The 121,896-nt window shown below is 34.0% G+C and overlaps 14 protein-coding genes and 1 non-coding gene across 25 annotated transcripts; 10 read left to right on the top strand and 5 right to left on the bottom strand.

The window, feature by feature from the left end:
• Positions 1-10,744: 10,744 nt before the first annotated feature.
• On the top strand, positions 10,745-20,482 carry LOC118057312 (uncharacterized). Its single transcript, XM_035069852.2, is given in 13 exon segments — positions 10,745-10,968; positions 12,282-12,456; positions 12,761-12,844; positions 12,939-13,180; positions 13,283-13,502; positions 13,973-14,052; positions 14,134-14,218; positions 14,550-14,681; positions 14,766-14,879; positions 14,966-15,013; positions 15,569-15,653; positions 16,661-16,717; positions 20,018-20,482. Coding segments are annotated over 13 exon segments (1,659 nt in total). The 3' UTR covers positions 20,131-20,482.
• A 478-nt stretch (positions 20,483-20,960) lies between these two features.
• On the top strand, positions 20,961-23,167 carry LOC118057323 (uncharacterized protein At4g14342). 2 transcript variants are annotated; one of them, XM_035069865.2, is made up of 4 exons: positions 20,961-21,153; positions 21,243-21,328; positions 21,418-21,541; positions 22,883-23,167. In XM_035069865.2, the coding sequence occupies exons 1-4, from the start codon at positions 21,148-21,150 to the stop codon at positions 22,928-22,930; spliced, it is 264 nt and encodes an 87-aa protein (XP_034925756.1). In that variant the 5' UTR covers positions 20,961-21,147; the 3' UTR covers positions 22,931-23,167. The 2 variants fall into 2 exon arrangements, with proteins under 2 accessions (XP_034925756.1, XP_034925764.1); XM_035069873.1 differs by lacking the exon at positions 20,961-21,153 and having other exon boundaries at positions 21,237-21,328.
• A 2,275-nt stretch (positions 23,168-25,442) lies between these two features.
• Positions 25,443-31,958, top strand: LOC118057337 (casein kinase 1-like protein 10). Of its 3 annotated transcripts, none has more exons than XM_035069893.2 (14): positions 25,449-26,169; positions 26,283-26,323; positions 27,212-27,281; positions 27,396-27,544; positions 27,664-27,759; positions 28,445-28,515; positions 29,714-29,775; positions 29,877-29,940; positions 30,032-30,116; positions 30,316-30,442; positions 30,594-30,667; positions 30,776-30,836; positions 31,092-31,222; positions 31,348-31,958. In XM_035069893.2, exons 1-14 carry the CDS (start codon positions 26,094-26,096, stop codon positions 31,627-31,629), a joined length of 1,389 nt encoding a protein of 462 aa, XP_034925784.1. In that variant the 5' UTR covers positions 25,449-26,093; the 3' UTR covers positions 31,630-31,958. The 3 variants fall into 3 exon arrangements, 2 of the variants coding, with proteins under 2 accessions (XP_034925784.1, XP_073267162.1); XM_073411061.1 differs by having other exon boundaries at positions 25,450-26,169; positions 31,089-31,222; XR_012170586.1 differs by lacking the exon at positions 31,348-31,958 and having other exon boundaries at positions 25,443-26,169; positions 30,776-30,937.
• A 9,887-nt stretch (positions 31,959-41,845) lies between these two features.
• LOC118057348 (COP1-interacting protein 7) lies at positions 41,846-50,383 on the top strand. Of its 2 annotated transcripts, none has more exons than XM_035069908.2 (13): positions 41,846-42,144; positions 42,684-42,857; positions 43,340-43,460; positions 43,540-43,579; positions 43,937-43,989; positions 44,073-44,128; positions 44,790-44,942; positions 45,067-45,272; positions 45,766-47,390; positions 47,591-48,541; positions 49,084-49,483; positions 49,985-50,047; positions 50,141-50,383. In XM_035069908.2, exons 1-13 carry the CDS (start codon positions 42,086-42,088, stop codon positions 50,206-50,208), a joined length of 3,969 nt encoding a protein of 1,322 aa, XP_034925799.1. In that variant the 5' UTR covers positions 41,846-42,085; the 3' UTR covers positions 50,209-50,383. The 2 variants fall into 2 exon arrangements, with proteins under 2 accessions (XP_034925799.1, XP_073266867.1); XM_073410766.1 differs by having other exon boundaries at positions 45,793-47,390.
• Positions 50,384-50,786: 403 nt separating this feature from the next.
• On the bottom strand, positions 50,787-53,713 carry LOC118057367 (putative protein phosphatase 2C-like protein 44). The gene is made up of 5 exons (XM_035069927.2): positions 53,383-53,713; positions 52,595-52,879; positions 51,747-52,005; positions 51,255-51,388; positions 50,787-51,160 (listed from the first exon to the last, which is right to left on the bottom strand). The coding sequence occupies exons 1-5, from the start codon at positions 53,455-53,457 to the stop codon at positions 51,023-51,025; spliced, it is 891 nt and encodes a 296-aa protein (XP_034925818.1). The 5' UTR covers positions 53,458-53,713; the 3' UTR covers positions 50,787-51,022.
• Positions 53,714-55,931: 2,218 nt separating this feature from the next.
• Positions 55,932-57,594, bottom strand: LOC118057375 (large ribosomal subunit protein eL14z). Its single transcript, XM_035069939.2, has 5 exons — positions 57,450-57,594; positions 57,252-57,353; positions 56,622-56,751; positions 56,429-56,541; positions 55,932-56,163 (listed from the first exon to the last, which is right to left on the bottom strand). Exons 1-5 carry the CDS (start codon positions 57,450-57,452, stop codon positions 56,107-56,109), a joined length of 405 nt encoding a protein of 134 aa, XP_034925830.1. The 5' UTR covers positions 57,453-57,594; the 3' UTR covers positions 55,932-56,106.
• Positions 57,595-60,975: 3,381 nt separating this feature from the next.
• On the top strand, positions 60,976-62,576 carry LOC118057381 (uncharacterized). The gene is made up of 3 exons (XM_035069948.2): positions 60,976-61,120; positions 61,297-61,493; positions 62,245-62,576. Exons 2-3 carry the CDS (start codon positions 61,347-61,349, stop codon positions 62,467-62,469), a joined length of 372 nt encoding a protein of 123 aa, XP_034925839.1. The 5' UTR covers positions 60,976-61,120; positions 61,297-61,346; the 3' UTR covers positions 62,470-62,576.
• A 2,918-nt stretch (positions 62,577-65,494) lies between these two features.
• On the top strand, positions 65,495-68,873 carry LOC118057395 (glycolipid transfer protein 1). Its single transcript, XM_035069967.2, has 7 exons — positions 65,495-65,872; positions 65,973-66,123; positions 66,532-66,578; positions 66,786-66,916; positions 67,395-67,530; positions 68,051-68,182; positions 68,669-68,873. The coding sequence occupies exons 2-7, from the start codon at positions 65,994-65,996 to the stop codon at positions 68,702-68,704; spliced, it is 612 nt and encodes a 203-aa protein (XP_034925858.1). The 5' UTR covers positions 65,495-65,872; positions 65,973-65,993; the 3' UTR covers positions 68,705-68,873.
• Positions 68,874-69,810: 937 nt separating this feature from the next.
• LOC118057413 (CRIB domain-containing protein RIC5) lies at positions 69,811-72,592 on the top strand. 6 transcript variants are annotated; one of them, XM_073410878.1, is made up of 7 exons: positions 69,811-70,203; positions 70,291-70,366; positions 70,454-70,719; positions 71,002-71,211; positions 71,382-71,494; positions 71,764-71,857; positions 71,982-72,592. In XM_073410878.1, the coding sequence occupies exons 4-7, from the start codon at positions 71,154-71,156 to the stop codon at positions 72,488-72,490; spliced, it is 774 nt and encodes a 257-aa protein (XP_073266979.1). In that variant the 5' UTR covers positions 69,811-70,203; positions 70,291-70,366; positions 70,454-70,719; positions 71,002-71,153; the 3' UTR covers positions 72,491-72,592. The 6 variants fall into 6 exon arrangements, with proteins under 6 accessions (XP_073266979.1, XP_034925871.1, XP_073266978.1 ...); XM_035069980.2 differs by having other exon boundaries at positions 69,811-70,366; XM_073410877.1 differs by having other exon boundaries at positions 70,291-70,719.
• Positions 72,593-74,749: 2,157 nt separating this feature from the next.
• LOC118057441 (kinesin-like protein KIN-10A) lies at positions 74,750-79,373 on the bottom strand. Its single transcript, XM_035070020.2, has 6 exons — positions 78,332-79,373; positions 77,306-77,461; positions 77,097-77,204; positions 76,898-77,008; positions 75,271-76,803; positions 74,750-75,153 (listed from the first exon to the last, which is right to left on the bottom strand). Exons 1-6 carry the CDS (start codon positions 78,992-78,994, stop codon positions 74,869-74,871), a joined length of 2,856 nt encoding a protein of 951 aa, XP_034925911.1. The 5' UTR covers positions 78,995-79,373; the 3' UTR covers positions 74,750-74,868.
• A 567-nt stretch (positions 79,374-79,940) lies between these two features.
• On the bottom strand, positions 79,941-84,398 carry LOC118057450 (plastid-lipid-associated protein 6, chloroplastic). Its single transcript, XM_035070030.2, has 4 exons — positions 84,017-84,398; positions 80,978-81,214; positions 80,488-80,614; positions 79,941-80,362 (listed from the first exon to the last, which is right to left on the bottom strand). The coding sequence occupies exons 1-4, from the start codon at positions 84,299-84,301 to the stop codon at positions 80,148-80,150; spliced, it is 864 nt and encodes a 287-aa protein (XP_034925921.1). The 5' UTR covers positions 84,302-84,398; the 3' UTR covers positions 79,941-80,147.
• Positions 84,399-94,643: 10,245 nt separating this feature from the next.
• LOC118057457 (KIN14B-interacting protein At4g14310) lies at positions 94,644-101,258 on the top strand. 2 transcript variants are annotated; one of them, XM_073410796.1, is made up of 3 exons: positions 94,644-96,390; positions 96,801-97,417; positions 100,951-101,258. In XM_073410796.1, the coding sequence occupies exons 1-3, from the start codon at positions 94,813-94,815 to the stop codon at positions 100,955-100,957; spliced, it is 2,202 nt and encodes a 733-aa protein (XP_073266897.1). In that variant the 5' UTR covers positions 94,644-94,812; the 3' UTR covers positions 100,958-101,258. The 2 variants fall into 2 exon arrangements, with proteins under 2 accessions (XP_073266897.1, XP_034925930.1); XM_035070039.2 differs by lacking the exon at positions 100,951-101,258 and adding an exon at positions 99,990-100,681 and having other exon boundaries at positions 94,647-96,390.
• A 158-nt stretch (positions 101,259-101,416) lies between these two features.
• On the top strand, positions 101,417-101,489 carry TRNAE-CUC (transfer RNA glutamic acid (anticodon CUC)). The gene has a single exon. It is a non-coding gene; the product is annotated as a tRNA-Glu (tRNA).
• Positions 101,490-103,676: 2,187 nt separating this feature from the next.
• LOC118057474 (long-chain-alcohol oxidase FAO1) lies at positions 103,677-107,564 on the top strand. The gene is made up of 3 exons (XM_035070065.2): positions 103,677-104,102; positions 104,320-104,592; positions 105,662-107,564. Exons 1-3 carry the CDS (start codon positions 103,875-103,877, stop codon positions 107,393-107,395), a joined length of 2,235 nt encoding a protein of 744 aa, XP_034925956.1. The 5' UTR covers positions 103,677-103,874; the 3' UTR covers positions 107,396-107,564.
• A 338-nt stretch (positions 107,565-107,902) lies between these two features.
• LOC118057466 (phosphate transporter PHO1) lies at positions 107,903-120,870 on the bottom strand. The gene is made up of 15 exons (XM_035070051.2): positions 120,548-120,870; positions 113,713-113,796; positions 113,203-113,425; positions 112,463-112,796; positions 112,037-112,085; positions 111,131-111,202; positions 110,681-110,810; positions 110,105-110,225; positions 109,582-109,831; positions 109,339-109,443; positions 109,191-109,235; positions 108,924-109,076; positions 108,527-108,805; positions 108,308-108,444; positions 107,903-108,200 (listed from the first exon to the last, which is right to left on the bottom strand). The coding sequence occupies exons 1-15, from the start codon at positions 120,785-120,787 to the stop codon at positions 108,110-108,112; spliced, it is 2,313 nt and encodes a 770-aa protein (XP_034925942.1). The 5' UTR covers positions 120,788-120,870; the 3' UTR covers positions 107,903-108,109.
• Positions 120,871-121,896: the final 1,026 nt, after the last annotated feature.

A 121,896-nucleotide genomic window follows, 5' to 3' on the forward strand; every position in this document is an offset into this window, starting at 1 on the left:
TGAATCCCAACACGAGAATCTATTTTTTTTTGTATCAAATTGTAAGTATAATAGAAATAAAAAATAAACATGATTCAACTCATCAAAAATTTATCAATTATAGGCCGGACTAGTAACCACACATCATCAAGATTTCAAAGAAAATTGTGTTCCTTCTCAAACATGAGAACCTACTTGTAACCTTGTTGAAAATGAATTTAGGCTTCGGAGATACCTTTCAATTAACCTGGAAGAAAAATATCATTAGACCTCATTTACGCTTCATTTGCTGAAAAACCTGCGAAGAGAACATTTTATTAATATTTAATTTGTCATTGGGCCTCACCGCCCGTTTCAACTAAGCTTTTCCTGCACACACACACACACACAACCACACAACAGAGTTTTACTTTAATACACTCTGGCCCCATCTCTTTCCCTTTCGTTTTTATTTATACCCTTGCATCTTTTTTTTCACATCGACTCCCAGTAATTTCACCCTGGCTCCGCCTCTGGCCTGCAGACGCTTTTCGAGAAACGTTGGCGTTCCAAATCCAGGAATTCTTTGTAAACCAAAAACTCAATATAGCTTTCACCGCTTGCGTTTTACTGTGTGGTCTAAAGCAAGACTTAGACGTTGACTTCAGGTCTAATATTAGACACACCTCGCGTTCATCTTCAAGCAAATTTCTCCCTGATTGACTCTCCGTTTCTTTTAGAGATTCTTGATCTTGGGTCTAAGATTCATCTAGGAAACATCAAATCAGTTTGAAACATGTTTCGTTGCACAGGAATATAAGATTTATTAAAGTTGTGACCTTTTCTTTATGAAAATAGGTGTAGTAAATTGTGTTTAGATTCCTCTTAACACGATAATATTTTTGCTTCCAGCAATCTATTGTTTGCTTCCATCTGCATAGACCCTACTGATCAAGAATTATTTTTTTTTTGTCTTGCCATTATCGAGACGTAGCAATTGACTTACGAAATAATTAGATCGAGAGATTTAAAACAGCGGTTTCAAAATAAGAATTGGTATAAAACGAAACTCGTATGAATGCTAGCAGCAAGGAGCGTGAATTAATTGCATTTTCTGAAATATTTATGTATGTAAGGACTCAGATATAGTCGATAGCATAGACCAGATTGAGTCTTGGGTTGTAAGATATTTTTTAATTTTATTTAAAAATGTTTAATTATTATGTTACAAATAATTTCTAAAAAATTAAAATAAATATTATTTTAATATTTTTTTTAAAAAAAAACAACATTATATAGTCTAAAGTGACCTTAATTATTTTTTCTTTCTGTTTTTTTCCTTTCACGTAATTTCTATCATATATATTATCGCAGATGGTTTAAAGTAAAGATTATTATTTAGCATTAAGCTCTACGATCCACGTCATCATCCCCACAAAGAATAATTAAGTAGAGAGATTTGGTTTGGGTTAATGATTGATTGCCAAACTATAACAACAACCAATTGTTACGCATGTCAGACAGTTGGGATCGGATATAAGAAAGTTTTGGCCCCATTTTGTCCGACATACACCAAATCTCTCTCATATTAAAAGACTTAATTCCCCTCTAATATCACATTCCACTAATTGCACCTATGGTTTTCATGAGGAGAGAAGTGGCGGGTAAAACTTCTGTATTTGCTCCCAACAACAGCTAATGCCTCTATGTTTAGTTGGTTATTTAGAAATATTTTTAAAGTTAGTATGTGTTTTTTATTCTAAAAAATTTTTTAATATTAGTATGTTAAATAATTAAAAACAATAAAATAAAAATTAAAAATCAATTTTTTTAAAAAGATATTATTTCTGCCGCAAAAACATAATGCCACCAATAGTAACCTTTGTTTAATAATCCAAGAAACCATTGAATCCCGTAGTCTTACTTCGTTCGGTTTGATTGATTTGAATTTCACTCTCTGCTCCCCTAGGCTCGGATAGTTTCTTTGAAAACTGAAAATGATTGGGAAAAGTCGACTTTCCTTTCATTTCCTTTGATTTTTTCAATTAAAAAAAATGAAAACAATAAAATCAGGAAAGTTTACTCGAGATAAAAAAAGAAAAAAAAACAGAAATCAAACTAAACAAAACCGATTACCCACCCTGGCTGTTGTATTTCCATTGATTCTGTTTTATTTTTTTAGTGCTTAAAAATTAATTTCTAAAAAAGTTTATTTTTTAATTTTTATTTTAAATTAATATTTTTAAATTATTCTAATACGCTAATATTAATAATTTAAGAAAATATATATTATTTTAATTTATTTTTAAATATAAATATTTTTAAAAAATACTCTCACACACTTGGTATTAAGATCACATCGACGGTACTAGCATATAAATATATTCATATCGTAAGCACATGCATGTCACTTAGCCATCCTCCAATAGTGTCACATGGGCTTGTGTTCCATAGCAGTGCGCGTTCCCATTGGGCCGCGATTCCTTCCTTGGCCTTACCCTACGCTATGAGCTAGCACACCCACATCTTTTGCCAGTTTACCATGTTGTTGACCTGTATTGTCACTTTCCCGGGTCCGGACATTTTTAGTGCCTCTGTATGAGCCCGGACGGAAAATCTCCTATGTTTATTACTCTCTTTCTTTGATTGGCTGTGGCCCTGGTCAATTGTCTCTGTGTTAAAAGTAAAGTACAAATGTCTCTGTAAAAACATCTGTCGGGAGTGATGTTTTGAAACATTCGTTACTAGCTAGGGAGAAATAATCTTATTTTTTTTTTAAAATCCAGATAATATTGTAGCTCATCAATCGCGTATTGATGATTAAAAAGAAAAAATTTTATTGTTGTGATATTTCAAAATTCACGGACTATTTCAAGGAACCATTTTCCATACTCTCGGAAAAAAGTGTTTCGGACCACTTGTTTTAAGTTTGATTGTCATAGGCAATGAGCGTGTTGATAACTTGGTGATTGATTATTTTTCATTTAAAAATATATAAAATGTAATTTTTATTTGTAATATGATATATTAAAATTAATAAAAAAAATAACAATTATTTTTCAATTGGTGAATAATTTTAAAAATTATTCTTTAAAAACAAATCTATTGCAATAAGTCGCTCTAGAGAAATTGTGTTGTGAACATGTATATGTGCATGCGATGCAGGTACACACTAGATTATTTGACTGCGTGTGTTCTGTCACGGGTTATATTTATTTTATAAAAAAAAATGTGTGTACAGTTATTTCAATATATATTTTTTTTACATGAAATAATCAATCATGTATATCAAAAAGCTTTCAGACATATGTATATAAATAAAAAAAACACCGTTAATAAAACTAAAAGATAAACTAGAATAATTAAAAAGATGAATGAATAAGATATTTAATATCGTACTTGTCTGTGATCTATTAAATTTATTATTGAATAAATAAAAATAACAAAAAATAGAAACACATGTAAATTAAAGTGAATAAAATATAAAGGAATAAAAAAACACCATGTAAGTTTGAACCGTATTCAAAAAATTATTTCAGATATATATATTTTGTAAAATAAAGCTTATGTGATATAAAAATTAAAAACAAATTTCTTCAAAAATTAATACAAAACATTAAAACAAAAAACCTATTAAAAAAGTTTGCAAAACCATGACTCAGGCCATGAAAACCAGGATAAAACAATAAAAAAAACTAAAGATTTAAAATCAATCTTAAATAAAAAAACAACGCAAAATGATAAAATCCATTAAAAAAAACAGAAAAAAAAGATCACCTAAAGACCATATCAACTTTTAAAACTCGAAAGCATGGCAAATTATTAAAATTCATGAAGCTCAATTTTTAATCGAAAGATGAAAACCGAGAAAGAAATCATTCACAAAAAATTATAATTTAAAACAAAAAATTCAAGAAAAAAATTAGAGGTTAAAAAGGTACGATGTTTGAAAAAAATAATAATACATGACTAATTATTAATTTAAGACTAAATTGAAAATATTAAACTTTTCTAAAACAGTCAGGGATAAAAATAAACAACATAAAAACATAAGGATTTGAAATTGAAAATAAAAAAGAAAAAGAGAATAGACATGTATTATTTGGAAGAGATAAGAAATAATGAAAATAAAAAAGACCACTGACGACAAATAGATTCATCAATTATCATCATGCCAATCGTACAAAAAGAAAAAATAGTGTTGAGACGGATCGCGTCATATTGAACACAAACGAAAAATTAGTAGATTTGACACTAGAAAGCATCGCTCAAAAAGCACATGCTGCTCCCACACATACATATGCGCGAGGTAAAACTACTGTTCGCGGCTTTGATTAAAAATAAATTGTTTAAGTGGTAAAATCCAAAATACCTTTCATGATTTTGAAACAAGAAAAATACCAATGTTAAAAAGCCGAAGTCACCCTTAAACACACGCCTGTAAAATTTTTTCCATTCCAAAGGGAAAAAAGATTTTTTTCCATTTCCACTGTTTTAAAATTTGATGTCAAGGCAATTAGCGTTGTTTGATAACTTTGGTGTGTGTATATTTCATTAAAAAATAAAATTAAAAATAGTATTTTTTATTTTAATATTGATATTATTAAAATAATGGGAACTTACAATATATTTTCAAATTGATTGAAATAATTTAAAAAATATTTTAAAAACAAAACTATTGCAATAAGACACTCTAGAAAATTTATGTTGTGAAACATGTATATGTTGCAAGCATGGCATGTACACACTAGTTATTTGCCCTGCAATGCTCTGTTACGGGTGTTATAATTTATTCATAAAAAAACTATGTGTACAAGCTATTTCAATGGTTTTTTTTTACATAACTATCAAAGTGTATTATCAAAAAGCTTATTTTCAGACATATAAGAAAATAAATAAAACCGTTAATAATAATAAAAAATAAAACTCTAAGATAATTTAAGAAATGAATAAATTAAAATTATTTAATATCGTACATGTTTGTGTATACTAAATTTGTTTACTTGAAATAAAATAAAAGATTAACAAAAATGGAAACACCATGTAAATCCGAGTGAAAAAAATAAAAGGAATAAAAAATACCATGCAAGTTTGGAACATATCAATATATTTTTCAAGATAATGTTTTTTTATAAATTTAAAGATTATTGTTTAAATAAAAAACAAATCTTCAAAAAATTAAAACAAATATATTAAAAAACTCTATTAAAAAAGTTTTGTAAAAGGCCATGACTCAAAAGCCATGAACCATGTTAAAACCAATAAAAAAAAAATTAAAGAGTAAACCATATCTTTAAAAAAAATGCAAAATGATAAAATCATAAAAAAAAAAGAGAAAAAAATCCCTGACATTTGTACCAATTTCTTAAAACTCGAAAGCATGGCAAATAGAAAAAATATAGGCTATTTTTTTAATAAATCAAATGCTGAAGAATGAAACTAGAAAAAAATTCATTCACAAAAATTATAATTTTAAAACAAAAATATTCAAGAAAAAAATTTAGAAGAAATAAAAAAAAGGTCTAGTTGAACAAAAAAATAACACATTGACTAATTATATTTAAGGACTAAATTGAAAACATTAAAAAAAATTCTATAAAAACAGTCAAGGACAAAAATAAGCAACAAAAAAATAAGGATTTTAAATTGAAAAATAAAACAGAATAAAGAGGATAGACATGCACTTTTATTTGAAAGAGAGAGAAAACAATGAAGAAAGGACAGTTGACGACAAATTAGTTCATGTCAATATCATCACCCCCCCCCTTACAACCGCACAAAAGAAAAAATGGTGAGACGACGCTTCATACGACACAACAATACATTAATTTGACACTAGAAATGCATTGCAAGCATCGCTTCAAAAAAGCACATGCGGCCCTACACACAATGCGTGAGGAAAACGCGCTTCGCCGGCTTTTTTGATAAAAAATATAATTGTTAAGTGCAAAAATCCAAAATACCTTTCATGTTTCAGGAACAGTGAATAATTACCAACACCGTAAAAGCCGAAGTCACCTTAAACACATGCTTTAAATTTTTTTCCATTCAAAGGGAAAAAAGATTTATTGGATATTGTCCTGAATAAAAAAACAAAAATACCTTTGTAAAATATCTATTTTTTTTTGTCATGGGATAAACCAAGTTATTTTTACTAGTTTTAGAGAACCCCCAACACTTCTTTAATAACCAATTTAGTCATTGAAAAAAATCGAATTACCTCCAAACAAAGGCATCCGTTTTTTATTCAATAACAAAAACATAATTCAACTGTCATAATAAATAGCCTCTTGTAATCCATACTATAAGATTCTACAGTGTTCTTGCCACCTCCTTTTGTCTCTGTAAAAAACATGTGGACCTGATAGGAGGACCACAGAGTTGTGTATTTTGCGGACATAGGAGATTGCACACGGCCGTCGAGAACTTGCAGCCTAAAGTAATTTGGCGCCATGTGTGTAATATTGGAATGCCTCAGGTCTTTTAACTTTCCCACGTACTTGGCTTTTTCTTTGCTTTTCGTTTTGATTCTCAAGACAGCTACCTGTTCCACTTGCGTTCGAAATATTCCTTAACTTACAAACACATCAATTTAAAACAACAACTACCGATCAAGAAGAGATTATCTGGGAGAAAAAGAGAGGAGATACCTTAATTTATCACACGGGTCTGCAAGTAGTAAATAATATTCTCTTCTCTCTCTCTCTCTCTCTCTCTCTCTCTTCTCTCCTTTCTGGTGTTTAGTATAATAATTGATCACAGGACCTTGGGATGAACTGGTGCGTGAAGTTCAAGCCATATATGAACGCAAGCCAAGCCTGTTTGAACTAGGCTATCTTGACTGAGCCGTGATTTAGGGTGTGTCTAAAGCAAGCAGTGGAGGAAGTGTTCATCATTTTTAACAAGTAAAAGAGAACTTAATATTCTACCCCAGAAGCTGGCACCCAAATAGCGATCTTATGAGAGTTTGTATAATGATGTTTTAATGGACAAGCTGGGTAAATGAGGTCCAATAATGTGACTTCATTGATGTCACAGCTTTCACGAACCTTTCTCTCTTTATTTTGAATGGATTGCCTATCCAGATAACTTTTAAAAATGGCCCGGACCCATGTTTGCCCTACCTTGCAAGGTACGTAAACCCCCCACTCTTACTCATATTGCCTTTGCTGTGGGGTTGTGCTAAGCTGGGAGGATTTTGGGGTCATATATACCTGTCCAAACAGCGCCACTGGCAGGGATCTGTTGGAGTGTTTTAAGCACCAGTTAGCTTAATAAAGAAGAATGGACATGTTTAGTTGCTAGGTCTAGCTAGATCATGCATTGCGAATGGCGGATCTTAGAAAAAGTCTACTGAAAGGAGAAACGAGTGACAAAGGTCAACCCTCTTGCTCCACCGTTGAAGTATTACATGTCCACTGTAACAGCCTGGAAATATAAACATGGAAAGTTACATTGGCGTGAAAGCGTTGTAAACAAGAAATTTGATTCGCTCCATCCATAGGCCCGACCTGTAAGCATTCCCTTGAGATTCCCCCTTTGTTGGCGACAAGGATATTTTGGAGAGGAATTTTTGACCAGAGAACTATAAATATTAACAGATGTTAATTGGAACTCTCACCAGAAATTATATTCTTTAAAAGTGGATTCGTAGTGCAGTTAGAAACATCTACTAATTACCGATTTGAACCATACTAGGCTTTCAGCGATGCTGCGAGCAGTGATCCATGAAATAAGGAAATTACTATATGGATTTACTGCTGTTTCGAGCTCTCTTGGGAGTCTTTTCCTTTCAAAAAACTCTGATAAAAAAATTAATTAAAAATAATTTTTTTAAAAACACACAGCAACACCAGACAATTTATTGTCTTGATGATAAATGCTATCATCTGAATATATTAGCTGTTTTTGTGCAAATTTTTTCCAGTGACAGCACATCTCCAAACCAGGGTAGGAATCTTTGTGAAAGTCTTCCCCTTTCCGTTGTCCTCCTTCAATCAAGACGAAGATAAATATTCAATAGGACAGCTGCTAAGCATGTTTTTAAGACAAGCAGATCGATGGTTTCTCCAGTGTCACGCGAGAGCTTACGAAACCAATTCTTGATTATGAGACAAATGTTTTTATCTTTTTAATTATATATAAAGATAAATGTTGCTTCGATACATGTTTATAAAAGCATGGTGTCTGGTATTATAGTTGCTGGTTTTCCCATCAGCTATGGAATTAAGAATTTAAATTATCAGAATAATAGTTGATCGGTTGAATTTATTAACAATTTATATGTAATTACCAGACTGATCGATGATCTAGCGACGTGACAATTATCATTACATTTATATTTACTGACGTGTTTGCTAGCATATTACAAAATCAGAATTCAAATGTCACGTAGTTATATCTTTTTTTTTTTTTTTATATATAAATAAAATAGATTAAGGTATTGTTTTGATATTGTGGTATAATCATGTTTTTTTTTTTTAAATATTTTTATTTAAAATTTTATTTTTTATTTTTTAAAAATAAAAAAAATTATTTTAATATATTTTCAAATAAAAAATACTTTTAAAAATAATTGTTATTATAACATCATACACCCTTTAAAATCAGGTCAACTCTAACGAGTTAACTTTTAAAAATCAAAAACTTAGAGCCTATTTAAATTATATTTTTAAATTGAATTGATTAAAATATTAACTAATCAAATTAAGATGATTAAATGAGTTTTTAATTATCTAGTTCGAGGGATGAATACCATAAAAAATATTTAATTAATAAAAATGAATCTAATAATTTATATCCATGGAAAAGGTAACCACTAAATTAAATTTAATAACTATGGAAATAATAATGTTTATTTATTTATTTTTCCCCTTTAAAGAGGCATCAACATTACAATACGTGTGAGGAATCAGGATACGAGGAGATGGATCTATTTTCCCACATAAAACACAAGAAAAGAAAAAGTTATTTTTTTCAAGAGAGAGAAAACATTTCGCGAGAAAACGTTTCTTCAGTTGCTCATAAAAATAATAAACAGCAGGATGGGCATTGAGGTCTTGGCCCAGTGGTTGAAAAGGATTTATTCTCTTTCTCTGTATTCTGGGTTCAAGAAAAAAACCAATAAATCTCACCATGCAACGCCTGTCACCCCCGGGTGCCTTACATGCTCACTGGGTTTGCAGAATGTTCAGTGAGCCGTGAGATTAATCGTGGTGCGCACAAGCTGGTCCGAACAGCTATGTAAATAATAATAAAAAAACACGAGGGTAGAAGAAGAAGAACAGCAATTAAATTCAGGATTAAATTAAAGAAAGAAAAAAAGCACAGTGAGAGTGAGTGAGTAGTAAAAAATTAAAATAAAAAACTAGAAAAAGAAGCGTGTTCGATCCATCGACACTGATAGAAGCAGAAAAGAAGGGAGAGAGAGAGGTTCAAAAGTTTCAACACAAATCAAATGGGTCATCAAAATCATGAAGACAAAGTGCTCCTCTTCTCTTCTTTGCCGAGATTTCCGCTTCCTCTCTTTCTTTAATCTTACTTCTTCATTTCTTATCCTACGCTACTGTCTCTCTCTCTCCTTCTCTCTGTAATTACACAAGGTCCTTTTGTTTCCAATCTACTCAACTTCTTTCTTACTTTTATTTTGCTTTTTTTTTTGTTCTTGTCAAGGAATTAATCTTGTGGTTTGAGTTTGAGGGTTTCAATTTCTGTATGCTCAGTAAGAAAATGTAGGAAACGCCAGTTCTTTTCGTCTTGGATTTTGGATGTCATTGCTTTATTGATTTTTATCAACTTTTAGATTTGTCCGGTCTCGACATTTTGAGTTCTGAATTCCTGCTTGTTTACCAAAAAAAATATGAATGGTGAGTGATTAGGGATTTTAAGGATCTGAAGTTTTTTTTTTTGCTTTTTTGAAACAGTGTTGGAATAATGTGTAGTTTATTTGTATTTCTATTTTCTGATGTTGTTGAATTTGAATTGCGATATCTGTTTTTAGTTGTGTATTATCGGTGAGAGAATTTTAGGAAGGGGCTGGCCTCAAATATTTTGAATCAGTGAAGAGACTTAAGTTGGTTGGTATTTCTTAGTAATACCAATTAGGATAATCATGTAGGTAGATTGCTGATTTGAGTATTGGCTTGTATCTTGCCTAGTGGTGTGTAAGTTGTTGAGTGATGCAACATTTGTTTGCTGCTTTGATGTTTAAGGTTTAGAACTCTATGGTGGTTTGTTAATGAATCGAGGGCTATTCTATACTGATTTTGAGAAACGAAAGAAGTGACGCAGAAATTTCAGTTGCAAGGCTGGCGTCTTGTGCTTTTGAGATAATGATCCTTGGGAGATTTTGAGTTATGTTACTTTCCAAAGTTTTTAAATGTATGCTGGTTACATTTGATCGTCAATCTCTGAAACGGATCTGCAGTTTATTTCATTACATTACTTTTTCTCTGCTGCCACCCGGTGCATTTCTTCTAATGTTCTATTACATATGTTTGCAGTTCCAATTTTTGCAATTGCTTGGAGATAAGTCTGAGAAGAATGCAATGATGATTATGTCAAGCTTGTTTAATGCTGTTTGCATTTTTTTAATGCAGAGGAAATGCTTGAATTCCTTGGTAACCAGTCGTGCATAAGAGTCTGCTTCATCTGTCAAACGAGTGCCTGAGCTAAAGGGTTCATCTTCAGTAACTTGAGAAATCGAATGCATATATTTAAGAGTGAGGGGTTGTGACAAGAGGGCTCTAACTCCCTCAAAAAGCTGAAATAATTGTTAAGTAAACACATGGAGTCAACAAGGTGTTGGTTCAAACAGGTTAAAGTCAAAAGGATAAGCTGAAAGTCTGCCAAACAGAAAGATACCACAGGCAATGGGAAGGAGGGAACTAAAGCATCTAACAGTGAAGAAGCACCATCCAATGTAACCAAGCAGAAGGTTGCAGCTGCAAAGCAGTTTATTGAGAACCATTATAAGAAGCAAATGAAAGACCTGCAAGAAAGGCAGGAGCGGTATGATTTAATGCATCTTTTCATAGCAATGATGTTCGAGTAAAATTTACTTATCTGTTAATGTACACTTCACCCATTGGCTTATCTGCTCGGTCTGCTTGGAATTCTCAATTGATGGGAAGATGTTATTTATATGATACTCCATTATTCAACCAGTCACGTTGACCCCCCCCCCCCAAACAAATCTCTTAAAATAAGGAAAACATAATTTTTTCTGGTTTCTGTTTTAATTTTTCCTATCATAGCACTGTATGGTTCTTGTTGATTTTGTGGGAATGGGATAGAATAACAGTGCGCTATTTAACTTTACCTCTTCAGACAATGATTTCTTCGACATAATCTGTTTTTTAAGTCTAATTATATGCTGTTAAAGATTTGGAACTCCAACATAGTCTGAACTTGATTGCATGTAACTGAACTCTGCAAATTGAAAATTTGGCTCTCATTTTCTGGAAGCTTCTATTAAGTTCTCAATTATTTTACATTTGCTTGAATTTGGGGTAGACAATATCTTAATTATAAAAAAGTACTAAAATTGGGGGGGGGGCATATTTGCATGTTCCCAATAATTGATTCTTGTCATCAATGCTTTTAGGAATCATCAAATCAGTAGCAAAATGTCCTGTTTGAAGAGGCTCATTCATAATTCCAATAATGTAAAGAGCCAAAAACTCCTCTGGGATAAAAAATCGGTACAAGTGTATTTCTCCCATAATTTGGCAAATCTTACTTGATCTCGATTTATGGTGGACAGCGACTTTCGATTTTTAAAAGATAATCTTATGATTTGGCAAGGCAGGTAGGTGCTATTGAGGACAATGGACAATGATGTCTCTTTGTTGTCTAGAGAGGAAGGCAGAGAAATTCAGGCTGAATCAATAGTCCTTTGTAACTTCATGTTGTATTTTCTGGGGTGGTGAATGGGTGGGGATAGAAGGTAGCATCTTTTGGAATGTTTGATTCTATTTGTTAATGGTCCTCATTTTGTAGAATGAGGCACAATGGCAAAAAATGGAATAACAATCGTAAAAGTTTCTGAAGGTGCAATTGTTACTTTGTAATCTTATTTGTGCAATGTATTGTATGAATTCAGGAGCATTGCATTCATATTGACCATTAGTTGCTAACACTATGAATGATTCTTCAAGAAATCATTTTTTTCTTTTGAGTGCATGAAATTTTTTGAAGTTTCTTTTCCAAGTAGTCATTGGATGAATAAAACACCTGTTTTTGTTAGATCATCTCACACAATTGATCTTTTGACTTTAGTGCATTGATGATGGTGGTGTTTTGGTGCTTATGATTTCTTGCAGACGTAATGTACTGGAGAAGAAGTTAGCTGATGCTGAGGTCTCTGAGGAAGAACATAGTAACTTACTAAAATTTTTAGAGAAGAAGGAAACTGAATACATGCGTCTTCAAAGGCATAAAATGGGTGCTGATGATTTTGAGCCATTGACCATGATAGGCAAGGGTGCATTTGGGGAGGTAAGTTAGTCTTTTTCCATATTCTATTCCAGCTTGACAGACCTATTTGTCATTTTCTTCCTACTACATCCTGGCATATAGTAAGAAGAAACAAACATGTATACACAGGTTAAAACATTTTACTGCTGTGTGCAAGAAAAATCCACTCTTAGTTAAAGTGTTGCTGCATTTATATGTTGCATCTCTATTTGATAGCTAGGATCTCTTGCTTGATTTACATTTGGGTGTTTAAAATGGTGTTGCTCTTTCAATCAAAGCATCAATTAGTGATTTGTTTTTTGATCTTCTCCTTTTGAGTTTGCAGGTTAGAGTCTGTAGAGAAAAATCAACAGGTCATGTATATGCCATGAAGAAGCTTAAGAAATCAGAGATGCTACGCAGAGGCCAGGTATATGTTTTCATTAATTCTGCCCAGCAATTTTATTGGTTTTTTTTTTATCTGTTCATTATGCTTATTTTCAGTTTGGATCTAAAATGTTCAGGTCGAACATGTGAAAGCAGAAAGGAATCTACTTGCTGAGGTTGATAGCAATTGCATTGTCAAACTATATTGTTCTTTCCAAGATGAAGAGTATCTGTATCTCATCATGGAATATCTACCTGGTGGAGATATGATGACTTTACTGATGCGCAAAGACACACTAACCGAAGATGAGGCCAGGTTTTACGTTGGGGAAACTGTCCTAGCTATTGAGTCTATCCATAAACATAATTATATTCATAGGTAATTCAAGGTTTTTGACTTGAGCTGTTGATATGCTTTTCTTACCATGTAATTCTGATATTGTAATTGTGGCCTTATCTTTTCTGTGTTTTCATGTTGCAGAGATATCAAACCTGACAACTTGCTACTTGATAGAAATGGTCACATGAAACTATCAGACTTTGGATTATGTAAACCATTAGATTGCAGTACTCTCCAAGAAAAGGATTTTTCTGCGGCAAACAATCTTAGTGGAGCTCTTCAAAGTGATGGACGCCCTGCAGCCCCAAAACGTACACAACAGGAACAATTACAACATTGGCAAAGGAACAGGAGGATGCTTGTAAGTTCCCTATATGTAGTGGATTGACCTTTCATTCTATAGGAGTAGCATTGTCAATCAAGGCATTGTTGTTGATGCCACAGCTGGATGAATGCTTGTTTTCATTCTATTGCTTATAACTTGCTGGCATTAAGTATTTATCTAGAGTGACTAAATACTCTTCCAAGCTTCTTTATGGATGTGTTCGGTGAACATTTTTTAGTGGCTATGCAGAGAGACTGGAAAGCTCTATAATTCTAGCCTCTTTTTTTCTTGGTTTCTCTTGTTTCTTAGTAGGATGTCTTGATTTACCTTACAATCATAAACCTTCCTTTTGCCTTTAGTAATTATTTTTCCTATAAAAAATCTTTAGACATGCTAGGACGACCTCGTGTTCATCTATCATTTCTGCCCTCATGGGTATGTCTAGTATCTGTGGGAATCCCCCTGGGATTTCTATTATTTAAACCTTCAATGTGGTAATTTTGCAGGCTTATTCTACTGTTGGAACTCCTGACTATATTGCCCCAGAGGTCTTGTTGAAGAAGGGATATGGAATGGAATGTGATTGGTTGGTACACTTTAAATGTTTCATAGCTAGTAATTTTATTTCCTGAGACCATTCAGGTTTGACTTTGTTTTATACATCCAGGTGGTCCCTTGGTGCTATTATGTATGAAATGCTTGTGGGGTTCCCACCATTTTACTCAGACGAGCCCATGTCAACTTGTAGGAAGGTAATCTTGCAACTGTCTACTTATTTGTCAATAGAAAAGTTTGTTTTTCTTGATTGTGATTAATGCATGTTGAAATGAGCTTTGCGAACATGTTTACTTGTTATTTTTTCTAATCTCATTGCCAACTCAAAACCATGCTTTTCAGTTCAAATTGCTAACCTTTAGTTGGTAATTTCTCAAGCTTTTTGCCTAAATGCTAATAAAATTCTAATTGTCAGCACCAAGATCTAAGTTCTTTTCCCTTTTCAGTGTTTACCTTGGAGCCGTTCATTCTACTTGCTGTCTCCAGTATCAGCAGTCCTACTCATTTCACGGTTTTTGTTTTGTGCAGATAGTTAATTGGAGAAATCATTTAAAATTTCCAGAAGAAGCAAAGTTATCTTCTGAAGCAAAAGACCTTATTAGCAAACTTCTATGTAATGTTGACCAGAGGCTTGGAACAAAAGGGGCAGATGAAATCAAGGTGTTGTGTGGTGTTTTCTAAATTCTTTAGGTATTCCAAGATAAATTCGAGATTGATAAAATTTACTTGCTGTGTTATTTTCAGGCTCACCCATGGTTCAAAGGTATTGAGTGGGACAAATTATATCAAATAAAAGCTGCATTTATTCCTGAGGTCAATGATGAGTTGGATACTCAAAATTTTGAGAAGTTTGAAGAGGTAGATTGATTGGTCTAAAATTTAATCACTTTTTTAGATGCTTTATCTTGGTAACCTTTCTATCATTCATGTGATTGTTTGAGTAGGCTGATGACCAAATTCAGACTTCAGCAAAATCTGGTCCGTGGAGAAAGGTTGGTACATACAAAATCTGTTATTCATGTTTTAAGCATATGTAGTTATTTTTAGGGTATCTTTATTAGTATTCCACCAGAGGATATGCGTTCTCTGTTCATTCTATTTCATTTTTTTTTTTCAATGGACAAATCTTTCATTTCCAAGACAAATTCAGTAGGAAGGCCACACCAATCACCTCACCCGTAACTTCTACTATACTACTGTCAACCAATTTATATCAAAACAAAAAAGCATCAACTAATGATAAGACCTCATGAAATACCATTTAGGAAAGCTGAAATTTGGGAGCACGAGGAACTTTACATTTTTCCAAACTCACATATTACAGCATTCCTTTCCCTGAGGGAGGTGGACATTCATGCATGAAAATGTTAGTTCCACAGTTTAAGATTTTTTGGTGGTAGATTGAATTTAATTGGAGTATTGTAGCATCAAACACAGAAGCTATTTTGCTTTATATAGCCTGCAAGTTAAAGGTTTAATTAATTGGGGATAAATAATGTTTCTGGCATCTAGATGTTGATCAAATGATCATTTGTCTTTTTTTGCAGATGCTTTCATCTAAAGATATCAACTTTGTTGGTTATACATACAAGAACTTTGAAATCATAAATGATCATCAGTTGCCTGGAATTGGTATATTTTTCTTCGCTTCAATTATATTTATATAATGCCTCCTCCTCATTCGAGTATCCTATTTAGTATTTTGTCTCCACATTATATAGAGTGTTGAATCTTTTATTTTTTATTTTTTTCATAGTGATATTGTGATCCTAAGGTAGGGAATGGGATTGCTAATAATAGAAGTGTTTGGCCATGCATCGCACTGTAACTTAAGTGCTCTACAAGTTTTATTTTACAGTGGCTATACCTTACTTAATCTATTTTTGTTCATTTATGCACGGTTGGAAATGCTTGAACCTAAACTTTATAGCGGAGGCAATATTGAGGTGTGCTTGTACTGGGGATATTTGTGTTTGTTTCTGGCCTGAAATATTTCTTTATTCATATCTTGGCTATAAAATGTTACTCTTACCAGTTAGTAGGTGATGATTAATTTTAATTGCTAAAAGTGACAAATTATGTAGAATAACAAATGCGTGTCTTGTGCCTTGTAGATTGGGCACAAAGAGAGTTGATATTTTTGGAATGAACTTTAATGTTGCCATTACAGATTCATCAATTTTCCACTTGTTCTTAGTATAAAATTTCCCAATGTTACCTTTATTTTTATTAAAAAGCTCCTATTTTGCCCTTCATTGTTAAATAACTAACCAAAACTTCGCTTGTATTTTTTGCTATTTCGTCTTTTGTACTCACTTTTTTCCTCTTTAATCCCCGTACATGTTGTAGTATCTCACAAAGATTATTATAAACCTAAAAAAACTAAAGAACCAAATTCAAAAGTAGGCTATTTGATGGTTAATTGTGACATTGGAATTTTTGAGAACTAGAAGGGTAGAAATGGGAAAATTTAAGCTACAGGGGTAGAAGCAAAATATCAATCAAATCTGTAGGTGGAAGATCGAAGCTTGCACATTTTCTTATATGTTTATTTGTGAAGAGCGCAATTTTTATCTTTGTCCAATCATCCACTTTCACGTGATTCTTGTATGTGACTTTTTTCTACCTACAATATGCAGCTGAATTAAAGAAGAAGAGCACAAAATCTAAGAGGCCTTCGATCAAGTCACTTTTTGGTAAGTTTTTTTATCTGTTTTAGTAAAATACTAGTTATTTGACTAGCGCTCCGTTGTAGGCCAGATATTTTTATAAAAAATAGTGTATATGCAGGCTTTTCCAACACATTTTTGTACATAAAAATTTTAAAGTGTAAGTTGAAAAACTCACATATACATGTAATTAAATAAATCAAGAACTATGTGTGTTAATAATAAAAAAAATCATTAACGATAATTAAAAATAAATTGGAAAAATCAATAGACAAGTATAGATTAAAATATTTAATCTCATAAGATAGGACACATGCTCAGCTGTGTTTACTTAATTTTTTTATTAAAATTATTTTTTTATTCAGTTAAACAATAATAGAAATAAATGCATACATTAAATTGATTAAATAGAATAAAAGGGAAAAAAAATTATATCATGCAAGGTTGTATATATTAGAAATATTTTTTGAAAATATATATATATTTTTTTTATTTTCAAGAATAAATATATACAAAAGATGAAAGAAATTATAGATGAATCATAATAATTTTTTCAAAAATTAAATACATAGTTAAAAAAATTCTATCCAAGAAGGATAAATAAGCAAAAACGAAAACAATTTCACATAGGAGAGATATTAATTGAAACATAAATTTAAAAATATTTTAAAAATATATTAAAAAAGATATCAATTAAAAAAAAATCAATATTAGAAAAAAAAAGCCTGGGTGTTGTGGCTTAACTCGTCAAACCTTTGATCCGAGTTATGGATTCAACCGGGTTTAATAATTTTTTTTGCTCTTAAATTTATAATTAGCCTCTCTCTCTCTCTCTATATATATATATATATATATATATATATAGAATAATAAAAGAGCCCAGGCTCGCGGGCCTATGGCCTTGCGTGCTTGGGTCACTATAATGAAAAGCCTAGGCGCGCAGGTGGGCCTAGGCTTGGTTTAATTTTTTAAAAAAAAAAATTAAAGGGGCGGGAGCCCTTAATTTTTTGAAGAAAAATAAGTAGGTGACACATCGCCTGCTATGATAGACGATGTGTAGTTTGCAAGCCTAGGTTCCGGTCACTACTATGGTGGTTAAAAAATTAGGGCAGTGTTTCTTTTGCCCAAAAAACCTAATTTGTAAATCATTTCAACCCAAAAACATCTTACCAACACCCTTAGAATACCTCATCAACTTTCTTGGAACACCTACAAACAAATCTATCACCTCAAAATACCAAAAAAAAAAAAAAAAAACATTTAAAAAACCTGAAATCAAACCGCGTTAGTATTGGCGTCCTAGGCTTTGATTTGTTTTTTCAAACAACATTAAAGCTCTAAACAATCACCATCAAGCCCTTCTTATCTCATGAACGCCTAGAAAAACCATTTGGTGGCCAAAAATAGCAAGAGCAAAAAATCTCATTGTCGGAATCTGGTGACCCCTCCTTTCCTCTCTTCTATCAGGAACTAAAAAATAATACAAATAAACTTTTGTGCCAAAATTGAATTTTTGAAATATAAAGGGATCTAAATCGTATAAATTGTGTTATTTTTAAAGATTGAGGATTTAAGTGTATTTTTCATGAAATATCAGGTATACCATGTTTGATTTTTTTTTTCATTTCAGTCCTTTGTCTTCCAGCTCCAGCATTTTCTAAGAAATCAAAATCTTGTCCTTCAATTAGGATTAAATCGTCCAAAATAAAACTTTGAGGATCGAAATGAATTACTAAAAAATAAATAGTAAGTCCACTATGTTTTGTGAGTGTAAACAATGTCCATCTATAGTAAAAAAACCCACCTTTTATTTTTTTTCTATAATATTTCTTAGAATGGTTGGGATAATTTAATAAAAAGTAGCCAAAAACAAAATTTAAAATGTGCATCGAGATTACAAACTCACAAAACAGTGATCTTACACTTTTGAAACAATGTTTTTTGTACTCTTTGCTACTTTGTAGTTTTTCATAGTTTTCTAGGGTCCAATAAATCTAATGTTGAAGTTACCCTGTTTTTTTATTTTTATTTTTAATGAAAATTCTGTTTTTAACCGAGGGAAAGGGCTGAGAGAGGGCTGAGAGGAGGGAGGAGGGAGGAGCTACCACCCTGTTGGGCGCACATTTTAAGAGAATGAGAAGTTATGGAGGGTAATATTTCATCCCCCTTTTGGGTTGAAGTACTGCCCTTCCAAGAATGGAAATTAGTGTCCCTCCTCAATAGTGGTCTTGTTCCCTCTCATGTTTCGTTTCATCATTTTCTTAATCAAATCAGGTCTCATTAATATTATTTATAAACCTATTAATAGTTAGGCTGGCTCAACTGGTGAACCAGATTTTACACCTGTCTGGTTCTGAGTGTAGGGACTAATTGTGCAATCAATCTGGTAAGAACCACCTTGAATCGGGCTGAACTGACTAAGAACTGGCCTGAATCAGATTGAACCGGCCTCGAATTGGGTTGAACTGACTCAAGGCCTACCACGTGTACCTCGATAAAAAATCTGAAAAAATATTCTTCTAGGTATTAAACCAGTGAAATGCCAGTTGAATCGGTGATCCAATGAATCGGCACCTTTGGCGGTTCAAGCTCCAGTCTGATTTTGATAATAATGGGACCCACTATTATGCTGTATTTACACCTTCAATGCATCATTCACTACCAAAACACTTTCATCGTAGACACTTCTTATGCCCTTGGCACTTGACTCTCAAAATCTAACCCCTTGCCATGACCATCTTCAAATTTATCATATCATACGAAAACCTAAAAATGTTTTATGCTTATGTTGATATTTCTTTCTGGTTTATTAACTGACAGATCAAGCTATCATTTATTTATGCAAGTGCTCAAATTTGGTCAGGGCCTAATGGCTGGTATTGCTTGAAGTTATTGGCGATGTATTTAGCTTTCTTTGAAATAAGCAAGTGCAAAATCTTTTCTTTTAGCTGTTTCAGAATTTCATTCACATCATCAAAACACTTTTTATAGTTATTTCTTTCAAAACCGTGTGTAGTCTGTAGATGATGCAAGTTAAACACTATCATGCTCTTAGATCCATTATGTATATTTTCACTTCAAAATACAGCAAAAAAAATCATCAACACATCTTTTTTTATAGTTATCTCTTCCAAAACTGTATGTAGTCTGTAGATGATGCAAGCTAAACACTATCATGCTCTTAGAGCCATCATGTATATTTTCACTTCAAAATACAGCAAAAAAAGTAGAGCCATTGTAATAGCTTGATATTGTATTGACCATCAATCAGGTTGCATTTCTTATTTTCTTTCCTTGTTCTTATTGCGGTGGTTCATATTATTTCAGAAGATGAGGCAGCCGAGGCTCCTAGTGAACCTGTTAAGGGGAGCTTCCTAAGCCTCCTGCCTCCTAAACTAGATTCTTCGGAGCAATCGGGAAATCCAAATAAGCTGTTCTAATCTCATCATCCCATCAGATGGTCACATAACATTCAATTAGAGATAAAATGAAGGATCATTTTCTTGATGGATAGCTCCTCATTTTATGTTTGCCGGAATCAAAGCTTCAAGGGCGAAGGGCCCAAAACATGAGTGGTTTGAGGTTACTAATTGGCTCGTCTTAGTTAGGTTGTTAATCCTTGTAAAATCGTCCCATAGTAAATATTCTTTTGAAATCGTTGTGTATTTATTTTACCCCTTTTGTCAGAAATCTGCTATCCCAGATCACTATTGTTGGTTTTTCTCATTGCTGAGTTGATTAAGATGTATCATTTATTCCTGTGAAAATTGCAGAAACAGGAGATTTCCCCTCCCTCCCTCCCTCTTGGATGTAACTTCTAGGTTAGGGTTCTGAGCATTGCAATTTTGAATCCCCTCAATCTTGTAATTCATGTGAGGATGCTATCTTCTGCCAAAAACAAAATCACAAACTTTTAATTATAATTTAGCCCCTGTGGTTTCTCGAAACAAAATAATTAATTTTTATGATATCAAAAATAATTTAACAGTCCTTTGATCAATGCAGGCCATGCTAATGTTTTGTTCAAAAAAATGATTTCTTAACTCCTCAAACTTTCCAATTCATCTGCGTGCTTTTTTAACTCTTCTATTTTTAAAAAATTAAAAAAAAAAAAAAAAGCGTGAATTGATGAAAAAGATTAGTCTATAAATGAAAGAAAAATCAGAGGGATTAAATAACAATTTTTTAAACCACGATGACTAATTAATTATTTTTACTAAACGACAGGGACTGTTATAATCAACTCGATACCTTTTCGTGAGCAGATTACTAGAAAAGAAATCACAGCAGCGCATGGTAAAACTGGAGTGAACGAGAGGAAAAGCGGGGACATTACTTCGCCATCCTTTTTGTATGTGCCTGTAAAGAAAGAAGAAGACAACGACTCAATCCTCCGTAGGTAGTCTGCTCTGTTAGCAATTATTTGACATCGTGGTTGCGTATCTTTGTAATCGAAGATGCAGGTAAGTCGATCATTTCTTCAATTCCCTCTCCTTGTTTTCTCAAAACCCTAATTTCTTCAATATTAATGATGATGATGATGATGATGCAGGCCAGTGATAGATTTAACATCAATTCACAGCTGGAGCATCTCCAGGCCAAATATGTTGGGACAGGCCACGCTGATTTAAACAGATTGTGAGGGTTTTTCCCCCCTTTATTAGCCCAGTTTCATATATATAATTTCTTTTAAAAAAAATTTGATTGTGATTGGTAAATTAATACAGCGAGTGGGCAGTGAATATTCAACGTGACAGCTATGCATCGTATATCGGTCACTACCCTATGCTTGCTTATTTTGCTTTAGCTGAAAATGAGTCTATTGGAAGGGAACGTTATAATTTTATGCAGGTTCGTTCGTCTTTTAATCTCCTTCCTTTACTTTATATATTTATTGATCTACTGTTTTTTTTTTTTTTTGAGTTGCGATTTGGTTACATCACTGACTTACTACTTAAATAATTGTGGATTGGTTAGAGTTTGATCGGTTTGTAATTTGGTGTTTGAGGATACTGGGGATGATCTTCATGTTCGTTCAAAGTTGTAGTTTTCATTTCTTTTTATCTTTTTTGTGACAAAACCTGATCATTGCACCAGTAAGAGTGTTCCGTTTAATGGGTTTGTAAGAGGTAGTTAGGTATCATTTGTGGTTTTCATTTTCAAATTTTTGAAAACGGAAACTGGAAACTTGTTTGTTTTGATTTTTTTATTTTTTGAGAAAAAGCAAATGAGCGATCCCTAACACAATTTTTGAAAACCGCTTTGTTTGATTTTGAAAAATTCTGACAATTGGTTGTTGCTTTTTTTGTGTTTTTGAAAATTAAAAACAAAAACAAAGAAGTTTTTTCTTTTCATGTTTCCGAATTTGTTTCTTACAAACATGGAATGGAAATGACACCGAATGACCCCTAAGAAAAAAGATGTTTTTTTTGTTGTCTTATGAAACCAAGGGGATGAAAAGTTTCATGAATTTGGTGCTGGTGCTATAATCACATCCCTGGCAATGCATGGGGACATGCCAATTATCCTGCAGTAGGGAAGCCATATGTTTTGTCAGAGTCAGGTGCTGTTATCAGGAATGCATCCTTTATAGGTTTTACTGCTTCACTAAAGCCAACTTGTAAAACCTTCTCCCATTTATTTGGTTAGCTGTATGAGTTTTACATGATAGCGACCACCCCTTTGTGGAACACATTTTTGGAAGATTAGTTTTTTATACACTATGACTTTACTTAAACTATGATGAGCTCAGGCTACCATTTTAATAGCTGGACTTTACTCGGTCCAGATTACTTTTTTGTATCCCAGTTATTTATGCATGATGATCTTAAGATGCACAGTCGAAAGTGTGCAACTAAAGTTGTGTCAATTTGAATAAGCAATTCGTAAATGCAGGGGGGATGCTGGAAGGTCGCATTACATATAAGCTATTCTAGAAGTTCTAGAAAGTATAAGATGCAATAGTTTATTGTTATTTCAATTGCTGATGGATAGGTGTCTGAACTATGACTTGCTTCATGTGTTAAATCTTGACAATCACTGGAAAATGGCTTAGTGACTGATAATGTGTTTGTCCTGTACATTAAAATCTTGATAGTGTGAAGATATCTCAGAGAAGTTCTGATTTTCTCTTCCATACTTATTACATGTCTTAAATATGATCACCTAATGATTCTTTTTAACTTGTTGCAGAAAATGCTTTTGCCTTGTGGTCTACCCCCGGAAAGAGAAGATGATTGAGACATGTCCTGCTTGATCTGAGTCAGCTGTGGCTAACTGATTGATATGCTTAAGCTTGTGTATGGCTGAAGGAACATTGGCCTTTTGATGTCAGTTATGAGTACTGAAGTTATCATTTGTGATTGTAGACTTGTAGAAATCATGTTTTATGGTTTCAAGGATGGTTTAAGCTTGGAGCGTTTATGTGGTTGAATTTATAATTTCGTATAATATGATTAGCATCCACTTTTCAATGTCTTTTTGGTTTTCTCCATGTTTGTTGCTTATGCCAGTTTTCTTAGAAGACCCTCGTGATTGTTTTTTATGGCAAGACCCTGATGATTGTCGAAATAAAAATGATAGAAGTGATATTTGTTACCATGTCCCCTCTGAAAATGACCTAGGCTTTTTATAATGTGTAAATCCCATCTTACTTTCCTTTGCAGGGCAGCTCTATACTAACTGCAAGATTTTGGTGCATGCACTTCCATTTGGGCGGTGAAGAACATCTGATGGAATTGAATTTATGTTTTTCTGTGCTTGCTGCCGAGCTTCTCAAACATTCCGGTGGCTGCAGAGGGTGGTGCAAAACACCAGGCCATCCTTGGAAAAAAAGTTGTGAAGGAAAGAAAAGGGTGCGAGGGAGCTGTGGCAGGATAAACCATCATAACTTTGGATGCTGTGAAAAGAAAGGTGGGAAAGCATTCTACATTATTACGTTATTTTATATTTACACATTATCAAGAGGGGTCTGAAAAAGTGTCGAAGAAAACATTATCGTCTAAACACTTAATTTTTTTCATAAATATTTCTTATTCCCTTGCGCAATTAAAAGTAACATACGGTAACGTGAAGCTAGCAACAGGTATCATTATTAACCTATTTCCTTCTGTTTTGTGTAACGATACTAACTACTTTGGAAATCGACACCAAGTAGTAAAATGATTTATAATATAGTTCAATTTGTTTTTAAAATGCTTGGTGAAGTGATTTTTGTCTAAAAAAACATAATATTTTTTAGATATTTTTCAATAATTTTAATTCACTAAAATAACAAAAAAAAACATAAAAAATATTATTTTAATATATTTTACATTAAAAATCACTTTATAAAAACATCCGCAAGTTATAAATACATGAATAGCTAAAATAGCTATTCAAGACATGAAATGTTATTTCTATATTTCTCTTTATGAAAGATAAAAGCAAATGAAAATATGCTTTTTCTGTTACCCAATATTTTTTTCATTTGTTTTATATCTGTTGGTCAATGTTTTGGCTTTTTTTAAATAGTTTTTTTTATTATTGGAATATACATAAATTAAAAAAAAAAGCTATATTTATATTATTTAAAAATTTATTTTATCAATTTAGCTCTATTGAAGATGCTCTTATATGGGATGACTCGACGACTGGAATGGTGCGTAGAAAGAAGGCAAAATGGGTTCAAATCTGGACCACGTGTATGGTCGGGTCAATTCACTTACCAGCAAGTGGTTTCTTGGTAAACCAATGAGAGCTACACTGCCTACCTTGAAATGCATCCGTTGACAGAGCAGCTGCCTTTGGATTTTCAGTTTAGATTTGGATTTTTTGTTTCAAGAATACTTTTAAAAAAGTTTAAATTTTTATATTTCTTTTATTTTAAATCAATATTTTTTTGTATTTTTAAATTGGTTTAATATACTTACATAAAAAATAAATGAATAAACAATTAATTATTTTAATACATTTTAAAAACAAATTTTTATTACTATTTCAGTATTTATTTACGAGTAGACGTTACGGATAAGCTCATTATCGACATCATTATTAATTATTATTTTTATTGAGAAGAGTTTTGCATGCCTCTTGCGTATTGTTTACTCGAAAAAAATTAGGAAGGCAGTGAAGAGGAGTAAACACCAGCATCCTGTTTTGATTTCAAAACAAATCAATTTGCTTGCTTTTAAAGCAAATTAGAGCTAACAAAATACTTGGAAAAAAAAAACCCAGTAAAAGTATATATGTTTTTAATAAACAAAAAAAATTGACGAGCTCACTATTTTTTCACTAGAAAAAATATTTTTTAAAAATAAAATAATTAATTATTAAACAATGTTTTCACCGTAATTTTTAAGATTTTATTTGGCATTATAGTTCAACCATGAAATTTATTTAAAATAAAATTATTAATTATTAAACACTGTTTTCAACCATTTTTTTAATATTTATTTTTTAATTTTAAATTTATATTTTTTTGAGATTACATGAAGAAGGGAGATGGAAATTGGCAGAGAAAAACCTTCACTCTCAATTATTTTATTTTGCTGGTAAAGAAAGCAAGGAACCATTTTCTTTTCCCTTGGTAGGCTTTGAACAAGAAAATCACCCTTCTTTGAAAGATAATCCCATGATCCTTTTTACTACAAAACAAAACCAAAAAAATAAATAAAGTTAGGTTGAGATTGTTTCTACCACTTCTGCTAGGGAACAAGAACTATAAAAAGCAAAAAAAAGCAAATAATCAAATATATATATATATATATATATATATATTTACACACACACAGCATCCACTTTTTCTCAAATCACTTTTTGGTAAGTATTATTTTCTCCAAATTTTCTCGAGAAAACACAACCCTTGTCTTAGCCAGATCTTTAAATTTCCCCAAATTCTTGCCGCACATATCGTTGCCACCGCATACTCTCTCTCTCTCTCTCCCTCCCCTACTTTATTATTGTTGTCGTTGTTGTTATTCTTTCTCTCCAAAGTCTATTTTTTTCCCCGTTAATTCTTTCAAAAACTTTACCTTCTTTTCTCTCTCTCTCTACTTCCTTTCTCTTCACTTTCTCAAGATAATGCAGTTTCGTGATTTGCAAACCCTAGTTTCCCTTCACTGATTAATGGGGTTTTCTTAGATTTTTAAGTAACATCTTAGTTTGCTCGGTTGCTAAGTAGAGCGGGTTACAAAAGATATCTTTTTTTTTATTATTATTTTTCTTTTCAATTTTGAGGCATTTACTGAATCATTTAGAGGTCTTTCAGTGATCTGGGTTTTTTTTTTTTTGACAAGGAAGAGTCTTAGGTCACTTTAGTTGGTGAATTTTGACTGCGAACTTGAAAGAAAAAAGGGGGGGGTCTTTTTTTTTCTTTACTTTATTCGTTTGGTGGATTATAATATTTGATTGGGATTGTTAGATCATGGATCATGTGATTGGTGGCAAGTTTAAGCTTGGCCGGAAGATCGGTAGTGGGTCCTTTGGTGAACTTTATTTAGGTATGCAATTTTTAAGGTTTATTTAGTTGCATTCAAAGTGTTTTGATCACTCTTTCCTTTTGTGTCTTTAGATGGCTTTTTGATTGTTTTTGTTGTTCTTTATTTGTTTGCAGGTATTAATGTACAGAGTGGAGAGGAAGTGGCTGTTAAGTTGGTAGGTTTTACATCTTTAGAAATGATCTCAATTCTTTCTTATAGATTGTTATTTCTTCATTCGTGTATTCCTGGATAGTAGTTAACTGTCATGTTTTGATATACTAGATGGCTGATGATCGTGTTTGTTTCCATCTGTTTGAAGTAGCAATTTATAGTTGATGATAGGGAATTTGCTTCTTCTTCTTCTTCTTCTTTTCTCCAAATGCTTTTTTGGTTTTGAGAAATTTAGATAGTTAGTTACTTAAGATGGATTGTGAATTTGGTTGTCCAAGTGGTGGACTTCTTCTTGGTGTCTTAGTAACTAGTTAATGTTTTCCTCAATCAGTCCATTATATTTATGTTACCGAATGATCCTCTCAGTGGCAATGCTAAATGCTGCCCTCTACTATGTTCTTAAAACAAAAGGATCCTTTAATAAAAAATTGTTAAGTTTTCTGTTTTTGGATGGTGATTCCTTGTACCCTGGTCCTACTAGTTTTTGACCGAGAAACATCAAATATTGTACTTTAGATATTGGAAGCTTCTAATTAGTGACTCTTTTGGTCATTTTGTGTATTTGTAGAAGAATAATTATATTCATTTGATTATGTACTGTTACTGTGATCAAAAGATATCGTAAAAAGTTTGCAGTTGGTGTGTTCTTGAGCTTTGCACTTTCCATGCTATACCATATTGAGGGAAAAAGCCTGCTGTTGAATTAAGCCTGCTTTAAGGTTGTTTTGACTGAATGTTTTAATATGAAATTCTGACCTTTTCTGTTCATTTAAATCTGAGGATGTAATCAAGTAGATTCATGTATTATGTCCTTTTTTATATATATGTTATAATGTAGTGCAATTTGCACTTTTGATTTTGTAGCTGATACATATTCTTATGATATTCCCAGGAATCTGTGAAAACCAAGCACCCCCAGCTTCATTATGAATCAAAACTATACATGCTACTTCAAGGAGGAAGTAAATTTCTTTTTTTCCTTTTTTTTCCCCTTATTGTTAGCTGATATGTTTTTTTCTTTGCTTGAGCAAAAGTCAATTTATTTATTTCTCTTTTTTTTCTTCATCCATGTGAAGCGGGTATTCCTCATCTCAAATGGTTTGGTGTTGAGGTTGATTACAATGTCATGGTTATTGACCTTCTTGGACCAAGTCTTGAAGACTTGTTTAATTATTGCAGTCGGAAGTTATCTTTGAAAACGGTGTTGATGCTTGCAGATCAATTAGTAAGTATGCCCATTTTTAAGAAAAAGGCCTGCCTTTTTTATTAGCATATCAATTGTTAAGAACACATGCTTTTTTAGTAGCTGCTATACTCAGTGTTCTTTCGCATTCCTTAATGTAGATAAATAGAGTTGAATATATGCACTCACGGGGTTTTCTTCACCGTGACATCAAGCCTGACAACTTTTTGATGGGTTTAGGGCGCAAAGCAAATCAGGTATGTGCCTTTTTCCTTTTTATGTTCAATTTAAATAGAATTGTTAGATATTGCAAAGTTGTGAGCTTACTAGCTCATTGTTGAGGGGACAATTTAAATATGTCAATGGAAAAAACCATAGTTTTGAAACCCGGCCCGGCGGGTCGGCCCGGGACTCAGCTGACCCGGGAATGGAACTGGGCCGGGTTGAAGAAAAAACGAAGGAAGGAAAAACCCAGTGTGACCCGGTCAAGACCCGGCTGCAAACCCGTTGACTTTTATTTTTTTTATTTTTTTACTAAAACGACGTCGTTTTGATTTTTTTTTAAAAAAAAAAATTGACCTGGCCGACCTGGTGACCCGGTCAAAACCCGGAACCTGGGCCTTGGACCGGGCCGGGTCTTAAAACTATGGAAAAAACTTCTTTGCAATTTAGAGGTTTTAGATTTGAAGTTCGATGGCAAAAGGAAAAAAAATGAGGCCTTTGCCATTTGAGCAGCACTTGTCAGTTTACAATCCTCAAATGGGGCTGATTTGCTAAGTCATTATTCAATATTGCACTCTGTTACCGAAGGTCTTAGCAGTGTCAAAATCTATCTTATATCTGATATGCATATGCAGTTTGGTTTTATTACTTAACATATATCTTAGGATGCCCTAATAGTTATCGCGGATTGTTTTCTTGCTATACCCTCTCTGAACACAGGTCTACATTATTGACTATGGCCTTGCAAAAAAGTACAGAGATCTGCAAACACACAAGCATATACCATATAGGTAAAGTGTGTTTTTCTTATGTTTCTGGATCCTGTATCAATACCATTTCTGAGTTTGTTGATGAAATTTATTCCCCCTCCAAGCTCTTAGATCTTGCCCTTTGTTCATTGATAGCCAGTTGGAGCAAAAATGAAGTATATTATGTTTTAATGTGCATGCTCATGGTTTTGTTATAATGCAGTATTCAGGAGTACCAAGGACATGCTTACTAGGATTCATTCATTAGAGTCCTAATAATTTGTGAGGATTCATTCTTTTGTGTCTGGGACCTAGCCATGTTATTGTCTATTTCAAAAAGTAAAAGGAAAGAAAATAGCCAGGAAAGAGTTGGCAATTTGTTGTTTTCTTCCCAGAAGAAAATGGAGGTCTTGGAACTGAGACTTTGAATTGAGAACAGGATCAAACATGAATAGTTTACTGTGTTTCTTATCAGTTCAAGCATACTTTTGTATATCGGATGTTTTATTATATTTCAAATAAAAAAAAGGTCTGTTAGGAAGGAGCTTGCAATTTATTGTTTTTCTCCTGATAAGAAAATGGAGATCTTGGAACAGAGATTTTAAATGTTCAATGAATCTTAAGAGCAGAATCACACATGAATAGTTTACTGTGTTTCTCATGGAGTACCTGTGAATCTAATCAGTTCACATGTACTTTGTTTGATCAGTTGTTGTTGAGTTTGACAACTATGATCATAAAATTCCAGCTGCATTAATCATAGAGTACTTGTGAATGGAAGCCTGACAAGTTTGGTAAAAAAACAATGCAATAAAAAAAAAAAAAACTGGTTTTGTGAGTTGAATCTAGAATTAATGTTGCTGGCAAGAGCCTAGTTGTCCATGCATTTTCAGCTTGCATCTATTATCTAGGTATAAAGCTGCAATTCAGGGAAATCTTCTGCTTGGTATGTTTCCCTTCAAAAAAGGGCAGTGCTAAGGATGCTGCTGTTGGTAATGTTGATTACTTTTGCAGAGTTGCTTGGGCGACTATCTCTTGCTATTGTTTTTATGTCTTTAAGCCTGTTTTCCCAGGAGCATTCAATGCCACTATGTATCATGTTTTTATCTGTACATGTTATCGTGCATTTTTTTTGCACATCTTTTCTCTGATATACTGATGTAATGATGAATTCTCACCTCCCCTTTTCAAGCCTCTTTTCATTGTCTGTCATGATATATGTAATAAGTTTTTGTTACAGGGAAAACAAGAATCTCACAGGCACGGCTCGCTATGCTAGCGTTAATACTCATCTTGGAGTTGGTGAGTGAACTGATTCTAACTGTAAGATGACTATTGGATGTTGCTAGCACATTTTCAAATCTTTATATTTGATCTTATTATCATGCCATTCTTACTTGCAGAGCAAAGCAGAAGAGATGATCTGGAATCTCTTGGTTATGTGCTTATGTATTTTTTGAGGGGAAGGTTAAGAACTTACTCGACTTGCTTTACCCTCCTATTTGTAAATCTTAATATGTGTTTGATCCTTTTTCTTTTGGTGATTTCTCTAGTTCAGCCTTCCATGGCAGGGCTTGAAAGCTGGTAATAAAAAGCAGAAATATGACAAGATCAGTGAAAAGAAGATGCTTGTTCCTATAGAGGTACAATCATTTGCTTTTGCAAGCTGCTTGGTCCAAGCACATGTTTTTCATGGTGTAGCAAATGATACACTACCACAATGGGGAGAATTACTGGTGTACTAGGATACCAGTTCGGTGTTCAAACAATTAGTTTGCCGTAGTTAATGTTTTAAATGATTATCATGCTGGTGGAATATGAAGTATAATGGTTACTTTGCAGGTCCTTTGCAAGAACTATCCTTCAGAATTTACATCTTACTTTCATTATTGCCGTTCACTGCGGTTTGAAGACAAACCTGATTATTCATACCTGAAGAGACTTTTCCGCGACTTGTTTATTCGAGAAGGTTTGTTCATGCTCCAGAATATTTGATGCTTTTAATTACTATTCAATTGTTATTTTTAATTTTAAATATGTTGCTGGGGTTCTAAATTCAATTGTTAGTTTAGGGTCCCGCCAAATTTTAGAACCTAATATAGGTTTCTAAACTGTTGCAGGGTATCAGTTTGATTATGTATTTGACTGGACCATATTGAAGTACCCTCAGATTGGCTCAAGTTCTAGATCACGGGTTAGTATACCTTAATTTTTTTGTGACTGATTTCAGTAGGAAAAAATATTTTTAACGAGTCTCTCTCCAATTATTCTTGATTCCGTGTGTTCCATGTTCTTTTAACAGCCAAGTGGCAAACCAGCTGTATACCCAGGGCCATCTGCAGAAAGAGTGGAACGGCCATCAGGTCTGTTCTGATTTTTAGTTAACAAACAATTTTTTTCTTTAATTTTTTGATCGAGTGAACGGCTGATGAATGCCTGGACATGATATCTGAAGTGTTGATGGGTAATTCATTTGTTGCTTGTTTTGCTATTCCCTAGTATAGATTAATATTTAGCATGACATTCATGGTACTATTTTGTTGCCCCCTCACTCTTGACAAAAAGAGATTCCTGGGCTACTTTCTCCTGTTTGAGACAATTTTATTTTTATCCAGTAGGCCAGGAAGTCCGAGACAGATTCTCTGGTGGAGTTGAGGCATTTGCTCGAAGGAATAGCTCTGGACATGCTTTGCACAGTGATCAGTCCAGGCACAGGTCCTCAGATGATGCGCCATCATCCAAGGATGTGGTGAGTATTGCAAGAGAAATCATGTACCTTTTAATTTTGGTGGAGTTGGTCGCCCTTTTGCCCTGGATTTTAGCTTCACTTCTCAACTGCCTGCTACTTTTCTTATATCCCCATCCTTTCTACAGCATCCAGATTCAGAAAGGCCCTGTTCATCATCTCGAAATGGAAGCACTTCAAAGAGGGCTGTCATGTCAAGCAGCCGGCCAAGCTCTTCTGGCGAGCCTAGTGAGAATCGGTCAAGCCGGCTGGTCTCAAGCAGTGGTCGCCTGTCAACAACCCAAAGGGTTCAACCTGGGTTTGAGTCAAAATCATCATCTTTTACTCGTGCTTCAGCCACAAGTGGTGGTCGTGGCAATGCACTTAGGAGCTTTGAACTCCTGTCTATTGGCACAGGAAAGAGGAAGTAAGCACTGGACCTGTCTGGTACGAAGATTTACTTGTGCAAGGGGTCAAAATTCCCTTGTGTATTTTTATCAGTGTTGGGACTACAATGGTGTGTCACCAGTTACTGTATATTCATACCCACCATTAGGTTTCCATCACAGCAAAAGGTCAGGGAATCCTCTCCCTGGAAGACTGGGACTCGTCTTGTAGCCATCTCTCTGGAGGATTGGCAATACAAAGGCAAGCGGACTCAATTCTTAAAAGAGAAGAATCATTTCAGGGTAGGAATTGTTTATATATTTGAGATACTTTTAGCTCTAATAAATACTTCAATTTTTCTGGAAAAAAAAAATTACGACTTCCGCTAAGAGACCGGTATCAACTCCGGCCATCCTCTCTACTACTATACACATAATCTTAGCTGTGGTTCAGGCAGAGGTCGATTCAACAACGGAGCGAAAAATGCAATAAAATGGAATTGAATTCTGATGCTGAACTCATTTAAACTTTTCTGTTCAAAATAAAGTAACAATAATAAATAAATAAATAACCGTAATTTTATAAATGAAAAAATGATGGGTATTTAAACGAAGCTTTAATATGATGCTTCTGAGTTTTTGTCATGTTTGTCAGATTTCCCTCTGGGGTTCAAAATGAAGGGATTTCATTCAAGTACATTCTGAAAATGGCAAAAATAGGATTTATATAATATTAGTTTTTCTAACACGACGTCGTTATGCACCTAACATGAACCTCATCTTTTGCGCTATAGAGGAGTCTTCTAGCAAATTCTAAATACCAAGTTTTTTATTTTTTTAATTTCATGGTGTGGATCTGCTGCGACCTTCTTCTGTCTTTCATCTTTTCTCGACCACCAGAGTTATATTCTTATATTTTTAATTATTTAATATTCTTATCCAGTTATTTTCATAAAAAAAAAAACGACAATTATTTGCTCAAAAATAACTTTTGGGGGGGGGGGTTTATTTAATATTCTTATATTTTTTTTAATTTAAACAACTTTTTTCAATCATAAAAAACAAACGAACTGAAAGTAGCCTATAAAAATTAAGAACTCAATTTGATGGATTTTGATGATGATGTTGAATAATTTCTGGATTTTAATATTTTATGATTTTTTAACGTCTTATTTTTAAGCTTTTTATATAATTAATAAATAATAGTTAGTTTGTGTGTGTTATTATGAACCTTTTTTTATCATTTTAAATTGCTCTCTTTTTATCATATTTTGTGACATAAATACAAATGAAAATTACATACATAAACGAAAATCTTATTAGTTTTTTTCCTGAAAGAGTAAGACAATAACTCTACAAATAACTAACTAAGGTTCAATTTATTAATTCGATGAGTTTCGATATAATTTAATTATTTTTTTTATTTCAATGCTGTGTTTCTTATAGACTTGTTTTTAAGTTTATTTTATTCTACTTAGGATAGGATTTTATGTGGCGTATAAATAATAAAATAATGAAAAGGGGATTGATTTATACTCTAGAATTCATCCTATAAATTAAATAGCGTATGTTTAGGAAATAATATTGTCCTTAATTTCATTGACTAGATGTGGAATTGAATTCACTCATTTGTATGATACTGTATTACAACATATATAATATTGAATTAAGGGTATATAATATATAGTTAATCAGAAGTTTCTTAAGAGAGTTCATATTTTCATATGTAGTTATGGATTTTTCTATTTTTCTTTTCATTCTAGATCCTAATTTTTATTTTCACACGGTTTATTAAGTTTTGAAGCATTGATGCTCGGCACATGGGATATTTTAATCTAATGATCTTGGATGGAAAGACAAATACCTTACCATAGTATAACGATATAATCTATAAAAAATCTTATATATATATATAAAGAGTATAAGAGCAAAAGGTGACCTTAATCCTCTGCCAAATAAGTTTTTTCAAACAACTGTATTTATTTTATATACTTAATTGAATTTATTTTAACCAAATAAAAAAATTTAATCTAATTTGAAAATATTTTTTTATTGGACACAATATTAATTACGAGGGGATCTGGATAGAAAATGAAAAAAAAGGGTGAAATCTGGATAGAAATATATATTGTATTGGCACTCGTGAAAAGGATGGTATTGAAATGTAAAGAAATTAAATCAAAATCTATGAATTTGATTGATATACTATTTAAACAGAGCGATTTTCCTTATTGAAATCTAATTTAATGTTAAGCCATTAATTTATTATCGCCTTGCGTAGATTATAAAATTAAGATGATCTGCATGAAGTCCCTGCCAGAACTGGTATTGAAATAAGTTTACAGGATCTAATTAACTGTGCTTCCTAAATCAATTAATTGCCCTGTGTGCTAATTAATGCAATCAGTAATTCTAAGCATTATCTGGAGTGAATAAATGGCCCCCCAAAAAAAAAAAAACACGACGTGGCATAATTTATTTCTTTATATGTACATATAATTTATTCCTAGTTAACAGCTTTATATATATAACAGAGCCAACAATTCCTAAAATCACCCTTCTATTATGTATATAAATCCCGTGCTAATTAATTATAAAATCAATGTTTTGATTTCATTCTTGAAAGGATATAAATCTTATGAGTAGATTCTAGGCATTAGTTATTTTAAAAAAATAAAGTAAAAATGACGGTGACTATTAAAGAAAAAATGGAAACTTCATGAAATCTTGATAATTAATCTTTTTTTTTGAAATAAAATAAAAAAAATAAATAATTTACCAAACATAGAAAATAATAATAACTCCTCTAAAGACACAATAGTGAAAACAATGAACTCTTGAGCCTTTTCACATATTATGAACAGAACGATATTCCCTTTGTGTTTTACAGAAGATCTTCAACAAAGGCAAATATAATACATATTCTGATTTATAAATTCTCTTTAATGCTCTGGATTGTGATCCCTTTTTAGCTTTTGCACATAGATTTCTTCAATAAAATCACAATCCTCCTTTCCAAGTGTTCCTCTCCTTTCACTAATTCCCTTCCTTGATTAACCCCTGATCCCTCCTCCCTTGTATTTTATGATGTCGAAAATGTTAATTAGCAACAATTTACTCAAAATCTACGCTACATAGCTTTTGCAGATACAAATTAAACACATTAATGGCATGCCTGCTCGTCGTATTACCATAAATGTACCGAATTAAACAATTAAATTCCCTATAAATACATGCATTAATCCAAGGATCCAAGATACACTTGTACTGAATTCTCTCTCCCCTTCGCGAAGTCTCTTCACAGCATCAAGTCTTTTCACTGTCACAGTCAAGAACATGGCTGGATTTGGTTGGAGCTTGAGGCATGGCAACACACTTGGTTCTAAAAGGCCTTTGCTACCTTCACAAATCGCTTGTCGAATATGTGACCATGTGTTTACGAGTGTTCAAGCTCTCATAGACCATATCGAGTCTCACATGGTAGAGGACGTCGAGACTGCGAGATGGAAAAATGGTCTGAGCTTTTCCTCCTCCCGTGCAGATCCTCTCGCCAATCCTTTCAGTTTTGGTCCTTCTGCTCCTTCTCGTCTGCCACAAACTGGGTTCCTTGGCCACAGTCGCTATAATTTTCTTTCTTCTACAGAGAGAAACCCTGCCTTCAGCCCCAGCACCCCACAAAATATTGCCTCAGAACAACCAATTATTAGAGCTCCACAATCACAACGTTCATCGTTGGCTAGGAACAGGTACGCAGTTGGGTCACAACATGTTCCCTTTGCCTTGCCAACACGGCCCTCGGTGATGGAAGAGCCTCGCAGTACCGATCGCACCAGGCCGTTTCTTCGACAATTGGAGAGACCGTTCTCCTCCGGAGGTAGCCATGGGAAGAGGTCATTTGCGGAGACGCTGGATTTGACTTTGAAGCTGTAGAGCTTGAAGAGGGAGGATCGATACAAGGGTTTTATGCCAAAACCCTAATGATCAAGTTTGTAGGGACATTGCATGTTATTTTATGTAATTTTATTTAAAATAAAACACTTAATCCTCCATCGGGTGATTAATTATACCATGTTTTGTTTTTTTGTTTCGTTTTAATCAAGTATTAATTATTTTGTTAATTTCTGTCATTGTGTAGTGGAGAAATTATTCCATCTCCTTGTTCTCCGTGCGCTTATTGGTCATAGATGCGATGAAGTATACTCTAAAATTAAATAATTTTATAAACTCCATGTAACTTAATTATGGATAAAAAAATATTTTTAAACATGTCTGATTTGTTAAAGAGAAGGTCAAGAATGTAATGATTATTGTTGAGATTTTTGTAATATATATTAGGCCAGATATGAATTTATTATTTGTAAAATAAAATCTTCCAAGGTTATTTATGTCTTTTTAGAAATTAGCAACATTTCATCTCCAGAAACGTAATCTATGCTTTGAATCGCTTTGCTTTAAAGAAAAACACAACTATAGACTCGAGATGTAATTTGTCAAATATATATGCACTCAAAAAAATATAATATAAGTCAAACATATTCTCAAACAAATAAACTCATAATTAAAAGTCAACTTTGATTTAACCAAAGATTTATTGATTAAAAATAATTAACTAGATTATTAATGATATTTATATTTGATTTTATATTAAGATCTTATTTGATTCATTTTATGTCATTTAATTTAGCTTTTTGGTGAAAACTCTGATTTTAACAAAAAAATAATAATTATGGTCAACTAATGATGTGATGATTTTTAAAATAAAAAGGAGTTGTTTTATTATTGATAGTTATTAGAATAGTGATCTAACAAAAAAAAAGTTATTAGAATAGTGAGATTCCGTACAATCTTTAATTGAAGATTTTGAAGGCCATCCAATCATAGCTTAATTTCTCGAAGCCATTACCGGACATCAGTTAGTGGCGTGACTAGATTATCTGTGTGATCCAGTCATAGATTTTTTTATTTTTATTAATATTGATATTCAGTTTAATTTGTGTTTATTTTAATTAATTTTAGGGTTTAAAATTAATAATTATATAAATTTTAGTAGTTATTATATTAATAATAACAGAACTCAAACTTAAAATCATAAAAAAAATAAACCTTTTAGTTTTAATTTTTTATTCCTAGACAGACCTATTAAATAATTAATTTTAAATTTATTATTATTATTATTATAAGAGGTGAAATAGATTTAACACTTTACTAGAGACTCGTAGCCAGCCACTAAACTACAAACCCATTGGTGACGTGGAGAATTATTCTGCTTCAGAATGGATACAAGACGTTAAAATTTTGTAGCGGCGATGAAGTGACGAGGGCTTTTTTTTCTTTCTCGGGCTCTAACCTCATGCTATGGGTTAGCAAGCCCGGTCCATGCCATCGTGCCCCATTCACAGCTCTCTTTTTTTCAACTTAAATTTCAATGGGACAGCTCAGTCTTCAATATTCTCCCACCTTTTTTGTTTTTTTTTAATGAAAATCAACACCAGAAAAAATTCGGAGAATCCAGTATTTTTTAAGATGAAATAAATATCAATTGAGTAGCAAAATCATTATCTGTATTTTTTTAGTGGCTGATCGCGTAGGAATGGCCATATGATATATTTTTTTTATTTTTTTGATAACCCGGGGTATTCGGACCAGCTTACATGCACCACGACTAATTATCGGATCCACTGAATATCCTACAAGCCTAGTAGATAAATAAGGCATCACGAGGATGACAGGCATACACATTAAGGCTTGAATCCAGGATGTAGAAGCAAGGAAACCCTTACTACCACTGGGCTACAAGTCTCGGTGTTGTTAGTGCTTGTTATAGCGTCGCCATTAGTATTATTTTGCTTATATTGCCTGAAGGTCGAGTGGATTTCTTTCAGAAAAAAACAGTACGGTGTCGAGTTTGGACACAAGGCAATAGTTGCTAAATTGAGACCATTAATAGCATATTTTTTTTCTGTTTTAAAAATATTTTTAGATAAATTTAAATTTTTATTAACTTCAAATTAATATATTTTTAGAGTTTTCAAAATCATTTTGATATATTGAATATCAAAAATAATTTTTAAAAAATAAAAAAATTATTAACATGCATTTTAACACAAAAAATTATTTGAAAAACAATTATAATGTAACAATTACATTACCAAGCACTTTCTGAACTTAAATCAATCTTGATCAATAAATTTATTTATATATAAAATGATGTTATTTTATTTTCTTTAAAATATAGTTTAATTTGACTTAGTTAAATTTAAATCAAGTTTAGTCAAATAAACAAATTGTAAGTCAACGAATGGGATCATTTAGGTTTGACCAAATTGATATCAAAACTAATTTAAATTAAAACATGAATATAATTATGTTTTAACTCATGGATTTACCTAGTAAAGTCATTAGTTAAGGGTTATAGAGTCGTAGAAAAATAAAATCCAACACAATCCCGTGCAATCCCCAGGTTTGCTGCCAATCCAGGAAGATAAATAAATAAAAGTTTAAAATGAATGGTTGGGTTGGTGGGATAAGTTGTACCAATTCATGGACCATCGACATCAAGAGTTTTATATCGCAGGCTGTTATAATCAAAGAGTTAGGAGATAAATTGAAGAAGGTTAGAAAAGAGAGGAAACAAATCAGTGCACGACAAATATACATGGTAAGATTGTCAGCTTTATATTCCACTGTTGACTTAATTTATATACTTGCCTTCGGGTTTTTTTTTTTTAAGAAAGATTATAAATTATAAAACATATTTAAGTATAGAAAATATCTTTTAATTCGTATTTTTTACAGGTCTAAATTGGAAAATTAATAATACTAAAGCTTTTTTTTTAAGTGCCAATCAGATTGTCTTATTTCAACTCGTTACTTTTATTGCATTATTAATTAATTCTTACCTAGTAGATGCACTTCCTACATTGAACATGTCCAGCCCAGTGTTAACAATTCAATTAAGTTGTCAGCCTGTAGATTTAATATTTTTTTTTTCCATTTGGAACATATATTTGTTTTTTATAGTTTTGAAACTCGGTTCAGCTCTACTAGTTGACTCAGAACCTGGTTGATCCGGGGCTGGAACTGAAACCGGATTTAAAAAAAACAAAGGAAAAAAAAACCCGATATGACTCGGTCAAGATCCAGCTTACAAACCCATTAATTTTTATTTTTATTTTATTTTTTTTTAAAATGATATCATTTTATTTTTTAAAAAATTAATCCACTCAATACCAAAACCGGATATCTTGACCAGCAAAATTATGCTTCTATCAACTAGGTAGTTAAGCTGGCAGTAATAAAATACTCCATAACAGACCTCAGGAAGGGTTTATTTGAAATTCTACTAGAGATGCAATTCAAAATATTTTTTTATTTAGAAATATATTAAAATAAAATTTATTTTTTTAACATAACATATTAAAATAATTTAAAAACATAAAATTTTTTATTTCAAACAAAAAAAATAAAATAATTTACAACATATTTCTGAACACACCCTGAACCCGCAGCAGGCTTGATGAAATGCAACGTGGATGCAAGTATTTTAGCCCAAGGAAATGCAATGGAGGTTGGCTTTGTCATGCGAAATAACGAATATTCATGTTGTAGATAATTAACAAATAATTAAGAGATGATGGAAAAGCTAAGTGGTTAAGCGCTCCATTGTGGGTTCAGTAGATTTAAAAAAAAAAAAAAACAAAGAATATTCATTTCCATGTAGTGGATAATTATTTGATTTTTTTAATTAAAACTAGCTCATGTTAAAATTTTAAATTTTATGATCTGATTTTTTATTTAATTTAAATTTAAAATTAAATTATTTTAAAATTATTATGACATGACTCAATTAATTTGGTCATTCTAGAAGCATCCTAGATGACTGATAAAAAAAACTTAAGAAACAAATTATGAAAAAAAATGAAATTAATATTAAAAGCTTCCTATCCAACTTTTTATCTATTATGAATTTAAAATTAAATTATATAAAAAATTATTCTACTTATAACCTGTTAATAAAAAATAAAATTGAAGGCGAAAAATGGGAAAAAAAAATAGAGGGGTTACATTGAAAAAAAAGAAAAGGAGAGGAGAGGAGGTTAAATGCTAATACGAATAATTATTCTCCATAATGATGCTCCATGATGCTAATATGAACAATGATGCTCCGTAAGGACACAGAGAATAATTTTCAGGCTTGTTCTAAAAAATTGTGCGAAAGAAAATACAATAATTTATAGGAAAAATGTTTGTTCTTACCGAAATTCCCTGAAAACTTTGAATTCAATTAATTGTGATGGTTGAAGTTTCAATCCCACCCACGATATATGAGCCAGTAGAAGGGGTTTTTTTTTTTTTTATTAAAAACAAAATAGAGTTTATGTTATTTACTTGTATTTTTTTAGTATTGTTTTAATATCAAGTCTAAGAAAAATTACGATAGCAAATAGAGAGACTCGTTTCTAATTTTCTTTTATCTATTTTCTTAGTAATTGAATTTTATATGAATTTTAAATAGATATCCTTACAAAGATTATAAATAAAAAATTGATTTCACTCTTGGAATTAAATTTAATTTCAAGAATTCCAAACAACATGAAAAGATAAAATCTTTATTTTTCTCCCCTTTATATTTAAATTCCTTACCACTTTTATTTACTAACAATTATGATTTTTTAGTAATATTTGGTAATTATCTAGTAATAAAAGAAATAAAAATAATAGGAACGAAAATGACATGATACCGTGTATTTCATATTCTTAAAATATATAAATCAACTTTAAAATTATTACATTAAACAAATTTATTCTATATTTCTATCTTTTTCACCGACATATATTTATATCTATTTTGTATTTTTTTTATAAAATATTAACCAAACACAACCTAAATAATAATTGTTCACTGCTTTTTTTAAATTACATTTAATTTTTTTTTATCTAACATTCATATACAATTCGCTAGCTTGTCAAATATTTTATCATTTCATATTTGAATGACTTTGTTACACATTTAACACTCCACCGTCACACAATTTAAAATATACATGTTAACTCTTTATTTAAAGACAACCTCAAAAAATGTCAAAACAATTGATATAAATATGAATTATTGGAAAAGCAAGGATGGAGTAGTTCCGTTGAAGAAATGCAAGTAAACAATCATATTAATTACAACTATCCAAAGTATTTTATGTTAATTAGTCAAACAAATACTTCCTAACCGAATGAGAAACTATTTTTTTTAAAAATCGAAATCATAAATTAAGATTTATTTGATTAATCAACTGAATTTATTTTTTAAAAAGAAGTATAAAATATTGTTTTTTTTTATATATTTTAAAAGTGTTTTTAAAAATATTTGATTTTTTTTTATTTTTTAATTTTAAATTAATATTTTTTTTGATATTTTTAAATTATTTTTGATATACTAGTATTAAAAATAATTTTTTTAAAAATAAAAATAAAAATATTTTAATATATTTTTAAATAAATAATATTTTTTAAAATAACCACTAATCATACTCTGAAGTCTGAAAGAGACAAAACACTTTAGCTGAACGGGAAAGTTTTAAGAAAGAAAAGCGTTTTATAAATTAAAGTACAAGCACGTGAGAGGAGGTTGACTAACTCCAGCCAGTAACAATTCAGTGGAGGTAGCCATCTGCCATCCCATCCATCAAGCATCAAAGGTAAACGTTGAAAAAACAGAGGCCTACATTAGTAATTTCAAGTCTAAAAATCCCGGAATCATTGTCTGAACTCCAATCCTGATAGACTCTTTGTCCTGATATGTCAACATTAGTTCGGTTTCTCTAAACTACCCTTGATCACTTCCTCTATTTACCTCTGCCACATTAGCGTCATGCCTTTTCCACTTGCAGACAAATTTCTTAAAGTCAATGAGAGATGTATTTTAAAGAGGTAAATTGATAAAATAATATTTTGAAATAATATAAATATAATTTTTTTTTATTATGTATATTTTAATAAAAAAAATCATTTGAAAAGCTAATTTTATTAGTGTAGAATAAAGAAGTGTTTTATTTTTTTTAATGATTTTGATGTTATTTTTTTTCTATAGTTAGATTTAATTGACTTATTCTTTTGTTTGCTTCATTTGGTTAGTTTTGACTCTTTTAAAAATACATAGAAATAACATTTGTTAAAAAAAAAAAATATTTTAATTTTGTTTGATTTTAATACGGCAAGACAAACGAAAAAAGTAAAATATTAATTTTTTATTTTTGTTTAGCATCTCCGAGATGCTCTTACTGCCCAGTTGGTATCCGAAGCAAAATCTCTCTTTCCCCTTTCCTGCCTGCTGGGTTCTCAGCTGCAACTTTTCTTCTTCTTTTACAGCTCTCTTCTTTTTTCACAGAGAGCGAAACCTTTATATATCAATGGCTCTTTGGGCAAATTGATCTTTCTTTCTTTTCTTCCTTGTCCCCCCCCTCATTTGATCTCATTTTTTGGGCCATTAAAGATTAGTTTTTTGTTAAGAATGAAGTCTTCAACTCGGCTTGACTCGGCCGTTTTTCAACTCACCCCAACTCGAACCAGGTAATCTACTCTTTTCTATCACTTTACTCTCTGTGCATGTGTAGCTTAGCTTCTTCCAGTAACATTTTTGTGTAAGCTTTCAGTATTCTGTTATTATATTAATTATCACCTTTTATTTCTTTTGAGCAAAAATATACTCACTCAATGCTCGAGTACTCAAGCATAAACCAGCTTTCTTTTTGGGTTTTATGAGTTGATTTCTGTATTCATCGGAAACCTTTTGCTTCTTGAAAAGATCTGGGTTCACGAGTAAAAATATTACTCACTCAATGCTCGAGTACTCAAGCATAAACCAGCTTTCTTTTTTGGGTTTTATGAGTTGATTTCTGTATTCATTGGAAACCTTTTGCTTCTTGAAAAGATCTGGGTTCATGAGTTATAGATAAAGCTAATGATGTATTTCATGTTAACATTTAGTTGTGAATTATTTTCAAGTTTCGAAGCTTTGCTAGTCAACATTTCAGAGCTCAAGTCATTGACTAATGGGTTGTAAATTTTCCGGCGAAAATTAACTTGAATTTTGCTGTATTTTTTATCAGGTGTGATTTGATTATATGTGTAAATGGGAAGATAGAGAAAGTAGCTTCTGGGTTGGTACAGCCATTTCTTGACCACTTGAAAATTGCTCAAGATCAAGTGGCCAAGGGGGGCTACTCAATAATTCTTGAGCCTGGAAGTGATGCAACGTGGTTCACGAAAGGAACAGTTGAGAGGTTCACATTGTTTTCTAATGCTCCCCAGTTACCACTTTTAAATATCACTTATTGTTGTTTTTGTGGTGTTAGTGAGTATTGATCTTTGATATATAATTTATTGGTTTTGATCAAGAAAATGCATATATGTTTGTTCCAAACGAAGTTTAATTAAGAGTTTGGAAAGATAGAGAGAAAAGATAATACTTGAATGAGAAATGGTTGAGACAAAGATAAACAACAAATAACATGATATGGATGTTTCCTATATCTGCTATTGCCAAATGACTGTTTTGTGAAAGAGGGTTTGAGCTTTATGTGATTTGCCTCTGTACCTTTTATTTAATAATGTAATTGGTTTGATTTCTTATCATAATTTGATTTGCAGTTTTATGTTGTCAGCTTTAAGTAAGTTTTGAGCTTCTCAAGTGTAAATGATGCAAATCATGGTTTTATTTTGCCTCCAAATCATTGTTGCGAACTAATTTGTTTTGTTCATATAGATTTGTTCGCTTTGTGAGTACACCAGAGGTGTTGGAACGGGTTTACTATGTAGAATCTGAGATCTTGCAGATCGAGAAGGGAATTGCAATTCAAAGCAACAATGATATGGGGTTGAGCTCTGTAAGTAAAATCGTGAAGCACCTCATGATGCAAAGTCAGAGCCTAGAATTCAATTTTGGTTGTCCTTTTTTATCCACAGGTAGAAGATCATCAAGCAAAACCCGTAGAGTGCATTGAAGGTACTGTTGCAAAAATAATTTTGGCCTTGCGTTTGTCTTTGTATTAAAAACTCTTTTTACATTTCTGTCTTCTGCTTCTAGTGTTTTCGTAATTTTCTTTCTAAACTGTGGTTGTTCTTCTTTGTTTTTATATCCTTTCTGGTGGGTGTAAGGAGGGGGGCACTTCTTTTTTAGTATATTTACCTAGTAGTCTTTCATTCTCTTCTTGTTTATTCTCGCTGTTAAATAGTTACTGTAATGCTAGTAAAGTGTTTGATCACATTTTCTATCCTAAGAACTAAATGATTAAGAATATAATTGTCTAGCTGCGGTGCTGTTTTTTGTTGGTTTTGGATTATATTGGATAACTTTTGACAGGTAGCAAGCCTCTGACAGATTCTAGTGAGGAAAAAGCCATTGTCCTTTATAAGGTAATAGGTCACTAATAATTTTAATCACATAATGAATTATTGGCATTTTATTTCTTTAATTTCATCTCTTTGCTTTCTTGCAGCCTGGCCCACATCCACTTGAAGCAAATGGGTCGACTGTGCAGGAAGGAAATTCCAAGTAAGTATCATAATTCCCATGAGTAACTGGATAGCGAAAAAGAAATTAATTTATGGAAGGATGTTGATTGCTTCAAAATTCACATACCTGATTGCTGTCATGAGTAACAAATAACAAGATTATGATGAAAAATGAAGTTATGTATAATTGCTTAACTTTTACTTCAAAATCACAATCCTCAATGTGACTTTTCATTTCAATTTCCTAAAGATCCATAGGCCAAATTGCAGTTATACAAATTACCAAAATCATTTCAGTTCCCTACTGCAAATTTCATCATCATTGTCTTCTTCTACCCAATATAAAATCCTACATAAAGGGTATTAGAAGTTGTATCATGATTTCAAGACACATACCAAGAGTCAGATAAGATTGCAGGGTAAAATTACTTTCTTGTTCTGCAACACCTCTATATTGACTTCATTTTCTGTCATTGTAATGCAGATTCAGAGAATGCCAAAAAGTTTGTTGTTAAGGAGCATGTTGCTCCCATTCTTGAAATAATAATTGTAGTTGATGAAGAGTGACTAGACTAGTACCATATCAAAATGTGATAGTTTAATGACTGCTAGCATCTCTAAGTGTAATCCATTGTTTATGTAGATTCACCATCAAAAGCAAGAGTATTAATCAAATACTGCATTTGGTTTGCGTATGCTAGGGTTCAGCTTATGAAAGCTCTGGAGACACGAAAAACTTTGCTGCAGAAGGAGCAGGGCATGGCCTTTGCACGTGCTGTAGCTGCTGGTTTTGACATTGATCACATGGCACATTTGATATCATTTGCTGAAAGTTTTGGAGCCTTACGCTTGATGTAAATAGCTTTTTTTATGCATTCTCTATATTTTGTTTTCACGTTGACCACAAATTGGTCTGTGGTATAGCTATATTTCCTAGAGGATAATCTCTAATGTGGTTTCATTCATCAATGTCAACAGGGATGCCTGTGTCAGATTCATGGAATTATGGAAAAGAAAGCATGAAACTGGCCAGTGGGTTGAGATTGAAGGAGCTGAAGCAATGTCTAGCAGGTCTGACCTTTCTTCCATGAATGCGTCGGGCGTTGTTCTTTCTAATACAATAAACAAGCAGTGGCCTGAAACTCCTGATAGTAAAAGGAAAGCTGGTGCTGACCCAAGTGCAGGTATGAACTCAAAATGTAATTAGTTCCCTAAAAATGAAGAGTTACTCTATTGTCATTGCCACTCAATTACATGTCTCACTAACTGATGGAAATTAAATGTCATGGGAATCGGAAAGGAATACAACTGATACTGAGTAAACCTCTCAAGGATTGGAAAAGCCCAAGACCTGACCTCAACCTCACTTTTCACCTAAAACAAACAACTGGCTGTAATCTGCTGGACTGGCTAACTTCAAGGGCTCATGGATTTGCGCACCTTTTTTTTTTAGAATAATGCTTTCTCTGTATTAAGAACAAAGGTGCAGCTATTGAGGTCAATATCACTTAGGGTGTTCCAATAGCAGCTAAAAACAATTTGGAGAAAAGCAGGTCCAGTAGCGTGAAAATTTTCTTATAAGCATTCATGTTTAAAAATGTTGAACCTGGAATGTCCTTGCTGTAATTATTTGTGGTGTTGAATTTCATTTATTTCTATGTTTTCTTTAAAATTCAGTTGAACAATTTTCAACTAATCTGCCAGATGAGCGGCCTCCAACAGATCAACAACCATCACCAGGCCAACAGGAGTATTTTCATGGCCAGTTTCCACATCCTATGTTTCCTCCTTGGCCCATTCATTCTCCACCTGGAGCAGTGCCTGTCTTTCCAGGGTATCCCATGCAAGGCATTCCTTACTACCAGAATTATCCAGGAAATAGCCCAGTTTTTCAGCCACCATATTCATCAGGGGAGGATCCTAGAATCAATGCTGGTCAAAGAATGAGTCACAGAAGGCATTCGATGGATAGCAATACTGAACCTGAAGCTTGGGAAGTGGATGCTTTTAGAACAAGATCTCAGGATGAGACTGAAGAGAAGGAAACTTCAGGAGGTCGAGAACCTGGGAGGAAGGGGAGTCGTTCAGGTAAACGACTATCAGGTACGGTTGTTATTCGGAACATCAACTACATTACTTCAAAGAGACAGGACGCATCTGGTAGTGAATCTCAATCAGCTTCTGGTTCTGAAAATGACGAGGAAGATGAAGTTTTATTGAACACCACTCCAAATGCCAAGCATAGGAACTCTCTGAGATCCTCAAAAAGGAAGGGAAGCCATAAAAAATCTGTGGATAAACTGAACTCGTCAGATGTGGCTAGAACATCTTATGGGAAGGAGGATGACGGTGGAAACTGGAAAGCATTTCAAAATTATTTGCTAAAAGATGCTGATGAAGCCGAACGTGCTGTTGACGAAGGCATGTTTGCAATGGAAAAGAATGTTCGAGCAAAAAGGCGACAAAATACAATGGGTGATGATCCTTTAGTTATAGATGGACGAGATCCAGGTGATATTCAAGAAGGGGATGTGACAGATATGCAGAAAATTAGTGGAAACTGGACCCGCATGACTAATGCATCAAAAGATGAATTGTTGATATCAAAAAAAGTGGGCCAGCCTAATGATGGTACAAGGTTTGTAAATGGTCAAATGGATCTACAGTCTGTGGATATAGATGGCGGGAGACGGTATAGGATGAATGCAAATGATGATTTTGTAATTCATGGACGAGAAAACAAGTCATGTTATAGAAGTTCATCATCAGATCCACTAGCTCTTAATGGTTTTGAGACTGCAAAAAATGATCTGGACAGGAGTTCATCTAACAATATGGATGATGATTCATATGTAGTGAAACTATGGTCAACATCACTAGATCAAGTTGTAACTGAGGGAAGAAACATTATCGATGTGGATTCTGAGTTCCCATCAACAGCTAAGAAGACAGAAAACTTATCTAACAGGGTTGGAAGCCAAGTCAAATATGAACCAGATGATTTAAGTTTGATGCCTGAACGTGGGACAGAAAAGGGATCAATCGGCTATGATCCTGCTTTAGATTATGATACTCAGGCCTCACTACATAAGACAAATAAGGTGGTAACTGGGCAAGGCTCTACAAGGTCAGACAAGTACCGGAAACCGAAACTCATTCCAGATACTTCAGATAGGAAGAAGACAGTAGGGCCAACAAGGAAAGGAAAGCCTTCAAAGTTGAGTCCTTTGGATGAAGCAAGAGCCCGTGCTGAGAAGCTAAGAACATTTAAAGCTGATCTCCAGAAAATGAAGAAAGAGAAGGTACTTTTTCTTGACCTTTTAGTGAGCACTCAACTCCACATTGAAAGTCTGAATACTTTCAGCAAAGTGGGGTGCTGATCTAGGCTCCAACCAGTGTTACCATGGGTTAGTTCTATCTTCCCATGGGGGATGATTTATCTATTTTACTAGCTAGCTCATTAGGAGTTATCCTCAGATTTGCAAATTCTTTTCGTTTTCAGGAAGAAGAAGAGATTAAACGACTGGAAGCTTTGAAGTTAGAGAGACAAAAGAGAATTGCTGCTAGAGCCAGTTCCACTACTGCTCTGCCAGCATCGCAGCAAACCAGAAAACAATTGCCAGTGAAACTTTCCCCAAGCTCTCACAGAGGATCAAAATTCAGTGATTCAGAGCCTGGATCTTCATCACCTCTGCAAAGGTTCTCCATCAAAACTGTTTCCGCAGGATCAAGTGATTCTCGGAAAGTCTCTAGGTCCAGCAAATTGAGCACTGGACCTAGCACAGCTGGAAATAGATTAACTCTGTCATTGCCGTCATTGTCTGAACCAAAGAACGAGAAAAGTGGTGTAACACCTGATTCAAAGGCATCGATGGCCAGGATTAGAAGATTATCAGAGCCAAAAGTAAGTAGCAGCAATCATGCTTCAATTAAACCACGAAGCACTGGACCAGTACTGAAACCAAAATTGTCCAGTAGGACTGAGAGCAAGAAAATATCTGCCATCATGAACCATGATAAAAGCAAGGCAGCATCTCTTCCGGAACTGAAAACCAAAAGCACTAAAGGGCATGATTTTGCCCCTGGCAATTCAGCAGCAAAAGAAATTCCACAGAAAATGCACGAAAGCAAGGCCATTGCAACTTCGAAGAGCACTGAACTGAAACAGAATGGAAACAAAATTTCACATCATAGTGATGAGGATGACAACCCAATAATTGAGAAGACTGTTGTTGTGCTCGAGTGTGAGAAGCCCTCCATTCCCTATGCACACACATCAGAGCACAAAATAGAAGTACAAGATGGATACTCTAATAACTATAAATTAGGGGAGAAAACAGAGACTGTGGTGGATTATGCAGCTATTCGAGCACCAGTTTCACCACTTACCATGGATGGGATTGGTAGAAAACACACTGAGCACCAGTTACCAAAGCACCCTGGGCTTCATGAGGTAAAGTGACCAGAAATGGTTGGCTGGTATATCAATGCACGTTACATCTAAAATAATTGTGATGTTAATTCATCTTGGAGATTTAATATGCAGTGCATTTGAAATGAACATAGTAGTATAAGATTGGAAGTGTTCTTATAGCAGATTTGTAGTTTTGAAATCTATTATTTTATGTTTTATTATACATCACAACCAGTTAATAGCTCCTTTCATGTCTCAAGGGAAATCTTGTGAATTGTAATGAACCTCCTTTATTGATAAATGAAACTTGTAGCAAAGGTTCATCTAATTTTATCTCTTTTCTTAAAACCTCCTTGCTGCTGTAATTATTTCTACTCAAGTCCCAGAATCAATGTGATAATCTGCTTCTGATAATCTTCTCATCAGGAACATGGAATAATATTTTGCCTCTGAATGGCAACACAAACTTCTGTATAGTTGTAAATTCTGCACTCTTGGATATGAGTAAACCATTTTTTTTTGCCACGTTGGAAATCTGTTTCATAATTTGATGTTTGTTATGTATCATCTTCTGTTCTCAGGCTGCATCTGTACATGCAAGTTGTACAGAGAAGGAATCACTAAAGCTTACAAGCACCATTGCTGAGAAGCCCTACCATGCTCCTTATGCTCGGGTGTCATCTTTGGAAGATCCATGTACTGGAAATTCCGAATATGGCAAAGCACCTCCATCAAGCTTACAGACAGATTCAGCAGGCACAGAGACCATTAAAGCTCACGTGTCTGGTTTAAAAAGCTTGAAACTAGAAGAGATCCCTGAAGCATTGGAGAAGCCTCATACAAAGGAATCATCAAAAGGGTTTCGACGATTGCTGAAGTTTGGAAGAAAGAGTCATACTGCAGGTGAACGAAATGCAGAAACAAATCATGTTAGTTTGAGTGGGTCCAAGACAGATGATAATGCTGCCTCTTCCAGTGAAGGTAAGAGCAACTATACTTTTTCCCTTGCTTTTAGTGAATAGTTAAATCTGAAGTTCCTTGGACTGCTTAGTGTTTCCACTGAATATGATCCATGAAACATTTAGTAAGCAAATGGTATCTTAAAATTCCTACAGCTAAGTCTAGTTTGAAAGAATATACCGCATGATATTGGTAATGCATGAACCAAAATTAAGTAGCCTTTTGCTGTTAATTCCGTCCAACGTGGTTCATTAAAAAAATACTTTGCAAACAGTGGTGACTGTGAATTCGAGTGCCCTTTGTCTAATTTTTACTATCTGAGGCTTGTTAGTAGAATTTATAGATCATTCAAATTGCGTCCACTGGCTGTGTTAATTGATTGACTGTACAATATGATGGTTATAACTAAATACTCCAAGGATGAGTTTTATGCTGATAAATAAATTTAAGCGCAAGCCTTAATCATGATTAATCATATGTACTTTCTACAAGATCGCTATCAATTTTTGGTTGTTGCACCAGTACATACATTGAAGAATCTTATCTCTCAAGATGAAACCCCCACTGCTGGCTCCAATCAAAAGAGTAAGCTCTCTCCTATACCCACATCAAACTAATCATATAGCACTGTTGTTCATAGATTTAGTTGTTGCTAAGATTAAAAAAACTTGGCTGCAGCTTCTCGTCATTTCTCATTGTTATCGCCATTCCGAAGTAAGACGGGTGAAAAGAAGTTGACTAATTGATAGCTGATATGTGGATGTACCAAAGCAGAAAGCTGGTCTTGTTTTGCACCATTTTGGTTGTTGTGCTTTGTTGATTTTCATGTCTAATTGAAAAGAAAGGTATGTTAGTTTCATTACGGATATTGGTCAATGTACATTCACATTCACATTCAATTTCTAAATTTCTTTTGCTTCATTAGGTTGTTGACTTGCTGCTCCCACCCTTAATGATTAAAGTACGACAGTGTTGATAGATTGTTAGAAGTCTTTGATATAGCGTGCTTGGAATAGGATATCCTGGAATCTTCACAAATGTAAGGCAAAAGCCTCAACAAACAGCAAAACGAATCTCCCCAAAATCTGAGGAGGTTTAGGGAGGAAATGGCCCATCTAGGATTTTGTAGACTTCTTGTCCAAACTAAGGTGTAGACCAAGAAGCAATGCGGGAATATGTATCCAATCACTTGTTGCTATGGGCACTAGCACCAAAACTTCTGTGGAATCTGTTAGCATCTGGTTACTTTTGTTAGTAAAGTTAAAAATTTCCTTAACTGAATCAAAGTGGAAATCTAATGTTGTCACATTTTAGCTGAAAAAAAAAAAAAAAAAAAAACTTGCCAAGTATAAATTCTTCGATAGTGAAATTATAAATTACAACTGTCAATCGCATGTCTATACCATGTCGAATGGAAAATGACAAGGAGCCTATTGTGTTATCATACAAAGCTGAAACGGTGATTTTCTATCATTGAAAAATTTTTATTTTCCTATTGCTTCCAAGAGTTCTCACTGCATATGTGGCTGCCAGATCAAGAGTCCGGAGAAAACACATGTTTTAATCAAAGCGAATAACAATGCATGAAATGTTGCTTTTGCTCATTCTAGTTAAAGCCTCTTTCGCCAAGCACTCGGCAGCCTCTTGGGGATCCTCCAAGTGTCCGATGAGATGCACTGCTTCTTGATTATTGATGGTCTGGATAAATATCAAAGTTAAGTGAATGTCTCCAAGTTTACGATAATTATTAGGACAGATGGAGTGTCTGTTATGGTAATTAGATGTATCTTACCTCCCATATGCCTGTGCTTGCTATGATGACAAACTCAGTATCAGAGTCGATCCTTTCAGCCCCGACAGCAAGCTCGGAGCCTTCAGATTTCTTGGTGCTTGCTGCATCGCTGGATTTCCACGATAACATGCGTCCTGGATGCACAAAATAGCACCCGGTATCAGATCACGGAGGTGTATATATAATAACTGTTGGATTGCTTTTCCATTGCATGTAGACTCCCATGTCATTAATTTTCCCTTTTTTTTGTTTTTGTTTTTTTTTTCTGGATGACCAAAAACCCTTCTGTAACTTTCTGGTGAAACAATGAAGAGCGCGCAGCTTATTAAAATTTTCCGCATCACTCCAGCAAATATCGTTGATCCTAACAAGCGTTTTACTTTTTTTGAAAGAAATTCTTAAAAACATTTGGGTTACGTTGTCTGATCAGAATCTAATAGCATATACATCCACTTTAGTTGTAAAAAGACAGGAGTAAGGAGTGCTCCATACCGGAAAAGAGCTTGTGAGACCAATGCCTTCTGGCTGTTTGCTGGTGCTTGCTTTTCATCTGATGAGCCACGCCGTCTCTGCACACTACAACTCTGAAGTCACCCATGTTAGCTGTCACAAGCTTCTCTCTGTTGATCACCATAACAGATGCAGCACCTGCTTTCAATGCCTCAACTGACTTCTGTGTCTCCCTGATCTTTGCTCTTGCAGCAAGATACGCTTTTCTCATCATCTCCTTACTCTTTGTCGTTATCTGAGACTGCAAGCCATCTTGTAATGTCACATAGCTATAGACAAAGACTTGAAAGTGAAACAAGTACATCTTAAATACTCTTTTATGATCACAGTTACATGCATAATGGTTCTGCTTGCAGGTTCATTAGTTGACTTTCTTCAGTAACAAAATTGTAAACGAGAGGTTTCCATGCTTTTTTGCCTTGTGTGCTACTGCACAGGGAAATGACCTGCACCTTTTCATTTGGCATGATTTCAGCTGTGAAAGTCAATGCATTAGCATAATTTCCAAGTCAGTGATCACTACTTTTTTTTTTTAGATAGCGTTTGGAATGAGTGCAAATCACGTTTCCATAAAATTTAATTTTTTTTGGGTTAAAATTTAATACGGTTTGTATGTTTTGGATTGTTTTGATATGTTAATGTCAAAAATAATTTTTAAAAAATAAAAAAAATTATTAACATGTTTTTCGACACGAAAAGTTATTTGAAAATCAATCGTTACCATACTGCTAAACACGCTTTTAGTGTTAGTCATCTTTTTGTCGTACTATGATTTGTGCGCACGAAAGAAAGCACGAGAATGAGCAAGCATTGGATGTAATCTTGATTACCTCGCTGGGGTTCCTATCAAACAGGTGGGATTGCAGATACTTGCTGATTCCATGTCCAATTTGTGCATCGGAAATTCCGAAATACCACAACTCCAGCTCCGCTATCTGCTCTCTTTGAACCACTACAGAGTCAGAGTCTGACTCATCTGCACCACCTTTAAACGACTGATCCTCCACGACATGATATCCATGCGTTATTGGGATCATCCATGAAGCCTTCTTTGCCATACTAGCCGTTCTTTTCTTGCGCCAATTTCTCATGAGAGAGCGTTTTAGCCGAAATGCCTGAAATTTTAACAAGCGCGTTAATGAAATGACCATTCCACACAATTTGACTTTCAATGGCAAACTCCAAAATCTCAAGTCTACCAGTACCAAAAAATTGCTTTTGAACTTTACACTGCCTTTCCTTGACCGTTTCAAAATCTTAGAAATACAAGAATCATTGTTATACAAGCAAATATTTTAGGGTTATGATCATAGCAGTTCCTGAATCGTTTTTATTGTTCGATACTGATTTCTTGTAGAATTGTAGCCATAAGCACAATAAAATTGGTCAACTCGATCTTAATCTGATTGTTCAAGAACTCGAGATAAGAAGACTACCCTGCCCAGTTGAACACGATCCTCCGAAAGTGAAAAATGAATCAAGATGAAAAAACCATACACAGCATGTTGGACGTATAAAAACTTAAAAGCAATCAAGAATTCAATTCCGCTGTTCATTTCTCACTACCTCTTGAACGTCAAGAATTATGAAAAGACCACCATGAAACCTGTAGGCATACCTTGAGCTTTCGATGAAGATCTTTGAGTCCCATGTTTCTCCCTGGAAAACTGATAATAGAGACTGCTTTATGCATCCCCTTGAATACGTAGTATTTGAAGGCCAAGATATATATACGTATACTATAAGCAAATCAAAAGGGAATGGTTTTGGAAGATTACAAGAAAGAGGGAAGGAGGGTTCGAGAGAGGGGTGGAGGAAGGGAAGGAGAAAGCTTTGGTGTTTGCTTTGAAAATGAACCAAAAGAGAAGTTTGAGGTCAATCTAAGGTCTAAAGGTGTAAAAGACTATTATCAAGAAGTGCTATTTTAGGTCACTGTATTAAATGGGAAATTTATGGGTTTTGATTTTATCTGTTGAAGAAAATTAAGCCTTATTACAGACGGTTTCTACTTTCTGCCATTTTTGTTAAATGCCATGTTAAACACATAATAAGAGCCACATGTGTGACTCTTGTTCAGTTTTATCATAAATGGTCATCAAATTTGTTTGGCACACTCTCTTATTAAAAACTTATTTCGAGCTGTATTTATTTTTAAATTATTGACCTGGCTAAACTTCAATAATTTAGCTAATATAATAAAAAACTCAGGTGATGATACATGACCAATTGGTTTTAAGTTTATTTTTAAAAAAAAAAACTTATTTCAAATAATATCATGTCAAATTTATTTATTTTATTCAAATAACCTTTTTTATTAAAAAAAAAACTAAAACAATTTTATTTTGAAATATTAAGTATATGTGATGAAGGAAGGAAATGATGAAAAACAACCTTGTCTTGAATAAAAACCTCTTTAATTTATTTATTTTCAGGACTTGACAAGGATTAAAAGATATTTGAAAGTGTAATTATGATTATTTTTCAAGATATTTTTCACATAAAAACCTCATTAATTGTTCTCTCAAGACTTGACAAAGATTAAAGGGTGTTTGAAAGTGTGGTTGGTTGTTTTTCAAAGTATTTTTTATCTGAAAATATATCAAAATTATATTTTTTTTATTTTTTAAAAATTATTAATTTGAAATAAAAAAAATCAAAATTTTTTAAAATAATAATAAAAAAAACATGTACTTGATGATGCATGCTGCCTTGAAGGAAATCTTTTTCAGGGATTCTCTCAAGGCTCTTTTGGTGAGACAGTCATGTAAATTTGAGCCACGGCCAGCTTTGTTTTTCCCGGCCATAATTTCAGGCTCATTAACTAAGAAAGGTGAACAGTGAACTAGCAACTTGTCATCCTCATTAGACTATTAATTGGTAAAACAAGGCAATTCGTGCCCGTGCTTGCCGGCAATCGTCTTTGACGGTCAGAACAATGGGTATACGACATAACTTCAGCTTATGTTTTTAGATATTTTTTAAAAATAATTTTAATTTTTTAAAAAATATTAAATTAATATTTTTTTATGATTTTAACATACTGATATCAATAATAAAAAAATTATTTTAATACATTTTCAAATAAAAAACTATTTAAAAAAGTAATCATATACTACAATTCCAAACATCTCCTAAATATTTGAAAGCAGTAATATTTTTTTCATGTCCGTATATATTTGAAGGAATCTTCATTAATCTTTATTAGGATTGATATTCCTTGTATTTTTATAAATTAGGGTAAATAAAAGGACTTTAAATTATAATTTATTGCTGAATGAATCTTCTTCTGGTCATAAATGACGACACAATTTTAAGTCATCAGACAATACCAAATAAGGTAGGCTTAAGAAAATAGAAGTGGCAACATACATATCAAAGCCTCATTTGGCTTCAAGTTTGCGACCATTTTCTAGTATATGAAACTATTAGATTATGATTATGATAACGCTTTTAAAATCATAAACTGGTAGTTCTAAACAAGGATGGCGATGAATTCGAAGATTTCTCCTTTTGATAATGCCTTCGTCTGTTTTTGTATCGGGTTACTATACAAATTGTTTTTTAAAATATATTTTTCAAAAAAATATATCAAAAAAATATTTATAAATTTTTTTTTAACAACATAATATAAAAAAAACACTAAAACAATAATTAAAAAAACAAAACATTTTGAAACGAAAAAAAGGTATTGTGGATCTTTGAATGTGATTTTTGGGCTACGCATTTTTATATTTCTTTATAAAAGCAATCCCTGGACTATATAGGCTGATTCAGGCCTCATATGTTTTTGGGCTTGATAATGAATACAATTACTTTGGTTTTTAAAGTAAAGAAAGAAAGATAACAGGGAAAGGCAGGCAGGTCAACAGAACTAAAGCTAGATAAACATGATTCCATATTAGTTCCTTGTGTAGGCTACTAAGGTTGGTTGCACTCATGGATCAATGTCGACTTATATTACCTTAATTTTCATCTGATGACTATTATATTCAGTAAAAATGCATTGTTTTCTCAGCTAGTTGAAAGATCAATGATCTTCTGCCTTTTGTTTCAAGCTACCACGCATGGAAATGCATCTGAAGGCAGAAAGCAAGTAAATAGTGACACTTAATGCTGGCAAAGTAAGAGTGACTTGAGGAGAACCCACAATTTTCAACGCAAAAAAAATAGCAACAAGATCACAAAATATAAATAAGGTAGCAAGATGAAATTGACCACAAAATCTTAAATGTATTGAAACTGCTCTTAATCTGGGAGTCAACAGAAAACCAACTGAAAAACATCCCAGTAAAACCTGGCATCATATTGATAACAAAATTGGAAGTCTCTAAACAGGTAACACTTAAGCAGCATTTTCTTTCTTCAACTTTGCAAGTTCTTGCCTGATCAATCCACCCCTCTGCAAGTGCATATAACAAGATTATACTTGATTCAGAAAGAATGAAAGTATCGAAATTAAAAAAACCATGCAAAAGAACTTTGCTGAAAGCACAGAGCCAACAACGATGAATTTCTCCAAAGTGAACTAAGAACTTAATATCAAACAATAGAAACAGAAGTTCTTAATATAATTCAAACCTAGTAAAATAAGCTAGGGGAATCGAATCGAAAAGTAAAGCATTGTGATATTTAAAGAAACAATCGTTTAAAGCACTATCACCAACCTTGATCTTAGCCAACATCAACTTGAACCTATCAAAGTCATTGAGAGCTGCCCTTCTCTGCTGGACAATCAGCCTTCTGCCCCAGGAGCTTTTCTCCCACTTGTTTTTAACATCTATCATCACAGAAACAACACAACTCAATGAATGGTAGGTATTAATGACCCTCAAATTTCAGCAAAATTATTGTCCTCACCAGCCTTCTCCATAGCTTCAATCAAAGCCTTCTTCTTTGGAACCCGGTTGATCTCAATCTTGATATCGGTAAGTGAAAGCCTCTTGAAGTTCATTTGGCTCCTCACCATATCCGGGGCATCAACTAGAGCCTGTAAATAAAAGACATACAATTGCAATCAACGTAAGTTGACCAATTCCACTTATGAACAAAAATTCAGAACCAAAAGACACAGCCTAAACATCCTCGGACGTAGACTTCAGAATAAAAATTTCATACATAACACTGCTTTCCTCGGACCATCTACATTAATCTTTAACATCCTAAGCTCCATAGAAATTCAAAGTCTAATGCTTACAAGAAACAGAACAATCACGCACAGACGAAGTAGCAGCATACATTAAAAAAAATAGTACAATGCCGGTACGCATTACAAACTCTAATTTTTTATGGGTATTCTTTGCGGTCATGTTCGGTTGCTTAGGCCTTAAAAAAATGCCTTTCGAATGAATCTAGCAAAACGCTACTCGATTTTCGATTTCGAAGGAGTCTAGCAAAACGCTACTCGGTTGCTTAGGCCTTAAAAAATTAGAAGCAAAAGAAGCAGTAAGCATAAGTTAAGAAACATGCGAGAGAATGAGAGAGACGTACGCGGTTCTGGTCGATGACATCGACGATGACAACGAGCCTGCCGTATTCTTTTCCATAGTTGACAAGAGCTACCCTCCCGATCTCCACGTATCTCTTGAAAGGCTACAAGACCGAATCACAAACACGATGTAATTGCCGTCAGATTAAGAGAAACATGAGAGAGTTGCAGAGTTGAAGAGAAAGAGAGAAGAAGCTCACCATGTTGGGTTCGTGCGGTGTGTGTGACCGTGAAAGCAAAGAGAGAGCTAAGGAAGATGCAGAAATGACAAGGGGTTAGGGTTTTTTCTTTTTATATGCTTAGTTTTGTAGAATATCTTGGGCCGGCCCATTGAGGGTTTGGATTTGGGTTTACGGATTGGTTCCGAGCTGGTAAAAGTTATTGGGTCCCATGAAGTTCGGCGGATTCGGACAGGACCTATTATTAGGCCATAGAATGCTAATGACTTTGGGCTTCGTTACGAGTGTTTTCTGTTTTTCTCCTTTTTTTACGAGTTGTTTTGGTGGTCCCCTTTTATGTTTTTAATTATTTTTTTTATAATCTAAAAGTTATTTGTTTTTTTTTTTGAATTATAAGTAAAAATAATTGGATAGAATCAAAAACTAATACCGGTGGTATTTTCCGTAGTTTTAAAATTTTTTAATTGATTTTTTTTTTGGGTTTTTTTATTTATTTCCTGTTTTAGATAATTGATCCATATCTTGAAGATTTTATTTTATTTTTATTGAGTTTTTATGTTTTCTAAAACTGAATTTTAGGTTATAAGCTAGCAATGTTAACAAGTCCTCTTAGCACCTAGTGAAATCTTAGATCATCAGTCTAACATGAAAACATTAATTTCGAGTGTGTTTTACATGATTTATGTTTAACTTGGAGTCATAATTCAAAATTTATTTTTCATAATTAATTTATATATAAAAAAAACAAGTTTAGTTGGAAGGGTGTCTGGTAAGAAAATAACTCAAAACAACTATTTTAAAGAAGAACAAAACCCATCTCCATAAGCTGCTCTGACAAGAACAAACTTGTAACTGTAGCAAGATCTAAGAACCCAGAAGGATGGTAAAATGATGATGCTCCTATAACTTGCGCCTCTGACATTACAAATCTCTGTCTAATATAGCTAAATCCATACTAAACGAAAAGCCAATAGTGAATCATCAACGATTCAACCTTACTAGCTTAGATCATTGACCATAACATTGATAGCAACAGCGAGGAGAAGGCACCTTTGATCGCATCATTGTATTCTAACACAGCAAGATTTCTTCAGACAGGCCGAACATGAGAAATATAAAACATTAAGACACTTATTTCACAGGTTGTAATGAATGCATTTCCATGGTATGAAGGCATATTTTGGCATGAAATGTGCGCAGACTAGACAATGGATGCACACTCACAACTCATTTTCTATACCTGACATTAGTATTGTGGCTGCGGGTGAACCTCACCCGTAGCCATAAATATTATTATTTGATAATATTTTTATTGTAATTTTGCACTGGGAGGTCCCACCAATAATTGCGGCACATTCACATATTACAAGAAACAGCTCGTTGTTGCTTCTTGTGATCAAAAAACCCATGAACAGTGTTCATGAGTTTTCTGCAATGAACGGTGGAGCCATGCTCTACTGTTCATGACTCCATTATTCCGGCCGGAGCGGTCTGGTTCAATGCTAAAAATGCATTGATTCAGGTCTGATCCAACAAAAAAAAAATTATATATATATATATATATATATATATATATATTTTTTTTTTTAATTATGTTTTATTTGAAAAATTAGTGTTAAACATTATTTAATGACCACATAAATTAGATAGAGATCATTTGATGACGTCGTATTTACAGAAATTGATCGCAATCTCAATTTTGTTCCTGATTATATTTTACCTATGGTGTTGCGCTCTTAAGAAATTTATGAAAAATGTAGTCCTTGTAGGATATATTTCATATGTGATGGAATTGTAGATAATTTAATGAAATAATAAAAAATATTTTATATAAAATATTATTTATTTCATGATATAATAGCAATAGTTAAATCAACAATATTTAAATTAAAAATCATCAATATTAATATATACTTTTTAAAATTATTTTATAACCTCAATTTCAAAAGCATTCTTAACCAAACATATTAAACTACTTTTTGTTCAATTTAAATTTTAACTATAATTTTAATAAAATATCTATTTTTTCAAACCAACTTTAACTAAAAATATTTTTTATAAAATAATATTTTTTTAACCTACAACCACGAGCTATTGCAATAGCTAACACGCCTCTTAAGCTAGATAGGAACAGAACCCTAACCTGTCAGCAGCCTCCCCCACCCTATGTAAGTCTCTGCCAAATAGGAATGTTCAATTGAAAAACTGAAGTAAGTTCTTTAATTATTCTAACACTGAGATAATCCACCACAACGTAACATGTCAGAACCTTCTATTTTCATCCCAAAATGAAATCCTTAGCTTCTATCTTATCTTCTTTATATCGGGAGACTGGGGCGTCATTATTAAGCTTATCTCATGGCATCTAAAATCTATATTCTACTTGAATTATGCCCTTCAGCGGTTGCGTTTTGCACTTTGAGGACTGCTAAACTGCTTGTTTATATTTACTGTCAAAAGAATTGATTCCCCTTTTAGCTTGCAATTCTTCTATTCCTCGATGAGGCCAAATCGGATGGAATTCTTTCTTATCCTAATATTTTTTTTTCTTATTTCTTTTAGATTTTTTATGTGCATTCCGTGTTGAAGTATCTCAAGGTTGTTTTGTAATTAATCATTTGTCAATGGCTTTTAGAGGTTTGATTAGAATGATATGTGAAAGTCCTTTTCTTTCTGCACAATGATCATAAGAATTTTGACAGTTTGGAATCACTGAGCCAAATCATCCAATGTCATCTATGCCTAATTCCACCACTTGTTGGAAACGTAATTTTTTTATTACTTTATTAAATAAGCACCCATTCCTGGAAAAAAGAAGTAAGCAAAACCTTTAACCTTTTTAAGGGTTTGCTTTTTTCTTTGCAAACCATGGAGGATGCATGATGAAAAGTTACTTGGAGGACTCACAAGCAGAAAAAACATACCCATTGGCTCATGCAAAACATGTCTTCACCTTTTTATGGTTTTGTTTGATGCATTGTACACTGGTAGTAGTGGTGGGCCTTGCTGCTTGTCCAAAGTGTTTCACAGATCAATGATCTGGACAAGTATTCACATGGTTTCCTTTCTGGATTTTTAACAGTAAGTTGCAAGTTGTTGGAAGCTTTCAGCAACGCTGGACTCTTATCTTATGACTGGAAAGTTTATGGCCGTTCCGTTCTGTTCTTATTTGAGAGCATGAGAAAATAGAATTAACTCAGATTTCTAAGCCTTTACTCATAATCTCTTAGACTCCAAACTTCAACCAGCAAATGGCAAAAGGCCAGTGCCATGCCTCTGCAGATCGGTTTAAGAAATTCTCCTATGATAGCCATTCATTGAGCTACACATCTTCGCTATGGCAAGAACCTCTGGCTATTCTATGGCTCTAGGCTATGGCAATAATGGAGCAAGCACTTAGTAGTGGCAAATAAAGCATGATTACATATGTGGAATCCATTGTAAAGCATGCCTGTCTAAGAGTTGCAGGTTTTATTGGGCTTTTGTGTATCACACTAATTTAGCCACCTGAAACAAGAGTGTTAAATCACCCAAAATTCCTCATTTGATATAGATGGAAATCTCACCGAGAGCTATCTGACAACCGTGCTGATTAATTTAACCTTGCATCCGTGTATAGTTAGCTCAATTTTCCCTTTTGCTCAAAACATAGTAAGGCAAAGTTAAATTGGAATATTCTCAACTTATTTCAGGTACTGATGTTGACCATTTTGCTTGGTGGGGACTGCCAGGAATCTCATGTATAAACCATGAGGAAGGCATTTTTCCTACTTTCGGTCCTTTTCTTTTCGTTTTTAATTTCGCAGAGGATCCACATATCTTGAGAAACATTGTTCTGCTAATATATATTTTTATCCTGTCCTTTTAGGGGTATAAGAACTCCTCTACTCTGCCGAGAGACTCAGAAGGAGCTGAAACATGGAAGAAGGTGAAGAGGTCACTATTGCAGAAGATCAGAGAGTAGTGGACATTAGTCTTAAGGACCTTGCGAAGAAACTAGAGGAATTTGCCAAGGCCAGAGATTGGGAGAAGTACCATAGTCCAAGGAATCTTCTTCTTGCAATGGTAATTCCCTGTCTTTCTTAAATTTGATCACAGTAATCATGTGGAGATCTTTCATGCATCTGCCATGTAATGTTTCTTCATTGCCACATAGTTGAATGTCCCTGTGTATGGCAGCATGGCTCTCTCGATATGTTCGTTTGATCAATTTCTTCAATTTATTAGGATGATCAGCTGAATCTAGGGACAACTTTTCTTCTAATTTAATCATCCATGTCAAAGCCGAAACGTGACGAGTCACTGACGGGAAGGACACCATTAACCACGATAAACTTTATTTTTTTGAGCAGGACGAAAGGATTCACAAATTGGTTGGGGATTTACTGTGTGAGATTTATTTTTTTGTCACAAACTGTGTTTTATTTCATAATTTCAGAAAGAAGTTCCACAAAGACTGTTAACAGAACAAATATGTGGCTGAAGGAGGTTCCAATGGCTATTTGAGACGATTTCAGACACCAGTTTTATGGCAGAATAAGGTGGGGGGTTGGCCAGAGGAATCCCTTCAGCCAAATTGCTCAAATTTGGAATTGTACTCGAGGAATTTCTGAAGGTGCCCTTGTCCTTCCATTTGTGAAGCTTGAACCACTGGCTAATAAAGGGTGTATAAATATGCTTCTTTATGTCTTGTAGCTGTGATGGTGACAATATACATAGGTTATTATAGGCTAAAATCTTCCCGACGATGGACTGAGTTTTTACACCATCTAATATTTGATTGATTCCCTTTTCCCCTCTGGTATTTGATGTGTAGGTTGGTGAAGTAGGAGAGCTATCGGAGATATTCCAGTGGAAAGGAGAGGTGGGCAAGGGGTTGCCAGATTGGGAGGAATCCGACAAGGAGCATCTAGCAGAAGAGCTATCTGATGTCCTGCTCTACCTCATCAGGCTGGCTGATATTTGCGGGGTTGATCTTGGTGATGCTGCCACCAGAAAAATTGTTAAGAATGCTATCAAATACCCACCCAAGGCCTGCTGAAATAGCAGTTTGATTTAACTCTGCCATTTTTGTTTTGTGAGCTTGAAACAAACATTTTGATGGAATCCTTGTGGAGACTATGTGATGGACTTAATCCTTTTTGTTTATTGTTTTGGGGATTGGATAGTAGATAGGCTGCAAAACACAACTGAGCTCTTGTGGCTTGGGAGCTCCGTTTTTGGTGGCCTGGGTAATTTCTGAAGTATTGCTTAAGCTTTTTCTTACAGCCAGGCTTTTTTGCCAGGTTACCCGCCTGGTTTAATTCGAAGAATAGTGCAAAAAAGGCCCAATAAATCACGCCCCGGAATCCAAAACAATAGTTCGTACTCATTTCACAATAGTTAAAACTTTGCTCTATCCAAAAAAAAAAAATATATATATATATATATATATATATATATATTTGCTTTTTATTTCGAGATATTTTATTTTTTTTATGCAGGGGTATAATTATCTTTTAACCTTTTAGTTCAGTAAAATAATCTAATTACCCTCCACATTATAAATTTTAAAACCGGCTAAGAGGGCTATTTTGATCTTTTTTTTTTTTTTAAGATACAATAAAATGATAAATTAACCCTTGATAAAAATAAATTAAGTCATGCATAAAGGGTCATTTTGGTCTTTTCAAATAATTTTTTTTGTGAAATCTAGAATCATCATGGACACTTTTATCGCTTAAGTTCGCTAAATTAATTTTTTAATCTAAAACCATGCTGACACCTGTTATGTACAATACATTTTAGATGATGCATGCAACATCTCTCGATCATAGTTTTAAGATCCGGTTTGGTGATCGGTTAGGTCCAAAGCTTGAATTTCAAATTAATTTTTTTAAAATCAAAATGATGTAGTTTTAGTAAGTAAAAAAAAAAATCAACAGGTTCGCGGCCTGGTTTTTTCTCCTTTATTTTTTCTTCAACACAACTTGGTTCTAACCCTGAGTTAACCTTTTAAGCCAGATTAGATTTCAAAACTATGCTATCAATAACTGAAGTTGCCCTTCCACTTGTTATTGGATCCATTACCGCATTCTATTCCTAGTGGTATAGCACATATTGATCGAAATGAGGTGATTTGTTTTTGGTGGGAATTTTTTCCTTTTCTATTCCTTTCTTTCTCCTCCTAAAAAAAATAAAGGTTTGCTTCTTTTTTTTTTTTTTTATCTTTTACTATTTCAAATAAGATCCTTACTGTTTTAATTTTTATTTTTTGTTCTAGCTTCTTTTATAATATTTTATTTGTTTTTAATTTTATTATTTTATTTCAAATTATCATGTATTGTTTCTTTCAATTTGATTCATATATATTATTTATATATCTTGGTCCTTTTATAAAAGTTTTATTGATTTTTAATTTTACTATTAAATCCAAATTAATGGTGTGTTATTTTTTTTTTTACAATTTGATAATGATTCTTTTGATTTTTTATCCTTTTGTTAATTTTTTTTCTTCAATTTAACTCTTAATTTGAAAACTTATTGCTGCCTTTTAATTTAATCTTTATTTTAATTTTAATCTTTATTTTCTATTTTTTACTTTGAATATTTTTGTGTATTTTGTTTAATTTTCTTCCTTCAAATTTTCATTTTTTTGAGATTGGTTTTCTCAGTTTTTCCATGTACAATGTTTTTAATCTATGACTCGAATCACAAGTTTAAAAAGTTAACAAGAGTTGATATTCTTTTTTTTTTTTTTTTTTATATTGTCGTTCAATATTATACATTTTAAGAAAAAAATTGGCTATATGGTTTTCTTTAAAGAAAAAATTATATTGATTTTATCCTAAACAATGTGGTTTTGTGAGCTTTGTTTTTCTTTGTTATTATAACATTAAGTAAAAAATAACTTAAGAAAAAAAAGATGTTAAGTCTTATGGAGATCATGATCCAGGTCACGAGTTTGACCAATTAAGCCTGGAAGCACAAGTCAATTTAATATATTATTGTCTCGATATTAAAAAAATCTCATCTTGAAATGTTTTTTATGGTCAAATTATGTTTTATATCGGTTATTTAAATTATTTTTAAACTCGTCAAATTAATTGGATAATGTTTAGATAATTTTTACATGATTTTATTTGAAACATAAACAAGACAAATAATCAAGTTGAGAGTTTTAAAAACTAACCCATTATAAAAAATATTCTACATGACCTTGTGTTTTTTGGAAGCTTGCATTCAGTTGAGAGTTTGAATAATTAAGTTTATAACCCTAAATCAATTAATATATCAATGTCTCGATATTAAAAAAAAATATCATCTAGAAAATATATTTTAGGACCAAATATGTTTTTTTATTAGTTATTCAGATTATTTTAAACTCGTCAAGTTAACTAGATCACGTATAAACAACTCTTACATTATTTTTATTTAAAATTTGAGCTAAATAAATAAAAATAATCCTAAATTTAATAATAATATCAAAAAAATCTCCTCATATCTATTTAAAAAAATTAATCTAATATCCAGTGTAGCCGAGGGTAGGAAACTAGTCGAACACTTATGGCCAAAACTATTGAAGAACAATTTTTTGCAATACAACCCAACCGGACCAAAATAATTACAAATATTAACAGGACCCTCTAAAGGGTTGGTCCAGCTGTTGAGCTGATATTGCTCAAGCGGGTGTGGATTGCTTACTCCAAATGTAACAGGCGAAAGACCTGGCTTCAGTTTTATATAATTTTTGTAAATTCATTTATTTATTTTTAATTTTTTACTCGCATAAAAGTTATAGATATATTTTTTTGAAATTAATTTTCAAATTAAATTAAATATATATTATAAAATTATGTTAAAATTTAGCTATGGATTCTAACTTATATTATTTCCCTTTTTCAAAAAAAAAAATTATTTTCTTAAAAGTCATTTCTTTTATTTTTCTTTATGTTGCTTTAAGTATATTTTTTTATACTCCTAGTTATAGCACAAAATATCTAAATGATCAGATTGGAAGGTGTTACGTGGACGGTTAAGGTTGGATATCTCACAATGCAAGAACACTTGGCTAAGTTTATATGATCATATCCTCTGACAAATAACAAAGAGCCTAACAATCAGTATATTTGCCAGGCTTTAATTCTATGAGGTCTATCCTTGACGATGGTGATTCATCTTCATCGGAGTTCATCAGCCGCTCAGCGAAGCCAGCAAACTTTTGAAAAAAGCACGCCTCGGTTTCGAAACGTGAAAGCGACCAACCGACTCCACCGAACTTTCTCCACTTTTTTTTTTCTTCTAAAATATCAAAGGCGATCATTGCTTTATCATATGATTCTCCACTTCCACTGGTACTATAAGATTCTCCGGCATCTCCTTTCCCTTAAAAATCAAATCCAACCCAATCCAGTCACACCAACATCTTTTCCCTTCCTGTTCTTGTACCGATACTGAAATTGCCGGTAGATCTGATTAAAATTCAAATATTAGATTACTGTATGTTCCATTAATTTTTTATTCAGATTTCTAACTCTCTTTTATCTTCTTTTTTTTGTATGAAAGGTTGTTGCAGTGAAATAGACGATGGGGGCTGATGGTCTAGGAACTGTGTTTACACCATCATTGGAAGGAATGAAGCACGTCAAATCCGATCACGGAGAAATGCTCACCAAACCTTTCTTGGATGTCTGCAAATTGATTTTGCCTGTTATCGGTCCGTTCTGCATCTCTTCTCTTTAGTATTGTGGTTGCCCACCGCATTACCAAACTAAAAGCTTTAAAGAGTCTGTTTGGCATTACTTTTTTTAAAAATAAAATAAAAAACTCCTGACAAAAATAAGTTTAGTTAGAAGTATATTGTGCAAAAAAATGATTTACATCAACTCTTTTTACTCATAGAAAAATGATAAATATGTTTTTGTTAGAAATAATTTTTGACTTGTCATTTTGTAAGTCATGCCAAACGCCAAACGGGCACTTATTATTTCTTTCATGAGATTCTTCACTGTAATGATTTTATTTTATTTTGTTAGTCTTCTGGATTATCATATCTTCTTGCATTATTCAACTACTACTAGATGTTTGGTTGCAAATTGAACTCTTGTAGTACTTCTGATGACAGATAAGTTTGGAGCTGCCATGACCCTTGTAAAATCTGATATCGGTATGGTAAGGGATTATTTCTTCCTATCTGCTTACTTGCTTATATTAGTTATGTTATCTGCATGTTTTTTTTTTTTTTATATATATATATAGCATTGCCTATGATGGGCATTTGAGTACTGTGCAGATGATACATTGTCTTTTCTTTATCACGTTTGGAATGTGATTTGGCTTTTTTTCCTCGTCTAATATTGACTAGGTTTTTACTTGTAGAGATTGGAAAACAAGTATTTGTCTGATCCGTCTAAATACAACCACTTATACACTATGATTCAAGAGGAGGTTGATGCTAAAACAGCCAAACGATCTTCCAGTTGTACCAATTGTCTTCTTTGGCTAACCAGGTACATGCTGCAGAACCCTGGCAACATATTTTGTTTTGTATTTTAGCTTGTCATTTGCATGCCATTTTGGTATAATGGAGAGATTGTTTTTCTTTAATTTTCCAGTGTGAGAAATTTTGAGGATGTTGATCATTGCAAAGTTTGGTGCAAGAGAGTTATTGAGGATAAAGATATTTTGAGGCTTTATTTATCTTATTTTATTCAAACCATGTCACATCAGATTTTTGAATATGTCCCATTGGAACAGCCTCTGTGCATAGTTTTCAAGTCATAAAAGGCATGCAAGATGACACGCAGAACAAGGAATAGGATAAAAGCAGATAATTTTAGGCTTTGATTCTTCACTAGATAAGAATCTTGGCAAGCCTAGAAAAAAAATCTTATTTAACTTTGTGACTGATCATTGCCTATCCTCTTAAGATTAAGGAATTTACAATTTTATCCTCAAACGTGTTTTATCACTCTTGCATGTCCTTAGAGCAATGGATTTCCTTGTGGAACTGTTCCTGAATTTACTTGCACACCCAGATTGGACAATGTCACAAGCCTGTACAGATTCATATGGCAAGACACTGAAGAAATTTCATGGCTGGGTTGCTAGTTCATATTCCACCGTAATGTCTTTAATCTATTCGATTCAATCTAATTTTTTCTTTATATTTGTGGAATTTGTATGCAATGTGTCTTGCTTCCCATTGAATCTCTGAATTAATTTGATGCTTTCAAATTATGTTTTTGAAAATTATTCCATTCTCGTGCCTTAGTTTTAGAAATTTTATGCATTCTACCTGTAAATTTACTGCTTCTGTGTATTCTCTCATATCTTTAAACCTGGCTTCCTCCATTCTTCACTTTTCCCCCCTTCAGTTTTATGTATTTAAGTGCAAACTCACATGAAGTATGGTTGTATTGATGACAAGGATTTGATTAGAAAAAGGAATGGATTGCAGTAGTTATGCAAGGATACCTTAGTCCTCATACCGCAGAAGTTTAATCAATAAATGGGAATGTCATTTTACTCCTTCCAGCATTACTATAATATTAACTATATGCTATACATCATAGCTAAGACTGGTGCTGAGTTATCTGAATGACTTTTTGAAATTTCTTGACATATTTCACACTGGATTACAGGTTGTCATGAAGCTTGTTCCAGACAGGAAGAAGTTCATGGAAGTAATTTCTGGCCCAGGCAATGTTTCTGCTGACATGGAGCAATTCTGTACAACCTTTCCTCCATTTCTTGAAGAGAATCACAAGTTCCTGGTAAGGTGTTAATTTCCATAACTGAATTTCATGGTCAGTGATACCCAATATCTTTGTAACTGCTTAATCTAAGGATAGTATACTTCATATTTGACAATTAGGATCAAGGGGCCAAATTAAAATGCCAATAATGAAATATGAAATGTCAACCAAATTTACTGTTTTTATTTTATTGATCGATAGCCCAAATCTATGTCAGTGTCTGTTCCTTGCTTTCCTGTTCGTGCCTAAGTTTTAAGCTACGACATTACTAGTATAATAAGAAAGGATGGCAAGTGGAATCAACTATGCTAGATTCCATATGTGGCATGTACTCAGCATAAAGGAACCAAATGCACTCTGAAACTAGGGAATTTCGGAGGTTTGAAGGAAGAAGGGCCAGAACGTCTAGCGGGTTAGTTGGAGATTTTTTGGTTGTAGGAGCAACATTGTTGTGTAATGTCACTTTATTCTTGTTTTCTCACCAATTCTATTTTGTTGATGCAGGCTAGTGTTGGTCTGGATGATATGAAAACTTCATAATTGAGGAGATCCTTCTGATGACTGGCATTGGTTTTGGTTACTTTTTCTCCCATTGATTTAGCTTCAAAAACTTTAGACGTTAGAGCTACTCCAAATTATACAGCTATTTACTCTTCCATTCAACTCTTCTGTTCAACATGTGTTATGATAACTTCAATTTTTTTATTTAGTCTTTGCTCTCCAGCGTTCTGTATGGTTTGGGAGCAGGTATTACGCACTGAGGAAGGCAGTGTTGCCCACCTTTAAGCATAGGTGAACTAAGTTGCCATTCTGCTCCCGTCCAATGCATGTCATTTAACGCTTGGAACCCCCAAGGTTGCGTCAGAAATTCTGATAGCGGTTTCTTTGTTTAGATACTAGAGCTGCATACAAGTGCACTTTTAAGAAATCATATTTTCTTGCAGCTTCTCCTAAGATTAGAAAAGTAGATGATAATATTGTGAATAAACAGTACAATAACCTTTGAAGGGTATTTCTGCATATAAATTAAAACAAGAACATCCTAGAAGACAGCAACTGAAGTTACAAATACAGAGCAGGGTGCTCTAGATATAAGGCTATTTATTGTTGTTAAAATCACAAATCGACTTATAAAATTATTTATTATTTACAAGTTAACATGTATTTAATATATAAAATTGAATAAAAACTTGAAAACCAGTAAAATTAAATTTGATTTAATTAAAATTAGTAAAATCAAACCAAGTTTATGAGCTTATGGATCGGTAGATCAAGATCAATTACGGGTTTTCTAGAAACCGCTGGGTTTTTTAAAAACCAATTTACTCTGATATTTTTAGCTTTTATTTTTTTTTTTTGATTACTTGAAGTTTTGTTTTGTTTTTGTTTGGAGATATTTTATTTATCCATGTCATTAACTTTTTTATTCATATTATTTATCATTTTATTTTATTTAGATTATTTATTTATTATAATGTTATTAATTTTTTTTATCAGATTTTAATGTAATTAAAATTTTTTATTTAGGGTATCATTAAATTTTGGAATTTGCTAGGGAAATATTATATTTACCTGAAGTTAAAATATTTTTTTTTTTTTTATTATCTGAATTTATATTACATTTTTTTTGTTATTTTAAAAAAGTATTTTTGATAACGTTTATGATAAAAACAAGGAAATAAACACTAGTTTTTTCAGGGATAATTACTACAATGGAGAGAAATAGAAATACAGGAGGAGAAAATAACATCTAGATTCATAAAAAATTGATAACAATTCTCTCATTTAAAAAAAATATTTCTTCAATTTCCATTTTTTTTATCTCCTTTTTATCTATATCTTATTATCTTTTATTTATTTGGTAGTTACACTCTCGTCCTATTATTTGAAAAAGAAATTTATCATTCATGAGCAGCAGGCCACGTGTAATGAATTTTAAATCCCATTATCTCCACTTCGAATGCCAACCCAGTCATCTATTACCCGATTAAAAGATAAATAGCCGATGAGCCTCTGATGTGTCTGACCTGATTAGTTTGGTAAGTGTTCTAAAAAAGGGGTTCGTGATTTATTTTTTCTTAGTTTGTTTGGAACACTGCTAAATTTGCGTGCTGATGTGTCATTAGAGAGGAGCAACAGAAGAAACCAAAAGCAAGAGCCATTTTTCCTAACCGTTTTTCCCGCGCTTTTATGAAAAGACAGGTAACGAAAAACACCCAAAGTTAGATGGCTCTGCCTTTCTGGATATTTGGCCTGGAAAATAGGCTATCTATTGGTTTTGATTGACAGAGGATGGGAAAGGAAAACGCGTCCTTGAAACAAAGATGATGTGTTAGACTACAAAATTTGGAGATTTTCCAGTTCATAGTATCCCTCCTCTCTTCTTGATTGGAGACAAAGCCACCAACCAAGAACTTACATCCATTAGGGTTGAGGGACGGCATCTTGTTCATGGAACCAAACTGTGTGTTCCTGGTCAGAGATTGTTTGATGTGCAATCACTGACATTGCAAGATCATGGCATTGTCTTGACTTCTTCGTTTAGTTTTTCCAAGGTGCGTTTTTCTCTTAATCGATGGGAGTTTTCTTAATGTTTGTTCTTACTACGTTGATTGCTCCAAGTTGTCATGAGTTTGTTTTGTGATCCTTGGTGAGTTAATGGATTTGAATCTTCCATTAGTGATGATAATTGTTTTAGAATATATTAAATTATGGAAACAAATTTTACAGTGTTCAAAGAAAGTTTTTTGAGATGTACATAATTTATTTTCGATTAGCAAGGATATTTTTCTTGAATTTGGGTGCATTTTGATGGAATATACTGGATATTGTGACAGGATAAGCGGAAAAATTTAAGAATTTTCTTCTGTCAGCTTTGCTGACACACACACACACTTGCTTGACTCCATTTTTCAAGTGCAGAAGCACCAATTCAACAAACGCATCAACTCTGCAGGCGCGGCCAAATTAATTGCTTGGTGCGGCCAAAATGACAACCAAAGTGAAAGGTCTTTTGAGAGGTCTAAGATACATTTCACAAATATTTGGTACGTTTACTTTTTCACTCATAAAGAATATATTATTTCAGAACAAAAAATATTGAAGCTCAACGTTGCATTAATACTTACCAAGTATTCCAACAATAAACTTGGCGGATATAAGCAGCAGCAGTACTGTACTACGCCTGTGGTCATCAAACTTTTCTCCGATTTTGCAGATGAAAAGGAACAAGAAATGCAAATTGGATTTCCTACAGATGTAAAGCATGTTGCTCACATTGGATGCGATGGTCCATCTGCAACAAACGCGCCAAGCTGGGTATGCCAAAAAGTTTCCTTTCCTTTGCCTCTTAAGATCGTAGTTATCCATGAAAACGATTTAGGTTGCTTAAGCTCCTAAAGATAGGCACCCCCATTTCATGCTTCCTTTGGCTACACGCTGCCTAGCATTATCAGCTTATGTCCCTTTTCCTTCAGTCATCAGTGAGGATGAGATCAAAATATGGGAAATAAAAAGAAATGAAAACCTTAAATTTAACTTAGGTATTGCTCCTTGTCACTGCTCTAATAGAGATGAGAAATAATTCATTGCATGTGCAGATGAATGAGTTTAACTCTCCTCCAGAACTTTTATGTGTGACTTCAAATTCTAAAGAAGAAGTGAAGAGCCTTCCAACAGATCCACCCGCAGAAGGTTTGCCTTTTTCTAATGATCATGGATCCGTGTTTTTATGGATTAAAATGTGTGCAGGGTTTTACCGGATCATCTATTCAGTTGGGAAAAAATGTAGTTTGCTGATGTTGCTTTGCTTTAATAGACACAATTCAAACTGAAAAGCCGAGGCAGAGGTCAAGGCGCTCATCAGGCAGTGCGAGCTCACTTTTAAATTCCCCAGACCGAAGGAGCTCCGACTCATCTAGGAATTCCAGGCACCAATCATCTAGCGGTACGGGTTCACCTTTAAATTCCCCCCGCGGCACTGAGGCGCCAAAGAGTTATAGGCGTCGCCGCTCTTCGAACAAGTCAATGGACTCTCCAAAAGGAGAATCATCAGGGACCAACCGAATCTCAAGACGGCAAAAGAACTCAAGTCTTGGTGATGAATCGCCTACTCATGACCAGCCCTCCATCCCAAAACATTCTCGTGGAAGAAAGTCCAAAGGATCAGCAGGCAGTGGGTCATCAAAATCAAAAGAAAAGAAGTCTTCAAAAGAAGCGGTTCCTTTCTCAGATCCTGGATCTGGGGGTTGTGAATCTATAAATGGAAGGAAGAACATTGCAAGCCAACTAAGCTCTGTTTTGGAAGCCTATGAAGAAGAGAGATGAAAGCAATGCAGTGATTTGTGTGTTAGAGATTTAATGTAATGTGTATGAAAGTGTTAACTCCAATTCAATTTGTCTTTGATGTGCTTTTTGAAAGTTTCTCTTCATGTACGTACATGTTTATCTTGCATAGCCAAAAGTCAAAAGCTAGTGCTTCAGCTTTTTGGTAGCCTTTTTTACCCCATATTTTATTGACGATATGATAACAGTCCAGAAGCGGATTGGCAACAGCAGTTTCTCCAGCATAGTTTTAAAATTTTCAAAAATATAAATGCTCCCATCAATTTATCAAACAAATAATTAAATAATGATTAATTTTTTTATTAAAATTTTTATTTTAAATATTTTTTTTAAAATTAAATATATAGGCAAATATAACACTCAAAATACATAAACATGCAATAAACTAAGTTCAAAGTACTTGGACTTTTGCATTCAGCCAAGTTCAAAAACAACTTGCATTTAACAAACATGCTGGAAATATAAATATTTGAGTTCAGTAGTTAGCCAAGTTTAACGGTACTTGGATCTAGCGTTAACCAAGTTCAAAAAACGTGAATTTAATGGTGGCAGTCAAGTCTAAAGTAACGTGGATTTGTAACAAGCATGTCAGATCCAAAATACTATGAACTTGATAATTAGTCAAATTCAAGATACGTGGATTTAGTAGTTTAGTCAAGTTCAAAATACGTGGACTTAATAGGCAATCAATCAAGTACAAAACAACGTGATTCTAACAAATATATCAGATCCAAGGTAATTGGACTTAGTGGTCGATCAAATCCAAAGTAATATGAATTTGACAAATATACTAAACCCAAAATACCTAGATTTGGCAAACAACCAAATCCAAAGTGTATAGATTTGACAGTCAACTAAGTCTCAAAGTAACGTAGTATGATAATTGCTAAATCCAAAGTGTTTGTACTTGATAGACATCCAAGTCTAAAAATAGTCAGTGGACTTAAGACATGACTTACAACCAAGTTCAAAGTAACATGGGTCTTGCACACATGGCAGATCCAAGATGCTTGGACTTAGCAAATAGTCAAGCTCAAGATGCGACATTACCAATTCTCAAGCTTTATGTCTAATCCTAAATGATTCTCTATAATATGAATATTAAAGACATAATAAATCGTTATATATCTCCATCTAAAATAATTATAGACATTAAGGTAATGACTTTCGTGTGCTTGTAGGTGTGTATAAGGTTTTTTAAGAGACCCCCTAAACGTGTTGTCTCATTAATGATATGTAAAAGGTTTTTTTACTCTCATTAATATTACCAAAAGCAGAGGATTTTTTACTTCTTTTTTATATATATAGAAACAACAAGGTTTACAGGGTATAAATACCTTCTAAACCATCAAGATAAAAATACATAAATTCTCTCCTCTTTCTAAAACAAATATATAAAGATTTTAGAGTATTAATGAACTTAAAAACTTAAAAATAAATATCTTTTTTCCTTCAAATTTAAGGTTCTTTTAAGTTATTTATTACTTTAAGTCATTTAATATTTTTTTCATATAAGATACTGAATTTTATCATCATAAAGAATTTTTAGTCATTAATTAACTTGGGACAAAGTGCTTGTGAATTATTCTAAATACTAAATAATTTTTTATTTATGTATTTTAAATTTTGAAGCATCATCATATAACTGCTATTAGGGAAAGGCTTTCCCTTGCAATATTAGACTCGGTGAGGTTCTTTTTTTGTATAGCTTACACTTGTATTGCATGGCACTTGTGATTATTACTAAATAAGGTTAGAAAGAAACTGATTTTTGTGAGAGAATTGCTTGCATTACTAAATAATGATTGTTTTTTAAAAATTTTTTTATTTTTTGATATTAACATATAAAAAAATCTAAAAATATTAAAATAATAATAATTTAAAGTTGAATAAAAAAATTAAAAATTTTCAAAAAAAATTTAAGTATTTTTAAAACAAAAGGTAAAAACAAACGGGATGTTTAAAAATTTGTTTGAAAGCTGTATTAACTGTTACTTCAAATTTCACTTTACAACAATTTTAATTTCGTTATCTACTTCAAAGAGTTGGTTCCCTCGTCATTTGCAGGGAACTTTGGTGCATCTGCATTGCGAAATTTGCAGATTAAATGGAACTGGATAAGCAGGACCCTCTCCATGCAGCAATTCTCAGCCGTGCTTGACTGGCGTTGGAACAATGAAGATAGAAATAATATGAAGAAGAAACAAAAACGAAAGCAGCATCAAGAAAGAAGACGAATGATTAACCAAACATAACCAGACAGTTAGCCAAATTCATTTATCGACAACAAATTCACATTTAAAATCCACTAAGAGTACATACGCATATATACTCAATGGATCAGATAAACACCATGACAGCTAGCGCCTTCGAAGAGTGATGAAGGGAGTAGAGTTCAGGTGTGCAGCTAGTTTGGGAGATAAGTCAACAGCTTGATGTGACAAGCAAGGCATTGGGGTCAGTGGTTGTTTATTCTCCGCCGGAGTCAATGGAAGAGGGGTTGCTGGGAGATGATTCGAACCTTGGGTTCCCTTGGCTGGTCGCAAGCAAGCCGAGTAGCCATAGGATTGGTTGTTGCAAATGGGGAGTTTGATGGCCTGTACCGTCGACTCTTTCTCTCTTGGAACTGGTGCTCCGCTAGGATCCTGCACATGTAAATTTATAGCGTTTCCATAAAAAAAACAGCAGCAAGCAAGCAAACTCAAAGAGGTTGGTTTATCTATCCTGTTTGAAGGACTAGCTAAAGGAAGATAAAACCTTACCCCAAGCACAAGAAAAGTGAATGCTTGATTGTCTGCAGCAAGATAGATTTCAATCAGCTTCCGCAGGTCAGCAAGTGTCGCGTCCTTCAAAACCTTGAGTGTAGTGATGAACTTCCCATTGTTTCCTTTAGAAGCTTCCCATTTCACATGCACTTCAATCTGTGAATCATTACTTCCTATTAAAGGGTTGTAATTCTCCTTTGAAGCTATCATATCAGAAAGATTTTTCCCACACTCCATCACAGGCACATTTTTCTGTAGCGGTGGTGAGTTTTCCTTGTTTGAACTCTTGAGAGCAAAATCCTCGCCAACAGTCAAAATTGGAGATGTTTGGGAATCAGTATCTGCAACCCTCTTTTTTGCAGGTGTAGGAGTTCTGAATTGTTGACAAAGCTCTCTGTTGTTCCCACAAAGTGTAAATATGTTCTGGATTCTTAATAGTCTCGAAGGGGCTGGATCTTTCGAATTCTCATGCTCATTTACTGGCCCTGAAACTGAGTGCCTATCCTCTGAACCATCTTTGAGTGCCTCAAACTTCAGAGGAGAAGATATCAAGGAGCCAGCACCAAAATTGATCACCGGACTGGACACATCAACAATCCTCTTCACCTCTATTACTTCTTTCTCCACTTCTTCATCTTCCACTTTGTGTTCCTCCTCTTCTGCCTCTTCTTCCTCAAACACAGTGCTAAGACACACTTTATCACCATATGTTGGTGCAAATACTCCATGATCAACCACCTGGTTCAAAGTACTTAAATGAGGATAATCAGACAAGCTTTGGATTCCAATGTTGCTAGATTGGTGAGCAGATGTGCCAACCAATTTCACATCACGAACAAATGCTTCTTGATCACCCATGTCTAAATCCATCGATTTCACCATTCCAGGGTCCTCATCAGCATAAACCCCCATCAATCTTCTGGCAAAGCCACTGCCATCAATGCCCCTAGAACCATTCTCACCACTGTTTTCACCCTTCGAATGACAGAGCTCAAACTCAATTTCTTCCAAGCGCCTTCTCAGCATCTCAACTTCCTGCTGCTGTTGAAGTATCTTTTCTTCCATCCTCCTCCTCTCCAACTCAACAAACTCTTCAGCCATTCTTTGACACTCATCCAGCTTCTTTTCCAACTGAAGTTTCAGTTCTTCTGTACGCTCACTCACTTTTATGTTTATCTCCTCCTCACTTGCTGAAGACCCTTTCTCTTCAATACGAGCTCTCAGTGCAGCAACTTCTTCTTCTTTCTTCATTAGCTGTTTGTGAGCTTCATTTCTCTCCTTTTCTCTAAGCTTGCTCTCCATTTGTAGTTTATAGATAAACTGGTCCATGGCTGCTATCCTTGATCCTAAGATGACAGCAGAAGAATCTCCAGCACCAACTTTATCCTTTATCGGCGTATGAGGGCCACGGACAATACATTTTGCTTTTGCTCCATATTCAAGCGTGCAGATTGTCTTGTGTATTTCTTTCGGGTCTGGACTTGCACACAGAATCATCAAAATTTTTGATTTGTCATCTTCAAAAGAATCCTGAAAAATAAGGAACAGGAAAACCTGATAAAGCAGAGTTCAAACAAGCTCCACAAACTAACCTAGTTGTAATCAACATGAGTAGGGAGATTACTTGGAGCAGCATAGTCAACTTGCTATCTCTGAAAGGTACGTGAGAATCTCCATTAGCAATAGATTCAACCACTCTCTTCAATGCTATATTCCCTTGGTTGATCTTTGCTGTCTGTCATTTCAACAGAAGCAGAAAATCAGTTTTCCTTTTCAATGCCAGCACGCATAAAAGGGGGGCAAAATGGATCCCAAAATTTTACCTGCATTTTTGCTTCAAAACCACTTTGGCCTGCTTGGTCAATATTTTCTGACCCTGCCATATCCACAAGCATAAGCCGGCCTCCTACGGTGGGAACATCAAGGATTATCTGTGCAAACAAGCCATTGAAAAGGCAGATCAATCTCAGTCAACAACAATAATTGCAGTAGTTTCACTTTTTGATCCAAGTCTGTTTTAAATGAGTCATACCATGCAATGACTCCTTGAACTTCGCTCATTGCAAAGCGTGCTCTTAATTATCCTTCGCTTCTCAACTTTCTGGATCTCTTTTGAAATCTTCCCAGCTTCATTTCCAGAAATAAAAGTCGCTTTTTTTGCCTTCTTTCCCATTACTTCAAGTCTTACCTGCAAATTATGATGACAACCTCGTAATCCACTATAACATCTTGTCCACCGAGAACTGACATGGCATGGCGAACCCATAAAATGTCCTCGTGGGAAATAAAAAAATGCATCCAGGTAATCATCAACGGAGAGATAAGCTAAGAAAATTGTTCAAATTAAAATTTCATAAACAACAAAAAATACAAGCACAAGAGAATATTATATAACAGTTTAGCTGTCACAGGTACATATGCATTATCTAGAACTAACAACTCCCGACTTATTCTGGTACCATAACAGAAAGAACAATTTCAGATATCTAGTTCTAGCACTCCCAACCCACTTCTTCAGATTAAAGAAAGTTGCTTGAGTTTCACTTTGTTCACACACCAATTTCAGGAAAGGCACAAACAGAAAGGTGGTATTGGTATAACAACAGAAAGAAGAAATTTAGTTATTCTTGATTTCTTATTATAAACTAAAAAAATGAATCATAAAATTGAACAAAATTTTCATAAAAAAAAACAAAGAGCAATAGTTAACAAGGAACAAATTCTAAAAAAAAGACATCGTGATATCATAATGCCCTAATCATAACATAAACAGCAATATCTACTAAAAATAAGCAAATCAAAACCGAATTTTAATCAAACTTTCGAATTTTTAAACTTGATTTCTTATTATAAACTAAAAAATGAATCATAAAATTGAACAAAATTTTCATAAAAAAAACAAAGAGCAATAGTTAACAAGGAACAAATTCTAAAAAAGACATCGTGATATCATAATGCCCTAATCATAACATAAACAGCAATATCTACTAAAAAATAAGCAAATCAAAACCGAATTTTAATCAAACTTTTCGAATTTTAAACTTGTCTAACAGTTTACCTTGGATCCACTGCCGCCCTTAGGCCACCCGATTCCAAGTCCACCCCCACTATTAGTTGACAAAAGATCATAAATTTCTTCATTGTAAATCTCTAGAACTGTAACTTGCACAAAAGTGCCAATTCGTATCTTCTCCCCATCACCCCCTTCACTTCCCTCTTCTCCTCCTCCTAAAATATCTTTCAAAGATCGATAAACAATGCCTGGCTGCTTCGAGCAGCCAAACATTGTATGACTTTTCCCAGAACCAGTAGGACCATACATCATTATCGTGCATTTTGCACCCAATTTAACCCCAGTAATCCTTGACTCCACGAACTTCTTGTAAAAGGAATCGAGGTCTTCTTCTTCAGAAAAAGAGACCCCATCAAGGCTAAAGTCTCGGTACCCAATGTCTGCACGGACACGAAGAGTTTGATTGTCGGGGTTTATTTGCAAGATGGAATTGGGTTTCTCTTTTTTGTCAGGATAATCTCGTATTCTGCTAATTACTTCGATCGGATGGTCTTGAGGGGTTTCTTTGACGGTGGAGTTAGGGTTTGGAGATGGATTAAGACTTGGGGTTCTTGTGGAAGAGAAATTTAGCCTATGTTTTGATTGCGGTGTCTTTAAGAGGTGTGGATGATTCGATTTAGAAGAAGAAGAAGAGGGTGTAGGGGCCATTGTGTTTGCTTTCAGAATTTTCAAGACTATGTTTTTGAAGGATATGGATTTTTGAGTTGTTTTTTGTAGGGGTTAGTGAAAGAATTCAAGAATGACTGAATGTTGATGGTTTTTCATGGGTCTTTTCTTTCTTTCCTTGTAGAGTTCAAGACTGCAACTGTGAAAAAAAAAACTCAGTTTTCAGAGAGAGAAAGATTGATTTTTGATCTGGAAGATGGAGAGATGGGAGAGAAAGGGAGCTAAAGAAGAGTTGGAAAGAGAGAAAATAGCAGTAGAAATGGAAAATTGAAATTAGGGTTTTTCAAGTTTGAAATTGAATATAGCCGTTATGGTTTCTAACGTCTATTTCTGCGGTGGGAGGGACGCTTCTCTTCTCTTCTCTTCTTTTCTCTGTGATGATTTGATGGTGGTCCTGGTGATATTATTTATTTATTTATAGTAAGGACTTTAAAATTAAAAAAAAAAAAAAAGCCAATTGAGGGCTGGATGAGCCCATGTAAAAAATAAATAAATAGGAAATCACATTTTTATTCCCGTGTTTGTTTGTGGCTATTGGTCCCAACTTGATCAATTTGCACCAGCATAAACTAAATGTTTGTCATTTGACACCCCAATCAATGGCTGATTTGCATTTCTTTTTATGAGCAGGGATCGAATTAATTTTTTTTATAAAAACTCCCTCCTTTTTGCATTGATATTGTTCACCACCGGCTCGCCTTCAATCCAACCACCAGATTATCCCAAGTAACCACACAAATCCTTCAAAAAACATGAAAATAAATTTTTAATTAGAAACTATAATTCAGATTTAGGAATTGTTGTTGCTTTTTGGGAAAATAAATAAATATTTATTTAATGTTGTTGATGCACACCACCACACGTTTGAAGATTTTAACCAAACCTGTATCGGTCATCTAGCATGAATTTTAGACCCGTTGGAATGCAGTGATCACGGAGAGCATTCAGTCGACAGTTCTAAATTTACAAGAGAAAATTTTACAATTATACAACGATTGGAGTGTGTAACCACCAAAAGATATCATTTACAAAATAACAGAGAGCAGTAACATGTGGAAGACACATCACATGTACAGAAAACCTTGAATGGATTCCATGGAATGTTGAAAACCTTGAGTACTGCAAGAGAAAGAATTCACGATAGTACAAAAACTCGAAGCTCGCTTCTATCTCCTCTTGTGACACGAGTGTCGGCATCAAGGTAGGTAACTTCAAATTCACCACTTCCAGTATTAGATGGGGGCCTCAATGCATCTGGAATTCGAGGTACTTCTAAGGGTGGAAGTTGTGATAAATTCCCGGTTGTCTTAACAGTTGTTTTCTCGAATGTTATTTTAATCTTCGAAGATCCTGTTCTCCACACAAGCAGAGGCATCCATCTTATTTTCTAGTTCACTGGAAAAGAATATCACGAAATAATAGCAGTAAAGAGAGGCCAACCAAATACAGAAGGGAGAAGTGAGTGAGAGGCCAACCTATGAGTTCGAATTTGTGGGCCAATGTGGCAGTCACTTCAACAGGTTGTAGGGGCCATGGAGCTCCTAGTTCAAGTTCTACGATGTTGTCAAAATCTTTGCTTAGGACATCGATTCTTTGGAAGACCTAATTAAGAAGCCAAAATAAATTTAGGGCAGATTATATCTTGTAAGCGTAGCTTGCACATCCAGGAAACCACGAGTCCAAATGATTTTGACACGTCTACTTGCCCATGACACACGGTATCACAATACTGTTACTTTAGACCAAGCAATTGTAGACCAGGCCTTCACACAAAAAAAAATCATTTTGATGGGCGTTCACAACATGCAAGAACGCCTGTCATTTGGCAAGAGATCTACAAACTACTCCAGTTAAGGTGCTTGAAGGACTGCACCTTGATCTAGGTTTCACAGAATGGTAACATCAAACATTGACATGCAAACCGAGGTGAAAAGCAGATCAACAGGTAGTGGTCAAAATACACACCTGACCAAGAGTTATGGGGAGCAGCCTTCCAGTGGGAGGTCCAGGACGACTTCCACCTAGGGTGCGAGATGAGAATGCACTGCTATAAATAAGCTTCCATCTCCCTTGCAGCTTATCGATATCCTTTGAGAGATCGACTAGTCCTCCTGCAGCTTCAAGATCCTTGGCGGCAGCATCTGCCTTCTGTTGATCATCTTCACTAGCAGCAAGACCTCTGTTCAGGCCAGAAACAACACTCTGCATTCAATCAAACGTAAGTGCCAAGGTAAGAATATTCATGAAAAATTGAATACACACCCTAGAAGGTAGAAAATAAGCTTGGTGTGTCTGTATTGGCATTCATGTACCAAAAGAAAGGGATCCAAGATTTTGCCTATGTTTCTGGTGTTTTGAAATGAGTCCATAAATTAAAATAAATGTCACGTGCACTTGTTCAAAAAAATGCATTCAAATCATAAAGAGTGTGAAAACTAATGTATGAGATTCTAGGAACTAAACATCACATCAATTATTCCTCCACGTGACCATAAGAAAAATATTATGGAAATCCTCTAATATTATAACAGCCTCTCTTAGAAGCTCCTAACAGAACACAAGGAGGTCTCGTTTCCCTGTCAAGTATCTCTAACTGCACTCATCTACTCAAAAGCACCACCATTCTTCCCCTAAAACCATCCAATTGCAAGAGAAACATGCTGATGCACATGCTTTGTGGAAGACCTACTGTTAAAACTTCCATTCTATAGCATTTGCATCAGAAATGACAAAAGCGTAGATACTTTACATTTCAATCTAAAGAAAACAGAGATAAGCTCTATTATATTATATAGAAAAATGAACATTGCCAGTTTTCTGGTGGTTTCTCTATTATATAACAACACATGTCATTGATGGTTAATCATTCTATTACGATTTACTAATACTGTTATTGTCATAAAAATTACATCATTTTTTACCTCCCAAAAACAATATTTAATGAAATTTTTATGCCAAGAATACACAGATTAAGTACCCAACAGATAAATAGCTCAACTAGTCATGCTATGGGTTTACTCCGTAGAGGTCACCAATTCGAATCCTACAAATCTAAAGCCACTAGAGGCTTACATGGTAATTAACTTCAGGGCCCATGAGATTAGTTGAGGTGCGCGCAAACTAGCCCCGATGCCTACGTTAATAAAAAAAAAATACCCAACAAATGAAGTAAGGAATGATAATCATATTTACACCCACTTTTCCAAACACAGCCACCTCGTAGTTGAACAAAAGATCAGCATTTATTAATTGCCTAACACAGTTTATAACCAAGTTTTGCTTTTACGACATCTCAATTAACCATTATGAGAGTTATGCACTAATGTTTTTCCATCAAAACCTAAATAACATACCTTTTACTACACGAACAATACATTCATAGGGAATGCACTATGCATCCGAAATTGAAACTAGTGAACCTAATTAAGTGGAACAATACAAAAGAAAGGTGGTGAAAAAAATTTCAACTGAACAAACATATGCATCTAAATTTACAGCTGTGTGAATTAAGATGGAAGTTTTAAGAATTAATCAGTTATATTAACATTTATCGTTCCATGTTTTCCCTTGACGCCACCTCCTAGGAAAATATTTTTGACATCATTTTATACCAGAAATATTACTTTAGATTTAAAAAAAAAAAAAAAACAGGCATTCCTCATACTATGTTCCCTGTTTAGCATTTCTAACCCATACTCTTCCATGAAAGCACTGTCATCGTTCTCTAAGAATCAAATCTGCACATGTGAAACTTCCAGTTTTTGTGATGCTTTTAACTTCAGAAGAGACTTGTTTAAGAACTTTTCTTTTTCTAACTCATTTTTGCAGCAGAAAAGAACTAGGCCACTCATTTGTGTACTTGTATTCTTAATTTATAGAGAGCAGCGATAGCAATTTCCATTCAGAAAGGAAGCGAGCATTAACAGTTCTCCTGGAGGTAGAAAGTTTGATTATATCATATGCTATAGATTGTGAGGTGTGACTGCCTACCAAATACAACAAAATAATATGACTTTCCACTACCAGATACAGGAGTGATAGATGCCAAGAATACTTTATGTTATCCAATATAGAGAAGAAGCAGGCATGAATCCACATATTTGTTGCCACTTCCCTCGACACGACCATCTATACAACTAAAACCCATAATAACCGTTCACCCACATTTCAGTCAGAAAGAAATTACAATTCCTGTTCTATCTCATTTACACCATGAAAGTACAAGTGAAGTTGTGCTTGTATGTTCTGGATTCCTGAGAGAACAAAGGTAGCAAAATACATACATGGTGGATGTAATTGTTACTGGTTCTTGTGGTAGGAAGTCAATTTAATCAAACACCATTGACTGTGATGTGGTGCTAACTACAGAATTTTACACAATCCTATCGATTTAAACCACCAAGAACGCATTATACACCGATCAATAAGCATCGCCCCCACTTCCCTCGTCACAGTTACTTATACAACTAAACACAATACTAACCATATTAAGCACGCATCCATGATTTGATTAATGTGCCTGAAGAATTGGCCTTGCTCTTAAGGAGGTTTGTTCCTTTCATTGATTTTCTGGTTTCAAGTCTCAGGACAGCACGTAGACTAATATGAAGGGTGCATTTTTAAAATGTCCTTGAAGGGTGACTTAGTCTCGGTCAAAGCGTAAGATGCTAAAAAGAAAGCCATTATCGATCGAGCAAAAAAAGCGAGAGAATTTAACCTATGTTCCCCAAGAAAAAAAAAAAAAAAAACAATCAATAGCAAGCTTTCACTCACCCCATGACCAGTACAGAGCATCTGAATCTAAAAATTAAAGAACCCAATTAAGTATAAAGCCATAGATACCGAAAAGCAAGTAATTGAACCATAATCAAGATCACTAACATCGAGATTGGCCATTAATTATTAATCATATGAGATGGAAACCACGAAAACAAGAAGCACCCAGTTGGCAGAATCGAGTTATTAACTAGATAGAAAAAAAAAATAAAGGTAAATTACAATTACCAGCAATTTGAGTTTCAGTGAAGCAATAGGTTCAGTTTTTCCCTCTTCATATGGCGAAGACGGAGGTGGGTCCAGAACATTAATTTCATCAAGAGCTGACCTCAACACAACACTTCTCTGTCGATGGTGTGTATAAGAACTGTCACGTCCTGTTCGAGTTCCATGTGGACTTGGTGAAGTTCTTTGTACAGTGTGAACTCTGCTGGGAAGTTTACATTTTGCAGCAGGAGGAGGAGGAGCGAGAGAAAATACTGGAGGGTGAAGTGGAGAGCTTACAGATGCCATGGTTTTTTTCTCTTTCTCTATTGGATGCTGCAAGGCTTTCTTCTTAAAGAGCTCTAAATAAAGAAGTGGGAATTTTTGTGGCCAGGGGAAGGAGATTTTGTTTTTCTTTTTTCTTCTTTTTTTCTTGTGCTTTTTCATGCTTTTGTAGAAGTAAATTTGGTGCTTTTATATGCACGATTTTTCTAATCTAGTGTCTATATTTTTATTTTTTTCTATTTTAGTGCCTACACTCTATTTTTTAATTAGATGTCTCTGTTTTTTTTTTTCTATTCAAGAATCTATTATAGAATCTACTATATTGCTATTAATGTGGTTATTGGGAAGATATGTGTTATCTTTATTATGGATCCTGCTATTTATGAATTAAAATTAAAATTTGAAAATAAAACAAAATGAGAAGGAATAAAGATGTAAAACTTGTTTTAGGAGGAAAATTTCTCACCCAGCTTCTCCTCTTAAAACATGACATCAATTTATTTCATCTTTTTATTTTTATTTTTATTGTGTTTTATGATTATGTAATAGCCCATGAAAAGAAGAAAGGTGTGGAACTTTACCACTATTTAAGTATCGAATTGGGAACGGAGTGTAAATAGCATTTTTAAAAAATTTAATTTTTATATATTTTGAATTGTTTTGATTCGCTGATTTTAAAAAATAAAAAAAATTATTTTGATGCATTTCAGCATAAAAAACACTTTAAAAACAAGTGTAACCATACTCTTGCTTCTTTATTGTTAGATTTTTCTTTTCTATTCTTTTTCTTTTCAAATTTTAATTTCCTTTTTTTTCTCTTTATTTTTCTTGTTTATGAATAATGAATTCCATAAAAGGATAATTTGTTTATTTAATAGACACGTCATCAACAGTTTAACGAGTTCTATAAAAGACAATTTGAAAAAAATTGAGAGATAATTGCTTGAAGAGAAAACTAAAAATTAAGACATTTAATAAAAAAAGATAATTATAAAATCCGTCAATCATTGGTCTGAATTTCACTTTTCCTTTGTATTTTTATAAAATACATTTCTCATCGTGTAATTTACATGTTTAATAATAGTTTATATCATCAATATTGTATTTTATTTAAATCTTTTGTTTGGCATGTGATGTAATGCTTAATTAAAGAAAGTATAACGAGAAAAAAAAATAAAACTAAAATATAAAAGGGATTTTGTAATTATCCCTAAAAATAAAAATACAAGTAAAAAATATAAAATTTAGAGATGTTGAACTATTTTGGTAAAATTTTGTTTTAAGAAAACATCAAAAAAAAAAAATTATGCATTATAGTTACAGGATTTAATTTGAAAGTCAACTTAGTTATACTTTTTTTTTTCCTTTTAAAAGTATTTTTTGAAAAAATTTAAAATTTTTTATTTTTTTATTTGCTTTAAATTAATATTTTTTAGTATTTTCAAATTATTTTGATGTGATAATATCAAAATAATTTTTAAAAAATATTATTTTAATATATTTCTGAATAAAAAATATTTTGAAAAGTAATTAAAATCATAACTGCAATCACAATTATATTTTTAAACAGGCTTTATTGTAGTTCAACTAAATTAATTAAGGTTAATGAAATTGACTAATATTAACTTAATATTTAAAAAGACGGGTGAAATGATATTATTTGAAAAAATAGGATTTTTTTAATAACCCATTCCATATTAAATTTTGAGTTGATGGATGAGCGAGTTCACGAATTTTTTAAAAAATAACATAATTTGATAAAAAAAAAATTAAGAATGGCATGTGTTGAAAAAAGTACTTGGAAAATAGCATAATCTAAACCCAACAACGTTTATGAATATCAGTGTTGTACACGTCACTATTCTCAATGACAGTGGTTTAATCAACACTAAAATACATGTTTTGTGCAAATTAATTTCCATGATCAAAAGTCAACCCATAATTTTACAAATATCCAATGGCTAAAAGATGATATTTAATATCCAATAAGAAAGATAGAAAAGATAAGTTGATGTTGTGAGAGAGAAATGAAAAAAAATAATAATAATAATGAATAACCGGGGATGCACCAAAACTTTTTTTTTTTTTTTACACAATTAGTACCATTATAAAAATTTCGATTTGAAGATTATAACTACAATGTAAAAATAATTAAATAAGATTGTTATTAACCTGAACAAAACTCATAAATAATTATGACTAATATTTGAATATGTGACTAAAATTTTTCCATCGAGATATTTCTAACGATACAAAATATGTTGAAAACATAGCCCTAATAATCCATTATTTCTTTTTATTTTTTTCTTCTCTTGTTCTCTCTTACACTACACTAATTTGTCTCATTTCTCTTTCATTACTATTAGATCTTAAATTTCATAAATTAATTACTGAATTTTTATACATATTAATTAATTTGGATGAGATATGAAGTTTATAACAACAACAAATATGTATAAACTGTAATTTTTTTTAACATATTGTTATTTTTTCTTGAGAAATAAATTTAGATGGTAAAAGATTTTAATTTCACCTACTAGGAAAATATTTAAAAATATGATTAGCAGCATCTTTTTAAAAGTTTTAATTTTTTTTATTTCATGTTTTTAAATCATTTTTATGTTTTAATATAAAAATAAAAATAAAATTATTTAAATATATTTATAAATAAAAATATTTAAAAAAAACAACAACTTTTACTTCTGCATTACCAAATCCACATCAGATAGGTAGCAGTGACTTTTTAGTTAACAGGGACACCTGGGATCCTGAGCGGCAAGGGATAGATTGCGTTGGTCCCACCAATGAAAGACTTCTATGATCTATGCCACTAATTCACCTTTGGTATAACTACAAATTAGTCCCTAAAACTTATATATTTATTATTAGATCAATTCCAACCTTAACTTTATTTGTTTTTTCCCCAGCTTTCTCTCCTAAATATATAAAAAGCAGAAATATACGAATCTTTTTTAACTATCAGTAAAAATATCATTAGTCTTTGGACTAATAAAAACTTCGCACCAATGATCTTTGGGAAATTATTTGATGTATTTCAGTTCTTTATATTTGTTTGATTTTGTAATAAAAATCTAAAAATATTAAAAACATAAGTTAAAATATATCAAAAATTCAAAATTTTATAAAAACATTTTTTAACAGCAAAACTCCATTTTTTTCCCTTGTCTTCTCTGTTGTGAGTCAGCCGCCAGCACACCACTAGCAACCTCTCTTATGCCATCAACCACCGATAACACCTCCGACAACCTCCACTAGATCATGAAAGATGAGTAATGACTTCCAATGTCCCATCATCTACCACCATGCCATGATAATGACATTACAACCTACATATATCATTACCACCATCATCAAAAGCTTTGTTACTTCAGCAATGATCAACAATTTTGTTAGGCTTGATTAAAATTTTGAAACTAAAAGAGAATTTGGAGTGAAGTGGGTTTAACTTTTATGCAATCAAAGATCCTGAGTTTTTTTTGTTGGGGAATCCGATCGGTGATGTTCTTATCATTATCCATTGAAGGCTTAGTATACCGTCACAATATTTAACGTGGTTCGGCAAATTACCTATATCCACTGGAGAGGTCCGTTTTATTAGAGATACAGAAAAAATACAATACAAATACATGAAGGAGGAGGATTATATCCACTCAAACTTAACTCTCGGCTCTCATTGTTGTACTTGCGGCTGCTGCCATTAGCAGCCCTTCACTTTCTCTTTTGGTCTCTCATATTGTGCACTCCCACTCACTCACCTTTGCTCTCCAAAATTATACCTCTTTTATAGACATCAATGGTAAGCTTCTCTAGCACATTTGTCAACATGGAGGGGACAAAAAAGCCATAAAACATGACATAAATTATGCCACAATTTGTGCGTTCACTTTGTATCAAGTGGATGATGAGTTGTTTCATTTGTACAAAGTGTAAGTGTGGTATTTGCCACAATAATGGCAATATCCAAACACTTTCTCTCTCCTTCATCATCGGCAACACCTTCGATCTCTTAAATTGCCAATATTGATGGCCACTAGAGATTTATCTAGTCATTAACTTCAGCGTTTATAGAGATTAATCAAGGTATACGTAAGTTGGTCCGGACACTCTATATTAATAAATAAAAAAATCATGAGAGGGTTTGGAACAAAGTGGGTCTAATATTTGATATAATTACGGTCCTTGTGTTCCTCGACAAAATCTTTGAATGAACTTTGACTAATATAATATAATTTTGAGTGAATTTATTAAATAAATATTTTGTAAGATTTGAACAAACTTAGCCACACACAGGGGCGGAGTGAAGGGGGGCAAGCAGGGACCCGGGCCCCTGCAAGACTTTTACTCTTTTTTTTTTTTTTTGGCGTTTGTTAAAGAAAGGCTGAAAAGAATGAGCTGTGATTAATGGACTGTGATAAAAAAAGCATGCCTACATGGAAAGCAATAAGTGTCTACAGGGAATGAAAAATAAATATAAAGGGTGAATGTGTTTTTTTGTCTTTTCCCTCCCTATGCTACAATATAACCCTAATATAAATTGTTGTAATTCCAACGTAGCCACTCAAAACAAAAACAAGAATAAAGATTCTAAACAAAATTTTTATGCGGAAAGATTGAAGCAGAGTATTGTTTGATTTATCTCTTAGTAAACAAAACAAGGTACGTAATTGGATATTGATAACTTAAATTTAAAATATATTTTTATTTTGTTTTGAGATGTTTATTAAGAATTTAATAAGATTTGTTTTTTATAATTTTTGTTTTTTTTTTTTCAAATTTGCTAGTTCTAATAATTGTTTTTTTGAATTCTTGTTATAGTGATTTTTTTTTTTCTAATTAATTAGATATATTTTATTGGTTTGTTTTGATTATGCATGGATTTTTTTTTATGTTTTGTTTTTAGCAAAGCCACCAAAATTATCAATTTTTTCTCACTATATATGTTTTGATTTTAGGTTGAACCATAAACAAAATAAGAAGAATTGATTCTTTTTTTGAAAAAAAAAGGAAAATATTGATAATTCACAGCTTAGTGAACCAGCTCCAAGTAATGTTGAAGTTATGGTTGAGCAGCCTCTTATGTGTTTCAGTTTACAAAGAACCTACGTTGATTAGTGAGCAGCCTCTTACTAGAATCAATATTGCTCATTTAATTAGAGATCCAAGCAATCGTCCTCAAATTTAGGAATACCCGGTTAATCAACAAGATGAAATTCGAAGGGCATACATTAATTTAGGGCCATATCAACCTTTGATGTCTGAATATCCGTTAATTGGTGATAAACATCCTCGTCGTTTTCAGTCTCATTGGTTCAAAAGTTATCCGTGGCTTGAATATTCAGAGAAAAATACTGCATTTTGTTTCCCTTGCTATTTATTTTCAAGTAAACCATCTGGAAAGTCAGGATCAGACACATTTACTGTTAAAGGATTTAATTGTTGGAAGAAAGTTAATGATGGGGAATGATGTGCTTTTTTGACTCATATGGGAAAAGGTCCAAATTCAGCTCATAGATTTGCTACCAGGTGCTTGGAAAATTTGAAAAATCAGTCATGTCATATTGAGAAGGTAGTTAAGAGGCAAACTACTCAAGAAGTTCAGAATAATCGATTGCGTATTAAAGCTTCAATAGATATTGTTCGTTGGCTCACATTTCAAGCATGTGCTTTTAAAGGGCATGATGAACGTCCAAAATCAAAAAACCGAGGTAATTTTCTTGAAATGATGGAACTTTTAGCATCATACAATGAACAAGTAGGTGCTCTTGTTTTGGGTAATGCTCCACAAATGCTAAATACACCTCACATCAAATTCAAAAAGAAATTTTGCATGTCTTTGCTAGAAATGTTCAGTCTTCAATTCGTCATGAGATTGGTGATGCAAGATTTTGTTTAATTGTTGATGAAGCTCGAGATGAATCTAGAAGAGAGCAAATGGCCCTTGTTAATAGGTTTGTTGATAAAAGTGGATTTATACGAGAACGATTTTTGGATATAGTTCATGTCAAAGATACAACTGTTGCAACTTTTAAGGAAGAGATTTCCTTTGTTTTATCTCATCATAATCTTGATGTCAAAATATTAAGGGTCAAGGATATGATGGTACCAGTAATATTCGTGGAGAGTGGAATGGTTTGCAAGCTTTATTCATTAATGATTGCCCTTATGCATATTATGTACGTTGCTTAGCTCATCAGTTACAATTGGCTCTTAGGCCATGTTTGTTTCCCGGAAAGTAGTTTCCGGGAAACCATTTTCCAAACTTTCCTGTGTTTGTTTGTCATTATGAAAGTTGGTCAACGGAAAACACTTTCTAGTCAACTGAAAATACTTTCTGGTCAATGGAAAACACTTTCCAATCAATTTCAGTCAAAGAAAAATTTGACTTGGTTTTCAGGAAAGTGTTTTCCCTTTAGCTATGTTTGTTTTCTGGAAAGTGGTTTCCGGAAAATCACTTTCCAAACTTTCTTGTGTTTGTTTGCCAGTAGAAAAGTTGGTCAATGAAAAACACTTTCCAGTAAAAGAAAAATTTGGCTTGGTTTTCAGGAAAGTGTTTTCCTGAAAAATTTGGGGGGAAAACACTTTCCGGAAGTTGTGAAAAAATTAGAAATGTCATTATTTGCTTATTATATTAAATTTATTCCTCAAACTTTTGATTGATATATATATTTTGTTTTGAATATTTATTTTTCAATTTCATCTCTTAAAATTTTATTTTTATATTAACTTTGGCCCTTATTTTTTATAATTGCTATTTGCTTTTTTCTTATCATATTTTTATTAAAAAAATTTATCTATCAAATTTGGTCCTCATTCTTTTGATTGTTACTTATTTTATTTATGAAATGTTAATTATTATTATTTTAATTTCTTCATCTTTCATTTTTTTTAAAAAAAATTTAGATTTGATCTCTATTATTTTGATTATTATTTATTTTATTTGAGATAATTTATGAAATTATATATATTTTTTTCAATTTCATTCTCATTCAACTTTTTAATTTGTAAGATTTGTTCCTCATTATTTTAATAAGCTATGTATGAATATAGGATATAATAAAAAAAAATTCATCATTATAAATACTTTTTAGATTTCATTTTTTTTTTATTGTAAGTGATTAAATATTTTATATATATTAGATAAACTTGAAAAAAATATTAATTCATTAATAAATTATTTTCCAGTTCATTTTCCATAACACAACAAAACACTAGAAAATGTTTTCCAGTTCATTTTCCATAACACTGCCAAACATCGGAAAATACTTTCCTGGAATTCACTTTTCCAGGAATTCACTTTCCAAAAGAAAACCACTTTCCTGCAAACAAACGGAGCCTTATTGCTACAGCTAGAGAAATATCTGATGTTCACACTTTCTTTCAAAATTTGATCTTTATTATTAACATTGTTAGTGCTTCTTGCAAGCGTAATGATGAGTTACGAGCTTTTCAAGCAGCTACAATTGAGCATCTAGTTGATATTGGTGAGATTGAAACGGGAAAAGAAGTTAATCAAGTAGGTGGTTTGCAACGACTTGGAGATAGCAGATGGAGTTCGCATTTCAAATCAATTTGCAGTTTGATAAAAATGTATGGGGCAACTTGCTTGGTTTTTGAAAACATTGCTTTAGATGGATCTACTTATTCTCAACGTGGTGATGCGGCCTTTTCATTTAAGTTGCTAATGTCATTTGATTTTGCATTCTTCTTACATATAATGAAGAATGTTATGGGAATTACTGATGTGTTTTGTCAAGCATTGCAACAAAAATCTCAAGACATTTTAAATGCTATGCATTTGGTGACTAGCACAAAGACTTTAATTCAGAAGTTAAGAGACGATGGTTGGGAAACTCTTTTAGAAGAAGTGACATCATTTTGTAAGCATCAAGACATTGAAGTTCCTGATATGGATACTTGTTTTTCTAGTGTGGGACGATCTCGTCGTAAAAAAAAATCAGTAACAGTTGAGCATCACTACCGAGTTGATATATTTACAGCTATCATTGATCAGGAATTACAAGAGCTAAATAACAGATTCAATGAGCAGTCGATCGAGCTTCTTAAATTGAGCACAACTCTAGATCCTAGAAATAGCTATAAATTATTCAATGTTGAAGATATATGCTTACTTGTTGACAAGTTCTATCCTGAAGATTTTTCTGACCAAGAAAAAATTCATTTGAGATTTCAGTTGCAACATTATGAGCTTGATGTACCCAATCATCCAAAGTTAAAGAATATGCCATCGATTGCAGATTTATGTCAAGGATTGGTTGAAACAGAAAAATCAACAATTTATCCACTCATTGACAAGTTGATTCGGCTTATCTTGACTCTTCCTATTTCGACAGCAACTACTGAACGAGCTTTCTCTGCGATGAAGATTGTTAAAACAAGACTCCGCAATCGGATGAAGGATGATTTTCTTGCAAATTATTTGATTGTCTATATAGAAAAAGAAATTGCTGAAAGATTCTCAATTGATATGATAATCGATGATTTCTATTCGATGAAAGAACGACGAGCACAATTAAAATAAATATGTAAGAATTATTATTTATTATTTTATTTCAGAGTTTATTAAACATAAATAATGTTTCGTTTTAGTTAATGCTTCTTATATATTTTGTATGTTTGTATTTAATAGGTACAAAGATTATTATATATTTTGTAATACGTTCTTTAAATAAAACTAAATCAAGTAGTTTTTATTTTATTTTTAATTTTTATATATAATAAATTAAAAATATATATTATATTTTTTGGCCCCCCTAACAAATAATCCTAGTTCCGCCCCTGGCCACACAAACGCTCACAAAAACTTACCTCTACATATAGACATAATAGTCACACCCGCAAATTAAATTATTTATATCGTTTCATCTTAATCGACTTTGATAAATTGAAACATCTCATGTATGGTTAATTAACATGTGATTGATAGATAAAAGATAACGGTGTCCAGTGACATATGTTAAAGAGATAATTTGTAATTGCTTTTAATAATAATTTTTATTTGAAAATTATTGAGATAATATTTTATTTATTTTTTTTAAAATTTATTTTGATAATAACACATCAAAACAATATAAAAACACAACAAAAAATAATTTGAAGCAGATAAAAAAATTAAAAAAATTTAAATTTTTTCAAAAGTGTTTTTGAAACGCAAAAATAAACATGATTTACTACCCTGTTTGAGAGAGCAGCCTAAACGAAGGTTTGTGAATTTTTTTTTTGTTTTAAATTATTATTTTTTATTTTTTAATCATTTTTATGTACTGATATCAAAAATAAATTTTTAAAAATAAAAAAATATTATTCTAATATATTTTTTGAATAAAAAAACACTCTAAAAAACAATTACAACCTCTTTAAATATCATGTAAATGTATTTATTAGACTATGTTTGTTGTCAATATTGAGTTCAAAAAAAGGAACAAAGATCAATGATGTTAATCAAGACCATGTTTGTTTTCGCGTTTAAAAAATATTTTTGAAAAATAATTTTTTTTATATAGTTTTTTTAGATTATTTTGATGTGCTGATGTCAAAAATAATTTTTTTAAAAATAAAAAAAATATTATTTTGAAGTATTTAAAAGTAAAAAAACACTTTAAAAAGCAATTACTATCATACTTCCAAATACCTCTAAAAACATTAAATACATGCTATTTTATACACAATATTTTAAATGGGAAAGTTTTTATGGTGCTACAACATAAATTTTATTAGTTATTTCTTGAGGTTCACACAAAGAGAAGAGAAAATACTTAGAATTTATCTTTTATAGTTGTATTTTTTAAGAAATTTTAAAGTGGATTTCATGAAGAAACTAACAAGATAACATTAACTCAAAACACTATAAAGTTACTTTTTTAAATTTTCATTGTGTTATTATATATATATTTTTTAAAAAATCATGTTGAGGGACTATTTGAAAATGCAGTTGTGATTACTTTTCAAAATAGTTTTCACTTATAAATATATCAAAATAATAATATTTTTTATTTTTTTAAAAATTATGTTCGATATAAACACATCAAAATGATTTTAAAATATAAAAAAATCAATTTAAAGCAAATAAAAAAATAAATTTTTTTAAAGTACAAAAATAATAATGCTTTTAATAATTTTTAAATTATTAATAGTTAATTTTTGATTTATTTTGTTTTTACATCCAACCCATAATAAAAGAAGGAGCAATTTAACCGGATCCTAAATTAACCTGTCTGCGGGCTTAACAACAATAAAGAAAATATAAAGAAAAACTTAATATCAAATAAAATAAAAGGCACAATCCTCCAAAAACATTTGAAAACTCAAAATGGGATACATTTCCCGCTCAAAATGGCCTTTCCCTTTCAAAAGAAGTGACAGTGACGATAGCGTCCTAGTATTACAGATCTATACTACTAGATCCGTTTATTCTCTCCCATTCCTGTCTAGTACACAAATCAATTCAACAACCTTAAACATCCATAATTTATTGATTTATCAAATCTCTATAATCCATGTCAACCTCCTCAGCTCGTCGGCTAAGAGATCGAAATGGTGTCGCCGCCGCCACAGCTGCCCAAAAACCCACCAAAACCGTAACCCCCATCTCAACCTTCTATGATAATAACCGCAATTCAGCCATAAAAGGGTCGCTCCCCAGCAAAGAGAACCCCACCAGGCCCAACTCTCGGGTCCAGAAACCCTCAATCCTGCCAGTGCCCCGTGTTGACAAGGCTGCTGTAGGAGATGGTAGCGAAGGGCGTATGCGGTGGTCGACGTCATCGGCGCCAAGAGGTAGGAGTCCAAGCCCATCTGAATTTATTAGGGTATTTAGGGATTCTAGGGTTTCTAAAGGGGAGAGTGATCAACGAGTGGTGTCGAGTGCAGGGAAGAAGAATGGGATTAGGGGTTTGAAAGAGAATGGTGGATTTAGTGTGGAATTGAAGAAAAGGAATGGACTTTGTGAAGGAAATGATTTGAAAATATTAGAAAGTAAAAGGCAACTTTGCGGGCTTAAAGTTTTGAATGATAACTGTAATAAACAAGTTAATTTAAGAAAATCAAGTGAGCTTGATTCAAATTTAGATTCAAAAGCTGCAAATGTTTGTAAATTCGATAAGTTATATGCAGAGAAATCCGAGCCTGAGTTTAAATCTGATAGCTTTAGAGAGTCTAGTGGGAAATCCTCTGCGAAAGGTAAGGTTTTGGAGAACCTGAAAGATAAGGGGTTGAGTGATGAAGGAAGTGGAAACAAGGTTGGTGTCAAATATCCAAGCAAGCTTCACGATAAGCTCGCTTTTTTAGAAGGAAAAGTGAAGAGGATTGCGTCGGACATTAAGAAGACAAAGGAAATGTTGGATATGAATAACCCTGATGCGTCCAAGGTGATACTATCAGATATTCAAGATAAAATTTCTGGGATTGAGAAGGCAATGGGAAATGTTGCGGGTACTGGTACATCAAGAAGTGGCGGGAATGATACTGGAACAGCTGTGGTCGTGGAGAAGAGTGAAAGTGAGAAGGTAGAGGATGTGAAGAGTTCGGTTAAAGGGTTGAATACCGAGGAACTTGAAGAAAGACTCTTTCCTCATCATAAGTTGCTTAGAAACCGAACATCACTGAAGGCACCTATAGCAAGTTGTCAAAGTCACGAGTCTGGATGTGAGTTAAAGGTGGGGGAGAAGTTTTCTGGTCCTATTGAAGAGAATCCAAAAGCATTCGAGCTTTTGTATTCCCTTGGTAAAGAGGATAAAAAAGTAACCATGAGAGATGCAAAGGTGGGTCTTGAGTCTTTTGAGGTCCAAGAAATGGGTGATGGTCCAGTTTCAGGCAAGCAAGACTCTTCAACCATGTTCAATCTCAAGTGCGAGGACCTTGTTCTTACAACTGACGAAACACTCGACGAGTTTGATGACCAGGGGAATGGAAATACAATCATGATTGGCGAGGAAACTGAAGATACTTGTGTCTATGAGGTGAAAGAAATAGGCACCAAAAATTCTACAGGAGGATGGTTTGTGTCAGAGGGAGAGTCAATTCTTCTTACTCATGATGATGGGTCCTGCTCTTTTTATGATATTGCAAATTGTGAGGTATGTACTAGAACTATAATTTTCTGCTTGGCATTGAACTTCCATTTTGCTTGGAGCTTTTACTGATCAGCATCCCAGGTCTTCCCTGACATGCTTCTTGTTTATTTTCTGAATTTTCAATGAGAGACTTCTAAAGAAAGTAAAAAAAACATTTTTAACTATCCCGAATATCTCATGCATGTTTCCTTCCCTTTCCCTAAAGAATTGAATCCATCCGATTGCTGCTTATTTCATTTAATCTCTCTCTGCCACTCTTTTCATTCAAACATGTTTGTGTGAACAAAGCAACATGCAGATAATGTGTACTATCATAAACTTCATTAGCAGATTGATGCATACAATGACATAATCAAACCAGCAGCATTTTCTTCAAGACTTAATTGTACACTGATGATTAATAATTATTTCAGGAGAAGGCTGTATACAAGCCCCCAGGAGGAGTCTCTCCTAATATATGGAGAGATTGCTGGATGATTCGCGCACCTGGTGCTGATGGCTGCTCAGGGAGATATGTCGTGGCCGCATCTGCTGGGAATACTCTTGATTCAGGCTTTTGTTCATGGGATTTCTATGCCAAAGATGTGCGAGCTTTTCACATTGAGGATGGAGGAACAACTGCCTCAAGAACAGTACTTGGTCCCTTACCCAACAATACTGCATCTCGGAGAAATGCTTTGTCTAGCATATTGTTACCTGAAACTCGACAATGGTGGTATAAACCTTGTGGACCTCTTATGATCTCTGCTGCCAGCTCTCAAAAAGTAGTCAAAGTACATGATATTCGAGATGGAGAACAAATAATGAAATGGGAGGTGCAGAAACCTGTGCTAGGAATGGATTATTCAAGCCCTTTGCAGTGGAGAAACAGAGGAAAAGTGGTTGTGGCTGAGGCAGAAACAATTTCTGTGTGGGATGTGAACTCTGTTAATCCTCAATCCTTGTTGTCTGTTTCTTTGGCTGGTCGAAAAATCTCAGCTCTTCATGTGATCAACACTGATGCTGAACTGGGTGGTGGGGTTAGGCAAAGGTAAAACCTCTGATAACTTCAAAATCATTTCTATTTGTCATTATACTCTGTGTGTGTGTAACTACACATATCACAAATGCGAAAACATCTAAAAAGAAGCCACATCAAGATTTCATCAACATCTTAAGACATGATTTATAAATTGTTGAGTTCGTTCCTAAAGCTGGAGAAAGAGATGACAATATCTGCAACATTGATTCTCAAATCAAATGGTGCTTAATTTTGTAATGTTTAGACATACCATTTTTATGTTTTTCTTCACTGAAATGTTTAGAGCCATATTGCTTCTGCGATGACTAAGAGATATTTTTTTTTTTTTATCAGAGTAATCCTTTCTTTACAATTCACTTCATGTTATCTGTGGTTTATCTTTTTCCCTTTTCATTATTTGTACTTGAAAGGAGTAGCTCTTTGTAGCTGTGACACATTTGAAGAGCTATCTTGCTTATGACCAAATTAACAATTTGTCAAACATCATCATGGTTTCATTGTTTATGGCATATCCTTAATGTATTTTAACCCCTGATTCTGAAATTTAACATTGCTTGTCTTCTGATCATTCTCTTACTTCTCTTTCGCACACATGGAATCACTAGTAGCAATGGGTTGTTTGAATAGGTCAGTAACTGTTGAGTTTAATTAACAAATGCGTGAAGATGCTCTAGAAAAGTTCTCTACCATTTTGAAAGTATGTGATAATGTATGAAATGGTCACCTTTCTAGGAGCTGAAGGAAATAATGCCATGTGATGCTATCTGATTATATGATTTGTCTACTACTGATCATTTTTCTCCTTTACTGATTCTATGTATCTCTCATTGAACTGTTTTATTTACTACCCATCAATAGTATCGTGTATAAAGATAGTTGCAATACCACATATGTAATAGTATGCTTGCTCTGCTTTTTTTTTTTTTGACGTGCCGGTGTACATTAGGGGTTAGTGTTAGAAGGGGGAAACCATGCTTAATACCATATATGTGATAATATACTTATTCTGGTTATTAACTCTGTTAGGATACTGGCATGCAAATCCAATAAGATAAAAGGTAAAGGATAGGATAAAATGAGAAATGAAACACACAAGAATTTACGTGGTTCACCCAATTAGGCTACGTCTACGGGCAAGTATAGAAGGATTTTACTAAGTAATGTGAGAATTACAACCTTTCTCTAATAATAGGAGAACAACTGAAATCTCTCTATTATTAGAAGAAAACGCCTCACTTACTCTCTCACAAATACCTCATAATTTTATGGGATTACTTTCCCTCTCTCACTCTCACTCTCCTCTTGCTCTCTCTTATTTCTTTCTTGTGGTGCATATGAGGCAAGGATGCAATGCCTATTTATAGGCAAACATCCTTGCCTTTGTCTTGCAAAAAGCAAGAGTAAGGCAAGTGGGCAAATGGCACCAACACCAATTGGTGCCCATTTTGTTGACTTAGTTGGCACTAATTGGTGCCAGCTATCTTCACATTGTAGCGATGTCCACAACAAAAGCTGAGTACATGGCAGCTACACAAGCTTGTAAAGAAGCAATATGGATGAAGAAACTTATGGAGGAGCTCGGGCACAAACAAGAGAGGATTCTTTTGTATTGTGATAGTCAGAGTGCCTTGCATATTGCAAGGAATCCAGCGTTTCATTCAAGAACAAAACACATAGATGTTCAGTATCACTTTGTTCGTGAAGTGGTAGAAGATGGAAGTGTGGATTTTCAAAAGGTTAACACAAAGGAAAACCCAGCAGATGCTTTGACTAAACCAGTCAACGCTGATAAGTATATATGGTGCAGATCCTCTTATGGCCTAGCAGAAACGTAAGCAACATGAAGATAGCAAGTATTGAAAGGATAGAAGAATAACAAATGATCAAGTGTGAAGACTTGATTAAATCATCAAAGTCTTCAAGTGGGAGAATGTGAAGATAGCTTGCACCAATTGATGCCAGCTAAGTCAACAAAATGGGCACCAATTGGTGTTGGTGCCATTTGCCCACTTGCCCATTTGCCTTACTCTTGCCTTTTGCAAGACAAAGGCAAGGATACTTGCCTATAAATAGGCATTGCATCCTTGCCTCATATGCACCACAAGAAAGAAATAAGAGAGAGCAAGAGGAGAGTGAGAGTGAGAGTGAGAGAGGGAAAGTAATCCCACAAAATTGTGAGGTATTTGTGAGAGAGTAAGTGGGGCGTTTTCTTCTAATAATAGAGAGATCTCAGTTGTTCTCTTATTATTAGAGAAAGGTTGTAATTCCCACATTACTTAGTAAAATCCTTCTATATGTGCCCGTGGACGTAGCGTAATTGGGTGAACCACGTAAATTCTTGTGTGTTTCATTTCTCATTTTATCCTATCCTTTACCTTTTATCTTGTCGGGTTTGCATGCCAATATCCTAACAAACTCTGTATAAAGAGGCTATGGAACATTTCTCTTACCCGTCCTTATGTTGGGGGAAACCATGCTTAATATCATATATGTGAAAATATACTTATTCTGGTTATTAACTCTGTAAAAAGAGGCTATGAACATTTCTCTTACCAATCCTCATGTTGGTTTTTGAACGCAGAGCAACTTCTGCAGAAGCTGAAGGAAATGATGGTGTGTTTTGCACCCATGATTCTATAAATGTCTTCGACTTTCGCAATCCATCTGGTATAGGCCTTAAGATACCGAAAATAGGTGCCATTGTGCAATCGGTTTTCAGTCGTGGAGATTCGATTTACATTGGCTGTGCCAATACGAGGTTTGCAGGGAAGAAACATCCTTGTTCCCAGGTGCAACATTTCTCAATGCGCAAGCAAAGGCTAGTCAACACCTACTCTCTTCCAGAATCTAATGCTCACCCACATTACTCAGCTATAACACAGGTTTGGGGGAACTCAAACCTTGTAATGGGAGTTTGTGGATTGGGGCTGTTTGCATTTGATGCCTTAAAAGATGACGCACCACCGTCTCTCACTGGTGATATTGGCAGTACTCAAAAGGTCAAGGATGTTATTGGGCCAGATGACTTAGATTCCCCTTCTTTTGATTACTTGGCATCCTGTGCTCTCCTTGTATCAAGAGATCGTCCAGCACTGTGGAAGCGGTTATTGTAGGTGCTGTTCCTGCCTGCCGCTGATGTAATATGTCTAGAAAAGATGACTGTGAATGTGACAACGCCCTGTTGTTTATGTTTTTGTTGTCTATTACATGACATGCTTGATGTTTATTTGGAATTCTATTCTATAAATACCGTTGGGACATATCTCATTCATATATCTTTGTTCAAGCATATTGGAAAAGGGAGCATTATCACCCCAGCCCGAGAGAGAGTAAACAAGGAGTGGGTTGATGCAACTGGATAAGCTTGGTGATTGGTAGAGTACATTTTGTGGTTGATGTGTGGTAATTGGATTAACACTCTGTTGCTTGCAGACAAACATTAGACATGGTTTGCCTACAAGATTATCCTTTTTTAGTACATTTGAGTTTGGAATAAAATTTTGTGTGAAAGATTTAATCTCATTTTGTTTCTGTGCTTGCAGATGCTGATCCTGGTTTTAATAATCAAATTATACCTCGTAGCTCACGAACAATGCCCAAGTTGCAGATGTCAAAAGATCCCATACGTGAATTTGTGGTTAATGTGTGGTGGTTATGAAAATCGAAATACAGTTGTGGTTCCACCCTATAATCTGAGTAGATAAGTTGAGATTTGAGAGTTCTCTTCAGAAACACATGGAGATTGCTCTTGTAGTTTCTTGGCGAAAACTCCAAACTCTTCAATGCAATTGCAGACTGTTAACAATTTTCACGTTTTGAGATCATCTCGCAGTGCAATCAGATAAGAAAGAAAAAGAAAGAAGCCATGCTTAAAGCACTCAATTGCCATGTTTTTCCATCTTCCACAATTAACCGAAAACGTTCAAAAAAACAAAAGAAAACTCACAAATGATTTGTAATCGGGAAATATTTATATAAATAAAATTATTTGGACCCATAGAACAACTTTCCGTTGTAGTCTAGTTGGTCAGGATACTCGGCTCTCACCCGAGAGACCCGGGTTCAAGTCCCGGCAACGGAATATAACCTTTTTATTATCCAAATGTAAATCAGTAATCACATGATTATCCTGGCGAGTGGCAAAAATTAACGCTTGAAAATTCACATGCTCCGGTTTTTAAGGCGTCCAGAGGGGCTGTGTTGTTCCTCAGTACCATCACTTGTCTTTTACGGCGTCCAGATTAACTGTTTGTTCCTAAGTAGCATAGCATCACCTGTCCTGTCTGCAGGTACAAGAATTCGGGTGTTTTTACCGTTGTGTTGGGTATAATTTATTTATGTATAAATTTCAACCATAAAAAATTATTTTTTTTTATATTTTTAATGGATTCCATATCTAAACCTCAACCTTTACCTTAAATACAAACACATTCGAAGACACTGAAGGACCACTCTTGTGCAGCATTAATATCGACTCAACTTCCCTGTCTACTTTCTGGTGTGTTTGTAAAAAAACAAAAACTCTACAACATAAAAAATAAATAAGGTTATAATGTGTTCGGGAGTATGATGATAATTATTTTTTATTTTAAAATATATAAAATAATATTTTTTTTTATTTTTTAAAAAATATTTTAAATATTAATAGCTTAAAATGATATAAAAATATAAAATAAATATTAATTTAAAAAATATAAAATAAAATAAATAATAATTTTTTTAAAACATTTTCAAAATACAATCTCAAATACACTCTTTTTTTTTTTTTTTTTTCCCAGTATCCTTTTCTACTGCTATTCATGACAAAGCTAGTAATTGATTTAAAAGACATCATGCGTTTCCTTACACCTTTCAAATGGACTTCCCACCTAAATTTCACGATAGTGATCTCTAGTCTTTACCATTATTTTAACTATTTTGACAAGGACTCTTGTTTTTAAAATAAATTTTCTGGAAAACGAAATATGACCTTCGGAATTTGCTAGAAAATGAATTCTATAAAAATCTTCGGTAAGATTTAGCATTATCCATTGAGATATGATTGGTTGGAGAATAATTTGAATAGGTTCAAAGTTATAAAATTCAACCCAAAAGTCAATTTAGAATAAGATTTAGCACTGATCAATCCGATCAACTCTAACCTTTTTTTTTTTTTTTAATTAAAATAATATTATTTTTTAAAAAAATAATTTTGATTAACTTTACTTTAAGATTAGATAAGTAAATCAGGATTTTGACCATATCAAACTAAATCACATCTTTTTTTTTAATTTTTATTCTTTATCACAGAATATTCAAAACTCTAGAAGAATCTAGGTTTTATAATTAGGTAAATTGCAAGCCGGGATTCATTCATGGTCCCTTCATGGTTGCCCAGACAATAAAGCAAAGACATTAACTGCATTCATTGCCACCTAAACCCATCAAAGTCAGTTTCAATAAAACAAACAAAACCACGAAAATATGCAGCTATAAAATAACCACCTAGATCAATTATGCCACTAAATAATATCAAATCCCTTAAAATGTCATTTCATCAATTATATATTCAAAATGACACAACACAATTGTCTCTTTCATTCTAAAAAAAAAATAAAAATGTTTGAGCTATACAATTTATTTATTTATATTAAATTGTAATGGTTGACTAATTCTAAAAACTTATTGTTTCTTAAAGCATTCTAAGCAATCTTGAGAATTTCTCTATTATATACTTGTACATCTCAAGAGTGATTTTATAATAAAAAAATATAATTTTATAAATTTAAATATTAAAAAAACGACTGAAGAAACCTAATAAAAAAACTAAACATTATACAAGCGTACAAAGACACAAGTAAAAATATAAAATCATATGGAAAAACTTGCCTAATAACCCAATTACATAAAAAAATAGATTAAGTTGTTTAACCTAATTCCTATATTTTGCACGTAGAAATATAGTTATTAGACCTGGCTGGTGGCTGTCCTGCTTTAAGATTCGAGTTCTGAATTTTAACTGGGTTAATTTCTTTTATTTTTAAAGTTAAAACAATATCGTTTTAGTAAAAAAACAAAAGTTAACAAATCATAATCAGGCTTTTAACCGTGTCAATCATGTTAATCGCCGGGTCACATTTTGTTTTTTTCCAACTTGGTTAGATTTTAGCTAGAGATTAATCAGGTTCTTAACTTACCCGTAAAGCTGGACCGGGTTTTAAAATCATGAGCAGAAAAGTCTTCAGTTTGCACGCTGCATTCAATATTACAGGTGCGTCCCTCCACAGCCACTAGAGGGTTTTTTCTTCTTCTTCCAGTTTCCCATCGAAAAAGACCTTAGGTGAAAGCTAAGCCTATTAATTACTTTTGAGTACAAAGACAAATGTAATATAACATGCTGTCTTTCAACTTCAACATTATAGAAACAGAGAGCGCACACCATCGCTTACTGTTTGGGTGAAGGAGAAGTTCTATAGGGCACGGAGAGATGAGAAGAGAGTGTCATCCTTTGTTGAGTGGAGGGAGAACAAGAGAGAGCAAGCACAATCATGGACTCTCTTCTGCTGAGATGGAGTCGCTTGCTAGTCTATGTGAAACCATACTGCCTTCTCTTCCGCCACCGGTTACTACTTTGGACGGAAAACAAAACCAACCTACCAAGGCCGTGCAGGCCCTATACAGAGCTTCTGGCTCTCAAACGCCCATGCCTGATGAGGTTTAGAATCAATATATTCTCCCCTTCTTAACTTCTCTTGTCTCACACAATTATAGGTGAACACAAACAAATTAAGCAAACAAACTTGTGTCGGTTATAGTTTCATGAATTAAATTGTTTCTGATCCAGAAAAAAAAATTGTTTAAACTATTCAATTGGCTACAGGAATTTATTGAAATTGGCAGCTTTTCTTCTTCTTTTTTCTTGCCTTGCACAGATTGCAGAGCTTTTGATGAAGAGGGGTTTGCGAGAAGCTGTGTTCCTGGTGAGATTGGTTCTATGGCTTCTATCTACTAGGCTGGGTACGTTTTTGCTTTGCGGGTCTCTTTGTTTTGGGGAGAGATGGCTCTGCATTAAGAATTTTTCAAGCATCTCTTTGGATAAGAGGGAGAAGGTTCTGCAAAAATGGTTCAAACGCAGGTTTTTTACACCTATCAGAGCTGCCTTCGTTTATGTCAAGGTCTTGTGCGTCTTCGTTTTCTTCTCTCGGGTAATGTTCCCATCACTTTGCAAGATTCTATGCTCCTTATTCTTTGGTATTTAGTGAAAAATAATTTTTCAGGAATGTATCTAATAATTTATTCCAGACATAAAACATAGAAGCCCAAGATAATTTCTTAGTTAATAGAAGTTAATAATTACCCTTTCATACTATTCTGGGTATCACCACAAGCATTGGTATTTTGTAAAAATATTATTTTTATTTGTTTTTAAATAAATGATATTTTAAAAAATAACTGATAGTATACTGCCAAATACCTCATGACAAGTGAGCAGGTGGAGTTGCATATGGCCAAAAGAAATGCCAACCATTCTACTTGTTTTACAACAACACAGGCATAAAATGAGAGAGAAACTAATCGTAGGTTGACACATCGTTAACATATCTCTATCCAGGATCGATACTCTGTGGGATATTCTATTATTAGCTATAGTGCTCCTCTCTTGCCAAAATTTTAAGCAGAGAGAAGCAAGTGACTTCTCCTTCTCCTTTTACCTCTACCGACAAAGCATCTTGCTTTAAATGGAGTTGTTGCATTCAGTGTAAGGAAAAGGCTTTTGGACCACACATTGCCATTTTTCTTTCGGTCTTACAATTCTGTGCAATCTTGGATATGATTAAAGGATGCAATGAAGATTTTCTGCTGTGATTTTGTGTAGGCAGTCCTGATAGCAAGAGTCCATTTCTTCACCCTGCTAATTTATGCAGAAATGTATCAGGGCTCCGATCCATTAATTCATCAGTAATAGTATTAGTTTGGTTTTTGATCACTTCCTTTCGTATAACAGCTTGAATTGGAAGCATATATATCATCATTAATTCGACCAAACAACATGACACTGACGTCTTAGCTGCCCCATTTAATCATACGACCATGTATATTCTTCCATAAAGAATAAAAACTGATGCACCCAACCATCTCCATCCAAACAACTAATCATGCACTGCACTCGTTTCTCACTTGGGTAAATCACAGATGAAAAGGTTACAATGACCCCCTTCTAGAGTAGCAGTTATTTCGAGTCTTGAAGATCTCTAACTTTATCTGCTTCTACAGGTTGGTCAAAATGGTGACAACCCAGCATGGGAAGCCATTGAATATTGTGCAGGCACTGATGAAAATCCAGACCAGGTTCCGAAAGAGAGGCCCCTTCAAAAGGGATTGATAGATACGAATCAAGAAACTGACTCCACCCTTCTCCGCTCTCTTACAGAAAAAGGCCTAGAAGTTACGCGAGATCCTCGAAGGAACCTTTGTAAAATCAAATGTGATGTTGTTATTGTTGGCTCCGGTTGTGGTGGAGGAGTTGCCGCGGCTGTTCTTGCAGCTTCTGGGCAAAAGGTCTTTGTTCTCGAGAAAGGAAACTACTTTACTGCTACGGATTATTCTGGTTTGGAAGGCCCTTCCTTGGCTCAACTATACGAATCAGGTGGATTGCTTACAAGTGCTGATGCAGAGGTGATAATTATGGCAGGATCAGCAGTTGGAGGAGGTTCTGTTGTTAATTGGTCAGCATCTATCAAAACACCAAACTCTGTGCTTCAGGAATGGACCAAGAACCAGAAAATTCCACTTTTTGGCAGCCCTGAATATCTTTCTGCCATGGATACTGTTTGTGCGAGGATAGGAGTTACGGAGAATTGTAAAGTGGAAGGATTTCAAAATCAAGTACTTCGAAAAGGGTGCGAGCGCCTTGGTGTTCCCGTCAAAACCGTCCCACGAAATTCCTCAGAGAGCCATTATTGTGGCTCTTGTGGTTATGGTTGTCGAAAAGGAGAGAAGAAAGGGACTGATAGTACATGGCTGGTTGATGCTGTTGATCACGGGGCAGTGATCTTAACAGGATGCAAAGCAGAGAGATTCATATTGGAAAACAACAAGGGCTTAGGTAAACGAAAACAGAAGTGCTTGGGAGTGATTGCAAAAATTATAAACAACAACATCATTACAAGATTGCAAATCGAGGCCAAGGTAACAATCTCAGCATGTGGAGCTCTCTTGACACCGCCTTTAATGATCTCTAGTGGATTGAAGAATCAGAATATAGGTAGGAACCTTCATCTACACCCTGTCCTAATGGCCTGGGGATACTTTCCCGAGTCAAATTCAGAGTTCAAGGGGAAAGTATACGATGGTGGAATAATCACAGCAGTTTATGAAGTGGTAGCAGGCGACTCCACTGTAAGGGCAATTGTAGAAACCCCTGGATTAGGGCCTTCTTCATTTTCTGTATTATGCCCCTGGGTGTCTGGGCATGACATGAAGAACAGAATGATGAAGTATTCAAGAACTGCTCACCTCATAACAATAATAAGAGACAGCGGGTCTGGAAAAGTTACGACGGAGGGAAGGATATCCTATCACTTAGATGCATCGGACAGAGACAATCTCAAGGTAGGGCTGCGGCAGGCATTGAGGATTTTAGTAGCAGCGGGAGCTGTCGAAGTGGGTACACATAGAAGCGATGGGCAGAGGATCAAATGTAGAGGGATCAAAAAAGAGGATCTGGAGGAATTTTTGGACACAGTTTATGCTACCAGGGGGGCAATGTCACCGGAAGAAGACTGGATGTTTTACTCCTCAGCCCATCAAATGGGGAGCTGCAGGATGGGGCTTAATGAAAAAGAAGGCGCTGTTGATGAGAATGGAGAAAGTTGGGAAGCAGAAGGCCTGTTCGTCTGTGACGCTAGTGTTTTGCCAAGTGCTGTGGGTGTTAATCCAATGATCACAATCCAGTCCACTGCTTACTGTCTCTCTCAGAAAATAGCAGAGTCCTTACGCAAAGATTAAAGAACAGTCCTCTAAGAGCTTAGAGAATCCTGTTAATCTTAAACTTGTCCAAGAACTTAAACTTGTTTCAGCAGGAATTAAATTATAAGACTTTATTAATAATGGTCTCAATTACCAAAAATTTGTAATAACATCGCATTATTAATAATAAAAACACGTTATTCTCTAACCTAGACTCTTCTTTTAACGTCTTCAATTCTGACACAGTGTCTTGAAAAATGCCTTTAATTTTTCTGTCTTTCTTGATCTTCAATGTGCTTCAAATTCATTTGGGCAGTCTATCCATTTCATTCAACTCGATGCAACCATTTTATTGAAAGGGCTGTGGGCTGCCTAAAGTTTTTCAAAATTTATACTTCTCAACATATAAGACGAGTCATGGGGATATTGTAGCTGCCAATGGATGTTCTTCAAGTCATCACCACAGGAAATGAAAATTTGTCGAAGACATCAGTTTCGTTCATATCATCAAATCGAAGTCAGAATTCCCAATATTGTAGATAATAATTCCAAGTAAACTTGATGCTCGCTTTCTTCATTACACTCAAAGCTTTACAATCACTGAATCAGTTGGATCTGTGAAGAATCACAAGGAAACTCGAGCATTTTTTTATAAGATGTGGATCCCATATGGCCCATTTATGCCAGCCTTCTAGGAACTGTACCTGGAATGAAGTTGCAAGGAAATTCTATACATTTTGATGGTTGGACATCTCAGCCATCAGAATCACTCTCGCGGAATGGCAAGGGAACTGCTTTCACCGCCCTGAACTTGCCAACATTATTCAGATGCTCATTCTCCAACCTGTTTCAACACATCCTGACGAATGTTAGAAGATAGATATTTTGCCTCTAGAGACCACAAAGCTCTTCTCATAAACTTTTCTAAGTAAAGATTGAAATAAAATGTACCTGTAAAAATTCCAGTGGCCACGTCGAATTACCTCCAAAGAAGCCAATAAAAAATCTAACATGCGTGACTCATCCATGTTGAAGCGGAACCCCATGACAGTCTCCACCCAAGCAACTCTAAGAACTATGTTCAAGACCTGCAATTCAATTTCTCGATCTGTTAAGAGCTTCCATATTTAACGCTTGAATGGAATAGGATTAAATGGAGGGAGAACTCACGATGGACATGTAGTAGATGCTTTTGTTCTTCAGAATCAAATTATCTCTTAGCCATAGATTCTTGGATTTAGAGTTGAGAAGGTCCCAGTCCTTAACAAAATCCCAATACAATTGATAGACTGTGGAAAACACAGAAGTAACCAGGACTATACCAAACCATAGGTGGTTCTCCTGCCTACCGTAAGTTATCCTCGCACCAGCTGCCACCATGGCAGAAACATACTTCCCCATGTTAGCCAAATGGTTGAGGTCACTTTCATCTAGCCATCTTCTTGCACACTTTCATTGGCAAGAAAATGTATTAATTGGAGATAAAGAATTTGGCTTTGAGTGACCAAAAAATAAATGATCATGCATTTTTGAAAGAAAAGTGCGTCGTTGTTAAGGGGAATTATACCTGCATAGCACGCCAATAGTAAGGCAAAAATGAAATGACATAAGCAAGCTCCCTATATAGCCTTCCGGATTTGCAGGTTTCATATCTATGTGTCTTGAGAGTCCCAGCTAGAAAGTAGCAAGTTGAGGTTTCCATGTGCCTCAACAATGGAATCTGTATTAGAATCGAGAGGAAGGTTAGCCAAGCCACAAACTAATTGAAATCAAGAGAAAGAATATACAGAAGTTCAATGCTTTAAGCAGTAAATTATATGCTAAGAGAAATCACCTGGCTAGTAAGTTGGTCTGCCATGAAAAAGTCGACCATCAAAACCTGAAAATATGATGTAATCAAGAAAACCAAAAAACAGAATTTTGGGTTATTGCACTGATAAATTCTTATAACGCTCAACAAAGTAAACAAGTATGATATATACCTTGTAAAATGGAGAGCAGACTATGTTTCGTATAATCCGGATGAAGCAATAACGTGTTGGACGATAGAAGATGTCAAAAGGGCAAATGAGCACGAAAACAAAAATCTGAAAAATACATGTGTTCAATTGCAGTTCTGATGAGCTTCCAAGGAAAACGACTTCTGCTTGAGCAAATATTCAATGCTGGTACAGACAAGGAAAACTTGTAACAGCTTGCTACTAACAGGAACCAGTAACACTTACTAGGAGGAGAATCCCAGGAATGGCATCGACATGGTTTGGTGAAAAACCGCTAGCCCTTAAGAGAAGATGGATCACCATTGCTGCAACCACCGAGGTCATGAAAGTGGTGCAAATGAGAAAGGCATCTCTGTACTTGAGGGCTGTGCTGGGTTGGAATTCAAAAATGAAATTGTAGTTGATCCTTGTACCCTTCCACATGAAGAGATTGCACCCATACATAAACAAGTGAAAACTTAACAAGGTGAAGACACTGCATAACATCACAGTTAGTCCATCAACTGCAGATTCAAATCATCTTATCTTGGATAGTATAAACATAAAAACAAGGATATGCTTCGTTGCTTCCAATTTGCACTATCCTACTTCTCAATAAATCCTTCTTTTCTTGTCAATCCAGTTACAAGGAATTCCATAGTACTAGTCATCTAGTCCACTAAGGCATATTAAGTTCTTCCAAACTTTTTTGTTAAAAACCGTGTGAAGAATTACTACGTGGATTAAAGATAATGTTCATAATAAGCACCTGAAAACAGGGTAGACAGTTTCCACGTATGATCTTTCAGAATTTGGCTTAAAAATACCAGCCAAGTGTGCCAGGATTGCGTATAAACTGAACAGTGATACAAAACAACCAGTAAGCAATCCTGCAATAAGCAACAACAAAAGAAAAAAAACATCAATAAATAATAAAAAACATGAATCTTCCTGAAACAGCACCAGCAGCACTGGTTTGGTGGGTCCAATTCTACTTACACTAATAAACCATGATGAGGGTTATTTCCACTAATGGGATTAGTGGCCACTGCCAGGACTAGTCCATGGGAATTTTGTGCGCGGCATATTTTGACCGAAAGGCTAATCAAATATATAATATTTTTTCTAAAGCGTTTTTTATTTGATGAAAAATCATATAAAAAAAAATACTTTCTAAAATCCTAGGTCAAGTCTCTCCACTCATACTAACCCTTGTGAGCCTTCCCCCCCTCTAGTTTGTCTACCCTACCAAAAATGGATTTGCCTTGTCACTGAACTTAATTAAAAGAGGTGATGACAGTTGGTAAAGATTATTGTCGGTGCGTGTCAGAGAAAGAGAAATTACCAACAAAAAACGTAACCATGTGAGACTCTTTTTGTTGCTGGGGTCTCAGGAACTTCATCGCCTTCTTCCAGTCATTGTTGGCGAAGTGCTTTGTGAAGATGGACTCCACGTCATCCATTAGTCTCACAACCTTATCAGTCATGTAGTATAATATTACACATAATCCTCACCAGAAATCCATTAAGCCCTTTCTCCAAATGTACTTGAGTAAACAAAATGCAAATTACATATTTGTGGAGAGCTACCCAGAAGTCATCATGCATGCAAAAAGAACATGGCTGGACCATATCCTTGCCACGTACATTTTGGTATAGACATTAGGTAGCGGGTGAAGAATAATAACACCATAGTATGATCATGTGCAGGCGAAGGATGCAATTCCGATTACCATATGCACAGCAGCAAGGCATCTTTCTACATTATGACAAAATAATGGTAATGTCTTGTTACCTTATCAGAGCTAATGAAGTGGGATCTCTTCACTACTTTTAAATAGCTTGCTGATGCTTGTTGATTAGATACCTGTTTATGTGTGAAAAATCCCAGTTTCAGTTGTTTTATGAACACTAACTCATGAAGTTTATGCAGATGACATTGCGAGATAATATGAAATTGCATTTATCACTATTATATGCATAAGATTATCAGAAGAATGACTTGATATATGATAAATTATATATATTGTTCTTATCTTCATTACTAATGATGATGTGTCCGATTATAAAGTATTTATGTAGAAGGAGATATAAGATTCGATCGGGATAGTTGAAAGATGGAGCAGTTGATGATATTTAGAAGTAAAAAAATAAAAATATATGTTCCAATCCCTTTTATTACATCATCATAAGGTAAGGATATTTGGTGGTCTCACATTCTTCATGTGAGGAAAATATATCGATGTTATTGTCTCCAACACGAGTTGATATTAGAAAGGGGATTGGTTTCGGAAGATACATAATTTTTTATTTTTTAATGGAGGGATGTGTATCTTTGATGTTATTTTAACTATATATATATTAATTTAAGCATATTTCTTTCAAAATATAATGTTTTTGAGAAACTGTTTTATACCCAATTTTTACAATATCAACATAATTAATTATTATTTTTTATTTATTTTAGTTCATAAAAATTAATTTACGTACTTTAATATCTTATTTCTGTATTTCTTTTCGGTTGCTTTTGATTAATAGAATTTCCCACTCATAAAAAAAGAAAAAAAGAGAGAGGAACAGTACTGCTTTAAAGTTATTTTCTTCTTCTTGTTTCTTTTCCTTTTTAGAATATAAAATGCCCGTCTTTCTTCCATGCATACATGAACATATATACTGAAAAGCTGAGGTAAGACCACCTTACCTTGTCGAATTTCTTCAATATTTTCATGAAGGCCACCATATTCAATGAGCTGCCAAAAATAAGTAAGCTTATATATCAAGATATGCAAGGCCATAAAAAAAATTATCTTCGTAGCGGTACTATCTAGCTAAACCCCCATATTTTACAACCGTGTTCAATTCCGTCCAAAATCAATCATTATTGTGACGACGTTGGAGTGGCTGTTCAAATGATCAAAGCCATGATGGAATGGCAGATCTGGCCGTCGATTTTAGGAATTGGGAGTTTATATAATCAATAGAAAATATTTTATACACAACAGTCCATGCACGAAGAGCATTTTTGGGTGGTGGGAGACATGCAGTCCTCTCTTAAAAGACTGGATATCATGAGACAAAATATATAATACGATGACGAGGAATTATATATATTGGTGTGAAAATGAACCTGTAAGTTTTAAGTAGACCGAGGCCTCTATAGAGCTCCACAAATGCACCTCTAATCATCTTCTCAGCACACTGGATTTTCTTTCTATTAATGAAATCTCCAGAACCCAATTCTTTTTTAGGGTTATTAACCAAATCTTCCCACAGCATTGATGTTACAGCCGTGATCGTTCGTGTTGGTGCAGCAGCTGGAACGCCAATCCTCATCGCCATCTTAGGTTTCCCTTTCTTTGTTTTTTTTCTTGTGGCCGAATTGATGCCCTCTCTCTCCAGTGCTGCGATGATTTCATCAATCTGTGAATCTGCAGAGGTCTCGTTTGACTCACTCGCGCTTTCTGCGTAATAACACTAGGGAAATGTTATGTATACAAATTAAAATCATATTAAATCCTTGTTTTATACATGATTGTTCGTGTTGGTGCAATTAAATTAAATGATTGGATTCAATTTTTAGTTCTTGGTTTAATGGATTACTGGTATCCGACTCGCCTCTTTCCGTTTCTGGAAAGTATCCTGTTGGCCATATAGTTTGTCATCATCATAAATAAACAAGAGAGAGCATTAATTGATTCAAGCTGTTCACAATCTCCCTTTTAGCCACGTCTATGTATTGCCCACCTACTTGGCTAGCTAACGCACCCAAGTTCCATGAGTCTCCACGTACTTTCAAACGGTGAGGTCTCAATCTCATTGTATCTACTCCAATCTATTAGTTTTATGTCAAAGAAAAACGACCGTTACCAGAACAGAAGGAGTTCCGAGGTGGTGAGGATGAGCAAGAAAGAGGAAGGACTCCGGCATTCGGGTTACGACGGTGCTCGTTGAGAACCCGTTTGAGGTGCAGCAAAGTCTCTAGCTGCTTGTTAAGTATCTCTCCTCTTTCAAGAAATTCGCTCTCTTTGTTCTTGTAAAACTGGTTCACTTTATTTAACTCTCCATCCAGGCTCTCAAAAAACACCGCCACCTAAAATATGAAGTGCAAAGATACAGAAACAAAGAAATCATAACCTGTAAAAATGCCTCCTCGATCCCCTCCTAATTTGTATAATTAACTCTCAAAGATAATAATTGATAAAAAACTGGCAAAGTACGTGAGAAAATCCGTGCCAAAAAAGGAAATGACAGAAAATAAACTAAATTAAAGAATATAATTAATTTAAATATATGTACAAACTTAGGAAGCTATATAAAACCTAGTAAGTAACAAGTTTGATATAACCTTTTGGGGCCATGCGACCACTTAATATATACCTCATCTTCTTCGGAGAACAATTGAACAAGCTCGGTTTGGTACAGTACTTCTTCATCACCATCCTCCATGCTCTTGCTCCTCGCCTGTAATTAACCACCGGAAAACTGATGTTTAGATACAAAATTCAGCAACATCATTGCCTTGTGGTGAGCTTTTTCATTGATTATTTTCTTTTGTTTTCAAACTTTCGTCGAGTCCTTGTTCTTCTCTCTGTTATTCACAATAATATCGTGACTACAAGAACCCTATATAACCGTTTCCTTGATTTCGTGAGAGAATTGGAAAAATAACAAAACTGGGTGGGAAAAAAACCCAAAAAGGAACCGCACTTGCTGGATTATGACTCGCTCGAGTACCGTATCCAACAATAGAGTAACCATTACCAATTAATCTTTAATTAGTGGGGGTTTGAGGAAAAGAAGAGCTGCCACTTACGCAGTAGAGAAATTAATTAATTAAATTAGAGGAGATACTCGTTACTTAAGCGGAAATTTGAAGAAAGATAAGGATGTTTCAATGGAAGAAAGGTTTCTCTGTTTCTTTGAATATTAACGTGAATATACAACTTGCTCTTCTATACGAGCTGCTGTTTTTTATAACATTACAAGTTGCTTAATTTGGATACATTGACTTGCCATTCTTAGCTGATCTATTTCCATAACAATCCAACGTCTCTTTCTCTTTCTGGTTCCTGTCATAAACTTCATTGCTGCTGCTGTTGATTTATTTCCATAACAAGCCAACGTCTCTTTCTGTTTGTGTCTTGTTACCATGAGAGTTGGTTTGTTTCCATTGTTGCTGGCGATTCTAATTAGCCAACGTCTCTTTGATTTGTTTCCATGTTGCTGATGACTGCTGCAGTTGATTTGTTTCCATGAGGGCTGATTCGTTTCCATGTTGGTTTCCACGTTGCTGGCTTACAGCTGCAGTTGAATTGTTTCCATGAGCATCTGTCTTATTACCATTAACATCCTCCCTCAAACTAGGCCGGAGTCGGAGGCATAGTTTGTCTTTGAAGTAAGCCAATGCACTTTTGGACATGGGTTTGGTGAAGATGTCAGCTATTTGTTCATGGGTGGAGATGTGCTGAGTGATGAGAAGACCAAGGGCAACACGCTCACGTACAAAGTGGTAATCCAATTCAATGTGTTTGCTACGAGTGTGAAACACAGGATTGACAGTCATGTGTAAGGCACTGAGATTGTCACAGTAGAGGATAGGTGGTGAAGAAGGTGATATGTGAAGATCTTGTAGAATGAAGGTTAGCCATGTAAGCTCTGCCGTTGTATTAGCCATAGCTCTATATTCTGCCTCGGTGCTGGAGCGAGAGACAGTGGGTTGTTTCTTTGCACACCAGGAAATGAGATTACTACCAAGGAATGTGCAGTATCCAGTTGTGGAGCGTCTTGTTGTAGAGCAACCTCCCCAATCTGCATCTGAGAAAGCACAAAGATCAAGTGTAGAATGGGAAGTAAAATTTAATCCAGTGTCAATTGTGCCTTTGACATATCTTAAAATACGATGAACCATTTTGAAATGTATAACAGTTGGAGCATGCATGAATTGAGAGATAAAATTGACACTGTAAGATATATCAGGTCTTGTGAGTGTGAGATATTGTAAAGCACCAACAAGCCCACGAAAAAATTGTGGATCTTGCAATAGCATATCAGTTGCTGCCATTTTAGTCTTAGCTTCAAGCGGTGTGCTCATTGGTTTACAGTCCACCATACCAGCTCGTTCCAGGATTGTCAGCGCATAGTGTGATTGAGAGAGATGGAGTCCTTCAGATGTGTGAGTAATTTCAATGCCAAGAAAATGATGAATGGGTCCTAAATCTTTCATTGCAAATTCGGAGCTCAACAGTTGAATCAGGTGCGTAACCAGAGGAACAGACGATCCTGTGAGGAGTATATCATCAACATAAAGAAGAAGGATTAAAGTATCAGAGTTAGAGTGAAAAATAAAAAGTGATGGATCTGCAAGACTACAAAAAAACCCATATTTAAGAAGGAAGATACTAAACCGATCAAACCAGGCACGGGGTGCTTGTTTGAGACCATAAAGAGCCTTTTTGAGCTTGCACACATGTGATGGGTACCGTGGATCAGCTGTTCCTGGAGGTTGTTCCATATATATGTCTTCTGAAACAAAACCATGCAAGAAGGCATTTTTCACGTCAAGTTGACGTATGGACCATTTGTTAACTAGTGCTATGGAGAGAACCATACGAATAGTTCCTGGTTTGATAACTGGAGAGTAAGTCTCAATATAGTCCAATCCATCAACTTGGTGATACCCCTTTGCTACTAATCGAGCTTTCAAGCGGTCTAATGAACCATCAGGTTTGAGTTTTGTTTTTAGAACCCATTTAGACCCAATAACATGCATGACAGGTGTGCGAGGGACAAGTTCCCAAGTCTGATTTCTATGGAGAGCGTCAAGTTCCTCGTCCATTGCAGCTTTCCAGCCAGGGTGAGCTAATGCAGACCGAAAGTTAGAAGGCTCACGTGGAATGGTTGCTGAAGTCCTAGAGGATATTAAGGCATATTTTGGATTAGGCTTAAGGATGCCTCTTTGTGATCTAGTAACCATGGTATGTGAAGGAGGGGTTGCACGTGGAGAATAACCAAGTTGCAAGTTTGATTCCAGAGAAGCAGGATTGGGTTGTGAGTGAGAGAGGTGTTGTCGATGCATTTCATCTTCATGGTCAGATTCTACCAAATGTATTTCAGTTATATTATCAGTTCTAAGGTGTTGCTCTGCCATTCCAACAACATTGTTGTGTTCTTCCTGTTGTGTATCGGCTACTGTTTCAGCAACTGTATTAGTGATAACATAATCAGCATGTAAATTAAGACAAGATGGTACAGTTACTTTTTCTGACATTCCAACACCATTGTTGTGTTCTCCCACTCCAACAGCATGGTTGTGTTCTTCTTGTTGTGTTTCGGCTACTACATCAACACTGTCCTGCTGCTCTGCAATTGTATTAGTAATAACATCATCATGTAAATTGAGACAAGATGGTATAGTGACTTGCTCTGCCAATCCATCGGCATTGTGGTGTTCTGCAATTTCAACGGCACTAGCATGTTGTTCTGCATAAACATCAGGTAAATTAAGAGAAAATGGTAAAGTGTTTAGTGATGAGCTTGAGCATGGTGGAGTGGACATTGGGGGTTGTATTTCTGCAGCAGAGTTAGAGATAGTAGGTGGCAGCCATGAATCAAAAATGCTTATAACATGTGTAGGAGATGGAGTGATGTAGTTCTGAATTTTTTGTTTATAAGGAAAAAATGACTCATCGAAGACTACATGACGAGAAATAATCATTTTTTACTAGAAGGGTGAAAGCATTTGTATCCTTTATGTTTATCACTATATCCTACAAAAATGCATAGAACTGTTTTTGGGTCAAATTTATTTTGTTTTGTATCCCATGTGTAGGGAAAGCACTTAGACCCAAAGACTCTAAGAGATGAGTATATAGGATGATTACCATGTAACATGAAATATGGAGATTCAAATTTAAGTGCGGAAGAAGGCAATCTATTCATAAGATAAACAGCAGTAGTGAAAGCTTCAACCCATAAAGATAAAGGAACACCACTATGAAATAACATGGTCATACCTAGTTCTCGTATTACTCGATGTCTTCTTTCTACTATACCTGTTTGTTCCGGTGTATAAGGACATGATATCTGATGAACCACTCCTGTTGAGAGGAAGTGTGATGATAGTTTGGAATTTATGAACTCTCCCCCTCCATCAGAGTGAAAGACCTTGATATGCTTGTTAAATTGTCGAGTAACATAATGCTCAAAGGCAAAATAAGCATCAGCAAAGTCAGACTTATGTAGTAATGGGATTATCCAAGTGTATTTAGAAAAATCATCTACTAAACACGCATAATATCTGAACTTTCCTATTGATAAAACAGGAGCAGGTCCCCATAAATCACAATGGATTTTTTCAAAAAATACCAGAACTAGAATGTTCAGAACGAAAAAAAGGTAATCGACTAAGTTTTCCAAATTGACAACTGTCACAAACATGTTCATATTTTGTGGTTCCTTTAACATCTATCAAACTTTTATTGTGCAATAATTGTAAAGCAGAAAAATGTGGATGTCCTAGGCGTTGATGCCAGATATCTGCTGGTCCTGATCTGAAACGATTAGAAAAGTAGAGCTCAGGCATGGTGGATAGAGCATAGAGGTCACCCTTGCGCCATCCTGTGATCACGGGTTGTCCTGTCTGTCGTTCCTTAATACAGAAATCAACGTCAGAGAATTCACAATTAACAGGAAATTGAGATGTTAACTGACTTACAGAGAGTAAATTTTTTTTTCAAGTCGGGGTACTAACAATACATCATTAAGTGGCAGTATTTTATTTTTCTGTGTGATGGAGGAATCTCCAACACCATGTATTGATATAGAAGAACCGTCACCAATAAGAACAGAGTCTGAACCATAGTGATTGCGAATATTTTTTAACATACCTGGATTACCTGTCATGTGGTTGGAAGCTCCTGTATCAGAGATCCATTCCGTTTCAGTGATAGTATTGTCCAAGGTGAGAGCAGCCAAAGCTTGTGGTAGGTCTCCGTGTTGATTTGATCGTTTAGGCACCCACCAGCATATCTTTGCAATATGACCTGGAACACCACAGTACTGGCAGGTTTCATCTCTGTATAGCTCACGTTCTGCAGGAGTCATTCGATGCTCTCCAGATGGAGGAGGTCGTTTCTGTTTTGAATCTGAAGTGGATCTGGCAGTGTACGTATGAGTTTTATCTTTAGGTTGTTGTGCATGGAATCCTCTCCCGGTAGATATAAAGCCTTGTCTGCTGCCATGGTTTCCTGAAAAAATGATGTTGAGGGCGCTGGTGCTTTTGCCGTAGAATGCCAGCTGAGGAGTGAATGAGTTATTTGTTTGATTGGTGAACCAGCTTCTTCTTTGGTCTAAGCTCTGTAATTGAGAGACCAACTCCGAGTAAGAAGGTCTTGGTGGTTTCAGCATTGTGGTAGTGAAGGTTTCATATTGAGGGCCGAGACTTGTGAGGAGGCAAAAGATTTTTTCTTTATCTGAAATTGGTTTCCCAATAGCTGCAAGGTCATCGCATAGTCCTTTGAAGATTCGAATGTGTTCTCCAACGGTTCTGTCATCTTCTTTGCGAAAATAGGTGACTTGTTGTCTGAGGGTGAATTCTCGTTCTTGGGAGTCTTCTGCATATTCATTCTTTAGAGCACTCCAGACAGCAAAGGCTGTGTCTAGGCCTACTGCAAGGCCTAATGTATGTTCTGAAAGAGTACCAATCAACCAGCCACGAAGTAGTCGATCTGCCTTCCTCCAGACAATATATTCTTCTGTTAGTCTTGGTAAAGAATCTGTGGTGGTTGTAGAATCTGGTACAGTATATTTGTTTGGGATTGAATCTTCATTGATGAGATGATCAACCAAGTCTTGACTTTCTGCAAGAGCTAAGGCTTGTTCTCTCCATAGTGGATAATTTGTGGGGCTGAGCTTGAGGGTAATGAAATTACCAACATTGAGTGACAGAGTTGACATGTTGTTGGTTCTGCTAAGATGTATATTCACACGGGCTCTGATACCAAGCGGAAATTTGAAGAAAGATAAGGATGTTTCAATGGAAGAAAGGTTTCTCTGTTTCTTTGAATATTAACGTGAATATACAACTTGCTCTTCTATACGAGCTGCTGTTTTTTATAACATTACAAGTTGCTTAATTTGGATACATTGACTTGCCATTCTTAGCTGATCTATTTCCATAACAATCCAACGTCTCTTTCTCTTTCTGGTTCCTGTCATAAACTTCATTGCTGCTGCTGTTGATTTATTTCCATAACAAGCCAACGTCTCTTTCTGTTTGTGTCTTGTTACCATGAGAGTTGGTTTGTTTCCATTGTTGCTGGCGATTCTAATTAGCCAACGTCTCTTTGATTTGTTTCCATGTTGCTGATGACTGCTGCAGTTGATTTGTTTCCATGAGGGCTGATTCGTTTCCATGTTGGTTTCCACGTTGCTGGCTTACAGCTGCAGTTGAATTGTTTCCATGAGCATCTGTCTTATTACCATTAACAACTTAGACATATATAAAACAATCAAATATATAAAAAAGATAAAGATATATATTTTTGAGGTAAAAAGCACAATAAAATATATTTCTTATATCATCATGTCTAATCTCGTCTATGTCGTTATATAACCTCAAAACAAATGTGAGAGATGTTGTACTAAGGATGCGGGACCCATTAATTGAACTCTGGATGGTTATAGCGAACTCTAAAAATGAGGGAGTAAAAGAATACTTAAACAAAACCAAAAACCACCTGAAATGTTGTCGAGAAAGCAAATATTTTCTGGCACGACGGTAAGCTGAGACCGACAGAGGATGAGTAACAAAACTCGAGGATACCCAAAAATCATGGAAAAAGAAATAGAGAGGAGGAATTATAGATCGGCGCATGTGTTTTCATATCGGAAAAATTGATACTTTTTGCTGCAATATTGCCGCAGCTTTTGTCTTTTTGATGAATAAATTCGATGCCACTTTGCTTTGTTAATATTGGTCCCAAAAAGAGAAGAAAAAACAGACAAAAACTATTCAAAACACTCCGATCTCTCGGTTTGTGAACTGGAAAAAACCATTAATGGCAGAAACCCCCACTTCTTATACATTAAAGAGCTTACTTCGAAAGCCCAACTTAACTACTTATTGAGGTTGAAGATACAAGATTTCACATTAACACGTATAATACACACATGATGTACGTGTGTATGTGTGTCTTCTTAAGTTGTCAAATACCTGAATGATTTCGGTTTCGGTATCGGAGTGGAAGAGCTTGCTGGATATATTTTTGGCGAGGGAGCGAATGGGATAAAAAATGGAAAGACCAAATTCACGGTCAAGAACTTGTTGGGGTTGTTTGGATTTCTGTGAGAGTTTGATCTTCTTTATCTGCTTCTTGAGTTGCCAGTAGTTTACAAAGGCTTCCTTCCATTCTGGGATTAGTTGAGCTTCGAGCTCCCTTGAGAACTTCACCATTTTCTTCTCTTCGAATGGAAAGGAAGTCGAGAGAGAGAGAGATAGGGAGAAGGAAGAGGGAGGGGTGAGAAGAGAACCTTTGTGTGTGTGTGTGTGTGTCTATATATATATATATATATATATATATATATATATAGAAAGAGGAAATGACAGAAACGTCGGGGAAAATGAGGTGAGATTGTTTTTTAGTTAGGGTTGAAGCTTGAAAAATAAAAAAGGTAAATGAAGTTTTCGGTGTATTTAAACGAAGGGCAGGATGCTTGGATGATATGGTAAGTGCTAGCCACATGGATATTTCTGATCTGGCTCGCAAACAAATTCGACAAGCCAGCGTGCTTGAATCGAAAGGGGAAGTGGGTTCGATGGAGTAGCATTTGATTCTTGAATAAAAGATGCAAATTTCACCACGAATTGTATTCGTAAAACAACAGGAATATTTAACATGCTCATGTTCACGCCATTGGAACCTTTTCTTCATCTTCTTCATAAAGATGGCCGCAACAATTTAGCCATCAAGAACGCAGATCAATTGCTCTAATAAGACTAGCAATCTTCTCTTGATTACAGTTGTTTAAACGTTGATTGTTGTTTGGTCTGTGCCTTTAAATTGTTAAAAAAAACTTAATTCAATAACTTAAATTATTAGTTAAGGTTTCTGAATATGATTTATATTATTCTCTAATATATCCTCTCAAGTAAAAAATTTTTTGAATTTAAAATTTGCACAAACCCATATTATCACATGCTTGATTTTTTTATCAAATAAATAGGGATGGTGAAATTAGAACTCATGATCGCTTGGACATAAAGTTCTAATACCATATTAAAAAAATCAACTCAACTCAATAACTTAAATTATTAAATAAAATCTTAAAATATAATTTATATTATTCTCTAACATAAACCATCTCTTCCATGTTCATCTATTTCTTCTAGAAAGAGTAATATAAGTTATCTGAAATCCTTGTCCGTCTGAATGCAAGGCTAGTTAATCTCGTTTCTCACATGCTAATTGGGTAAATTTCCATTGGTTAACACCATTAATTCTTTGTTTAATTAATCTTCTTCTTGTTTTTCAAGTTAATTTGAGGATTTATCAAATAACTGGC

This window comes from Populus alba, chromosome 8 (assembly GCF_005239225.2).
Source record: "Populus alba chromosome 8, ASM523922v2, whole genome shotgun sequence".
Classification (NCBI taxonomy): domain Eukaryota; kingdom Viridiplantae; phylum Streptophyta; class Magnoliopsida; order Malpighiales; family Salicaceae; genus Populus; species Populus alba.

Coding starts and splice junctions, on each gene's coding strand:
- LOC118057323 (XM_035069865.2), top strand. Junction 21,329..21,417: donor CACGCTGATTTAAACAGATT/GTGAGGGTTTTT, acceptor AAATTAATACAG/CGAGTGGGCAGTGAATATTC. Junction 21,542..22,882: donor AACGTTATAATTTTATGCAG/GTTCGTTCGTCT, acceptor AACTTGTTGCAG/AAAATGCTTTTGCCTTGTGG.
- LOC118057337 (XM_073411061.1), top strand. CDS start 26,094: ATGGATCATGTGATTGGTGGCAAGTTTAAGCTTGGCCGGAAGATCGGT. Junction 29,941..30,031: donor ATGTATTTTTTGAGGGGAAG/GTTAAGAACTTA, acceptor TCTCTAGTTCAG/CCTTCCATGGCAGGGCTTGA. Junction 30,668..30,775: donor GCTCAAGTTCTAGATCACGG/GTTAGTATACCT, acceptor TTCTTTTAACAG/CCAAGTGGCAAACCAGCTGT.
- LOC118057348 (XM_035069908.2), top strand. CDS start 42,086: ATGAAGTCTTCAACTCGGCTTGACTCGGCCGTTTTTCAACTCACCCCA. Junction 43,461..43,539: donor ATGATATGGGGTTGAGCTCT/GTAAGTAAAATC, acceptor TTTTATCCACAG/GTAGAAGATCATCAAGCAAA. Junction 48,542..49,083: donor AGCACCCTGGGCTTCATGAG/GTAAAGTGACCA, acceptor TTCTGTTCTCAG/GCTGCATCTGTACATGCAAG.
- LOC118057367 (XM_035069927.2), bottom strand. CDS start 53,457: ATGCATAAAGCAGTCTCTATTATCAGTTTTCCAGGGAGAAACATGGGA. Junction 52,006..52,594: donor TTGATAGGAACCCCAGCGAG/GTAATCAAGATT, acceptor GATGGCTTGCAG/TCTCAGATAACGACAAAGAG. Junction 51,389..51,746: donor GTCTCACAAGCTCTTTTCCG/GTATGGAGCACT, acceptor TTGTGCATCCAG/GACGCATGTTATCGTGGAAA.
- LOC118057375 (XM_035069939.2), bottom strand. Junction 56,752..57,251: donor ATGTCATCGACCAGAACCGC/GTACGTCTCTCT, acceptor TTTTATTTACAG/GCTCTAGTTGATGCCCCGGA. Junction 56,164..56,428: donor TGATGTTGGCTAAGATCAAG/GTTGGTGATAGT, acceptor ATGCACTTGCAG/AGGGGTGGATTGATCAGGCA.
- LOC118057381 (XM_035069948.2), top strand. CDS start 61,347: ATGGAAGAAGGTGAAGAGGTCACTATTGCAGAAGATCAGAGAGTAGTG. Junction 61,494..62,244: donor GGAATCTTCTTCTTGCAATG/GTAATTCCCTGT, acceptor TTTGATGTGTAG/GTTGGTGAAGTAGGAGAGCT.
- LOC118057395 (XM_035069967.2), top strand. CDS start 65,994: ATGGGGGCTGATGGTCTAGGAACTGTGTTTACACCATCATTGGAAGGA. Junction 66,917..67,394: donor TGTCTTCTTTGGCTAACCAG/GTACATGCTGCA, acceptor GCATGTCCTTAG/AGCAATGGATTTCCTTGTGG. Junction 68,183..68,668: donor AAGAGAATCACAAGTTCCTG/GTAAGGTGTTAA, acceptor TTGTTGATGCAG/GCTAGTGTTGGTCTGGATGA.
- LOC118057413 (XM_035069988.2), top strand. CDS start 71,154: ATGACAACCAAAGTGAAAGGTCTTTTGAGAGGTCTAAGATACATTTCA. Junction 71,212..71,381: donor ATACATTTCACAAATATTTG/GTACGTTTACTT, acceptor CCGATTTTGCAG/ATGAAAAGGAACAAGAAATG. Junction 71,858..71,981: donor AACAGATCCACCCGCAGAAG/GTTTGCCTTTTT, acceptor TTGCTTTAATAG/ACACAATTCAAACTGAAAAG.
- LOC118057441 (XM_035070020.2), bottom strand. CDS start 78,994: ATGGCCCCTACACCCTCTTCTTCTTCTTCTAAATCGAATCATCCACAC. Junction 77,462..78,331: donor AGGGCGGCAGTGGATCCAAG/GTAAACTGTTAG, acceptor CATAATTTGCAG/GTAAGACTTGAAGTAATGGG. Junction 77,205..77,305: donor GTTCAAGGAGTCATTGCATG/GTATGACTCATT, acceptor TTGTTTGCACAG/ATAATCCTTGATGTTCCCAC.
- LOC118057450 (XM_035070030.2), bottom strand. CDS start 84,301: ATGGCATCTGTAAGCTCTCCACTTCACCCTCCAGTATTTTCTCTCGCT. Junction 81,215..84,016: donor CACTGAAACTCAAATTGCTG/GTAATTGTAATT, acceptor GATTGAATGCAG/AGTGTTGTTTCTGGCCTGAA. Junction 80,363..80,487: donor CCACAAATTCGAACTCATAG/GTTGGCCTCTCA, acceptor TGTGGAGAACAG/GATCTTCGAAGATTAAAATA.
- LOC118057457 (XM_035070039.2), top strand. CDS start 94,813: ATGTCAACCTCCTCAGCTCGTCGGCTAAGAGATCGAAATGGTGTCGCC. Junction 96,391..96,800: donor ATGATATTGCAAATTGTGAG/GTATGTACTAGA, acceptor TAATTATTTCAG/GAGAAGGCTGTATACAAGCC. Junction 97,418..99,989: donor GGTGGTGGGGTTAGGCAAAG/GTAAAACCTCTG, acceptor TTTTGAACGCAG/AGCAACTTCTGCAGAAGCTG.
- LOC118057474 (XM_035070065.2), top strand. CDS start 103,875: ATGAGAAGAGAGTGTCATCCTTTGTTGAGTGGAGGGAGAACAAGAGAG. Junction 104,103..104,319: donor AAACGCCCATGCCTGATGAG/GTTTAGAATCAA, acceptor TGCCTTGCACAG/ATTGCAGAGCTTTTGATGAA. Junction 104,593..105,661: donor TCTTCGTTTTCTTCTCTCGG/GTAATGTTCCCA, acceptor CTGCTTCTACAG/GTTGGTCAAAATGGTGACAA.
- LOC118057466 (XM_035070051.2), bottom strand. CDS start 120,787: ATGGTGAAGTTCTCAAGGGAGCTCGAAGCTCAACTAATCCCAGAATGG. Junction 111,203..112,036: donor TATTGAAGAAATTCGACAAG/GTAAGGTGGTCT, acceptor ACACATAAACAG/GTATCTAATCAACAAGCATC. Junction 109,444..109,581: donor TTCCTGGGATTCTCCTCCTA/GTAAGTGTTACT, acceptor TGTATTTTTCAG/ATTTTTGTTTTCGTGCTCAT.